This window comes from Pogona vitticeps, chromosome 2 (assembly GCF_051106095.1).
Source record: "Pogona vitticeps strain Pit_001003342236 chromosome 2, PviZW2.1, whole genome shotgun sequence".
Taxonomy (NCBI): Eukaryota; Metazoa; Chordata; class Lepidosauria; order Squamata; family Agamidae; genus Pogona; species Pogona vitticeps.
The window spans coordinates 258877901-259010450 of record NC_135784.1 but is presented as its reverse complement, the minus strand read 5'-3'; the positions used below and the strand labels follow the sequence as shown (position 1 = coordinate 259010450).

The following is a 132550-nucleotide window of genomic DNA, read 5'->3' as shown; positions in this document are numbered from 1 at the left end:
CATAGCAGTGAAGGGTGAGTGCTCCACTTCTATTCTCTCCCCTCCCCACCCCTTCTCTTTGTATTTATGAATATTCACTTTTGCCCCTTCCTCTGCCTAGTACCCTGGTTCTCTGTCCATCTATGCTGTACCTTCCACCTTACCAACCACAATGGCCATCATGTGCCACTATCAGTGGGGCCTCAGATCAGGTGTTCAAAGGGGGCTGGAAAAACCCTAAAGAAATTGTAAGAGCAGTGGAAGAGGTGAGATTGTAGGCAGAATCTGAGATCACTGTCCTTATGTGGTAATTGGTTAACGACTGCTTAGGGACTGGAACCACCTCTTGTTATAGACAGCCTCTCAAAACTACAGCAATTTTGCCACTGCATTTCATTTATTTACTTAAAATATTTGTATGTGGCCATAGATCACAGGGCTGACTGCAATCAATTTAAAAAAAAATTAGAAGATACCCAAATGTTAGTTAAATTCTTCCTCAATTTTCAGTAGAAACAAACAAACAAACAAACAAACAAACAAAAATGACATTGTATCAGATTTCAGTAACCTAAAAGTACAGAATATATGTTGAAGCATTAAACCCAATAGGACCTTTTAGTAGATATGTATCAGACCATACTGGTAATGTGAAATGTCACCAGAAAATTCTGATTAGCAACTATGAAATAGAAGTTCAAAAGGCATTGGGGGAAACCAGACAGGTTTTGAAAAGCCCTCCTGGTTCCCATATGGAGACGGGACATACCTCCAGGGGTTTTATCATCTGAGTCATATCGTATATCAACATAACATCTGTGAAATTACATAAGGGAGTAGTGCTTTTCCATGCTTGAAACAAACCAGGCAGGTCCACAGTTCAAAAGAAATGTGGGTTATTTCTCAGCTTGGTTGAGTATCAGTCTCAGAACCTCACCGAGTAGTGGCGTGTATGCACTATTTCTGTGACAGTGATGCAGGCAGTCATGAGCATGTGCCTTCATTCTCTTTCAACTGCATTTCTGCTTTGCCTTTGCACTGGTGTCCGTTGCAGCTCACAGGAAGGCAAATGGGAAGTGCCAATCAGTTTGGAAGCAAAGTACAAGAAAATGCAGCAGGAAATGTGATCAGGAAAAGACCTACAACGATATGCAATGGATTACAGCAGGATAAAGAAGACTGTACAGTGGTGCCTCACTAGACAGTTATCCCGCATTACAGTTTTTTCGCTAGACATTGACTTTTTGCAATCGCTATAGCGATTCGCAAAACACTGATTCCTATGGGGGAATTTCGCTGGACAATGTTTGGTCCCTGCTTCGGAAACCGATTTTCGCTAGACGACGATTTTGACAGCTCCCTCCACGCTCGCAAAACAGGTGTTTTTGGGGCCTACGCTTCGCAAGACAGTGATTTAAACCGCTGATTGGTGGTTTGCAAAGTGGCTTTGCTATGGCCGATCTTCACTAGACAACGACGATTCTTCCCAACTGGAATGCATTAAACAGGTTTCAATGCATTCCAATGGAGAAATGCTTTTCTCTAGATAATGATTTCGCTAAACAGCGATTTCAGTGGAATGGATTATCATTGTCTAGCGAGGCACCACTGTATAGATTCCCTCAGCCAAAAGTCAGTTGCCACCACATTGTGTACAATACCTGTTTTTAAAGGCCCAAATTGGTGGATGATTTCAACACTTAACAGAGTGTAGCTAATAGATCCCAAAGCTCAGAATAAGATGCTCCCAGTTTGAATCTCAGTCATGCCTTCTTCTACATACCCTTTCTGTTTTATTCCCCCCACAATCTGCTAGCATGCTCGAAGCACCAAGTATGTTCCTTCTGAATGTCCCACCACCACTTAAAGGGATTTTGAACCTGCAAAGCTGAAGGCTTCCGTGTCTTCTGGGAAGGTGATGTTATTTTGGCTATACAATGAACAACATTCCTGTCTGAACATCCAAAATAAAAGAAACAATTAGCTTTGGTTTTTGGGATTTCCCCTAGTTGTACTATATCCATGCTTTTTTCTGGAACACTGACACTGGTCTGTCCTGTCCTCTTTCGTGACGCATATGTGTCAACTGGCAGTTCAGAAAAGCATATTAACCTTTGTATTTGTTATCTAAAGTTAATCCACGGAAGGTTTTGACAAACCTAGAACAGTGGTTCCCAACCCTGGGTGACCCAGGTGATCTTGAACTGCAGTTCCCAGAAGCCTTCACCACTAGCTGTGCTGGCCCAGATTTCTGGGAGTTGTAGTCCAAGAACACCTGAGTTATTGCCTAGAAAAACTATACAAAATGGTTACAAAACTTTGATGGCTTATTGAGTAGGAGTGTTGAACCTTTACTTTTTCATTTATTCATTTTGGATTACAATTCCCATAGTCCCCTACCATTTGCCACCCCGGTCAAGGTTTCTGGAAACTGATGCCCAATATTTTGGGCCAGATGTTTTCCACACTACTAGAGAGCACTTCAAGTTCCCACGACTGCTCACTTCTTGCTTTCAAGAAATATCCTTTGCTTTTTGCTGCCCATGTTCAATATACTGATGGCCTGTTAGGTTTTAGTGTGAATGTTAATAGAGGATGAACTGGCCAGCTAAGGACAATTTTTGTTGCTTTGTATTCAAGAAGAAAACTAGTTTCCAATAGCTTGTTTCAAACTGTAGTATCTTCCATAGTGTACGATTCAACTGAATTGAAAAGCAATCTGACAGAAGGAATAAAATAAATTTTAAAACCCACTTCGTATTTCAGTGAGCGCTAAGTAACAATCAGCACAAATTATGCAAATTGTGTTCCATATTGTCAAAATTATTCCAGGAACTGCAAATTCTTAGACATATGTGATGACTTAATTAGATTGTGTACCATACGTTAAAACATCTGACACGTACTTAAGAATGTTTGCATTTTGAAGTTATAATAAGTGACTCGGGCTTTTTTTTAAGATATAGATTCAAACAAGCCACTAAAAAAAGGAATAAATAGTTAGATGCAGATGATGTTATTTGAAGTCATGGAGGCAGGCTTTGCAGAGGGAAAGGAAAACCTCCTGAGTCATTCAAAACAGCAGCCCTACTGCAATCTGTTACACTTATACAGATGCCTTTTTACCATTTGCTTTGGTGCTTATATTGACGGTAGGCACAGTCATGGAATGCTTAGTGGCCAATATCCATGAAGACTGTAAGTCAAGCATTGCTTCCTTTTACAGTAGTTGTCAACCTGGTAAAGGTTGGAAAATAATATTCTTGTATACTGCTGGTCAGAACGTACTGTTGTACGACAGTAACCAGAATTCAGAAGAGGTCCTTTGTGGACTACACCTTTCAGAATTTCTCAGCCAGCAGGAGGTTCTATGAACTGTAGTCAGGGGTGGGTGGGGGTGGGGAAGCTTCAATACTACCACCTACATAAATACTCAGGACTGTTGCCAAAGAAGTCAGAGTTGATTCCTAGTTTCAACTCTGACTTCTTTGGCAACAGTCCTGAGTAAACCTGAACTAGCAAATAGACTCAATTTTGAGACATAAGGTTGCATTTTTAAAAGAGGTACTATCCTTTTAAAATGACACCTTGCTGTTTATTCTACCATTAAGTGAAGGATAGAGGAATAAACAGTGGCGATCGTTGTACCCTTGATTTTCAAGGTGCAAAGGCAACAAAAGTGATGCATCTAACTCTTGTTGCCTTCTTTTTTTAGATTGCTCCCTGCCCTCTAATGCCTGAAACCACCCCATTGGTCACTGGTGAATTGCTTTAATTCAAGTGTGTCAAATATCCAATGCATAGAGATTCTTGCAACCTCTGATGACCAGGGTTTGACCTCTGTAAAGTTCCTCCAGTTTGCTAGTCAATGCTGACTTGGGGGAGGAGGAGGCCCTGGAGTTTTAGTTCAAAAGACTCCCTTTTCTAACCTCTGTTGGTGATAAAGAAATCCAGCTAAGTGCCTAAGAAGGAATGAAGTATCAGGTCATTTATCTGGGACCACTTTGAAATAAGCTGAAATCTGAATTGGGCAGATTCTCCTCAGCAAAGGCATCAAATGGACTCTGACCAACACTGATTAATTGATATGCTATTCTAGTTTGGGGGAGAACCTGATCTATGGCTGGAATGTGATTACCCTCAGTCTCAAGTTGGAGTACAACAGTGCAATCCCACACTTGCTTGTTTGTACTTAAGACTGCAGCCCAAGATCATTCAGTCTACCTTTGTTTCATGAACACAGATTTGTAGACTATATACTAACCAAGATCTAAGTAGCTCCGTCACACCATCCTGACTGTATCGATTTTGTCTGATTTTGGAAGCTACCAAGGGGCAGGCCTGATCAATACTGTACTTAGACAGGAGATCATCAGGGAAATTTACAGGTAAAGCTATGAAAGATACTATCTGAAACTTCTGAGAGCAGCTGCCAATCTGATTTGATGACCCTAGGCTAGTTGGACCAGTTTTACCGGACATAAGACAATTTTCTATGTCCCTATGACTTGAACCACAAAGCAGGTTTCCTTGGAGAGTAGACATTTAGTGTCTTCTTATTGGCAGGTGATTATTCAGTTAAGCAAATATATACTTTGCCAGTCTCTTAGATAGTCAAAGGTCCCTTGCCATTCTTCCCCCTAAGTTTAAGCAAACATTTTTGCACTCTCGTGTCCCCTTGCATCACACTGGTTACATTCCGCACCCCTGCAATTCACATTTCTGATGCAGCTCCACATTAGATGGACACCTAGCTTCTCTGTTTTTACTCTTTCCATTTCTGTCCATTGCCAACCTCAATGATAAAATATTGTGAAACTGCAATGGTCTTCCTTTTTCAAATAGAACCGAAACAATTGATGGATGCTTAGTTTTGCTTTTATCTGATGGTTGAAACACATAGCTACATTCAGGTTTTATATTTTATGTTGCTACTTTTCTTTATACTTAATGTTTCAGGGAACAGCATATTGTCTGTCTAGCAGCACAGTGATACACATGTATCTATCAACCTGCCATTCAGGTATCATTTCCAGACATAACTGAGAAAATAAAAGACACCTCGATAATGGCCGGAATCCTCTTGCTTAGCCTAGTAAACTGCGCTAGAGTAGGCCTATCAAATCAATTGGGATTTAGGGGGTCAACTCCTCCATAAGATCTATAGATACAAATAGATGTATTCTAACTGTGACATTATGCATGCTGCAGCTATTTCCATCTAAGAAGCTAACCCAGCTTCTACACACCATCAGCCATGTGAATTTAGGACATTAATAACAGCATATAAGTTTGGAACTATACGCAAGAACTTGATGCACAGCCTTGAAGAAGATAATTTATCATCAAAAGCTCATGTTTTTTTAAATATTTGTTCTATGTTCTTAATGGTTGATTAAGAGTATCACCTGTGTCTGCATTTGTATTGTTTCCACAACCAGGCAGCTTTTTCCTGATTTTCATTATGCCTCAGTCTTATTTAGATGAGCATATCATGGGTCTTTTTAAGGAGAAAGGTGGGGTTAAGTGAAAACAAACAAACAAACAAACATACTAGCACACACATGCGCACACACACACAAACAGGATTTTGGCCATTAGATTCCAAATAAGTGTGAAGCCATTCTGTTAACTTGGAGTTTCCAGAGTGGTATGAAATAATGCACCAGTCACTCCCAACATGCATACTTAGTTCAATAAAGGGCCAGTCGGTCTGTGTTAGTTCGCAGAAAATTGGCACAGGAAATGGGAACAACTTTGCCATTTATAAACTGCAATGGTAACTCAAGCACCCTCTAATAAAACACTTTTTTTGCCAGAATACTTCTCATTTTGGGGACTAGACCCACTTCACTTGAAGTAATAACCTTCAAATGTACAGCTTCCTTTTTTACTTCCACATCAAGGTTGTTCCTTCCACAGGCTCAGGGGATGGTGTTCATTAAAAACCCCAGCATAAGAAGTAATTAAAAAGATGAATAAAAATTGATTAAAATGATCCCAGTCTTGGCCCCTAAGGCAACCCAAATAAGGAGGTCTTATAGATGATTCAGGGAAGTCTTCCATCTTGTTATTGGTCTGACAGAGTTTTCCATTTCAAAAAGAACACAAATTAATTCCAGTATAAAACAGAATTAAAGGACTAGTCCTCAGGCTCTCTTGCAGGACCAGCTAAGGGGAGCAGTGAGGTAACTTCTGAAACTGGCAAAACCAAAGGGGCCAAGAGCAGAGGTTTACCTTTGAGCTGCTACAATAGCTGCTGTGCTTAACTGCACAGGATAAAGCCTAAGGGAATTCTTGTATACAACAGCATCAAATTTTTATTTCCCAATTCTAAGTTCCCAATTTTCCTTAATTTTGAGAACTTTTATTAAGTTTTATTGGACTGAAATTTTGATCTCTCTATCTCTCTCTCTCTGAAGTACAGATTTTTATATATATTCATCTTGTTTGTCAGGAAGACTGAAGGTGGTCTTGGGCTGGAGCTCAAATATCCAAACACAGAGAAGCTGTTCTGGTGAAAATTTTGGCCACCATCTTATTGGTTACTGCTGCCACTAGCCCCTGGTACTAGCATAGGGAATGGATTCTCATCAGCCAACCCGCCTGGTGTCTGAGGCAAACCAGGGAGACACAGGGTTAACCCCATGGATGTAGGCCACTGTGTGGCCCTGCCTGTACCCCAGAGAGCAAGGTCATGCAGGAGCCTCCAACTTGGGTGTATACATACCTCCCCACCCCATAAGGGGAGTCAACCATGGAGAGCATCCCATCCCCCATAGTGCCCTACCACACCATCTGCATCTATTCTCATGCTTCCAAGACACCCCCAGCAGTGACATGAATCTAAAAGATATACTCCACCTCTTTATTGACTAACTCCATAAGTCCAGGTCCCCACTTAATAACAGCACTTTCAAGAAAGGTTCCAAAAAAACACAGACTGGGAGGGAGAGGCTACAGGAGACAAAGAGAGCTCCATGTGGCCAGCAAAGGTTTTTAAATTCCACCCTCTCCGAACAGCTGGACACGACATCTCAGGATGTCTGGTCCACATGGGAAAATGCTCCCATCCTGTCAGCTATTCTAATTGGCTCAATTAAAAACTTCAGGGTCGGATTGGCTCTGCAGTGCAGAGAGCCCTGGGAGGATGGAGTGCCGCTGAGATAGCACCTGCTATACAATCCTGCCTCGGGGGCACCACTGCAGACAAAATGCAGCCCTTAGGTGCGTTTTGGATCATTGTTTCTTCCAGTACACAACTTTTACATGCGATTCTGGCAAATGTCCACATCTTTCAAAAGCAATCTTTTAATACTGTTTTTTTCTTCTTCAATACTCACTTTTCCATGGATCTTTTTTTTCATAACGTACGGGTTTTATATGCATTTTTGATTGGACAACGTCACTTGCAAATCTTGCCTTTTTTTGTCCACAGGATAGGTTTAATGTTCAAATATAAATAAATAAATAAGGTTTCATTCTTCCCTATCCAACGCTCTAATCCAGTGGTTCCCAACCTTGAGTAAGCCAGGTGTTCTCAGAGTGCAGTTCCCAGAAGCTGTCACCACTAATTGTGCTGACCAGGATTTCTGGGAGTTGTAGTCCAAGAATATCCAGGGATCCAAGTTTGGGAACCATGGCTCTAATCCAAAGAACGTAACAGAGCAGCAGGCTGTAAATGACAAGTATATAAGTTTAAAGTAGCAAAACTCATATTAGATTTTTCCTATTTCCCCAGCTTACTTCTGAGTAAGCATAGCAGCAGCCCATGTAGTTTCACATGTGGGAAATAAAACCCTGCCAGTATCCTATTGCTAGTCTTATCCAGTGTAGGTGCATTGATTTAATTGGATTTACAAAAGTGTTTTATCATTCAGCAATTGATGCAAAAGCTCTATTTTTACTTAAGACTAGAAATAGGGTCCTAGCCAGTGAGACATTTTTTGGTTAACATAATATGATTAAGTACAACCCTTAGCTAATTTACTCAAAAGGTAAATGGCATGGAAATCACCTTGGTGAAAAAGAAATGGTCTGGGTACAGAGACTTAAATCTTTTCTATTTAAATTTTAAATTTTAAACACAATCTGAAAACAGTACTTTGGAATACAACAGTATATTATTGCTCGGTGTCTAAGAAAGTTGCCTTCTGCTTTCAGTCTGTGATGAGGACTATTAAAGGTACATACTTAAGCAGAAAATGTGCTCAGTCTTGCATAACACTAGTAACCTCTCCAAACTGTGACCATGAATTGCTCCTGCTATTCATATAATTAGCACCATGTTGAATTTTAAATGTGAAGCTCATAAAGATGTTTCATAGTGAGCATTCTATCTTCTGTGTGTACATTTCTATTGTGATAAAACCCCCTCTTATTTTTTGTAGGAATTTGAACTGTTGGTAAGAAACAATTGCCTAAACAAATATGCTGGGGGAAAAAAATCTAAAACTATTATTATGTTGTAAACATTTTCGGTAAAAACTACCGGGTACAATAGCCAATATATCTTCATGTGAGTGTCTATGGTATAATTTATCCAATGTATTAAGAGACTGAGCAGTGCTGAAAGGGACTCAGTCCTTTGTATTTCTTCTCCATTAAAATCATGATTAACATATTGCCTAACAATGAGATGGAAGCATCACGCTCAATAGATGTAGATGCACAGAGGGTGGCACATCAGGCTGCTCCAAACTTATGCTCCCTTTCTAGCAAATGCCATCATCCCATACTGAAAAGGGCAAATGACAAGGAAATGTATGTTTGTATAACAAGGACTGTGTAGCATTGCACCCACGCTCACAACAGGAGTAGGACTTCAAAAACACAACAAAGGACTGCCTAGGACTCCACACAAATCTATTCATGCCTGAAGGTTATCTTTGGAGGCTCTTTCACGTACCAGCTCTCTCAGAAGTGCAGTCAGTAATAACAAAAAATACCTTTTCTCCTGTCACCCAGTTATGAAATATTAACTCCAGGGATGCTTGCCCTGGTGCTTAACTAGCTATCACTTTGGTGACAGGTGACAACGATCCGACATTGAAATCGTATTCTTTTCTAAACTACCAGTGTCTGGTTTTTATGTGACTCTTCTAGCTCTTGCTGGTTTTGTTGTTCTTTTCTTATGTGGTTATACTGTCTTTCCTGGTGGTTGTGTATGTGCACATGTTTGTCTATGGTCTCTCTCTATATATTTTTACAGGGTGAGGCATCCAGGGATCCTGGGGGTGGAATGTAAGACAACTGCTTTTTTAAAACCCTGTAATTCATCCACAGACATTGTGCAAAACAGCCTCCTCTACTACGTCCTGCATTCCACAAATAGTGACCATATGGACGTGGAGCAACAAGCATGCCTACCTGAAGAAGCAGAGAACACACAAGTGAACAAACAGAATATTAACCCAACTTTATGGGAGTGAGATTTCCTACAGTAGGAGATGATGGATGGCCAGCAAGTTGGACAGAAAGAAGACTAAACAGGAATCCTAGGCAAGTTACTTAGAATGCAAGGTTGCTGTTCACATTCTTCATAGGGCAATCCTAAATATGTCCACTCTGTAGGAAGCCCTGCTGATTTGAATAGGATTTGCGCCCAAGGAATTATGTACTGGACCGCAGCCTTAGGCTTCATTCCTTTTCACAGTCGAGTGGGAATAAGTTTCCTTGACAAGTAAAATGCAGCCTGCAAATAGATGGTGAGATCCATGATGCAGCTAGGGGTAAGGGCTAGGTAGAGTTTGTTAATACTTTCATAGCTGCTTTTCACTGATCCAAGGCACAAGTTCCACTGAAATCAGGAGAGAGTGCTAGCTGTGCCAGGAGGCGGAATGACACAGGCCACCTCAGGGCAGCAAATAGTGGCTTACTTTATTGTCATTAATTTTTTTACACACAAGGAGGGAGAGAGCTCCTGGCGGGACTTCTGTCTGTTGGTCTCCTGTGCCAAAACAGCCGGGTTTTAGGTACTTTGCACTTCAGCTCACATTCGGGAACGCGATCGGCTGCTTTGTAGCTCCTACAAAATACGTCTCGCCCCAGCCCCGTCAGTTTCACTTCCAAAGAATAAAATTAAAACAGCCGATGATCAGAGGGCGGGGAAATAAAGCTTCTCCCCCCCCCGCCCCCGTTTTTGTAAGTCCCCGGTTTATGTACAGTACCAGTAATTCCAAAAACCCCGACAAGTGCATAAGAACTTTTTACTCAGCAAATGGGGCGAGGGGGTTGACGCCAGGATTCTGCCCTGAAAGGGCTGGAAAAGCGCCACCTTTCCGACCCCATCTCCACACTGCAGGCCCCTCCGCCTCCGTCCCGCCTCGCCCCCGTCCTTCGGCCATCTCGAAGGCAGGAAGCAGCGCTGGAAGGCTCCGAAGGCTCCCCGGAGAAGCCGGGCACGGGGCCCCCGGTCGCTGCCCCGGCCCCAGTGGTCCAAAACACACCAAAGGAGAGACATTTTCCCGCCAGGCGCGCTTCTGTCAAGGGCGCGCGCGCCCTTCATGCCGCGAGCCTAGGTAGACCGGCGCCCGCTTGGCCGCTCCCGAGGGGCCGCCGCCTGGGCCCCGAGCAGCGCGCGGTGGGGCGCCCTTCCGAACAAAGGGGCCCGACGGGCTGGCGGAGTGTTCGTTTCCCCCGAACCCCCCCAACCCCACCCCCCCCACCCCGTAAAAGAAGAAGAAGGGGACGCGAGAGAGGAGAGAGGCAGGAATCCTTGGCGCCAGGCGGAGGGGAGGGGCAGCGGCGACCCTTTGCGAGCGCCACCCAAGCGCAGCCCGTGAGAAGAACGACCCCGCCAGGCTTGGGAAGGGCTGCACCGCGGCGAGGACCCGCTGAAGCAGCCACCCGGCGCCCCGGCACGGGCAGGCGCAGGAAGGAAGAAACGTAGCCGAGCCCCCTCTGCCGCTCGCCCATTAGTACGGTATTATTATTATTACCACCTCCCGCCCGCCCGCCCGCCCGGCCTCCCTCCCGCGCTCGCCGAGCCGCCGTCTAAGCGTGTGGTGGCGCTGTGTGGCTGGTGGGCCCGGCTCCGCCTCGCTTGCCGGGTGCGTGCGGGAGGCGGAGCGCGTTGCTCTCCGGCGGCAGCCGCAGCAGTCAGCACTGCCGCCGCCGCCGCCGCCGCCGCTGGAGTGGCGGGCTAACCGGCTGGAGCTCCTCCCCGCTTCCTCTTTCTCCGCGCTGGCTCGGGGGGGATCCGGGAGCTTCTCTCGCGGCCGCCGGTGGCGCTCCGAGGGACTCGCCGAAGCCGGCGCTTCCCAGCACAGGGATTGGAGAGGGGGGTGGGTGGGAGCTTCGGGTGGATCAGGCGCCCGGTCGCTTTCCTTCCTTCCTTCCTTCTTTCCTTCCTGCCTCTCTCCACGAGAGGAGCTTCCAAAGCGAAAGTGGAGTCCGCGCTCTTCCCGGAAACTCTCGGGCGGTTCTCTAGCAGGCGTCACCAGGGTCGGCGTTGCGCCGCGCGGTAGCGGATTCTCGGGCGCCGGGCTCTCCTCTTGAAAGAAGATCGGAAGCCGGAGGGATCCAGCGAGGAGATCGGGAAGCTGCCTAGTCCCGACCCCGCTTGCTAACTGCCTGGGCCCGGAAGGGAACTTTTGCCCTTCCCGTCGCGCTCCGGCCAGGCGGCGGGGTCGGGACTGTTCGCGAGCGGGCGGGCCGAGAAGTTTTCGCTGGAGCCAGGTGTCGGACGAAGGCGACGGCGCCGCTGCCGCCGGGCGGGCTGTAGGGGGGACGGCGGCTCTGGAGACCCCCTTCCTCTTTCGTTCTCGCTCTGCCCCGGCGCGCGGTGGCGATGAAGCTCAGCCGCCAGTTCACGGTCTTTGGCAGCGCGATCTTCTGCGTCGTGATCTTTTCCCTTTACTTGATGCTGGATCGGGGCCACCTGGACCACCCCAAGAACCACCGCCGCGAGGGCTCCTTCCCGCAGGTGAGCAAGGAAGAACCCGCCCGGCGCGAGCGAGACACTGTGGGGACGGTGGGGACTGCGGTGGCGGAGAGAGAGAGAGAAAGAGGGGGGGGGGATGTTGTTCCGTGTTGCCTTTCGAGGGGAGGGGAGGGTTGGGATGCGTTTTCCTAGTGGGGCTGATTAGGGGCAACTGGAGAAAGCTTGCTTTTATGCAGGCAGAAGCCCTTTCTGTCTTTGATGGGATAAGTGGCATTACTCAGGCAACCGGATGAGCCAGTGGGGGTGGGGTGGGGTGGGCACTTCATAAGGCAGGGGGGTTCTGACTTCGACCCCTTCCTCTTAATCTGTGATTACTCGGCTCTGAATCGCAGTGGCTTCAGTGGGGGACTTGCTTGGAAGTAAAACGCGAGCATGGAACCGCAGCCTGCCCCGGGGGGGTGGCGGGCGGCGGGAGGGGAGTAGTAACAGGCCTCTCGATCGACTTTTCAGTGGAGCTCAGCGCTTGAGTGCCCTTGTTTCTAGGTCGGGGAGGCTTAGGTTGAGCCGCAGGTCAGTCTTGGGGCCGGATTTGAATCTGCCAAGAATCGGCTCAGGTCTGGCGTCGGCGTCCTACACTCGGCGCGGGGGGGGCCCATGCCCAGACGTCTCGCGACCACTGCCCGCGACTGGGGAGCCAAACTTCCTAAACAGGGAGTGTGTGACTTTTAAATGGCGATGCATAACACAAGCAAAAACCAACGCCGGGTGGCACTTTGAAGACTAATACGTGTGTTTCTATGCGAGCTTTGGTGGAACACAGTCCACTTCCTCAGATACAGGAAGTCTGAGGACCAGGATCATTCCGGTGCCTTCAGGAAATGGGTGGCGGCTCTCTTGGTCGTCAGTTGTTTGCTTCCTGCCTGCTTCCCTCCTGTCCCCAACCTGTTGGAAGACTGAGGAAAGGTTAAACCCCTCGACAGGAGTTTTAAATGAGTGCTTCGTTGACCCCCTTAGGCTTTCATGGTGGCATGTGTGGAGTTCGGAATTCTGCATGGAACAGATGGCCAGCTAGAGTTTCCTCTAGTAGTCTGTTTGGCTAAGTGAGGGGCAGAGATTTTTTAAAATAATAAAAATCTACTCCATGTGTGTATGTTGTGGGTGGGGGAGAAAGGTCCAGCACTGCCCATCAGAGTTCAGTGTCGAAGACACTAGTTCACATTGATGCTGAGCTATTTGCTTATACGTCAAAGTTGTGATAAATGTGTTTTCATAGAACAAATTCCAGAATCTGTACTGAGGCGATAACTTTATAGGTCAACCAGGAATTTAAAAGAAGTGTGTGGAGGCACCCCCCAAAAAACAAACAAAAAACTCACAAACTTTTAGGAATTTTTTTCCCTTCACCAGGTGGAATGTTAAAAGTAAACTGTTGGGGGGAAGGGGAGGAAGGCTGATCTTAAGTTTCCACAGTCTTTTCTTTATCACTGATAAAGAAATTAACACATCTTATTTTGCATGACAGTGTAATAAGATGTAGGCTTGCATTTTAGACAGATTTTGTGCTGCGAAGAGGCATGTAAGCAGATTTGATGGGCTTTCCAGTTCTGTTTTGGGGCTTGTTTAGATTTTTTTGGGGTGTGTGTGCAGGAGACAGTGCAGTGCTAAATAAAAAATGTTGAAATTAATGAAATATAAACTTACTTTGCTTTGAGTACATTCATCTTTGATTTAAACCAGATTCTCCCTTTTGATTTTGATAACTGGAACTGTCTGAAATGTCATTATCTCCCATTTCCAGAGGAAAAACTTTTGATCTTAGTATCTTGCCTGAACTGAGGCATGAAAAGGGCTAGATAGAATTTCCTCTGATTCAAATGTGCTTCTTAACAAAATTGTTATATAAAATAAAGGACATAAGAGTGCATTCAGAGAAATAAATGAACAGTATACTTCTATCCTGATGATTGCACTAAAAATAATGATGCATGGATGTTTATACTTGCTTGCTAACAGATAAAGGGCAAAAGACAGCAAGTGGTAGGTCTTGCATTAGAAATCCAGGGCCTTCTCTGACTGGCAGAAAGATGCCTAGTAGGGTTGGGTGCTCCTTGCCTGAATCTTTGGGTGATAGCTATTGCTTACATACAGGGTGGGTAAAAAGCAGGTTTGATTTAAATCACAAATTAAATCTGATTTTTAAAATTAAATTATGATTTTTCACAATTATTTTCATTTAAATCATTATTTTAATCAAATCAGTTCCACCCTGGTTGTATACTTGGTTTTGAATTAATGCCAAAGCAAAATCTGATCCATAATGGCAGAACAATAGACTAGGGCAAATTTCAGCTGTGTTCACAAAAAATAAACATTTTGATACTGTCTGGAATGTTAGCCAATGAAGCACATAGGCAGTTTTGGCCCTTAGAAATAGAGTAGCTGTGTCCATGGGTATACAAACTTACAAGGATATTTAACTTGAAAAAGTTACATGGTTATTCCTAAGTGCATGACAATGAAAGTATATATCTGTAAGAGCTCTTGATTTTACCATTCCTAATATATAACAAAACATGTTCTTCATTAGAAAGTTCGAACAGAAAATATCCTAGTGCTTCATGGTGTTTTAAACAAACCCTTAGTTGTTCTTAGTCCCATGGCAGGAATAAAACTAAGGCAGGTGAACTGTAAAGTATTGTACACTGTAGACTCCCTTGGGAAATGAGAGGAAGTTAGTGAATGACTAAAACAGGAGATGGAGATGTGATCACGTTTCAGAGCCTCTTTGTGGCAAAATCATAAAAAGTTACAAGCAGCATAAGTGACTTTAATTACTAGCCCTCTTCAGGAAGCACGAAAGCATCTATGTTAAACACACAAGAAGGGAAAGTATGTGTCCTATATTGCCATTTCTGTTGCCATTTATGCACAGTGGGTGACATTCTGTGGTGGCTCTCCATGCTATTTTACACCTGAAAAATCAGGATTTAAGTTCGGTGGAGAGCATAAGAGATTCCTTGATGTAGTGAATGATGGACAGAGGAGATTCATTCATGTAGGCTGCCAGTCTTCACCTGTTCCTTGCATGCTTGGTAGATGCATTTCCATCAAACACGGTGAGTGTTCTGTTTCTTCTGTATCCCAGGATTTTTTGAAATTTGAGAAGTTTAGCAAGGCAAGTGCCAGCTACAGTCTGACTGTGTGTGCGCATGCAGTGCTCAGAGGCTTGGTCGGCTGTAACTCTTGGGAGTGGAAGTGGCACATTTTTGTGACACATTGTACGGATCACATTAGAATTATTTCTGAACTGAAAGCCATGTCCCAGAATAGGTGTGAAAGCTTTCCAGTCCATCAAAGGAGCATACATTGCATCCTTGGCATGTTCAATGCTAGACAAATGGACAAGATTTGTCATTCAGACAGTATTGCTGCCTCACAGGTGGCAGTATGCTTTGTTTAAAAATTAGGAACTACATTGTATAATGCCAGTCAAGTTGGAGAACATGGGAATAAGCTGGTTGAGGAAGACTTTGCAGTTCAGCTGAAAAACATTGGAGATTACACTTGACAGAAGGAAAAATCACATCAGTCTTACTTATGAACAGAAGCGCAGAGATGTCAAAATAAATGTAGAAATGGTATTACTTGTGACAAGGCAGCTTCTTAATGTTTGCAAAGTTGTAATGATTTTCAGTGTTTCTCTATTTAAATGAAACATCATTGGTAATAAGAGTACTTTCACTAACATGACTGTGTTTTGCTTCTTGAAAATCAGCTGCAGAAGAGACTTTTCTTAACATATATCCATGTATGAGCTATGTGACTTTTAAGAATTTCAAGTACAGTGGACCCCTGACTTACAGACGGCTCCACTTAGAGACTTTTCAAGTCACAGACTTCTCTGGCCACAAAATTTAGGTTCGACTTGCAGCCGGAGAATCGACATACAGACCAGAAAAAAAAACAACACAGAACAAAAATGTCCGGTTACGGATTAATCGATTTTCAATGCATTGTAGGTCAATGGAGCCTCAACCTACAGAATTTTCGACCTGCAGCCACCATTCCAATACAGATTAATTCCATAAGTCGAGGATCCACTGTACTGTACTTGTTTAAATAATCAGACTTCGATTCTGTGAGCTGTCACAGTGTTAAAATTAACACCTTTTCAGTTTCAGAAGTCCATATTTAACCTTGCTGTCTTTGTTGGCAGGTTTCTGTTTTCTGAACTAAATATGTTTGATCAGACTTTTGGCTTGGTTATAACTCATAGATACTGATGTGAGAATCCATAGTACCCCAATTAGCTTGTTCTCCAACAGTTCCATCCATGGGGAGACAGAGTTGTCCTTTAATATCAAATGGGCGAGCCCAGAGTTAGTGTGGTTCAATTTTAACCAATATGATAGGACAGTCTAGCCTCTATAGTTACTAGTTCTGTTTCCAGATGAACCATTGCATTTGATTTATTGGTTGGCACAAATAGTATGACTTTTAAAATTTTAGTTTCAAGTTTTTCTATCATGGATCTGTTTGCTACAACAGATAAAAGGAGCACCGTAGTCAGTTATGCCAAGGATTTTGCCATAAATAGTTTGATGGCTGCTGTCACATTTTGCCTCCCTTTGGTCCAAAAGAATTTTTGTATTGCACTAGCACTTTTTTGTGCATTAGATACAACATACTTTATATGTGAGTTTTTCTTCCCATTTGCCTGAACAATAACACCCAAATATTTGTATTGTTGTACCTGTCCAATGCGGACTTGATTTAAAAACCAGGTATGCCTCTTTGGTGTATTAGCAAAGGATATGACCTTTGTTTTATCATAATTTATCTCCAATCGGTTTTGTTGGCAATATTTAAAAAGTGTCCGCATCATTCTCTTAAGTCCTATCTGTATCCTTGAGAGAAGCACGGCATTGTCCGCATACAATAGTATAGCAATGTGTTTGCTTGGCAATTTAGGGGGATGATATTCTGGAAGATTTAACTGAGTTGCTAGGTCATTTATATAAAAGTTGAATAACAAGGGAGCCAGTATACATCCCTGTTTTACACCTTTCTCAGTTTTAATAGGAGCTATAAGATGGCCTTGTGAGTTGGTTTTAATTCGTATTGTAGTATTTTTATGTTGATCTCAAATAAAAAATAAGAGGTGTTTGTCAATAGTAGAACCTCTTAATTTAGCCCATAGAATATTCCTTGATTGAATCAAAGGCGGCTCTAAAGTCAATAAAAGTTGAGACACAGGGTTCTTAGAAGAATATTTTGAGATTAAATGCTCCAGAATCAAACACTGATCTAGAGTTGAATGGCCCGTTCTAAACCCTGCCTGTTCTTCAGCCAAACAGTTCTCTTGATCAATCCCAATCTCGTAATTTCCATGGCAGGTGTCTAGCATACAGTTTACTTAATACAATACATTAAGTAAGCCAATAGGTCTGTAGTTTGATGGAAGATCTTTGTTACCTTTCTTGAATATAGGAACAATTATTGCCAGCCCCCAATCCTAATCAAATGGATAAAGACCCCATTGAGTAGCATATGGTGACTAAGGCAATTTAGGCTAGCAAAGGCCCCTCAGGTCACTAAAGGATGACGGTATAAAAATAGAGTTCTTCTCTATTTTATATGAGCCTTTTAAGTATACTGTATACTGTAATTTTAAATTCTAGCCGTTTTGGAACTTATTATATATGGTTATGAAGATGATATTTTGTTGACTTGTCATTGGTTTTGTGTATTGACTCAATGTTTCAATGGCCTTAGGCTAAAATGTGAATAAAATTCAACTAAATATGTCATGTAAATGAATGACTATAATTAAATCAATAATGTGTTTTTGATTAAAACTTTGGGTCATGTCGTTCATTGTAGAATATCAAGTATCCTTTCATTTTAAATTAAGTTTGAATTGCTACACTTAATTTAATGATGATGTCTGTCTACTAAGTGTAACTTGTACGTATGTTCTGTGTGGCAAGTCATTTTGGACTTATTGTAACCCTATGAATGAATTACCTCCTAAAGGTTCTATCATTAAAAACCCAGCTCAGATTTTACCAGCTAAAGATTATAGCTTCTTTATGGTCCTCTTTCCCTAACATCTTCACTTTTGCTAACTTTATTGTCCATTCAGTACTTGTAAATGTGCAAGAAAGAGTAATGTTCTGATAAAGTCAAGCACTTCCTGCCTCGCGGGCTTCAAGGCCCATAATCTGTGTTACAGGAATACTGCTTCCCATTTTACAAGGAGTAATCCAGGAAGATTCAATTTCCAATCTGTTAGTAAGTGAAGAAGCTGCAATTTAGGAGCCTCTTGTTTGGATTAAAAGTGTGGAGCTCATTAGTTACATTATTCACTCAACTTGTACAGGTATATTCTTTATAGTTCAGCTCACAACTTCCAACTCCGCACTTCTCAAGTTTAGTGAAAAGTATGTGTGGTATAAGCATGTTTTGTGTCTTGCTGTAATTTTGCTGGAATAGGAAATGATCCTGGTGTACTGAGAATCAGTCTTGCTTTTGCCAAACTCTTTACAGATTCAGATGCCTAATGTTTTTACAATCAAAGAAGAATGGAAAGTGGCTGGCCTTCCTTGGTGGTGACATTTGAAAATCTTATTCTGTAACACGTGAAGCAGGTTGGAGTTGTTGTCCTCCACAATTCAGTTTCGTTTGCAGGTAGAAAGGCAGCTTAAGATGCTGCTGTCTTGCACTGGTTCATGCCATTGTCCATCTAGTTTATTATTCTCCACACTCCATGTGGAATGGCTTTTCTTAGTCGCACACAGAATCTTTGTCATGGTCAGATCACTGCCTAATCAAATTCAACCTCACAGTGGCTCCCCCCCCCCCACGGGAAGCAAGGACCTGTTGTTATGGTTCTTGGTTACTGGATCCTATTGGATTCCAGGATACCATGAGAGGGATTCTGGCCGATCTGACTGGTACTCCTGGTGGATAGTTGGCTGACTTCCGCCACTAGGGCTGTTGCCGCAACCGCACCTAAACACCTTCTCTGGCTCAGAGATCGCCCTTCGCCCTGGTTAAACCCAGAGCTGCAATTAATGGAGCGAAATAGGAGAAGGGTAGAGTGCATATGGATGTGGAACCCGACGGAAAATAATGAAATAGCTGTCAGGATCGCGACTAATCTTTACCAATCTAAGGTGAAGGCTGCTAGTTGATCTTACTTCGCTGTCCAGATAAGTGAAGCTTCCAATCAGCAGGTGGAACTTTTCCATATAGTTCGCAGTCTTTCCGGAACTGGTCATGGTGATTGGCCTCCCTCTAGCATCTCACCTGACCAGTTTGCAGTCTTTTTAAAATCAAAAGTGGAAGCCATTCACCGGGCTCTTGCCCCCTATTTGGAAACATTAGATCGAGCTGAGATGTCCAGTGCTCTGTCTTGCCCAATGAGACTTAACCACTTTCAGCCTGTGATATCAGAAATGGTGGACAGAGTGCTTGACCGCTGTCATGCCACCACCTCCTCCCTTGACCCTTGCCTGGCCTGGCTAATCAAAGCAGCCAGGCCTGTAACATCTGGATGAGCTACAGCAATAATGAATGGGTCTCTCCAGGAGGGCAAGCTTCCTCCTGCCCTCAAGGAGACACTCATTAGTCCCATTAGGAAGAAACTGAGCTTGACGGCGGACGATATTGGTAATTATAGGCACGTCGCCAATGTTTCTTTCCTTAGCAAGGTAGTTGAGAGGGTGGTGGCCAAACATTTGCATGCTCTTCTAGATGAAACCAGTGCCCTGGATCCATTCCAGTCAGGCTTCAGGCTGCGCCATGGCATGGAAACAGCACTGGTCACCCTGTTTGATGACCTGCTGAGGGAGGCCGACAGGGGCAAAATGTCTCTGCTGGTCCTTCTCAATATCTCAGCTGCCTTTGATACCATCAACCACGGTATCCTCTTGGGGAGGCTCTCTGAGCTGGGGGTCGGTGGCCTGGCACTTGCCTGGCTCCGATCCTTCTTGGAGGCCCGTCCTCAGAGAGTACAGCTTGGGGAGAGTGTCTAGGCACTGTAGAGCTTCAATTGTGGGGTTCTGCAGGGCTTGATGATCTCTCCAGTGCTGTTCAACATCTATATGAGGCCGCTGGGAGGGGTCATCAGGGGATGTGGAGCTTTGTGTCATCAGTACGCTGATGATACTCAGCTGTACATTTCCTTTTTTCCAACAACAGTGGATTCTGTCTCGTCCCTTGAGTGCTGCCTGGGGGCTATTCAGCAATGGATGCAGGAGAATGGACTGAGGCTGAATCCGGGCAAGACAGAGGTCCTTCGGGTGGGCGCCCCGGACATCTGTGGTCTGGGAAACTCCCTTTCTTTTAGGGGGTGACTCCTACCACCTAGAGTGAGGTTCACAGCTTGGGTGTACATCTGGACCCGACGCTCACCATGGTGACCCAGGTGTCGTCAGTGGTCCATTCCGCACATTTCCACCTTTGGTGGGTTGCCCAGCTGCATCTCTATCTTGATGTGGGGGCGCTCACCACTTTGGTCCATGCACTCGTAGTCTCAAGATTAGATTATTGTAATGTGCTCTATGTGGGGTTGCCTTTGAGATTGACGCAGAAACTTCAGATGGTACAAAAATGCTGCGGCCAGACTTCTAACTGGGGTGAAGAGGCACCAACATATTTTTCCCACACTGGCCACCTTGCATTGATTGCCTATTTGTTTCTGCGCTGGTTTCAAGTTTTTACGATTACTTATAAAGTCCTAAATGGTTTAGGACCTCGCTATCTGGCACAGCGCCTTCTCCCACCCAATTCTACCAGAGACAATCGTCCTAGCCAGGCTGGGAGATTGACGGACCTAATGCCGAGGGACGTCTGGAAGGAAAGAACGAGGAACCGGGCTTTCTCAGCAGTGGCCCCTCACCTCTGGAACAACTTTCCTATAATGGCCTGGATCCCTATCTGGGTGTCTTTAGAAGTAAACTAAAGACATGGCTATTTAGGCAGTTTTCCCTCCTGCTGTATTTTAATATCTATATTTTTACATCTTGGATTTTCGCATGTTATTGTTTTTATAGTTTTTAAATTTTGTTATGCCACCCAGAGTAGACGGTCTGTCTAGATGAGTGGGGTATAAATAAATAAATAAACAAATAAATAAATAAATAAATAAATAAATAAATAAATAAATAAATAAATAAATAAATAAAAGCCCTACTAGGAGACTACAGGAGTTGAACCCGGGACCTACTGCATGCAGAGCTCTACCATCAACCTTGGGCTATGGATTATTTCCACCCAAGAAGGAAAACTGTTAGCTAGAGATACATTTTAAATCAAATTAATAAGGGTAAGTATCCCATGGATGACTATGCAAAAGCTTTTGACTGTGTAGACCACAGCAAACTATGGCAAGTTCTTAATGAAATGGGAGTGCCTGACCAACTTTTCTGTTTCCTGAGAAATCTAAATGTAGGACAGGAAGCAACAGTTAGAACTGGATCTGGAACAACTGATTGGTTCAAAATTGGGAAAGGAGTATGACAAGGCTGTATATTGTCTCCCTGCTTATTTAACTTATATGCACAGTACATATGTGACAGGCTGGACTGGATGAGCCCCAGGGCAGATTTAAGATTGCCAGCAGAAATATCAACAACTTCCGATATGCAGATGATACCACTCTGATGGCAGAAAGTGAGGAGGAATTAAAGAACCTCTTAATGAGGGTGAAAGAGGAGAGTGCAAAAAACGGTCTGAAGCTCAACATCAAAAAATCTAAGATCATGGCCACTGTTCCCATCACTTCCTGGCAAATAGAAGGGGAAGATACGGAAGCAGTGACAGATTTTACTTTATTGGGCTCCATGATGACTGCAGATGGTGACAGCAGCCATGAAATTAAAAGATGCCTGTTTCTTGGGAGGAAAGCGATGACAAACCTAGACAGCATCTTAAAAAGCAGAGGCATCACCCTGCCGACAAAGGTCTACATAGTCAAAGCTATGTTTTTTCCAGTAGTGATGCATGGAAGTGAGCGCTGGACCATAAATAAGGCTGATGGTCGAAGAATTGATGCTTTTGAATTGTGGTGCTGGAGGAGACTCTTGAGAGTTCCCTGGACTGCAAAAAGAACAAACCTATCCATTTTGAAGGAAATCAACCCTAAGGGCTCACTGGAAGGACAGATCTTGAAGCTGAGGCTCCAATACTTTGGCCATCTCATGAGAAGAGAAGACTCCCTGGAAAAGACCCAGATGTTGGGAAAGTGTGAAGGCAAGAGGAGAAGGGGAGGATAGAGGACGAGATGGTTGGACAGTGTCACTGAAGCTATCAACATGAATTTGACCAAACTCCGGGAGGCAGTGGAAGACAGGAGGGCCTGTTGTGCTCTGGTCCACAGGGTCATAAAGAGTTGGACACAACTTAACGACTAAACAACAGCAATCCCATGGAACTGTTTATTTTTTTAAAAAACTTATTTTTTTCTTTTCTCCCTATCCCTTCTTAGTTTTGTTTTGTATATTAGATTACAATCTCAGAGGCCAGACCTGGTTTAGGTTTTTAAATCGTATCATACGTGGAAATTTAGCCAGCTTTAGAAATGGTTTCCTGTGTGCATACTATGAGTATAGCAACTCACAGTTACTTGAGCGAATTCAGAGTTCCTGTGAGTGGCATTCTTCTCTCGGGGGTACTCTTGTTGCAGGAAGGGAGAAGGTAATTGTCATGAATTTTTCTTTCTCTCTGCAACGCTGGAAATTTTGGAAAGCCAGGGAGATAATGGCTGTTGGGTATGCAATGGGATGGTACACCTGCGATCCAGCTCATTAGTTTCTTAATGAAAGAAAACCTGTCTTTGTTCACTCACACATTTTTTATAAACTGAGGAGCTTTCATCTGCTTAGACTATGGCTGTGGAACCTGTGGCTCTCCATTTGTTGGTGAAGCCCAGTTTCCATCAGCCTAATCAGTGGGGAGGTAGGATTGAAATTTATTAACATGTGGAGGGGCAGAAGGATCCTAATGTCTGCCATAGAGGCATAATTGTGTTTGGACTATTTCTGCATATGTAATGATGCAGAGAACGCTCATTTCTTTTTATCAACAAAGTCTTTTACACAGCCTTTAACTTGGAATGAAAGACTGTAGGATTATTGATTCAGGTTTTTGTAAGGTATAAATACCTTACTTTCTGCTTGCTTGGATTGCTCAATATCTGAGAAGGGCGTAGCATAGATGTAGAATTAGTAGTCTTCTAACGATTGATAGCAGATTGGCAGTATGCCATACACTCACATTGTAGAAGGGCTCACATTAATACAAACTGACCTAATTTTGCACTGAGAAGTAAGCTCGAATGTAATTATTCTCCAGAGTTTACACTTGTTAAAATTTTACGATACGATTCTCCCATTAAAAAAATATATCCGCTTTGAAAGAAATGCAATACAAACATATTAATGCTTGTGAAAATGCACATATTGGGGAAAGTTATGTACAAAAATTGGATATAAATGTTTGTGCAGGCTTTTAAGATGAAATTCTCAGACTGATCTGGAAGTGGGATGGAATGCACCTGTGCTTGAAAACTGGATGTTACAGGAAGGTGAGGCAAATGGAATTGTCTCTCTCTCTCTTGCTCACACTCCTTCCTTTCTCTCTCTCCTTTTTTCTCTTCATTAGAGAGGGAAAGTACCAGTTCACACCCCTGCTCAGCTGCCACACTCTGAATAGCCAACGTACAAGTTCCTCTCCTAATCCAAATTTTCTTCACAGCATTCTTGAAGATGACCTTATTTACTCTAATTTAGATTGGTATACCTTAAGGATGACAGGCACCAAATCAGCTTTTGTAAAACCCTTGATTTGCAACAGAGGCTCAAGTTAATGAGATTTAAATACTGAGGAATGATAAGCATAGCGTGTCTAAACTTTCAGATGATTTAGGTCTAGCTCTTTTGTTTTTTCAGATATTTTGTTATATACCACCAGGGGGCATAAAGTGGTACTTCAATGCTTTGTCTTTCTAAAACTTCCTCAGCACTGCCATAGTATTTATTATTTCTTTGGGAATGTTCAGTTTTGCTAATCTAAAAATGGGTACTGCTATTCTTTGTTCCCCATAATCTGCCAAATCCAGAGTGTGATTTAATCAGCAAGTGGTATGACTTTTAAAGGTGACAGAATTAATAACGTTTGAATTAAAGTATATTCATGAGCATTCCTTCTGGTAAGTGACTCACTTCTACAGTGTTTAAAAGAAGCAGGCGCACTGTGACTACATATCTAACAGAAGATAAAAGAGTTGCTTGAAACTGCAGAACAAGTCCCAGGGTTCCTGTCAAATGAATACTAGGGGCTGATAATATTGAGAAACAGCCTGAAAGAGAAGTGATGCACTTCTGAGTGGATAAGCAAGATGGGCAGTGATTTCTTACTGTATCTTTGGTCCTCCATGTGTTTTAGACCCCATCTACCACAAACCCTTACTATTGGCCGTGATGGGGGGGGCAGTAGTTTGAAGACTTGTAAGCCAAAGCATATGAATGGCCGTGGGGCCCCACCCTTGCTGTACTTGGTATACAAAATACTGATAATGTTTTCAGTTATATATGTATAGCTCACATTTTCTCAAGTAAGCCCAAGGGAGAGTATACTTGTTCTCTCACTTTATTCTCATAACAACCCTATGAGAATGTGACCAGCATCAGGCACCCCAATGAGTTCTATGGATAAGAGGGGTTTTTGAACCCAAGTCTTCTGAATCTCAATATAACACTCCAACAAATATACCGTACTTTAGCAGGTTTGGATTTTTCACTGTGTGAGTTAGTACTGAATTCCTAAATTTTCATTTTATGCTGCTCAATATTTTTTAATGAGCTTCTAAGGGAGGAAAGGAAAGGAATTCCTAAATTTTAGGGTTAATCTTTTAGCAAGATCAGTGTCCTTTGTTTTAAAGTAGTAAAATGGGATTTCTGCTGGCTATATTTTGGCTGGTGGAGGTATGGTTATAAATTAAAACTGGTATTAAAATGATATCATGGTAGTCCACCCAATCTATTGGTTTATGAAGCCAGCATTCTGTAGTATCCACATCTTTAAACTGCATCTGGATTACTTGTGGGGCATTGGTAGCAAGGAAAGCTTGGTTGATTAGGACAGAGGATGCAAAATTAAGTAATGTCATCCCTTGATAACTGGCATGGTAGCTGTAAATTTGAAGTGCAGCATCAGGCTGTAAAAAGAATTGAAGCGTAAGAAATTGAATACCAGCCAGACAACCATGTGAATCAGAGATACGTGATAATAAGCTAGATGTACTTCATGTGAAATCAATGCAATTAATAAGGCCTTTACCAGTAACTATGCAAAATATAGTGTCCAGATGGGGGAAGTTAGTGATAATAATAACCACTAGTTGTTTGAGTAGCAGTAATACAATGTAGAGTGAGTGCTGATGTCAGATATTTCATGAAGGATAAGACAGCTGACTTTGTTTCTTTATGGTATTATTTGCTAACAACCTCAAATGGGATTTTTCTCCCAGTATTTAGCAGTTCTGTTGTGGTGAATTCCTCAGTGCAGACTGAAGTGAAACAGCTGAGCTACAGCTTGGAGAAGTGAGCTTCTTAGTAGCGCTCTCTTCTTCTTTTTTAATTGGTTGACATCAGTCTGCTCTGTATGTTTCAGTCTTTTCAAAATTATCTTTGTGTTCCAAGCCTAAAGGTAACAAAACCCTGGTCAGTGAATTTATTATGTTTGTAAAAAACATCACCTATAATGTTGCTTAAGTTATACTACTTCATGACAATGTTAATAAGTTAATAGTTGTTGTGGCTTTTTGGCTGTTTGGCCATGTTCCAGAACATGACCAAACAGCCCAAAAAAAGCCACAACCACCATTGGATCCCAGCCATGAAAGCCTTCAATAACTTAATAAGTTAATGTTAAGTCAAACATTAATTTAGCTGGTTTTGATTTTAATTGAAGTGTTAATGCCCCTGGTGGAAAATAAAGTCTGTATTTTAATAAAAGCTAATGCTTTAAAAAATAGCCAACCATTATGTGAGAATGTCCCCTTTTCTATTTACCAGTTAAGTACTGTATACTGTCCTAGTAGGAAGTGGGATTATAGGAGTAAACAATATTGTGCCAGTACTTGGTATGCATCCATCATTTCCCACTAAGTGGCTATAAAACCCAGTCAAACCACTCCTATAAAAATTAAATTCAGTTTAAGTTTGTCATGGTCATATGATCTGTTCAGATACACACAAGCACCAGTTCATGTGCAATACAGAGAAGAACACAGAAAGGTAAACAACTGGAACTGAGAAAAGTTATTAAGTATCTTCCAGTAAGTGAGGTTTTCTTCACATTAAAGCCAAGAAACAGTTAGCAACTTGAAGAATAATGTAAGGAGTCTGGACCAATTTTTAAAAAATACATAACTAGCTGCTTACCAAGATAGCCCTGAAATGTTTGCAAGAGGGAAAACATTAAATCATCTCTTTTTTCATCAAACTTATGATGTAGATGGACATGGAACAAGAATTCAGAAGCCTCAGTTGTGCATGGACAATATCTCTTCTGATGGGAAATTCCCAGAAATCTACCTTGGAATAATGCTGAGGGTGGAATGTTAAATCTAGCAAACATAAATCCTCTACAAGCCTGGGGTGTTCTCTAAGGGTTGTTAAGTAAGCTGCAGTTGACCCATATACTGGCGATGCACCATTTGCACTAGGGGAACAGTTTCTTTTTGCTAGAGAAAGTAGCTCTTGTTTCTCAATTCCATATAGTACTCTCTGGGACAACATTGCAAATGCTTGTTGTTGTCCAAGTGCTAGAATGTAGTCAGGTAGAATGTCTAGAAAGCTAATTTTATGTTGAACCAAAAGTGATCATTTCCTGGTGTAAAAATCCAGTACAGTACACGTAGTCAGGATGGTTGGCCAAAAAGGGGGCATGTGGCCAGAGATTTATAGTCTGGATCCATGCTCTAGTTTCTGGTCAGCCTATTCCAGGTTCCAGATACATGGCAGCATATCCTATAGTGCTATGAGGATTTTTTTTTTTGACTATCACATTTTTCACCCTGGCAGGGCCCCATTATCAGTGTACAACATGCATCTATGCAAAACTTAGTGTCCTTCTTCTTTGAGAAGCAAAGCAAACAGAACAACCACAGAAGGTCTAGTTGATTGTTTTAAAGATGCAAACAACAACACATCAAGTTCTTCCGTCTCTTTCCATTAACAAACTGTTAGGGTTTTTTGGGGGGGGGGAGGGGATTGGGAGTTAAATGTCAACTTGGATGTCCTTTAGGAGCCAAAAGATGATTCATACATTATTATATAAGTAAATAAATAAACCTAAATGCCAGTTTAGCTGTTCTGAAGCTGCATCAGCACAATACAATATTGATGACTGTTTTTTTTTTAAACATGGCCAGTAAAGGCCACATACTTACCAATAAGAGGAAGTAAACTCTCCTTCCTAAACATCAAATTGAGTCCTAAATTTTAATGATATATATTTTTTAGGATTTTTAAATTATTTCAACTGTATACCAATCTTTTCTGCCATGGGAAATTGCTTCTGTGTATTGAAGGCAGCAATCATTAATGTAGTTACTTAGAGTGAAAGGTGCATTGAGCAAAGTATGGCATGTCTAGGATTAGTCATTTCTTTGTATACAATGAAAAACTTTTGTAGGGCTTGTAATAATAATAATAATTACATGCTGTTAAGTTGATTCTGGCTCATGGCAAGCCTTTTCAGGATTCTCTAAGTGTAGACTACGCAGGTTAACCATTCCCGCCTCCTGCTCAAGGCTACACAGGTTGGCTGTTCTCCTGGGAGACCCAGTGCAGGATCAAACTCCCAACCTCTGGCTCCACAGAGCGGTACCTAACTCATTGAGCTATCCAACCAGCTGTAGGGTCTATAGAATTTGTTCATCCAGTTTCTCTTTCTTGCACAAGAGTTGCTTTAGGGGTAAATAAGAGTATAACATATAAACAAGAGAGCAACATGTATGTGTGTATATTATGTGCTGCCAAATCAGAACCAATGTATTGTGACCCTAATAGGGCTTTCAAGGTAAGTGAGATATTTAAGATGCAGTTTTATCAATTCTGTCCCCAGCTGTGAGTTTCCGTGGACAAGTAGGGAGTCAAACTCATATCTCCTGAGTCATCACTTTCTCCACTACACCAGCTTTTCTCCACTACACCAGCTTTTTTTTTTTTGCCACCAACATAAATACAACATTGAAAGAAATATTTATTTATTGAATATTGGCCAAAACGAGCCTTATAAGGTGGTCTGTAAAGAATTGTTTCCAGTCTGTGGTCCCCTTCAAATGTACCAGCGGCCATCAGGAGGGCATATGGCCTCTGTTGAGAATGGTTGCACTCCACCACAGTGGGTAGTTGACTGTATTCCTCAGTTAAACTAGAATCTTCAGTACCTGCCTAGGCTTATGAAAGGATGTTAGAATGTAGGTTTTGGGCTTGGGAATTCCAGATTCAGATGGATCCTTGCTGAGCTGTGAAAATGATGGAATGTCCTTGGGCTAGAGATGGTCAGGACCTAAGTTGTGCCTCTTCATGCAAAGATTGTGTTCCATCCCCTCACCTCCTGAAGGACTGCCCCACTCACAAGCCTCTGCATGCCACCCGAGCCATCCTCCATTGCTAGCTGCTTAGTCCAGGTAGGACCCAGCTTCCCCATCCCACCTCCTCATCTGAGTGATTGGTTGCTGGAGGAGGCAAAGAAGGGAAACCAGGCAACCCAGGCGGTGTGTGGAAGCTTGTGAGTGGGGTGGCCGCCCAGGAGATTAGGGGAGGGAACGTAGGCACCTGTGGTGCCATGCAGAGATCTTTATATGAAGAAGCACAACTTAAGTTGTGCCCATCTTTACCTTGGACTTGTCACATGTTTTCATCCTGACCCACTCTACATAGTTGATGCAAGGATGAAGTGAGAATGAGGAAAAAGAGGGCTGTGCACTGGGAAGGAAATGGCTAAATGAGCACAGCAACTTAGTAGTTGTATTTTGGGAATGCTTGAAGTACAGTTCTGTAAATTATTTTATTTAGAAATATTTCCACAATATCAATCATTGTTCATTCTGATAGAAATGGGAGGAGAGGATTGGGGTTGCATTTTGTCAACTTTCATTAGTAATATTCAGATGAAAACTGTGTTAGTCTGCTTCAGCAAACCAGCAAATTGTCTTCTGAAATCCTGTCAGGTATATTTTAGCATGAGGTGTCATGGATTAGAATCCCCTTCCTCAAATTCATGGAGAACAATATTTGGGTTTCCGTGTAGATATTCTTCTATTTTTGCTCTGTCATGTATAACATGGATACACAGTTTCTCTAATATTGAACTTTATACCTCTGAGGAAGTGAATTGTAATCTACAAAAGTTTGTGCTTGAATAAATCTTGGGGTGTTAAAGGTGCCAGAACACTTTCTTTTGTTTTATTACTAATAATGCCAGAAGCAAATTACAGCCTCTGATGCTCCCATATTTTCTACACTATCTGTCATAGTAAGAACCACAGCATGGCCAGATGCATTTCCAAATATGAAATATTTCCTTTTAGAGCCTGCAAAACAGAAGCAGTAGCCTGAGGGAAGATGCATGACATTTGTCAGGAAAAAAACTGCATTTCCTGATAAGTAAAATAAGGGTGTGAATAAGTCCCAGCTGTCTGAGATTTTCTTCTACTATAGCAGTGCCGCGACTTACGACCATAATTCGTTCCAGAAGATGGACGTAACTCGAAATGGTCGTAAGTTGAAACACCATTTCCCATAGGAATGCATTGAAATGCAATTAATCTGTTCCAGCTGAAGAAAAAAATCACAAAAAAATCACTGCAAGACTCATAGGAAACACGATTAATCGCTTCCGGCTGAAGAGGGAAAAGAAAAGAAAAGAAAAGAAATCAAGTGTGCAAGACCCATTGGAAATGCACAGAAAACAAACGGAGCAGATCGGAAGTGCACAGAGAACAAAGGGGGCAGGTTGGAAATGCAAAGAAAACAAAGGAAAAAGCCTAAATAGTCCTGAACTATTTGAATCTTCTTCTGGAAAGGCTCCTTGTAGCAATTTGATGATAGTCACAGGTTCTTTTTTTGCTGTATTCCTATGTATTGAGCTAAGGACTTATTCAGTAAGGTTTTAAATTTCAGGAGAAGTGGGAAATTATGTACTGTATATACATTTAATGTAGCATGCATATTTAAAAGACTGATGTTGTTGTCTTTCTTGACAGGGTCAGCTTTCTATACTACAAGAGAAAATAGATCACTTGGAACGCTTACTAGCAGAAAATAATGAAATTATTTCAAACATAAGAGATTCTGTGATCAATCTGAGTGAATCCGTCAAAGATGGACAGCGTACCCCAGAAGCTATAAACTTTAGTCAAGGAAATTTCTCAGAGTTATCCTCTCTTACTACCACATACCTCTCAGTTGATCCTGAGGATTGTCTGTTTGCTTTAAAAAGTGGGCGCCAGGCTTCAGATGTACAGGTAAGAATTGTGAGAAATGCTTACTACTACTTGTCTATTTCTAGTAAGTCCTTTGCTACAGAAATATGAAAAGTTTTTAAACAGTGCTTCATCTTGCATTCCCATGTCACTTAAGTGAGTTGGTCTGTCAGATAATCATACGTTGAAGTCTACTGGAGTCATTGGCAAAATTCGCCTTCAAGGTGCCTGTCCAGGAAGAGATGAGATGTGCAAGTAGGTTAATTTAAATTGTTTGCAGATTGCAACCTGAGGCTTACTCCAGTGCAGTGATAAGAGGAGTTGGTTGGTTGGTTGGGTAGCCCAGATCTGTTAGCAGATCAATGGTTAATTTAAAAAAATCAGCAAATCAAATTTACCATCTATCCTTCTCCCTGAAATTATATTGCTGAAGTGAAGAACTCTTGAGGTGTGCAGGAGCACATTTTTCTCTGTAAGCTTGGTTTGTAGTCATTCTGAAAAAACAAAAACTAAAATCCTTAGCTTAGAATTCTTTAATTCCAAATATTAATATGCCTCTTTTGCACTGGTCTCTGGGTGGTAGATCTTATAATTCCAGTTAAAAGAAATTGTAGATTTTGCAAGCCTTGAAGTTTGTCTGCCATCAACTGAAAGAAGATTTTGTTTTTAGACCACCGTTCTTTCCAGGTGGGCTAGGTATGCGTGACTCATTGATTGTTGGCTTCTCCCATAAATGAGAAATCCCATCTGGTTTCGGTATGTGATGTTATTTATGGAGAGTCTTGTGCTTTGTACTTTACTGAAAGTTTTGTATGTATCTGTGCTCTCCTAGAATGTTTTTCTTCTACTACTAACTATAACATATAGTGTATTGTCCTTTGTAATAGATTATAAATAGTAGGCATCCTTCATGCCTGAAGGTTATCTTTGGAGGCTCTTTCAGGTACCAGTTCTCTCAGAGGTGCAGTCACTTATAAATCCATAACACAGATTTTAATTTGTGCATATTTGCTTAAAATATGAAAAGAGCTAAAAAGTCAGTCACTGACCTAGGCTGCGTTCAGGCATGGAGATAGATGTTGTGTCTCTTTGAGATAAGGCTTTGGTAAATACAGCAGCACTAGAGGGCCTACATCCCAAGATTTGGCCAGTTATTTCAAATCATTATGTAAATGTCATCCTTTGTCAATTCTTTGTCAGCTTCTGGCCATTTGTGCTTCTGTGTGTCTTAACTTTTCCTTCCAATTTCTTTTCCTTTCAGACTCCTTTATCTGACCTTCTCCTTCTCCCCCCTCCCCCGTCTGGACAATTTTCTGCCCCATCCACCTTTCCTGTTTTCATCTTTCCCAACCCTTCTTTTCTGTGCCTTCTAATTTTCCAGATCATGTAGCTTTCTTCCTCAAACATCAGCTCCCTCTAGTCTTGTCCACAGTTCTTTTGTTGCCATTCACCAGGATCAGAGCCACACTCCTATTGGCTACTGGCAGAACTTTGTACTTATCCTCTTTGCCTGTGACGTTGGGAAAATTCAGTGGAGCAGTGGCTCGATGTTTCTTCAGTACAATATGAAAAGAGCATTATAATATGTATGGTTAGTACTATGTTAAGGTGACAACCATAGAGCACCTCCAGATGGAATTCACATAGCTTTCGTATCAGGCTAGTATTTTTGAGAAGTTTAATTCCATTTTAGTGATTACCATGATTTTATTTTGCGAACATTTTAATCGTGATACATAACTGTATATTTCAGGATATTTTAGTTGAAGTGTAGTCTGTTGTTCCTGTGTGCTGTCAAGACACTTCTGACTTAATGTGATCCTGCTCATTTACAGCCATGCTTGAATCATACAAACCCAAGGCCTGTCGTTGCATTTTTGCATTTTCCTTTTTCACCTTCTTTAGCATCGAACTAGTTCTCCACATACTGTATTTTTCGCACCATAAGACACACTTTCCCCCCACAAAACAGGGGGGTGGAAAGTCTGTGCGTCTTATGGAGCGAAGAAAACAGATTATATTTTCCTGTTTTTTTTCCTCCTAAAAATTGGTGCGTCTTATGGAAAGGTGCGTCTTATGGAGCGAAAAATACGGTAGTTTTCCTAATATCACAGATTGAGTAGAAGATTAACCAGTCCTAAATTGGTGTATTTCTCTGATTCTGGAGAATGACAGCAAAGTAAGTTATTGCTGCTTTCTGCCAGTAATAATATTTTATATTATTGATTATTCTTCCACCAATTTTCATACCCCGTTCATCTGATTTAGTCCTGCTATCTGTGTTTTGCATGTGATTTGAAGACAGCAAAATAAAATCTACCCTTGTCTGATACCTTTGCTTACTGGAAACTATTGTGTTTTACTGCATTCTGTCCAAACAGGACCCAGAGTATAGGTTACACATCAGAACAACCAATGGCTGTGGCACATTCATTTCTTTCAGAACAATGTATAACTTTTAATGATCCAGACAGTCAAAAACTTTGCTGTAGTCTATAAAACACAAACTGATTATCTTTTAAAAGTCTTCATTACCTGCTAATAGCCAATATGTGTTTGCAATACGACATCTAGTGCCTCTTTTTTCCAGAATCCAGCTTGAACGCCTGGCATTTCTTACTCTGTATGTGCTTGAAATTTTTATTATAAAATATTGAGCATTGCTTTGCTTGTAGGAGAATTAATACCATGGTCCTGTGCTGACTACAATCTTTGCTATAATGTTTGGAAAGAATCTTCTCTTTGAGTTTGGAATTAAATCTGTCCACTCTGTGGGTCATTGTTTTTCCCCCCATATTGGTTGGCATATACAGTTGGACCTCCTTATCAACAGAATCAGTATCTATTGATTCACTTATCTGTTTTCTGAAAATATAAAAAAATATTAAAATAAAAAAATCCAGAAAAAAACTATTTTCACATATATTAGCAGAACTAGCCACTAGAGGGTGACAGAGACTGTGCTATGAATACTTATTAGTGAAGAATATTACCTGCTAATAGTCTCTGGTCCCCTCTACTGAACAGTTCTGGGAATGCTTGTGAAAATATTTTTTTCTGTTTTTTTCCTCTTGTAACTCTCTCTCTCTCTCTGTATGTGTGTGTGTGTGTGTGTGTGTGGGTAGGAAGGTAGGTATTTGTGTGTGTGTGTGTGTGTGTGTGTGTGTGTGTGTGTGTGTGTGTGTGTGTGTGTGTGTGTGTGTAGACAGACAGATAGTTTGCTATTATCCGTGATTTTCAGTATCTACAGGGGGGCTTGGAACCATTCCCCAGCGGATATGGGGGTCCTACTTCTTGATGATTCAGCCTCTATAGCTTGAATTTTTAGTCCCAGCAAGATAATAGATTACTTTACTTACTATTTTTTTTTTAGTATAACTGGTCTTGTTTAAAGCTCCCTTTAATTTCTTAGATCTTGCTCTTGAATTCTGAGTGGAGATGGGCACAAACCACTAATTCGTCCTTTAGACAAATGAGTGTTTGGCGGTTCCCATCCACACCTTCTCTGGCAGGCGCTTACTCAGAGCCAGCACCCTGGCTTTCCTGTCCCATCATCTCCGGATGATGCCTCTGAGTGTGCACCCATCAGAGGAGGCAGGCTGGGAAGCACCAAATACCTGTTTGTCCAAAGGACGAACTGGAATGAACTGAGGAACTGATGGTCTGCGCCCATCTCTAATTCTGACCCTTTTTCTGTCACCTTTTCTTTTCCTGTTTGTGTGTCATTAAAAACTGTAAAATATTTATCAGTCATTCATCTAAGTTTTTCTTTTCACTTGGCTATAAAAATAGTCTTTTTTTATTTTTAGGCTATAGGAATAGACTTTTTCCCTGATACTGACTCTGGTTTCTGGTTGATGGTCAGCTGAGTTTAGTCAATGCGTATCTGTTCTTTATATTAACTTAAAATTCATCAGAAATATTATTCAAATTATATATTGATGCTATTCTTTACTGTTCTCCAATTTTTGGTAGTAGTTTATACTACAGTGCTTTAGCTTCATTGTAGTCAATTGCAACTGCCTTTATAAAATCAATTTCTAAAATGTTTTAGGACTGCACATTGATGCCCATGTTTACAAGATTATTATTGAGCATGGCGAAAAAAAAATGCGCTCACAGCATTAATGTGATGTATAATAGCCTGCTTACATACCTTTTAGTAAATTAGGAGGAAAGATCAAGCCAGTACTGTGGCATGCATACTATACTAACCAGTTGCTTGAGTCCTGCCTTCGTTGTTCATCTACTAACAAACAACGTTGTGGCAGTATGTTGGCAGGAAGCTGTTACACAAAAATGAAAGTTAATAAATGTCACTAATAAATAATTGTATTTGTGGAGTAACACACCATTGGTCCTTTAGTAAATTATAAGCTATTGAACATACTTGTAGGATGAACGTCCTTCCTTGTATGAAAACTAAAACAATTTTTGTGGCTGCTCCCCCCCTTTATCCTTCCACCCACAGTTGAAGAACCACCTCTTCAGGCAGAGTTTCAATAACCCAGACTGTCTCTGGATGCTGGGTTTTCCCCCTTTTCTTAATCTATTTTTAAAGTTTTAAACACTTTTCATTAATTAACTTTATTATTATTATATGTTTAATTCTTTTCTAATCTCCAATTTGTTGTGCTTTTAGTGTTACTTCTTTTAACATCGTGAACCACCTTGGGTCCTCTTGCCAGGAGAAAGGTGGGCTACAAATGATACAAAATAAATAAATTTAAAAAAAAAATCAATTGTTTGGAAATGTAATAGCAATTTTATTTATTTTAAATATTTTAACCCCTCCTTCCTCCTTATCAATGAGCCAAGGCAGGGCTTGCATCATTAAAAGGCAATATGTAAAGCTAAATACAGCAAGTATGCAACTGTTAAAAAGAATTGAACAGCTATCACACTAAAAGACAGTAAACAAAAGCAACACCAAAAATCAATTCAGAGTAGTACACGAAACCACCCATTTCAAAACCCCACCCAGGCAGCAGTCATTAAGGGAAAGCTTGCATGCAGAGAAAGGCCTTTGCCTGCTTGGAGGAGAACAGCAAAAATGGAGCCAGCCTGCCCTCCCATGTCACTGAATGTCAAAGTTCATTGATAAGAGTTGTTATTCATAAAACATGTTCATAAGGTGCAGTCTTATAGCAAAGATTACTATAGATCAAACCTTCTATGTGCTAAGCTTAATTAAGCTAGATCAGTGGTCCCTAACCTTTCCTGAACCACAGACTAGTAGGGGGCAGAGTCTGTGCACGGGGGGGGGGGGGCTGGGCCCACTCATGGAGGGGCAGGGTGCACTCACGGACGGAAGGAGTGCGCTCACGGAGGGGAGGGGTGCACTTGCATGCATGTGCAGAGGGGAGGGGTGTACTCGCAGAGGGGAGGGGCACCCGTGCATGCAGGTGGCAGGCTGTGTGCATGAGTGGGGTGCCTAGGAGGGGAGTGCATGGAGGTGGGAGATCTGTTTCTGCGGCCCGGTCCTGCGATGGCAACGGACCGGCACGGGGCTGTGGACTGGGGGTTGGGGACCCCTGCGCTAGGTAACCGTTTTGTTTATATACATATGTGAAAATAGTAAATGAAATATGCAGACAGAGTTTCTATACAATTTTTGAACTAATTTTTGAGCTAAATAAATAAATATATTAAATTAGGGACCCAAGCTGTTCTTTTGGAAGTATAGAACTGGGCACTTCAATTATAAGAGACATAATTTGCCTGTTCCTTTCTTTTTTTTTTTTTTTTTTTTCCTATTTTAGATGCTTGATGTCTATGATATCCTCCCTTTTGATAACCCAGATGGTGGAGTTTGGAAACAAGGTTTTGACATCACCTATGATGAACATGAGTGGGATAGTGAACCTCTTCAAGTTTTTGTTGTGCCTCATTCACACAATGATCCAGGTAATACAGCACAGTATGTAAATATAATTTCCACAGTGACTTACTTAAGCCACTAACAGAGGTCAAGCAAAGATGATATGAGACAGCTGATTAAATTTAAAGCTAGATGGCTAAGCATTACAAAGGCCATGCATGGGGGGGAGGAATAGAGGGGTTAAACAGCAAGAGATATCAGCTAGTATTTTGATCAGTTGATCTTCTCTAAGATGAGAATACTTTAGCATTGGAGCGTGTCCCCTATTGCCCTAGGTGGCCAACAGAAAGGTTTCCACAGGGGTCTGCTTGACTAGCATTGTATAAAACTATGTTGCCTGTTTTTACTAATATCAAGATAAATAATCCTGGCATCTTCAATAAGATACTGCAGTGATGTCAACAAAAATGCAGAATCCAAGCTATGTATTTCCCCAAATCATTATGGCTGGATTTCTCTGTAATAACAGTGGAAAGATAAATATCCATACTGGAAATCCAGTGCCATAATGGATAAACACACTATATTGTAAATGAAATGGATCCCTTGTTTTATCCTAAAGAGCAGTGGTTCCCAATCTTGGGTAACCCAGGTATTTTTGGACAGCATTTCCCAGAAGCCTTCACCACCAGCTGTGCTGGCTGGGATTTCTGGGAGTTGCAGTCCAATAACACCTGAGTTACTCAAGGTTGGGAACCACTGCTATAGAGGGCAGGGTTTATTGCTGAAATTGTTCTTTAGTACAAGACATATTTGGAGAAATGAGTAAGTACAACTCCAGTTCACAAGCTGGTGTGAGTCATTTTCAGCTTAATGTATTATAGAATATTTAGATGCTTTGGATGATAAGGTCAGTGAACTTGGGGCCCAATGGGCTGAGACAATTTGAAAACCCATAGTTTGTTTCAGGAAATAGCAGATAATAAAAATATTTTGACATGGAAATAGTTTCTTTGAAATGTAAGTTCTGAATAAAGAAGGTTTTTAACTGAAAGAAGATTCTACTAACACTAACATCTTAAAAGTACTTGGGAACTGAGCAGAGCTTGGTCGGAGTCTGGCGGTGTTCTGAAATGTTTGGTAAGACTTTTTGTTGTCTTTCATGGAATTAAACTTCACCTTTTTCAAGGTGAAGCTGTCAACAGTAGGTTGCTACAGAATGCTCTTTTCATGGAACAAAAACCTCAACCATTTACTTGATTCTTGAGTATCTTAAATTGAGGCCTGATCTTTATAGGTCTCATACCATTGCCCATGTAAATGATCCATATGCTTCTCATTTCCTAAAATCCTATTGAGAATTTATGTATGTGTATCTGGCACCAGCAGTAACACAATATATGCAGTTGTGGAAAACTGTGTCCTGCAAGCTGTTCCATGTACTGCGTTGTTTCTCTTCTGCTTCCACCCTGTGCATTGAACTCTTCAGGTCATTTCCTTTTTCTCTGCCTCCTGCCTTCTTTTCCTTCCTTGCTCTTCCCTGGGGTTCAGTCTCCATCTCATCCTCTCCCTTCTCCTTTATACTGTCAACAGTACCACTTCTTTTTAGTCCAGTGATTTGTTTCACCTCATTCTTTTTCTTCCCTGCACTGTCCGTCAGAAGGTGGTGCAATTCAGGAGTTATATTATACACTCCCATTGTTTGGTTGCACAGTCAGTTGCTTGCAGTTGTGCAACTGTACAGTCGGTTGCACAACTGCACAGAAATTCCCAAGGGAACTGTGCATGTGTAAAATGTATGCTTCACGATTCCAATAGGATTTGGGCCATTGTGTTTAAAATGCCCTGCCACATGCACAGTTGCATGTAATATCAGCATGCTAGTACCATGCCTATGTGGGTCATATGTCACTAGAGAGTTAATGCTGTAAAGATATGCCTGTGCTTCTGGTTGGTGCATTTAGAGTGGTACCTCAGTTTACGAATTTAATGCGTTGTCCGGGACGTTTTGTATTGCGGAAAATTCACAAATCGAAACGCAGTTTGCCATAGGAATGCGTGCATGAGGGCAGTGCTATAAACCTCCCAGGCACAATGCATTATAGGGAAACTTGCTTTGTACTGCAAAAAAAAATCGTAAACCGAGGCATTATTTTCAATAGATTTTCATTCGTAAACCGAAAATTATGTTAACTGAGGCATTCGTAAACCGAAGTACCACTGTAGTATTAAGCAACACATAGGGGACAGGCCTATTTAGTATTAGGGGATACAGTTGGAACTCCTAACATTACTAAGGGCTTTGTATAAATTAGATCTTAATGATAACAGCTCACCTAAATCACTGGTTCTTAACCTTGGGTTACTCAGGAGTTTTGGACTGCAACTCCCAGAAGCCTTCACCACCAGCTGTCCTGACTGGGGTTTCTGGGAGTTGCAGTTCAAAAGCATCTGAGTAACAAAGGTTAAGAACCACTGACCTAAATTACCGGAGCATCACATACTGTTTGCTGGATTCTCTGTTTGTCAACGGGCTCCCTTTACCAGAAGCCCATAGAAGTAACTTATCGTACAGACAAACCTAAGGCACAGGCAGTAAAGGCAGTAGACTGGGAAGACGTATCAGTTTCTTGCACTTGTCTTAGGTTTGACTTAAACATGTAAGATGAGTGAATGAATATATTCGCGAAGGCTTTCACGGCCGGGATCTAATGGTTGTTGTGGGTTTTCCGGGACAGAGTGCTGTCCTCTGAAGATGTCGGCCACAGAGACTGGCGAAACGTTAGGAAGAACAACTTTCAGAACACGGCCAAAGAGCCTAGAAAACCCACAACAACTATGAGTGAATGAACTTTGAGAAAGTGCTTAAGAATGATCATTCCCTTATTTCTTCAGTGCAGTGCTTGCCTGACATTTTCTCATCTCTTTGTCTGCTGAAGTTCTACCTTGCAGTCTTTTTAAAAGTTTGCTTGCTCTGCTGTTTTAAAAATAAACAAGCTACATTTCTTTTGTCCTTTGGGTTTTGCTAAGTCTTCTTGCACCTTAAAGACTCTTCTTGTTTTTATGTGCTATCAGTTCATATCTGACTTATGGTGCCCCTATGAAATGTCAAAAGGTGTTCTGATTAGCAGCTTTTGCAACTCTAGGCTGTGGCTTCCTTTGTCGAGTCAACCTTAAAGATCATATAGTTTATTTTGACATATCCTTTAATGGACTGCACCTCACTTGATCAGATATTTATTGGCTGAAATCTGTTTGCTCAGCATAAAGTAGGCCTACTGAGTCAACTTCTCTGTAAGTTCCATTGATTCAAGTGGACCCATTCTACTTGTGAATTACTATGCTAAAGTCACAACTAGAGTATGTCCATTTGAATCAATGGAGAAGTTAACTAACCAAAATCCCCACTGGTTCAATGGGCTTACTCTAGTGTGACTTACTATGCTAAGTGATAGGATTTCAGCCATTACTTGTTAATTTTCAAGGCGCTTCAAGACTGTTGTTTTTTTAATACAACAGATAATACCTTCATGGCCTCCAAAACTAGTTTTTAAGTTTCTCATAAATAAAGTTTATTTATTTATTAATACTGTAAATTTGTTACAATCTGCTTTTGTTTTAATGAGTTCAAAGCAGCAAGGTAGACTGTGTGGGGTGAGGGAGATTTTTAAATACAGTATTTAAAACCACTTTAGTCACTTTGCATCTAAATATTACAGCTGTATGCTATAATGCCATGCTCAAATCATTACCTTTAATAATTATGAATCTTTGGAAATCCATCTGTATCTAAGTTACCATTATTTTCACTTATGCCACTATTCCCTTTTGAAGGCTTATAGCCACTTGCAGCCTTGATCAAGTCAACACATATTTAGTTTAAAGGGAAGTGGAAGAAAATATTTTTCATTGTTTATTTCCATTCATTTTTGTTATCAGGAATTTCATTTGTTTCATTTTTCATTCATTGAAATCACATTTGTTTTGTTTGTTCATTCATTCACATCACATTTGTTTCCATTACTCCCATTTAAGGACTTTTAGGGCTTTTTTTCTTATTTTGCTACCATCTGCAACCGCACCAGGAGCAGAGGTGATTTCAGTGGTTGCCGTCTACTGAGATACTTCTCACTTGACTTCAGTCTTCCTTGGCTATTTAGCACTTTCACCAAGCTATATTGACAGAGAGGGCTCAGCTACTGTAGAATGGAAGTCCCATTATCCATCTTCAAATGAGTGATGACAGGGTATAAATGGAATAATGAAATGAATCCCATTCATACAGTTTTGTTCCTCATGAGGTTCAATTAGTAATGGAAGATGTTTGAACAGAGTTGAACCCCCCTTTTCATTTTTTTCATCCTTAAAAATAAATGCATACCCTCTGCTTAGCTTCAGTAAATCTTCTAGCATACTTCAAAACTGCAAACTGGTCACATAGTAAGTTTGGCCATGAAAATGACTATGATAATTGTGTCTGGGACATCCTGGCCTTCTTCCATTCTTTTTGATTTGCTCAACATGTTCTTGTGTTTTATAGGTTGGTTGAAGACATTTGATGACTACTTCAGAGATCAGACACAGCATATTCTCAATAATATGGTTGTAAAACTGCAAGAAGACAAACGGAGGAAATTCATGTGGTCTGAAATCTCATATTTTTCAAAGTGGTGGGATGGAATAGATAGTCAAAAAAAGGATGCTGTGAAAAGGTCTGAATATTTTATTTCCTTATTACATGCTGATCTTATGTTCTGTCCCACAAGAAGTTGTAAAGGCAATTTATGTTAAACTCCATCAATAGTTGTATAGTTGTATTCAATATTTGTAAGTGCATACATTGTAGTATTGTAACATATAGTTTAACCTTGGCTTCATATCTTAAAGTACAGATTAATATTTTTAATATTAAACTTCAGTTTTTAAGTGGCATAGCTACAGTTTGGAGGAGAAATGCTAAGAAATGGCAGTGGCCATTTGTTTATGATGACAGTATCATCAGTTATCACAGAAAGCAAGAACATTGCGAAAAGTGGTCACCTGGCCAAGTCAGAAATGTGAGCATTCAACTATACTAAACATTGGTTTAATGACAAATCCACATTTTCCTGTGGACAGTAATGCTTCTTCTTTGCCTTCAGAGGTTTGGAGAGAGAGCATGGATGAATAACATTAGCCACTTCAGTATGTGGCCATCAGAATCTGAAGCTGTAATCAAGATTTCAGATGCTGTATTTTTCTGTATTGCCAAAAAACGACAACAGGTCATGGTCATCTGTTCTTCTGGCATTGAGAGGTTGAAGAGATGCGCTTACAGATTTATTTATTTTTTGGATTGCCTCTTGCATCAGCTTTAGACAGCATAACCAATGGTGAAGAATATTAAGAACTGCATCTGCTGTTAGCATCTGGCAAGTTGTGGGTTCCTTATCCCTGTTCTAGCTCTTCTCTAACTCCTGCTCTTTTGTGTTATTTCCAGTTCCACTGAAAGAGCAGTTAAATGGTTAATGTTTTAAAGATCTTAGCCATGCTCATGCTGTCAAAACTGGATAGAGGCTCATAATTTATCAGTGCCACATGCTTTCTGCAGTAATTCTGCACCAAATACTAACCCCCCCCCGTCCTAAGTAATGTAGCATTTCCTTGCAATAGTATATGATGTATTTGTCATTTGTGTGCTTTTCTTTAGACTGCCATCTCAGAAATGTGGATGCGATTGCTAGTCATGTTGTAGACTTATTTGTAATGGCGGAGCAGTCTAGTGCTACTCACACTCTCTACAAGTGAAATTGGACACTTGGAGGCTGGTTAACACTCTGACTAAATTATAATATCAGTATGCATAGATAGGATAACAATTACAAATAAAATTATTGTGGCACATATTGTAGTATAGCTATATAGTGAGAAACAAATAAATGCCGGTGTTACCAGCTTAGGTTGTAATATAAATCAGCGTTCAGTTCTTTGACAATTTTTTTGCTATGAGCATTGTGTTATCCCCAATTATGTTATAGTGGCAGATGACTATTTAACAGTGGGCTTCATGGTTTAATGCAGCTTTGGATGAAGCTGACCTTATCAATATTTTACTTAATCACACCTGAATGTGGAGATACATGAGTAATCCAACTTAAATCAAAGGACTGGGAGTGGCTACTGATTCTGGTGTTCAGTGGGAGGGAGCAGAAGCACATTTTTGGATCCTGACTGTAATTTTCAGTAAAATATGCATCTAAGAATTATACAGGCGATGAGGAGGCTTCTCTTTGAATGACACAGAATTGTTAGTGATGTTGTGAAGATTATCATTCTCAACATTGTGTGTGTGTGTAAAAAGAGCGTTATAGACATGAACAAAAGCTTAGTAAACATGTTTTTCAGGTTACTTGAAGATGGCCAGTTTGAAATAGTAACTGGGGGATGGGTCATGCCTGATGAAGCCTCTCCACATTATTTTGCTTTAATTGACCAGCTGATGGAAGGACACCAGTGGCTAGAAAAAGCACTAGGTAGGTTCATGCATCTTTTTGTTAATTTACTTTTACTATTGCTTCTATATCTTCAAAGGTTTTTAGATACAAATTGTTAAATTGGCTGTTTTCAATAACATTTTGCCAAACTGCTATTGATGACTTGCAGACAAGCTGCAGTTCAGAAGTGTTAGTTTATGTAACACTGTGCTTTTGACAACAGGGTTTTATATGTTTGCCCAATTTCTAGTAGAAGCTGCCAGCAGTGTGAAAACAGAGTTTGGGTAAGCCTAAAATTGTTATGGCAGCAAGTTCATTACTGTCTCCAGATCACAGTAGGTAATGTGATTAGCTTCTGTTGTTGAGTACTTTTGTCCATAAAAAGCTGCAATTGGCAGTAGTAATATTTTAAATCAGCTGTATCAGTCTTAACTGTGCTTATTTTCAAATCAGAATGTGTAAATATGATTACACAGTTTTGCAAACTCTGATTTGAGCTCTTGATAGGTATCAGTGGTGCAGGTGCAATGCTAAACTACTGTTTGCCTCAAATAAAAAATTGTGTATGAGAGCTATCAATTTCCTAACGGTGGTTAAAAGACTGCAGAGTTAACCTTTGTTTCATTGGTTAGTGAGCTGAAATTTGAACAATTATACATTCCTTAAGTGTCCTTAGAATAAATTGTACTTTAAAAAAAGATAACAACTGGAACTGGAATCTTGTAGCTAAGCAGAAGTGACAGAGTTTTCCAGCCACACTATTCTAGTTCAGGTCTTATATAATCTATTATGGGATGACAAACATTTTGGCAGTTTTTATGTAGGTGGTAGGGTTTGTCTGCTTCGGTAAAAACAAAGGGAAAAATGAGGTGACACCTTTAAAAGCTTTTGCTCACCACAGTCCCATTTCTTCAGACACAATGTCTGTGAAAGCTTATGCTGAAATACCATAGTCTTAAAGGTGCCACAATATTTATGTGTTTGCTTTTCCTTTTGGTTTAGTTACAGATATTTCAGAGAGTAGACATAATTTTAATTTTATCTACAAATATATTGCTGGTACATACTGTATTCACAAAGGTTAATGGCCGATAAGTAATTTACAGTGCAACATTATGCGTTCATAGTCTATTGGCCCATTGAGGTGATGTACTTATGTATGACCAGGTAAGTCAACATAGGATTTCTTAATGAGTAATTTAAGGGCTTTCCCCATTCCAGAGTTAAAGAGGAGGTAAGATGCTGAGATACTGTAAGGTGAGATGTCAACCTTAAAAAAAGAGAGATACTTTGTACTGGTATACAGTGCTATTATGTTATCTTAAGCTTATGTTCTTTTTATCAGGAGTAAAACCAAAATCTGGCTGGGCAATTGATCCCTTTGGGCATTCACCAACCATGGCTTATCTTCTGAAAGGCACTGGATTTTCCAATATGCTTATACAGAGAGTTCATTACTCAATTAAAAAGCATCTTGCAACTCAGAAGTCACTTGAATTTTTTTGGAGGCAGAATTGGGGTATGTATTAGTTTGCATGCATTTTCATATTAAGAAGTGTCCTAATGGCAGTACTTTTTAGCCAAAAAGACTTGGTTTGATCAGAACATTTATACAGTTCTCTATGTAGCAATCTTCAGTATGGATCAGTAGATGCAAAGTGATTTATAGAACCTCTCCCATTATGAGCACTAGCAAGTCCGGGATAGCAGAGTGGTTTAGGTATCTGGCTGTGGAGTCTGAAGTTGGGAGTTCAGTCCCTCCCTGTGGCTCCTTGACAGGGGCTGGACTTGATAAGCCATAAAGTCTGTTCAAACTCTGGAGTTTTTAGATGATGATCATGATTGTGTTACTACATTTCAAGAAGAGGGCTACAATCTACAAAAGCTTATGCAAAGTAAAATCTGTTAGTCTTTCAGATGCTGCAACACTATTGTTTCTGATCAACTAGATTTTTGTCTATGCATCCTCATGCTCTTATAAATTTAAATCTGTAAGATGCAGTAGGATTCTACTGGTTTTGCAAAAAGCAATTAAATGGTTACATTTGAGAAACTTGAATTACTATTTTAAAAGTTGTTGCTAATGGCACCCAGCTATTTGGGAGCTCTTGGAAGTGTAACTGGAATGAATTACTTTTTAAAGTAGCCCTCTAGGTTCTAGTATTCACTGAAGCTATATAATAGGGAAAGGAACAGAAAGTGGAAAATAATTGTGTTGACACTTCTTTGTACATCTTTTAGATATTACCAGATTGTGGGTCACAGGATCATTAAGTGAGTTGCAGAACTTTGAAACTGCTCAATGACCTTCAAGAAATTGCATGTTACATTCACCCATGTCCTATCACATAAAATACTGAAAGAAACGTTTAAGGGCTGAAGAGCTAGCTATGTATGCATTGCAGCTATTTAAACTCATACTGTCAAAGCGTAAAGAAATTGTTTGCTCTTGGAGGTTTTGAAATTATTAGAATTTGCTCTGGAGAACTGAAAATAGGGAGGCTTTGAGCATCACAATAGTAGCTTTTAATGCAGATGGAAACAAGTGTTGGGAAATAACTGATAGTATTTAACAGCAGAAAATTATCCTATTAAACGTAATCTTCCATTTCTTTCTCCTGAAGCCCACAGAAGCTTTTGTAACAGTATTTAACAGCAGTGTTGAGTTCATTACCCTGCATTGTCTACTCCTTTGTGAAGGTTGAATATTTGCAATATAAAATAATTCTCAATAATTCTATATATATATAAATACAGTATATTCCTATGTAAAATAGTATTACTAAAATCCCACATTGTGAGCAACACAGTATAAAAATAACATACCTTGTAATGAATGTGATTAATTTATTCTACATTACAATAAGACCAGTAGCCCAGAGCAGTGTTGTAAACAGCTCCAAAAATGGATTATTTTACCATTTGTTTGTGTTATTGAGGAGGTAATAGCTATTGAACATATTGTTAGCAAGGAGGGAAGATTTCTGATTCCAGCTTTGAAGTCATCCACAATTCAAGGTTCTCTTAATTTTTTTGGCGCTCCATAGTTCCTTCTTCCTTTTTGAAGGGTGGGATGTGTTAACAAAGGGGTTAAAAGAGTTTAGAATGTGAAATTTCAGAAAAGCCTGGACAGATGCAAATGGATGTGGCCAGCCTTAAGGCAGATGAGTGCACGGTGTAAGAAAGATGGCAGTGCTTTTCTTTACTCCTCGTAAGCATATATACATACAGTTGGTACTGACATACTTGAGCTGATGGAATGTTCAGCAGAATATAGGATATATGTATTTTCAACCACTGATACACTTTTTTTTACTAACATGTAAGCTTTAAACACCCTGAAGATCACTGGGTTATAAATTATTGGAAAGATCATCAGGCTTGTGGAATACTTGCGATTGATCAGTTTGAATGTGTCGTATCTGTGAGAGACGTTTTCCTTTATAGCTCAAACAGTAGAAGCTTACTGAGATGGGACATGTGAAATGCATTCCACTGTAATTTTTTTTGCTGGGAATTCTTAACAATTGAGCATCATTGCTAGGAATGTGAGGTAGTAAACTGTATTCACAGGTAGTGCACAACAGATGACTTTCAGTTTATGTTGCCTTCCTTTACCCTTGTAATCCAGTACAGATGTAATCCAAGAATATATGGGTGGGAAATAAATTTAGTATGCAAATCTCACTAGTGCTTTCATTTACAGTCAGATGAATAGATGGTATGACAGTTGATTGATTTTCAGTGAATACTTCTGGCAGACTTTGGGAAAACCTGAAAGGGGCACAGTAGACTTGACATACCTGGAGCTAACAACTAGTGGAAGTAAAAACATTTTGTGGGAAATTAAACTGATAAGAAAACAGATAAGATAAATAAATGGCCTATGTGTAGGCCTGGCCTGTAATACAGAGCGGAGCATTTTCTGTTTTTATCTTTATCTTGCCTATTTTAATTCTAGATACGGGATCTAATACGGATATTCTCTGCCACATGATGCCTTTTTATAGCTATGATGTTCCTCACACTTGTGGACCAGATCCAAAAATTTGCTGCCAGTTTGATTTTAAGCGTCTGCCCGGAGGAAGAGTGAGTTGCCCCTGGAGAGTTCCCCCTGAAGCCATTCATTCTGGGAACGTACAGCACAGGTAAAGTCATGAGAGGGGGAGTATTAAGCCATTCCAAACCCAGAACATAGATTTTACAATCCTGCTTAAAGAAACAAACCTACTAAGTGTCTAGAATGTAGATACTGCTGGAGTAGAAAAGACGGGTGGGAGGGTGTAGGAAATGTCCCCATATTCTAGTAGTTTTGGTTGAGGCAAGTTTTGGTTATATATAGTTTTTTGCCATCATTTCATTGTTTGCTTTTCTATTTTTTTTTGGGGGGGGGGAGATCACTGTGTATGCATCTTTCTTTGTCTCCCCCCACCTGTGTGTGCTTCCCCTGTTTGGTTTTTGGTTAATTTACTGGTATTTAGTTCTGTTAAAAGTGCATATTTTGGTGGGTTCTCTCAGGTCTGTTTGTGGAGGAGGGGTAGACTTTGTGACTCTTGACTGTGTCATTGGGCTGAGTGGTTGGTAGAGGTTGTTGGTCGGCCACAGCTTGGAGGAACTTTTTGTTATTCTTGATGTTGTGTGGTTGGTTGCTCTGATGAGCAACTTTCTCTGTGTGCCAAGCAGGCAGTTCCTGGCAGATTAATTGCTTTCTCGCCTTTTTTTTCCTATTGTGCTACCCAAGCCCACAGGCCTCTTTTGTTCTATACTGCCTCTCCCCTCCCCCCCAATTTTAAGTGGTTTACTGTTTTTTGAATTGATTGGTAGATGAGGATTTTTTTTTTGGTATGTGCATAGGACAAAGTGTTGGGGTTATTTTGGCTGGTAGAACATCTTTGTGTGGCCTCTGGTGGTGGTGTGCCTGGTGGTGGTGGTGCTGAATTTGATTATATAATCGAGTGCCTGCGAAGGTCTGATAACGATGTTTCGCATTTTAATGTTTCTTAAGGGCTTTTAAAGTGCCAGAAAATACAAACAGGGAAACATGGAGACCTGAAAGAAGCTTCCCCTTGCTTGTAAAACAAAAGGAATGGTACACACATATGCAAAAACGAGAAGCATCCTCAAAAGAACCAGAAGCAAAAGAAATTTGATTTTTTTTTTTTTGTCATGCACATCATGCTGAGAGAATATGCTCCTGTTTGATGCACCTGGCACCAGATTTGGTGATGGATGCCAGGATATTTACTTGCACTTCCAAAGGCATACATCTGGACCCGATGCTCACCATGGAAACGCAGGTGGCGTCGGGGCCTTTTTCCATCTTTGGCGGATTGCCTGGCTGCGGCCCTACCTCAACATGGGGGCGCTCACTACCTTAGTTAACGCGCTTGTAATCTCAAGATTAGACCACTGCAACATGCTCTACATGGGGCTGCCTTTGAGGCTGATGCAGAAACTTCAGATGGTCCAGAATGCAGCGGCCAGACTCCTAACTGGAGGGAGAAAATACCACCACATTTCTCCTACCTTGGCCAGACTGCATTGGCTGCCCATTTGTTTCCGCATCGACTTCAAAGTTCTAATGCTTACCTATAAGGCCCTAAACGGTTTGGGACCTCGATACTTGGCGGAACGCCTTCTCCCACCTAGATCTACTCGTATCACCCGCGTGAGCCAGGAGGTGAGGCTGAGGAGCCTGACGCCAAGGGAGGCCCGGAGGGAGAAGACGCAAAACCGGGCCTTCTCGGCGGTGGCTCCTCGCCTTTGGAACAATCTCCCTCCTGAGATTCGTGCGGCCCCTACGCTGGGTACATTTAACACTCAACTAAAAACATGGCTTTACATCCAGGCCTTCCCTCCTGCCAGCATTTAATTTAATTTAATTTTTCTCTCTTGTCTGTCTATCATTTATCATCTTTTGGAATGTGCTGTCTGTAATGATGTTTATGGATTTATGTTATATTATTTTAATTGTATACATGTTGTTGTTAGCTGCCCAGAGTGGTATAATATACCAGATGGGCGGGATATAAATAAATAAATAAATAAATAAATAAATAAATAAATAAATAAATAAATAAATAAATAAATAAATAAATAAATAAAAATAAGAATCCTGTTGGTTAGTTACTCTGGTGTTAAGTACAGTGACTAAATTACAGCAGCAAATTTCCACTAGTTATACAGTCGCTTCTTATATCCCTCATTTTTTGCTATTGCACTTAATCCAGTGTAACAAATAGGGTTATGAATGAAATATCAATAGGATTATGAGTGAAATATTTTAAATATTGGTATTAATTTTTTTAAATTATTATCTCCAATCCTTTTTGACCTTTTGACATCAGTAGTTTATATGAATTCTTGGGTACCTTGGATTCAGAGGTAGAGTGTGGAATGTAACTTGCTAGAAGTCCCTTTTACACACTACCACATTTGAAAAGTAGCCTCCTGACATTCCCTGTTACAGTTCAGGATGCGGCACTGATATACAGTAAGTGTTATTGCATTAAATCATGGCGGCAAATTGTTCATAATTAACAAGTTGCCACTTGCATTCCCGGTTGTGTGTGCCAGTCACACAATTTGGTGAGCAACCAGGAATATGTGCAGCAGTCAGTTAATTAGCTGTAATTTGCCACCACAATTTATGAACTTACCCTTCTTGTTATGTGTCGTCAAGTCAGAACTAGCTTATAGTGACCCTAATGGTGTTTTCAAGGTAAGTGAGATATTTAAGGAGTACTTTTACCAATTCCACCAGCCCCTCCCTCAGTGAGTTTCCATGGCAGAGTCAGGCACTCAGACCTAGCTGTCCTTGGTCCATCATTCTAGCCACTATGCCACACTTGGTACCCAGCATGTACCCTTAGGCCGATGTAAATCTTCCAATGTTGAAATAGTAATTTGTTATACTGTCTGTTTCACTGCCTGTTTCCTTACTTGTTATTTGGAGAGAGGGAATTTGAACAATAGTGAAACAGTACCTGAAAAGGTTTTGAAAATAATCAGAAAATGCTACTTGTTACACGAATAAAGTTAATTTTGTCCTGGCTGATAGCTTTACATTCAAAATGGAACTTTGTAACACACTTCAAAGTATCTAGTTTTTAAATACTTCCATTACTTCCAAGCTCTTATCAGAAGCAATGTGCTTCTCTGTGCCCATTGCTTCAGAAGATCAGCAGGAAAGTGCTGTTTTGCTCATGTTTTGCTTCCCCTAGGGTCTCTAGTTTGTCACTGTAGGAACAGAACTTTGGATTAGCTAGGTCTTTGCTCTGATCCAGCACAGCACTTCCTGTGTTTTTTTACCTTTCTTTATATGGATGCCTAGTTTTTCATACATGATTAAAGAGAAAACTCTTGTTGATTTTACTTGGCTGTGTGAAAACAATGTTGCTATTTATGAACAATGAATTATGTAGAACTTCAGCTGTGATTCAACAGAGAAATTGTTCTGTTAAACATGTTTGCTTCCTTTTAACATTTAATTTTCTCTTGCAGAAATAGTGCTGTGTTTGCATTCCTCATATTGACTAAACACAAATTATCTAAGGCCAGAGTCTTACATATACTTTAGCATAGGTTGCATTGAACTTGGCAGGAGATGATTTTTGTGAAGATATATAAAATTGGGTTGCATGTTATGCCAGAAATTATTGATGTGAAGTTTCCAGGGATTTGATTGTCAAACTGTATCTTTAAAAAAACAAAGCTATAATTATTTGCATTGAACACATATACTTGATGAGCATAATTGCTCTGTATAAACAGTCAACTGATGTCACTTTGTTTTCTTACTCTGTGTCTTATTTCTAAGGGCATGGATGATTTTGGATCAGTATAGAAAAAAGTCAAAACTTTTCCGTACCAGAGTTCTGTTGGCTCCTCTAGGAGATGATTTCCGTTACAGTGAGAGTTCAGAATGGGACCAGCAATATCAGAATTATCAGAAACTATTTGATTACTTGAATTCTCATCCTGAATTCCATGTTAAGGTAAGGGCAAATTAAACTAATGTAGATGTTTATAGTGTTTGTTGCCCCAGGGTTCAGCTTTTTCATTTTGGTTCTTTGAGTGGGGAGTGCACGGTCCATGGTGGAAAATCCTCTGTGATGATTGTTAGTGCAAACCTGTACTCAGCAACCAAGAAGATGTGTTAGTCAGCTCAATGGGGGGGAGTACTCCAAGAACATGTAGAGCAGTAGTGAGCGACACCCTGGAGTAGACAGTTGCTTTGAAACTCCCAGTTCAGAAAGGGCTGCACGCTGCCACCATTCTGTCATCAAATCTGCTGCAAAAGAAAAGTTTCTTTGCTCTAAATTAAGGCACCTATGAAGTGCAGAACCTTGCACCCAGTAGTACAGTTCTGGTTTTTTAAAAAATATGCATGGCCCTTGCGTACCTTTGGGGGAACTTTCGAATAGGGTCTGATTACATTGGGGTATGCCTAAAAGCAAAGCTTTTGCTGCTTATATACTGCCCCATAGTGCTTAGAGCTCTCTCTCTAGATGGGTAGCAGTTTAATTATGCAGCCTACACATTGTCCCCCCCACCCCCAGCAAGCTGGGTAGTTAATTTACAGAGCTCAGAAAGATGGAAGGCAGAATCAACCCTGAGCCAGCTACCTGAGCCCATGATCAAACTCAGTTCGTGAGCAGAGTCTTCACTGAAATACTGCAGTTAACCACTATGACACTAAAGCATGTTCCTAATGCACCATGAGGCTCCTAATGCATGAAACACTATTTTATTAAATTCAGGAAATGTATCTTTATCTTCATTGTATTTGTCCAGAGTGGTAGAATATACCAGATGGGCGGGATATGAATGAATGAATGAATGAATGAATGAATAAATAAATGAATGAATGAATGAATGAATGAATGAATGAATGAATGAATGAATGAATGAATGAATGAATGAATGAATGAATTTGTCATACTTGGGCCCTTAGTGGCTTAGATTGTGAATAATACTAAACAAGGATGATTTCTGTTACTGTTTCACGAACAAGGTTATTCAGTCATTACTAATGGCATTCAAAAGGTGTTTCAGTGACTATAAATGTTAGGTTCTTCTTCATGGCCTCTGTGAACATATACAATTGGGCTGTCCTTCCCCTGCGCAGGATCTCTTGGAAGTTTCTAGAGCGTAAAGACATGATTAGTAGGACGTTCCTGTGTGGAGTGCATGCTCCGCCTGCCAGAAGTCCCCTCAGTTCCTTTTTACACCACTTAGATTGGACCTATTTCAGAACGTTAGAGCAATTGTACTATTGTTGAGATTTTTGATCATTTAGATCCTTTATTTTTTAATCATCTTTCTTTGGATGTTTTCCCCCTGTGAGTTATCTCTTTTCCCCTTTCAGCTGACTAGTTTTCAGTCTTCATGCAGTATTTCCTCCCCCCCCTTCTCCATTCTCTTTCCCCACCTTTTATGGCCCCTCCCGGGCCCTTCAAACGGTAAGATCCCGCTTACTGATGGACATGACCGTTGCCTTTTTTGTCTCAGGGAACAACATCAAACACCCTCCTGTCCCAAGTGTTAAAAGCTTACAAAACCTGCCTTAAAACTACAACCTCAAAGGCTCCGCTCTTACCTCTGGGAAAAAAAATCTTTATATCTGGTTCCCATGGATCCGCCGATGTCTCCAACTCCTAAACGTTGTGAAATTCCTCACCCGATATTGAGCCCGACGAATCCTTCGCCTCGGCAAAAGGACCATTTGAAATTGACTTTGACGTCCGCGTCGAAGGCCCCAACCCGTCCTGATGACTCTTCTAAGAAAAAGAAAGATAAACCTCAAAAGACAAAAAAAACCCAACAAAAAACCCACAAAAAAACCAATGAAATCGACCCGTATTGATCCACCTCAATCAGTATTACCGTCACCGATCCTTGAGGAGTTGTCTAGAGATGATCAAACTTTGGCATTGGCTCAGGCTGCTACTTCTGTTGCCAGCCTTTCACCGAGTACTGGCCCAGCTTTGGCTGTTGTTCATTCCAGCTCAGGCTCGGCCCATTCAAGCCCTACATCTTTAGGGCAGATGATACCTATTCTAGTCTCTGGATCTGCATCATCTCACCAGTCTCCTAGAAAACATTGAGCAAAGAGACGACACCTGTCGCCAGTCCAGTATGACCCATCACACAGGGAATATTATTACTATCCTGAACCATCTCAGTACCAACTTAGATATGAACAGAGGGATTCATACCATCGTTATGACCCCTATTACCCTGACAACTTGGTTGAGCATGCATATTATGATGATCCTAAAAGGGTGAGATATATTTATCCATCTCAACATTCATCGTCTGCTTCGCCTTCACCACTGGGACACCAACATCGTCCTTCTACTACGTACCAGACATCGACATACCACATGTCGATCCTCACCAAATCAGCTCTCAAACGCACTCTTCTCCCACCTGTCCAAGAACACTCTCAATCCAAATGAGTGAGGCAATCCTCCAAACAATCTCAACACCAAACCTATCTGAGTTACTACCACTTATAAGGGTCCTCCCCCTCCTTCTACCGACACTGAACAATGTACTACTCCACAGTTACCACCTACCTTGGTATCGACGACTAAACCTCCACAGCAATCACCATCTTCAGACTCTTCTTGTTCCATTCCAGATTCCAACTCTGATGTTTCTCAAGAATCTCCCTCTAATCTACCTACCCCTTCTTCTGATGTCACTGAGAATCACCCACCTTCCCCATCAGAAGATTTTACCTCCTACTCTCAACTAGTGTTACGAATGGCAAAATCCTTACAATTAGACATAGAAGAATCACCACCTCAAAGACAAGATCTGGTCTTTGACGACCTTAATTAGGACAAGACGCCACTTGTCAGTTTGACATTCATCCCTGTTATCCTTGAATTGGTGAAAGAATCATGGGACAAACCCCCTTCCTCACTACAAATCTTGAGGCATGTAGAGAATTATTATAAAACCCATGGTCCTGATACCACGTTTCTCTCTAAACATCCTACACCGAACTCGATCAATGTCTAATCCAATCAGTTCAGAGCATGTAATACATCCTCTGTAGCCCCTACTAACCAAGAGGGGAGAAAACTTGATATCTTAGGCAGACACCTATGTTCTCTTACATCCTTCCTTATAAGGGTTGCAAACTACCAAGCCTCACTGGGCGCCTACCATCGCCAACTGTGGAACAAAATTCTACCCATACTCCAAGCAGCTCCTGACATTCCAAGACAGAATCCCCAAACATCCACGCTGAGGCTACAACTCTGGCTAAACAACAATAAATTGTTTCTCACCATACCGCAGATGCCGCTTCTAAGACTATGTCAACTTCTATCACCCTAAAATGACATGCCTGGCTGAGATCTGCCAGCATCTCAGATGATACCAAATCACAAATTGAAGACCTCTCTTCAATCATGGTACCTATCATTATTCTATCCCATGATAGACCATCCATCCAAACGCCTCACAGTAACACCTGAGCTCGCCTGTCAACTCACTGGTAGACATCTCTTCCTCACTTGCTCATCAACAGACCCTTCCAACCACTACAACTCATGATACAGGTCACCACCAATGCTAGCCCCTCGGAATGGGGAGCCCATTATCAACATCACAAAATCCATGGCCTATGGAAAACAAGAGAGAAATTATTACATATCAACCACCTCAAACTTTTAGCGATCATCAAGGCCTTTCACGCCTTTTTACCTCTCATTGCAGAACAAGCCGTACATCTCGCTATAGATAATACGACAGCTCTTTACTATATAAAGAAGCAAGGAAGCACCCACCTTAATTAGCCATTAATTCTATCTACTTTATTTCTGTCTCCTTCTAAACCTATTGAACGCATGCGCCATATGCTTGATGTAAGACGCTCCTTGGCCTTCTACATTGATAGGACTAAATCATTCAGAAAATCACCAAGACTTTTTCTATGTTTTCATGGCCTCCATAAGGGTGCTCCCGCTTCGCCTCAAAATATGTCTCGATGGATTGTTCAAACCATTTCATTGGCCCACAAGCCAGCAGGCAAAACACTGCCTGAACACTTTAAGGCTCATTCTATCACAGCGCTGTCAACTTCTACTGCCTTCCAGCGGGGAATAGATCTTCCTCACATCTGCTGCATGGTCTACTCCATTGGCCTTCATGAGACATTACCGTATTGATGTCTGGGCAAAAAATGATGCTGCTTTTGACAGAGCAGTTTTGACCTCAGTTTTACCGTGACGTCCCACCATGTGGTAAGTGAGCTTGTCAGTCACCAATTGTGTGCATTCACAGAGGCCATGAAGAAGAAAGAGAGGTTACCTACCTGTAACCATGGTTCTTCTAGTGGTCCTCTGTGAATCCACACATCCCGCCTGCCTCTCCTCGGCCCGTCACATTGTCTTTTTTTAATATAGTTCTTTGACAGTGGTGGACTCTTACAGGAACTGAGGGGACGTCTGGTGGGCGAAGCATGCACTCCACGGGGAAACGTCCTACTAATCACATGTCTTTAAGCTCTAGAAACCTCTGAGAGGTCCTGCGCAGGTGCAGGACAACCCAATTGTGTGGGTTCACAGAGGGCCACTAGAAGAACCATGGTAACCTCTCTACTCTCTGTAGTGTGAGACAGGGCAGAGGGATATAGAGAAGGAAATTTCTGTTTTAAACATTCTCCCATTAGTATATTGCAGTATCATACATGACAATTTATGATATGTGAAAACAACCTGAACAAGCTCTTCCCCATCTCATCCACTTTCTTTAAGGGCTTACAGGAAACAAACTTCTGCTTTGTTTCAGGCTCAGTTCGGGACTTTGTCAGATTATTTTGCCGCACTACGTAAAGCTAGTGATTTGGATGAAAAGAAGAGCAATTCAGCATTCCCTGTTCTTAGTGGAGATTTCTTCACATATGCCGACAGAGATCATCATTACTGGAGTGGGTATTTTACATCACGGCCCTTTTACAAGCGTCTAGATAGGATTTTAGAGTCATATTTAAGGTAAGTAGTATTTGTTTGAATATCCGTGCTCTGAAATGTGTTAAGATTCATGTAACAAATGCTTCCAAAATGATAGTCCTGCCTTTCAATGTGGGTAGAATCTGCTAGCATATTTCTATGTGCTAAAAAAGTAATAGATTTTGAATTTTAATGGAACATCTGTTGATTATCATTACGTACAGCAGAGTCTTCTAGAATACCATTATATTTAACACAGTAAATAGCATTGGAATGCTTTCTGTCAACAGTGTTTTCTTAATTTTATTCAAGTTTTGGCTGAAACAGGTAAGGCCCGTAGCAATATCTTCCAATCTTGAGTGCTTCCTTCTCTGCCTTCCCAAGATTTGTAAAAACTTTTCAGCTCAAAGAAGTTTTGTACATTTGCAAACCGAGATGGCTTTCAAAAGTCTGTTTGAGACCCCCTTCATATGTATTATTATGATCATCATTATCTGTTGATGATCTTTATGGTGACCCTTTTCAGGATTTTCCAGGTAGAGAATGCACAGAAGTGGTTTACCGTTCTCTTCTTCTGGGAGTGTCCTGGGACTGTGCAGCTTGCCCAAGGCCACACAGGTTGGCTCTGCTTATAGGAGGTGTAATGGAGAATTGAACTCCCAATATCTGGCTCTGCAGCCAGAAACCTAAGCTGCTGATCTATCCAGCCAGCTGCTTCATAAGTATGAAGGGTGCCAATTTGATTATATGAATGCCAGCACTGGGTGAATTGAAGCTACTATTAATATTTTATTTAATTTATTGATTGATTGATTTGATTTTTATACTGCCCATCTGGAGAAATCCACTCTGGGCGGTTTACAATCAAACACAGATAGGATTAAAACAAACAGTAAAAATAAAACAAAAATAATATATGAAAATCCAAGATGGAAAAGACGAGCGTAGGAGCCTAAGTACTAGCTGGTGGGAAGGCCTGCCAAAAGAACCAGGTCTTCAATTTACTTTTGAAAGCTCCCAGTGAGGGGTCCAGGCGAATCTCCGTGGGCAATGTGTTCCAAAGGCGAGGGGACACTGTCGAGAAGGCCCGTTTAGTTTTTTCCTTTCGGGCCTCTCTTGAGATTAGGCCCCTCAGCCATGCAGCCTGGCTAGAATGGGTGATACGGGTAGATCTAGGTGGGAGGAGGCGCTCTGCCAGGTATTGAGGTCCTAAGCCATTTAGGGCTTTATATGTAATTGTAAGTACCTTGAAGTCAATGTAGAAGTGGATAGGTAACCAGTGTAAGGCGGCCAGAGTGGGGGAAATATGATGGAAACTTTTCACCCCAGTTAGTGACCTGGCTGCAGTATTCTGGACCATTTGAAGCTTCCGCATCGATCTCAAAGGAAGCTCCATGTAGAGAGCATTACAGTAGTCTAATCTCAAGACTACAAGCACATGGACAAGCGTGGTGAGCAACTCAACGTCAAGATAGGAACGCAGCTGGGCAATCCGCCATAGATGTAAATGGGCAGAGCAAACCACAGATGCTACCTGGGTCTTCATGGTAAGCGCTGAGTCAAGATGAACCCCCAGACTGCAAACCACACTCTTTGTGGTGAGGGTCACCCCCCTCCAGAAGAGAGGGAGTTTCCCAAAGCACTCATGCTGGGATCACCCACCCTCAAGACCTCCGTCTTGTCCGGATTCAACCTCAGTCCATTCAGTTGCATCCATTGCAGAATGACCCCCAGGCAGCACTCAAGAGATGTAATGGCATCCACTGCAGATGGAAAAAAGGAGATGTAGAGCTGAGTGTCATCAGCATACTGGTGACATGATGCTCCACACCCCTGGATTACTCCACCCAGAGGCCCCATATAGATATTAATCAGCATCGGGGAGATGATCGAACCCTGCAGAACCCCACAATTGAGGAACCATGGGTCCAATACATCCTCCCCAATCTGTACTCTCTGGGGACGACCCTCTAAGAAGGACCAGAGTCAAGCAAAAGCAGGACCACCGATCCCTAACTTGGAGAGCTTCCCCAGGAGGATACTGTGGTCGATGGTGTCAAAGGTGGGTGAGATGTCAAGGAGAACCAACAAGGACATTTTGCCACTATTGGACTCCCTCAATAGGTCATCCAACAGGGTGACCAATGCCATTTCCATGCTGTGACGCAGCCTGAAGCCCAACTGAAATATATCCAGAGCATTGGTTTCATCCAATAGGGCCTGAAGCTGGTCGGCTACCACCCTCTCTACTACTTTGCTAAGAAAAGAAACATTGGCAATGGGCCTATAATTGCCAGTACTCTCCACTGCCAAGTTCAGCGTCTTCCTAATGGGCCTAATGAGTGTCTCCTTGAGGGCAAAAGGAACCGTGCCCTCCTGGAGAGGCCCATTAATTATTGCAGTAGCCCATTCAGTTGTCACAGACCTGGCTGCTTTGATTAGCCAGGTTGAGATAACTAGGGCCCTGCAATAGAATGTTGCAGTTTGTTATGTTTCTTGTACCAGGACAACTGAGGTCCACTGCCTTCCCTTCCTCCCTTCCCCAGTTAGGATTATGTGCCAACTGAGCATATTCAGTTTGCACTGGAGTGACACCTGAGATGCATATCCAAATCTAGCTGCAGTATAGTCTTGATTTTTTTTTTTACGTTGTTTCATGAAGCACCACTCACTTCTGACCTTGGCTGGCATTCAAAATATCTTTTCAAGGTGAAGTAGGAAGGCACCTGTCAATACAATGAAACAGTTATTTCTATTATATCAGTGTCTCTTTTAATATCAATATATTTTCCTCAGCCTTTCTTTCTCAGCCACTCCACGCTGTTCCTTCCCAACTGAGATCCATGTTCACAGAGCACACTCAGGCTACATTGCCTTAACGTGTATTATGTACACATGTTTTTCTGCGCTGATAATGCTTTTATGCTTTCTCTCTTGCTGTTGTCAGCTCCTAATCTTTGCCTCGTGCCACCACTGTGCCATTTCTCCATTCAAAAAAAGCAGCGCAGAGCTATTCCATTCTGCTATTTGGGCCTCCAGAAAGTGGCAGGCAGAGGTGCCTTTCTTTCTTTTCCTTAAAAAAAAAGAGAACCTTCCTGGTAACCCTATCTGTATCCCCAAAGTGAAGATTCTGGGACAGCCCCCTAACCATCACTGCTTCTCTGAGCGAGAAAGGATAGTGTGGAGCAAACATGTGTTGGGGTACATATTAGTGATGACGACCTGTTGTCCTCCAGATATCCTTGAACTGCATTCTTCATCATCCTTGGCTGTTAGCCCTTCTGGTCAGGACTGCAGAGAGGATACTGCTTAGTTTAGCATCATGCTTTGTGGGGATGAGTGGGAATTATTTCTTGATGGCCTTACATCACAAGTAGGTAAACTGTGGCATACAGGCAACATTCCACCCTCACAGACCAAGTGCAAGCCCCCAACATTGCCTCATGTTTTCATTTTTTTTTTTAAAAAAATTGCCATTCCTGCCCATCCAGAGACATTTGGGCTCAGGAAGATCTGTTTTCCGAAACTAGAAATAACTCAAGAATGTCCTGGTGCATTTCCCTAAAATAAAACAGTACAGCTCTCTAGGAGAGAATTTTGAGTATTTCACCGTGTGTGTGTGTTCTGGTTGAAATATGCAGTAGTATGTTCAAATGTTTATTTTTTTTCCAATAAAAGTATAGGATTCTGCAACTTCTACATAAAATGAGGTTGACTTACTAAATACATTATTGTAATTAAGTGATAAAATGTCCCCTTTATTTCAGGGCTGCAGAAATTCTGTATTCTTTGGCCTTGGTGCAGACCAAAAAGTTTGAGAAAATGAAAGTATTTCCATCAGTAGACCATTACAAATTATTGACAGAGGCCAGGAGAAACCTAGGACTTTTTCAACATCATGATGCAATCACAGGGACAGCTAAAGATTGGGTAGTTGTTGATTATGGTACCAGGTGAGTGTTGCAGTTATGTTGAACCTCTGTACATTTCTTGTTTTAAGACTGTATCTTACTTCTGGGTTTTCATTTTTGGACACACTGGTATAAGATTTTGGCTTGTATTTTTCTCTTGCTTGTCTTATGTTTAAGCCACCTGATTAATAGCTCCATGTTAGCCAAAATTTAGTAATTTCGCTCTTTTCCCCCTCAAGTCCTTTAAGATAAAGAATGCTTAAGTTAAGCCTTCCAGAGCTGCAGTATTTATTTTATTCACAGGCTTTTCCATTCGTTAATGAACTTGAAGAAAATCATCACTGATTCTGCTCACATTCTTATTCTAAAGGACCAAGAAATGTATAGTTACAACCCATCAACACCATTCCTTACAATGGTGAGTTTCTGGAAACAGTTCTCATGACTGGTGGCTTATTTTCAGAAATACAGCCACAATTGGTGATGTGGTCAGTCATGTTAGGTTCTTGACAGGAGGCGGCTGGAAATACTTTATAAAGAGTGATCCTTAAACCTGGACTGGCCCTTTAATGACACTAGGCCAAGTTGACCATATTTATGTGCGATACTTGCTTGAAGACTATATTCATCCTTGGGAGGAAGAATATGCGTATAAAAAGCCTTTTTCTGAATCAAAAGTAGCTCACTGAACATTGCATAAGCCTAAATATGCTTGCAGAGAGTAAGACAAAAGTCCCCAATTTTCTTAGATTGGTGGATACATTTTAGTATTGAGAAAGTACTTGTGGACCTTATTCCAAAATGACTGCAGTGATTGATTCAACCAAACACAAAATACTCATTCCAGCGAAGGCAAACTGTTGAAGTGAACAGACAGCCTTCCAAGGAACTGAGTACTGTGAAGCTGAGCTCCCGAACATACAGTAGTACCTCTCAATTGAACATTTCACAGCATTGGAAATGGCTGAGATTAAAGAACAGGTAACTTGATCACTCTGGGAAATGGAAATATGCACCTTGTGCTTGTATGTGCACAAAGCAGAAGAAAAATTCACCAATTCCAGAATCCGTAGCAATAGCACCCAACGCAAGCCACTTTCCTGGTAACAATACACAACATAGCAACTCCATGCAGAAAATGCACACACAACACAGATATATGCATACATGCAAAGGAGCACATGCTGCTGAATTTGGCAGGCTTAACTGTCATGTATGGGGATAGTATTGTGTCCTGGGTGGATTTTAAAATGAATGTTTGTTTCCTGATGTTTAAAACAAATTTCTGCAAATTTCCCCCATTGATAGGATGATGCCCAGTCATCACAAGACTCTTTGCCACACAAGACTGTCCTGCAATTGAGTAGCCAACCAAGGTAAATACTTTGCTGCTTAATATTTGAAAATATCATTAAAAATTGGAAGATAAACAGATATTTTGTACATAATCTGATTCAAAGTGATAGCAAATAACTTGCAAAAAAGTACAAAGAAAAAGCAACATGGTTTGGTTTTCTGTAGTGGGAAACATGGTGTGGGGGCTGTATATAGTTCTTGATGTAATTCAGCATGGCTTTAAGGATGCTGTGGATTCACTCTTGCTCTCCAGAGCAGCCCTCTAAGAATTGCTTCTCTTTCTCTCTCTCTCTCTCTGCATGGGTGAATGACAGAGGGATTGAGAGAGAAAAGGTGGCACAGATGCACAGAGGAAAGATGTTGTGGAATCCTGCAGCACTGTGCTCTCCCTTCTGCATCTGGGAATGTGGCCCTCAGCAGGAAAAAAAAAACCTTGTTATCTCTGATGATTAATAAACAAGCCTTGAATATCAAATAATGCTGCTTGAATATAGAAAAGATGTACAGTATTTATAACGAAGGTATAAACTGGATTGGATCTAGAGCTGTGCAGAACTAGCAAAATGTGAGGGATGATTCTCTTAAGTGGTAGAAGGGAGGTACTGGTTGCCAGATTCTCATTCCCTGGGCAATCTCCGGGGAACCTTCTGGAACAGAATGTGAGGAGGCGCTGAGGACTCCACAGAGAAGGAAGATCCCGGTTTCTTCCCTCTGTTAGCAGACGTAACACTTCCATTGCTGATGGCTCAATTCTGGATCCAACCCATCGTTATATTTTTAGCTTTAATTTTGAAATTGTGAGGTTTAATAGTAGGCTGCTGTTTTGAATACATCCTGGTGGAACGTTGAGTATAAATATAATAATCATTTTGTAGTTGGTGGGTAGTATTGTCTTCAGTTTATGAGATAGCAAAATATTTTATGTATTTGTTTTTCATAAATGACCTAGAGTTAAATTATGTGTTGGAAATATCCTTAAAATTTGATGCATATGCTTTATTTGTCAATAATTAAGAGTGTACTATAGAGTAGTCTCTTCATTTTTTTTGCATGTATAGCAAGTTCAAAGCCAAATACATTAATGTGTGTGTGTGTGTGCGTGCGCGCACCCACCCATTCATATCAAATTTGATTCACATTTGGTAACTTTTCAATATAGAAGGATATAAATCTAGAAAATAAGTAAGTACCACTTCATCTGCAAACATATGCTCTGAAAAGCTGCCACAAGGAGAGACAATGAAGAAGCAAATGAAGCACTAAAAAGATAACTACTGTATGGCATAAATGCTTTTTTTATCTCTTTCGAAATCATCATACATTAGCAAGTACTTAGGGCAAGGCAAAACATCACTTATTGTTTGAAAACAAATCTGGTGCTGCTGATAGTAAGAAGTTTCTTGTCTTACTAAAGTAGTAGTAAATGGATTTCTAGAAGAATATCTTATATGCTTAAAATCTCTCTCTCTCTGTCTAACTGATTGACAATATCTCTGGCTGAGGTTTTAAGAAAAGGTGTTTCAGGACCAGTCTTTCTGTTTGATGCAGTTGCTTTTCTCTTATATTATAGCTGATTTTAAGAAGTAAAAGTCAAATTATTTCTATTATAGGTGTCTTGTTCATCTAGTAAGGTAAATGCCATTTAAGTTAACATTATGTGTAAGGTTAGACAGAAGAGCTGCTTTTGACATACAGTCATGGTCAAAAGAATATTAGCACCCTTGCAATTCTGTCAGAAAATGCAACCCTTCTCTCAGAAAATTTTTGCAGTTGCATATGTTTTGTTACTCACATGTTCATTTCTTTGGTTTGCATTGGAACAACACAAAAAAGAGAGAAGAAAAGTCAAATCTGATACAATCGCAGAAACCCAAAAATGCACTGGCCAAAATTATTGGCACCCTTAACGTAATATTTGGTAGCACCCCATCTGGAAAAAATAACAGAAATCAATCGCTTCCTGTAAGTAACCATTAATGTGTTTCTTATACCTCTCTACTGGAATTTTGGACCACTCTTCTTTTGCAAACTGCTCCAGGGCCTTCATATTTGAAGGATGGCTTCTCCCAACTGCTATTTTGAGATCTCCCCACAGGTGTTCTATGGGATTCAGATCTGGACTCATTGCTGGCCATTTCAGAACTCTCCAGCGCTTTGTTTGTAACCATTTCTGAGTGCTTTTTGAAGTGTTGTGTGGTTCAGGTCATTGTCCTGCTGGAAGACCCATGACCTCTGGTGGAGACGTAGCTTTCTGACACTAGCCACTACTTTGTGCCCCAAAATTCTTTGGTAATCATCAGATTTCAGGATACTGTTCACACAGTCAAGGCATCCAGTGCCAGAAGCAGCAAGGCAACCCCAAAACATCTTTGAACCTCCACCATGTTTGACTGTAGGGACTGTGTTCTTTTCTTTGAATGCCTCATTTCTTTTTCTGTAAACAGTGCCATGATGTCCTTGACCTAAAAGCTCTACTTTTGTCTCATCTGTCCACAGCACGTTCTCCCAGAAGGATTGTGATTTGTCACATAAGTTTTTGTATGCTCCAGTCTTGCTTTTTTATTATGCCTTTGTGTCAGCAGTGGTGTCCTCCTGGGTCTCCTACCGTAGCATCCCATTTCATTTAGATGGTGATGGATAGTGGGAACTGACACAGTTATACCCTGTGTCTGCAGATCAGCTTGAATTTGTTGGGAAGTTAATCTGGGTTCTGTATCCACCATTCGAACAACCCTTCATTGTAATTTTTCAGTAATCTTGCTCTTCCGTCCACGTCCAGGAAGGTTAGCTACAGTGGCATGGGCTATAAATCTCTTGATGATATTGCGCACAGTGGACACAGGGACATTAAGATCTCTGGAGATGGGCTTGTAGCCTTAGGATTGTCAATGTTTTTCCACAGTTGTTTTCTCTCAAATCCACAGACAACTCTTTACACTTCATTCTTTTCTCCATGCTCAGGGTCACACACAAAGGTTGAGTTAACTTTTCTCCATCTTAACTGGTTACACTTGTGATTACTATATTGCCCACACCTGTTACTTGTGACAGGTGTGTCTAAATACAAATTAAAGGAGCACCACATGCTTGAAAAGCAATTATTTCTTACAATTTAGACAGGTTGCCAATAATTTTGGCCAGTGCATTTTGGGGTTTCTGTGTGGGATTGTATCAGATTTGACTTTTCTTCTCTCTTTTTATGTGTTGTTCCAAAGCAAACTGAAGAAAGGAACATGTGAGTACCAAAACATTTGCAACTGCAACAGTTTTCTGAGAGAAGGGTTGCATTTTCTGACAGAATCACAAGGGTGCCAATATTTTTGGCCATGACTGTAATCTTGAAACTTAATAATTACTTGATTGCCTGTAATAAAATTTCAAACCAGGGATCACCATTGTTACCAGAAAGGCTACCAGCAGAACAGATAAAGACATAGGACCAGTATCTATAGTGCTGTCCTGCATTTAACACACTTGTATTCTTGGCAACTTTTCTTAATTGAGGAACTAAAGTTGGGATCTGTGCACAGCTTATACTGATACTGTCCTCTTAGAATTTGTAGCTTGCAGAACAATGCAGGACTGATTCTATACATCTCATTTCTATTCTACAGAAGTTCTGCTTATGGCTGTCTTGTGTGGATCAGCCTGGGCTGAGGCACTTTTATAAAGCTTCATCTGAGAGAGCAGTCACTACAGCTCCAGTGTCTTTCTCAGTAGAAGAGAAGGAGAAAGAGGAGGATAGGAATAACTACTGTCTTAGCTTTTGAGGAATGAATACATTGTTCTCTTTATGATCAACAACTCCTAAAATAATTTTGAAGAAGCCCCATAGGCTACAGATTAGAATCTATTTATGAAAGAATTTGAAGTTGTGGATTATGACCATGTTCTCTGTATGGTTAGTTCCAAAAAATAAAAATTTTGAACTTTCCTGTCTTAACAGGTTTGTCCTAGTAAAGATACACAAGCTGTGGGGGCTTTCTAGCTATAGGTGGTATTATAAACACAGTTAAATCTAGTTCTGAACCAGATGGTGCAGTATTTCTCTTTCCACATCTGTTCAAACTGAGATGCTGAATAAACCCATGGTCTCAATATTTGCGGTAAATAAGTGTAGGCTTTGGTTCTTCTATCACACTATCATAATCATAAAGATTAGTGATGTATTTGGGGCCACTGGCAATCTTATGCCAATTTTTAAAAAGTGATGGGGGAATGTATTATAGGTGGCTATTGAGCATGGAGATTCTATAAGCCTTTTTCCTTCTAGATTTAACTTTTGCTCTGAGCTTTTGCCTGGCCATTATAAAATTCAGGAGAGCATTTAATTTTGTTGAAGCCATCATATGTAAGTGTTGTGTAAATATAAAATCCAAAAATGTTTCACACTTTTTTTCCAGTATTCTCTGCCAGTCTTTGAAGTTAGTATAATCAGCAACATTGCACTATATTACAGATGTGAAGTGGCAAGTGAATAGATTATTTGTGGCTATCTTTTGCATTCATGGCAGAGCTAAGAATGGGGCCAGGAACTTTGATCCCGTAATACATGCTTTTGGCCACTCTGGTATGATGAATGAATGTGGGTATAGGTGAAAGAGGATAAAATTCATTCTATTCCATGCTTGACTCTTCCTATCTTTATTTCAGTGAGACATCTTCTGGCGCTTGTTTTGTTACTATTTCCAGATGTCTGTGGTCTGTTACTGGCTGTTCACGGGCTTGTTATGATTTTGCAAAGGAAGCTTTTTCTGTTGAATTCATTTAACATCTTACTCTTTCTCAGACTTGCATGCTTGTCTTTAGTTATTTTGCTGACATTAACCAGGGGTATTCTTAGTAAAGACTGTACTGCACTGGAACCAAGATATTTGACATTTTTGTAACAGAGCTATTTGAACATCCGTGGACCACCTCTCAGCAGGAATGCTTTTCCACTGGTTGGTTCATCAGCAATCTAAGAGTTAGAATGAACAGTAAAGGTTCTGTGCTTCTAGACAACACAGAGTTGTTGAGGGTGGTTTAAAAAAGAAAATGCAGGTTTCTCCTAAAGGATTTTTCCAAACTAGGAGAATGAGCATTAAAATAACAATTGCAATTCTATCCAGTCACATATTGGGGGAGGTGGGGGAGAACCTTAGCTTCTTGTATACAGTGATGGGATGTGACTGGCAGTGACTGACCACGAGACCTTCACGTTGTGGTGGTATCCTGATTAAATATATGCTTGCAGTGACCACTAGCTGTGATAACTATCTATTGCTGCAGAGACAACATGCCTCTGTATGTCATTTCTGCAGAATACTAGAAGACAGTGTGTTCATGTCCTGCTTCTGAGCTTTTCCGAGGCATCTAATTGGTCATCATGTGGTCAGAAAACAGAAGTAGTTAGATCTTTGTTCTGATCCAACAAAAGTTTTCTCATGTTTTTGACTTCTGGCATTTCTGTGTTTTTCTGTGGATTTTTGTGAATGTTTTGTTTGTATTGGTTTTTAGAGTATCAGTATATTCCCAAGGTAACATTGGATATGGAACTGAACTTCAGTTCATTGCCACTTGTTCCCATTTTTAGTATCCTCACATTGTGACACTGCAGTGGTATCCCTGCACATCACTATGACCATGAGATCATGCTGAAGAATCCACCATACTCTCACTGCCCACACTCACTAGTGAATGGAGTGATTTCTTCTTTCACTGGTGAGGTAGGAGCTCCCCTCCCCTCAGCCTATTTCCCTGTGAGAGGCCACACAGGTGGGCAACAAGGTTTCTATTGGTAAGGCTATACTTCTCCAACCATTTTTTCAGCAGTGCATGCCCCCCCCCATGAATAGACAAATACAGTAATTCCAATTACTTGCATAGCAGGAAAATGTTCTTTCTTCTTCTCTGTCTGTTTACTTTCTGTGTATTGCTGTTCATTTGATCTCTCTTTTTTTTCCGTCCCTTTCTCCCTCCCAAACTCTCCTTTCCCAGGACTTCCAGAGGATATTCTTTCTTGCTTTGCCCTCTGGAATGTCCTTCCCTCCATCATAAAGTGGGGAGAGATGTACCCGACACCCAACCCAGCCCAGCATGTTAACAGCATGGCACTTAAGTATTCTGCTGGTCTCCTGTAGACTCTCAGCAAATAGAATGTCTTTTAAAATCCAGGAAATCTTCCTGTCATGGTGCAAAATAGATGAAAGTGGGAAGTTTCAGGACACTTCAGATTTTTTAAACAGATGGAACTACTGATGTATTGAGCATTGATATCCTAAAGAGAGACTAAACACTGCTGAGTTAAAGCTGAAGTGTTCTTCTTTCTTCAGGTCTATTGGTTCCTGAAAGGGATGGCACTACTAAGCCTTTTATATTTTTCATTTTTTGAACTAGAATTGGGTTCAGGTTGGTAGGCCTCATGCGTGCTTCATTTGAGTCTGTGGGGGGCAGTTTTCCTCCAATTTCTCACTTGAAGAATGAGATTCCTAGTGGCAACTGTACCACTAGCTTGTGAAGTTAGAGCTGAATATCAAAAGGATTTCGTAGCTGGGAGCCTTATTTAACCACCACCTGTGTGTGTTTAATGATGGCAAAATGCTAATCCTTCATATATTCCTGTGGCTTTTCATGAACCCTAATAATGGGAGTGCTCCTATCCTTCAGCCCCAAACCTACACTCTACCAGGAAGAGAACTGACTCTTGTTGCATGATATGCAGGTCCTCCGTTTTTATTAAAATTGTCAAGCACAATTTTAGGCTTCTGAATGTCCATTTGTGTCCTTTCAAAATATATCTATGGTCAAGAATATGGTTTTGTCAGACTGTAGATTGCATCATGACCAATCATTGGCTGTAATGGCTTTAACTGATGAGTGCAGCAACATGTTGGGGACCAGAGAGTCTCTAACCATAATTTAAATACTTAACTGTAATTGATATTTGTAGGCCTGCTTTGTTTAGAAATGAAATGGGAATTCTAGGAACAATATGTGATGTTTCCCTTTAACTTATATAAATTGTCTTACAAATTTTAATGTGAAGTAATGCTTATATTAGAGAAAATTTTGTACAGTAGTGCTACTTCAATTTACTTTTGCCGTTAACAATATAGTCATCTAGCATTGCCCTAGAACTTATCTGTGAAATCTTCAAATATCTAAAGGAATTCAACTGATTTACATATGTATTTCCTGTCAAGAGATACAGCACTATGGGATTTGAAGTGTTTATTAGACTATTAAAAATATGTCTTGACACTCAAGAGGTCAAGATATGCAAGCTTTCTAGGTTTCAGTGCAGACTTGATGCGATTTAATTTATCAGGTTGCAACTTGTATGACACATTGTCCAGGCACATATCTTATAAATTCTTGATGAGCGGATCTTTGTCATTAGAGGTAAGTAATTTTCCCTTGCAGAAAAGTTAACACCTTTGTTCCTGTCTGATTTTGGAAAATATTTTTAGGGCCTTTTCAAAAAAATCTATTGTTTTGTCTGTGTAATCAATACAGTATTTGTCATCAAGTCTTTATTAGATTGCCGCATCATTTCTTTGCACGTGTAATGTCCCCAAGATGTCATAAAGAACAGTAACAGTTTAAATGCTATAAATTCTATTTTTACTTCATTGCCCCCAGAGGTCAGGTACATGTCAGGATTGCTTCCTATTCATGGAACTACAGAGTGTGGTGGTGAGAGTCTCCTGCCAATAAGCAGTGCTTGGAAGACATTGGCATTTTGCCACTTTAATTGATGGAGTAGGCCAAGCCTCACTACTAGTTTGGAGGTAAAATTGTTCTGACTGGAAATTTTTTTCTTCAGGGTCTTTCTGGCTGATCGAAACAGGAGAGCAATTTTAAATTTTTGAAGGAGGAAATCAGTTCCAGCAGTAGACCCTGAGGCAGTGCCACAAAGAAGTGCTCTGAATGGTGAGAGCAGCGCAGCTGCCTTTATGCCTCTGAAAGAGAGGTAGTTGTTCAGTTTCTCCAAGTTCTTGTCTTAAGTCCAATTTTAATCAGGCCTTTTAGAAGGTGCCAGAACTTCCTTCAGTAAGCCTGCCTCCATGCTTGGTTTTTTTGCTTTGTTTTTTTGTTTTTGTTTTTGTGGGTTGGTTATATCCAGCAGTTGTCTTCCATATGGATGGTTGTTGTTTTGTGCCATGTAGTATAAGTGAAGTACAGTCTTTTTGTGAGTTTAGTGTTCTCACGGTTGTAGATAACTGTTATGTTAAAGATGATGCAGTGGCTGAACTCTTGTTGCTTGGTATTGATTTAAATGTATCTACTCTAGTTCCAACTTATTACACTAAAGTGGGTAGCAACTAAAGTAAGCTCATTTGAATCCATGGAACTTATGGAGAAGTTTTCTCACCAAAACTCCATAGATTCAGTGGGCCTACTCTAGTATGACTTACTATGTTACTCAATAGGTTTTCAGCCAATGTTTGACTGATAGAACTGATACATATGGTATGGCAGATTTATTTTATTGAGAGTTGTCACACACACACACACACACACACACACACACACACACACACACACACACACACACACACACACACACACACGTATGTGTAAATCATTTTGCTGAATACTGCTTCTATGCATGTTATAGCTTTTCTTCTTTCCCAGTGTGGAAATCTCAACAAGTTACAGAAGGCAAATTCTTACTTTTGGGCTTATTTTTCTTCTTTGCCTCAGATGTTACTATTTTCTTTGTTTCCCCAGTCTTGTTGTGTTGCATATTTGATTTTTAAAAAACCTCACCTTTTATTTAGATCTGTTTCACAAATGTTACTCAGTTCTTTCCTAACATTGTTTGTGCCTCTCTCAGACAGACAGTGACTTAGGGTATGATATTCCTGTGTCTTGCGCTTTCATTTCCTGCACCTCTTTAATCTCCTTGGCAAAACAGATATGAGAGACACTGACATTCAAGCAGTTTACATATTTTTTAATCAGTGAAAAGTAAGTTTCTAATTTCAGTGTGATGCAATTGTTCTAGTTCCTTTTGCAATAATGTCACATTTAAAGCCATTGTGTTAAAGGATACATCTGATAGGTACAGTTGAATTATAGAATGGCATTTCTGTTGTTTAACCCTACTATATGTTAAAATTCAGTATATTTATTTTTGATTGATTGGCCCTTGGAACATGGCCTGCCTGCTCTTTATTTGTAAAGCAGCATGTAACTAAATAGCACAAAATAACTGCATAAATAATAATGTTACCTTAAGCCTTATACAAGCTTATTTGCATTTTGTCTGTATTTAAGATGTCAGAGGTACAATGCATAAGCAACCATATATAGAAAAAAATTATTAGATTTGTCTATTGGTCTTCCTTCTGTAGGAAGATAATTTAATCTCTAATATCAAGGGTCTGGTCTGGATTTATATTAGCTTTGCTTTATTAAAATACAACACGTGCTTCACAGTCTGTTGCTCTCTGTGTAAAGGTAGAAGCCTTTGTAGTTCTGCACATGAAGATATGGGATCTGTTGTATTTTTACTTGAAAAGAAAACAAAATAGAAGGCCGTTCATGAAATTCTTCCTTAAGTAGGTTAAGATGTTTGTGTTGAGATTTTGTGTTATATTGATGATTGGCATCATGTCATTACTCATTGCAGGGGGGGGGGAGCCAGGCTGTTTAGGGCTTTATGCTGTTTAGGGCTATACAAGAATGAACTTGTATAGCAACAATCCCAGTGTTTTGTTTCCAGACTGCCAGTAAATAACCTGTTCGATCTTTGGATATACCAGGCCTCACAGCCACAGTCTCAGTGCGTAGTGCTTTCTCTCTTAGTATTGTTTCCCCTCTTTTTCCTTCCTCCTTCATAGGAGGTCAAGTCTCCTTCCAGAGTCAAAGGCAGGAAGGACTGCTGGGAAATGGAGATCAAGACTCCTACAAACCAGTGGCAATATTTGTGCTATCGTCCTTCAGTATTTCTAACTTGTTGAAGGGAAGCCCAGTCCAGAAGGCCTGGAGTACACACATTTCTGGCCCTCAAGAGCTGCTGCAGGTGATCCTTACAGGAGAAAATTTTTGTAAGGGAATTTTGAGGGGGAAGTTTAAAATTTGACAGGAGGAGGTCTAGAGAGATCACATCCCAGGGAAAGATCTGGAGCGTCTCCAACATGTAGTCAAAGCCTTTGAGTTCTAATTCCAAAATTAAAAGGAGAGACATTGCATGTAGGAAGACGTTCTTTCCCCCCTGAAAACGTCAGAATGAAGGTGTGTGCAATGTAACTTTGCCACCACTTGCTGCCATAGATGTTAATGGAACCTGAAAACATTAGGAAGTTTTGAAAACATTTGAACTTCTTGCTCATAAAATAATCAAACCGCTAGAGTTTTCTTTTTTGATGAGACTGGACATAGTATATTAGTAATTTTCAACTGTATTTGACAAGAAGGTGCAATAAGTCATTTCAAAAAATGGAATAAAAGAGCGAGTAGTAGAAATGTAAATTTTCAGAATATTTCCCCCTCCTGGACCTCTTGGAGTATTTATTAGAGTCGTTCAGGATTTCGCACATTTATAGAACATCAAGGAACTAATGGCTGCCACATTTCAGGTTATTAGTTGAACAGGCATTATTTTTGCAAGCAGTAGTATTTTGAAGTTTATAATGGCAGAACCTTCTTATGTGTGAATGGCATAACTTAACTAAAAAGGCAATATAAAATCCCTGTAATGTCTGCCTTCACTATTATTTGAAGTAAGTTGAAGTGATGAGTATTTTAATGCTTAGCAATATGAATATTCTTTCCTGTGTTTCTAGGCTGGTTATAATGACAGAAGGAAATGAGAGTGTGGATAGAGCTAATTTCTTGATCTTGCTTTCAACCTGTTGGTCAGGTGCTTTTAAATGTTTTCTTCTATAAATATCAGATGGATGGATGGGTATGCTCAGTCAGTGTACAGTACTTATCTTGGTCAACTGAGATTATATTTGTTTGTATAAGAATTTAGAGAGGAATATTAGTAAATTAAACTAGCATTACAATATGATAACAAGCATAAGAAGAGAAACCTGCAAATTATGTGCCATGCCTTTGATAGCATTCCCACAGCAAAGTGTTTCTATTATATGCAAATATGGATTTTAGGATATGTCTATATTGTTCTGTGCTATTTTTCCTGGCTGTGAGATTTACACAAACGAGGGGTTGGATATAAAGTAACTTCCTCTGGTGGAGAAAGGCATTTCTATCCAGGGAGGGAGCTCATCTGCACCTTACTCAAGCATACCACATGGTTTCTTTTAAAAAATGAATACAGTAGCTTGTAACAAGTTCCCTGGATATTTAAGACACATTTTAAAACTTATTTAATAAATGTATTTTAGAATTTCAAAAAACAAAATCCCAAGGTTCAGCTAAGTAGATAGATCTATCCTGGAATAAGGGGTTGGTACAGAATGTCTTTGCAGTGTATTTTCCCCTGAAGCATTCAAGGAGAAGCGTCTGTATGTACCTAGGCAGCATAACAAATATGCGTTCTGCATATCTTTGAAATGTTTTACTAGTTCACACAATTTAGGTGGTTTCCTTGTGTAATTTATTTTTGACAACAGAAATATTTGATCAGATTGCTTTTGTAAAGATTTGGCAACGTTTCTTGCAGGTACCTTTTGATTTATAATCCTACAGAACAAGATCGTTCATCGGTGGTTTCAGTCTATGTGAACACACCCAAAGTTAAAGTACTGTCTCCTTCTGGAAGATCTGTTCTAGTCCAGCTTGGTGCAGTATGGGATGGAAGTGCTAAAATAACAAATGATGTATATCAGGCAAGTTATTTGTAATATAATCTGTGAGCGTGTATTGGATGAGCATGTTAATATTTCTTACTTGGGTAGTAGTAGAAAATTGCTAGACAAAGAACTCACTTGTTCGCTTAGTAATCCTGAAGCAGAATGTCTTGGACATTTTACTTATAAATTTTGGGAATTTGTTACTATTCCCAAACTTAAAAAGAAATAAGATATACAGATACTTCAGTATTTACATGTTCTCTAAACCCCCTGAATTCCGTAGAGATTACTCCCAGGTAAATGGAATAACATGACAGCATCTTAAAAAGCAGAGACCTCACCTTGCCGACAAAAGTTCGAATAGTCAAAGCTATGGTTTTTCCTGTAGTGATGTATGGAAGTGAGAGCTGGACCATAAAGAAAGCAGACCGCCGAAGAATTGATGCCTTTGAATTGTGGTGCTGGAGGAGACTCTTGAGAGTCCCCTGGACTGCAAAGAGAACAAACCTATCAATTCTAAAGGAAATCAACCCTGAGTGCTCACTGGAAGGACAGATCTTGAAGCTGAGGCTCCAATACTTTGGCCATCTCATGAGAAGAGAAGACTCCTTGGAAAAAACCTTGATGTTAGGAAAGTGTGAAGGCAAGAGGAGAAGGGAACGACAGAGGATGAGATGGTTGGACAGTGTCATCAAAGCAACCAACATGAATTTGACCTAACTCCGGGAGGCAGTGGAAGATAGGAGGGCCTGGCGTGCTCTGGTCCATGGGGTCATGAAGAGTCGGACACGACTAACGATGACGACGAAGTGGAATAAATAAACTATTATTTATATATTCACTTGCTTATCAGAGCTCAGAATAATTAACAATCCACATAACAACGTAACAGTTAAGTTACAAATTAGGTAAAGGTAAAGGTACCCCTTGACATTTAGTCCAGTCATCTCCAACTCTAGGACGCGATGCCCATCCCCATTTCCAGGCCATGGAACCAGCATTTGTCTGAAGACAGTTTCCATGGTCACATGGCCAATGTGACTAGATATGGAACGCCATTACCTTCCCACCGAGGTGGTACCCATTTATCTACTCACATTTTTACATGCTTTCGAACTACTAGGTTGGCAGGAGCTGGGATAAGTGATGGGAGCTCACTCCATCGCATGGATTCCATCTTACGACTGCTGATCTTCTGACCTTGCAACACAGAGGCTTCTGCGATTTAACCTGCAGCACCATCATGTCCCTATAATTACAAATTACATGTAGCTAAAATAACAAACCACAGAGGTCTGCTAAAATACAATGAAAGCAGTGCAAACAGCCAGTGTTAAAAGACTTAGAAATGAATGAGAATTAGAAATGAAATATCTCAAAAAGAAGTACTTCTTTAAATATTGCATAGTTAAACTGGAATTCACTGCCACAAAATGTCTTGATGGCTATCCACTTCGAGTGCTTAAAGGGGAGTTAGATAAATATATGGAGGTTTGGGCCATCCATGGCAACTAGAGATAGGGGTATTCGTATACAAATTCTAATATCCCCATCTCTAATGGCAAGTAATCAGAATTACTGTACACACCAATGGTATCAGAGGCACAGTGACTCTGTATCAGTTGCTGTGGAATGCAAAACAAAGGGTGCAGTTAAAGTTTTCATAATATTCTGTGGAAATGTTTGCCGACTTTTTATCTGTTTCTGAGCAAACCCATACAGTGTGTTGAAACAGTTTCCTAGAGTTGCATGAAAGAAAAACATTATTTCAGCAAGTACTGGAAGTCACCAGAGGAATGGTGTAATCTAAGCAAGTGAAATAACTGTTTTCTTAATCAATCTTTCTGTCCTTTGCCTGAAGTATGGATTTTTCTTCTTGTTGTTCCTTTCCTCCTAGAGTATGAACATCATCATGGCTATTCTGACTTTGGATGCAGCAGCTCTAAACAGTGATGTTTTGTTGCATTCAAACTATTCTCCAAGATTTTGAAGCTAAGAATGTTTGTGTCCTTGCTATATTTCTTTCCCCTCAAGTAACACTTACTTTCACATGCCTGTTTCTAACTGATTTTGGCTTTGACTGGAAATGTTTTTAGTGCTAAGTTAGAATTTCTATATAAGAAGTCCTATTCAGAGCCAGAGGATTTTCTTTTTTCTTGCATGTCTGTTTTTGATACTGGAAAAATAACATTTATTTTATTTTCTCCCCACAGATCTCTTTCTTGGCTCATGTACCACCTTTGGGTTTTGGAGTTTACCAGCTTCTGGAAGGACCAAGTTTGGAAACTGTACTGGCTGATTATAATCTCTATCACAATGATAAAGCTAAGTTAGTCAAGACGGATAGAGTTTTCAATGTTAAAGAGATACAGAATGCTTTGGATGAGATCATGTTGGAGAATACCTATATGAAAATCTGGTTCTCTGGAAATTCTGGGCTTGTCGAGGTATGTGTGTTACAAAATATGTGTAAATATTGTGGTATCCAAATGAAAATGTAACACATGGATCTCATTAACTTTTTTTCCCTGTTAGAAAGTGAATACAAAAGAAGATAATAAGAACCATCGTGTAAAGTTGGAGTTTGTTTGGTATGGAACCACAAGTAACAGAGATAAGAGTGGAGCTTATCTCTTCTTACCAGATGGAGAGGCCAAGGTAAGATCATCTTAATTAAGATTAGTAGTGCTACATTAATAATAGACTTGAATATTGAGGAATACAGAGGAGAGAACGCAGGTATATAAGTTCCAATCCAAAGCTAGTCTTCTGCTAGTACTAAGACCTAACCTGAAGATAAGCTCTAGTATGATTTTCCAGGATGCTCGTAATATAAGCCCTGCCTCAAAAATAAGCCCCAGTTAAGTGAAACCCCACCCTCCACCCCTGTGCAGCAACCAGAAGATGATGACATGACTGTATTTGAATAAATGTAGATTGTTGTACGTGAAAAAAATAAAACATCCCCTGAAAATAAGCCCTGGTGCATTTTTGGAGCAAAAATTAATATAAGACCCTGTCTTTTTTCAGGGAAACATGGAAGAAAACAGCTTCTGATCATGGAAGGACTATTTCTAACTAGCGGAACTGCATGTAATTGAAAAAAAAATTCCTAAGTCATTAAATGTGTTCACAGCTAACTAGGAGGTGCCTACTTGGCATTCTAGAAAACAGTCAAATATTCTGTATGTCACATAGTGTCTTTAAAATTTCAATGTCAGTAGAAATGCAGGCTTTGATCTATAAATCCAAATGCATGTGATAATCTCGAAGTCCAGTGAGTACCATTCCATGCATGGAAAGCTCCCACTAGAAATGATATTTTGCAGAGTTATCCTGCAAAGCAATCCTGCCCCCTGCAAGCTCATGTGTTCTATGAGGGAGTCAGGATACTCTGGAACTGTGTAGAAAGTGGGAGGAGGTAAAACAATGATCTTCCCAATCCTTCCTTCAGAAAGAGCTGCTTCTGCTTTCCATTTCCTTTGGCAAATGCAGGACATGCTCCCATGATTGGAAGGGTAGATCTGGATCTAGCACATAACATTTTGAGAGGCCAGTAGTGCACGTGGAACATTTGCTGTTCACAAATAGTCAGCATTTTAGAAGTAGTGGTCAAATTCCTGTTGGTTAGGACAGTAAATCACATCAGAATAGGCCCATTGAATCAGTAGGGATTTAGTAAGTCAGCTCCTCTGTAAGTTCCTCTGTATCAAATCAGCCTACTCTATGACTTGCTATGCTAAAGTAAGTTGCATTAGAGTTGGCCTATTTGAATGAATGGACATTGTCACTTAGGGGTGTACTCACTTTTGTTGCTAGCAGTTTAGACATTAATGGCTGTGTGTTGTGTTATTTTGAGGGGACAGCACATTTACACTGTTATACAAGCTGTATATTCACTGCTTTACATTGTAGCCAAGTGTCATTTCGTCAGTGTTGTGACATGAAAAGATTTACTAAAATATTTATGAAATGTAAGGGGTGTACTGATTTCTGTGATATACTGTAGTTTGTTTTTAGTCCGATTTGTTTCACATTACTTTAATTCAACTGGCATAGAGTGGCAACATAAACAGTCAGAGACTTGTTTTAGAAAGAATGAACATGTTTCTTTTTATTTACAAAAATCTTAAAGTTGGAATAGAAAACAAAAACATATTCACAGATTGATTATTACGATATCTTAATTTGCTTGTTTCATTATTTGATTCACTAAGCTTACTGGTTACATATATACACTGAACACTGACATTATTTAACCTGCCTGTTGCATTTATAAACATTAACATACAGTAGGAAACCAGTATCCATGGAAGATTGGTTCCAAGCATTCTCGCAACTGCTGAAAGCCATAGATAATAGCGAACACTATACATAGCATGGTAAAAGAAAGAATATCTGGAAAAAAATTATTTTCACATGTATTATCAGAACTGGCCACTAAAGGGTGTAAGAGACCGTGCGATTTCTAGGGTTTTTTATTTTTATTATCAGACCTTGGATAAGTGAAACCATGGATACTGATTCAGCAGATACGGGGGTCCTACTGTATTCACAAATTCATTTTTAAAACTGATACTAAATCTGGACAGTTCCTGACTGACACTAACTGAGGTAAAAAGGCAGGAAATAGACACTGAGGTACAGAGTGAAACCATAGGTTACTCTATGTGATTGACATGCATTCAAAGTCCCTCCCATCAAAATCTTTTAAAGGCACAATATGCCGGTTGCTATTTCAACAACTCTAGTGTGATTTATTATGCTAAGCAACAGGATTTTAGTCAAGGATATACAGCAGGGACGGGCAAAATTGAGCCTGCAGGCTAAATCCATGCTTACACTCCAGGAGCCAAAATGAAGCCCTCTTTTGCATCTTCACAGTGCCATTTGTTAAAATCTTTTGCTTGTGTTTTCAAAGGCTTATGGTTCCCAACCTTGAGTAACTCAGCTGTTCTTGAACTGCAACTCCCAGAAATACCAGCCAGCACTTCTGGGAATTGTAGTCCAAGAACACCTTGGTTACCAAAAGTTGGGAACCACTGCTGTAAGGGGTATTAGAGGAATACTGCCAAGTTCTTCTTCGTGGCCTCTGTGAATGCACACAATTGGATTGTTCTGCGCCTGTGCAGGACCTCTCGGAAGTTTCTAGAGCTTAAAGACATGTGATTAGTGGGACGTTCCCCCATGGAGTGCATGCTCCACCCGCCAGAAGTCCCCTCCATCCACCAGAAGTTCCTTTTAGCCGCCACTTAGGTTATACCTATTTTGGAGAGAGCTAGAATGATTGAGCGTTTTCTGCAACTGGTAGTTGCTTCTTTTATTTCAATCACCTTGTATGTACAGTATGGTTGGCGGAATCGCTGAAATGGCTGTTAGACAAAGGACTGTCTATGGTACCGGGGCCGCTGGTATCAAAATGTTTGCTGGGTGGAATATGATCGAGCTGTTTTTAAACCTTTTATGAAGGTTGTCCATTTGTCTGTTTTTTCATTGAAAAGGCCAGCGCCATCAAATGGAAGGTCTTCAATTCTTGATCTGGTATCATCAATTATGCCAGCTGACCTAAGCCAGGCATGGCATCTAAGGGCAATAGATGTTGCCATTGCCTTAGACGTGGCATCAGCAGTGTGGTAGGAAGCATTTTTTTGCTGTTTGGCCGGAGTAGAAGCCTCAGCATAAATATTTAGGGCTTCATTCTTAGAAGACTCAGGAGCCGCTTGAATAATGGGGAGGATCTTATTCCATAGTTGCCTATTGTAAGCTCCCATGGTGGCTTGATAGTTGGTGTTGGAGGAGCCACAAATGCAGGATAGAACCCTTTCTGGCCCGTCAACATCTACCGCACCATCCTTTCAACCCCAACAACAGCAACCATGTCAACAACCCTTTTGACACCAATAGAAGGGTAAGCAGTATCAATAAACCCCTTCCATCTTCCACCACTATTTCCACTCCATTTCAAACAAGGTTATACCCTTTCCTTAGTGCATGGGGTTGAATCATCAAGGACCAATGGGTCCTTTCTATTATCATAAAGGGCTATTTCATCGAATTTCAGCATACTCCACTTTTCACTGTCATTGACTACTCCCCACTCATTGGCTAGTGCAGGGGAAGGGGCTCCCCGGCCACCTCAGTACTGGCTGGTTGGGCTTGTTGTTTTTGGTGGTGGCAGGGCAGATCCGGCAGTTCCTTTTCCCCCATGTGGCAAGCGGGCAAGGCCGTGCTGACCCCTGCCCTGTCAGTACTGGTGGTTGCTCCATATCCTGTTTTCATGCAAGGATTCACATTAAAGCAAAGTGAGTGAAACAGGCAGTTTCATGCCAGTTTCCCAACAACTTGCAATAAAAAGCTTACTGTGGATTATGTGAAATACTTATAATTCCTGCCCTTGTGGGTTGAGGGCTGATGTTTCCCATGTGCTGAAAGCCCTTAGCAAACATACACACACCATCCCCCCCCCCCCCCCCATAGCAAAGGACTGTTTCAGTTAAAAATTCTCATTTGCTGCAAGTGGCTGTGGCTTTCCCGGAATATAAGCTGCATTTGGGTCTCTGGAGTTTGCCCCCCCCCCTTTATTAAATGTTACCCAGTTGTCACCTCCCTTATATATGAAGTGCATTCCTTAGTGCTGTTTCAGCCATTCCACAGAGGTAGTAAAAGAAGCAGTACAAGTGTCAGATTTCCTCTCTCAGCATTTTTGGAGTCTGTTTAGAAACAGGTGAGAGCAGTACCCTGTTCCTTTTTCAAGCACCACTTAGTGTGCAGAGGATGTAGAAATCTAATTTTTGCCTTTCTCTCTTTCTGCAGCCCTATGTTTTTTCTGATCCACCTATCATACGAGTTACACATGGGAGGATTTTTTCTGAAGTCACTAGCTTTTTTCATCATTTGACTCACACAGTACGGCTTTACAAAGTTCATGGTAATGTAACATTAGCAAATACGGCTGAACAACTGTGTTCTTTTGTTTGCTAAAGGTTTCAAGTTGTGCCCTTTTAATGTAGCGTGTGTGAAGATACTTGACTGTTTTACATCTAGTTCTAGCTTCGAAACAACTCTTTTCACTGCAGTGGGAGGTCTTCAAAAACAGTCTTTTTTACCTGTCAAATTCAATCAGCCTGCCTCAAGCTAGACTTCTGTAAAGCATTGTATTTGGGACTGCTTTTCAAATGCATTTTTAAACTTCAGTCATTGCAGATCTTATCAGCCAAAATTTTAAGTAGAGCGGGCAATGATGCATGTGTTACTCAAGTGATTATGTATATTTTACTAGTGTCTGGTTTCTGGGTATAATTTAACGTACTTTTAAAAAGTCTTCAAATTTACTAAAGTGACTTGAGCACCTGAAGTTTATCTTCTGTTCTGTGAACCTGCCTATCAGATTATTATATCTTGAAGAGTTTTATTTAAATTAACCATGCTCTGTTAACCATGTACAGAATGCTATTGGGTTTTTACACATGTATGAGAGGCATTATGTAAACCACAGCTGCTAATGGACAAAGTACCACTCTCATCTCAGTTGCTTGCTTAGTCACTCACCTGGTTGCATGTCTGACATGCTGTTATTTAGCTGCAATTAGCTGTAATTTGCCATGGCAACCTCTATGATTTCTTTCCTGTGTACATAAAAATCCAATAGGATTCTGCTCGGTATATTGATTTTTTAAAAAAGCTTTTTTGCTTCAAGACATAAAATTCCAGATTGGTTTTTGATGTTACAGAATGAAAAATTTAAAAATGAAGCAGCTTGGAAAGTATTTATTTCTTTTTCAGTGTTCAAGTCAGTGTTGTAGTATTTCTGGAACCCACTTAAGTGAGATATGCATTGAGGGAGGGGGGGAGAAGAGAATAAGAACTAAACAGCATCACAGTCAGCCAAAACGACTGAAGTAGGCAAAAGCCAAAACATTTTGCTCACACTTTTGTTTAGTAGTCATAAGTACACACACACACACACACACACACAGAGAGAGAGAGAGACTCAATATATTACATTGGCTGAGATGAAAAAGTACACAGTGACTTAAAGTCATTTTAGCCATTGAGGTAAAGGAAAAAGAAATTTTGAGCAAAAATTTCTTGCTTTTCTCTCCCACCCCCCTTTCATTTCTTGTCTTTTTGGCTGTGAAAGAAAGGGGGAAAATGGCAAATCCTGAAGCCTAGGAACATTGATTATAACTCTTCAAGTAGCATTGTCATAAAAAATTCTGTGTTAATTCTTCAACATAATATGACTCAGGCATATGTGGGGGAAGATAAAATGTCCCTCGTGAGATGATGAATAGCTCAGTGAGTTAGGTGTCTGGCTGCAGATGCAAAGGCTGGGAGTTTGATTCCCCACTGGGCCTCCTGGGAGAAGAGACAGACTGTGTAGCCATGGGCAAGTTGCATAGTACCAGAGTACCCTCACAAGATGGAATGAATACTCTACATCTGGAAAACTCTTTAAAGGGTTGACATAAATTGGAATCAACTTGATGACATAGAATTATTATTATATGAGGGTTAATTTGCATTGCTTTTTTTCTTTAAAAATCTTTTGTTTTTTTCATATACAGTGGTGCCTCGCATAGCGACGTTAATTCGTTCTGCAAAAATCACAGCAGAATGAAAACGTTGCTATGCGATATTAAAAAGCCCATAGAAACGCATTGAAACCCCTTCAATACGGTCCTATGGGCTGAAAACTCATTTAAGCGAAGATCCTCCATAGTGCCGCCATTTTCGGTGCCTCTAAAGTGAGAAATCCGACCCTAAACACAGCGGGCGGCCATTTTGAAACAGCCGATCAGCTGTTAAAAAATCATCGCTTTGCGATGATCGGTGCCCGAAGCAGGGAACCGATCATCGGTGCTCGAAGCAGGGAACCGATCATTGCAAAGCGAAATTCCCCCATAGGGAACATCGCAAAGCGATCACTTTTGCGATTGCAAAAAGTTTGTTGCAAAGTGATTTCGTCGTAAAACAAAGCGATCGCTATGCGAGGCACCACTGCATATGCTCTGGGTTTTTCTTTTTTTTCTTCTATTTAAACTGCATTTCTATCTAGTAGAATAATCATAAACAGTTACTGTTGGCATCTATGAGTTCAGTCTTTGACAGAATGATAATATAATTTTCAATGGCCAGAATCCTGTTTCTTAACATAGTTAATCTAACTAGAGTAGACCTACTGAATCACTGAGGGTTTGGTGAGCTGACTGTTCCATAAACTCCTTTGATTCAAATGGGCCTGCTCTACTTTAAAATAGTAAATCATGGTTAGAACAGGCCCATCTGAATCAATAGAATTTACCAGTCGAATTGACTCACATTAATTCAGTGGACCTACTCTAGTGTGTTTTACTGTGCTAAGCAACAGAATTTTGACCAATAAATACAATTTGTAAGTAGTTTAACTATTTGGTGCAGTGACTGTTAGGTTACTCTGTTATTTTGCTTTGTAGCTGGGATGGAAAAAGACAGCAAATAAGGCTTTAACTGTGCTGCATCTGAGTTTGTTGAACATAGTTACTTCCATTTATTTGGAATTACAACCATGTAATTTGTTGCTATTGTCTGTATTTGCTTGGATTAGGGGGGCTCCTGCTGGAAAGCTGGTATACAGTATATCATATATAGCAGTGGTCCCCAACCTTTTCCCAACTGCGGACTGGCGTGGCACGCTCGCTGGGGGGGGTGTCAGGCTCGTGGGGGTGTTGCCCTCGTGCGCGGGGGGCATGTTATGCTCGCAGGGAGTTTGTCACACTCATGCGCATTCACGCTCAGAGGGGGTGGAGCATGCTCATGCATGGGGCACACTTGCAGAGGGGTGCTCATGGGGGAGCAGGAGATCTGTGTCCACGGCCAGGTTCTGTCTTGGCCGCGGACCACTGCCGGATCACGGACTAGGGGTTGGGGACCCCTGATATATAGAATATAATTGTTTCCAGCTTTGTTCATGTCCAGAATTGTGCTTCTGGATATAGGGGACCAAGAGCTGTAGAATTATGTGAGTCCACCTTTTTTGTGACTCCCGTTGAGCTGCAAAAATAAAGTCATAGAGGGTTTGTGGGGCACAACAAGCTGTCTGACACTTAATGTAAGAGGTCTGACAGACATTATTGCACAATCATGACTTCTTTTTTCTGTTTAGGGCTAGAAGGACAGTCTCCTGAGATATCCAATATTGTGGACATCAGGGGAGAAAATAATTATGAGATTGCAATGAGAATTTCATCTGATATAGAAAGCCATAATAAGTTTTACACAGACCTCAATGGATACCAGGTAATTACCATTCATTAATTCTAAGCACAGTGGATAAGGTATCTGTGCTCTAAGGTTTAGAGCCAGTGTATATCTGCATGGGTTCTTTGCTTCTTTGTTCATATCTTTAAAATAATTTTACTATGTGTCTTACTTTATAATTCACGGTGAAGCTTAATGAAGTCATATTTGATAATGCAGATTCAGCCTAGACAGACAATGAGCAAATTGCCTCTTCAAGCAAATTTTTATCCAATGACTACAATGGTTTATGTCCAGGATAGCAAGATTCGCTTGACTCTTCATTCAGCTCAGTCTCTTGGAGTTGCAAGTTTGAAAAGTGGTAAGTAAATGAAGGTTCAGAGTGAATATGGAGAAAATTAACTGTATTATTCTGGTGATATACTACAAAGATCCATAAGAAGTGAGTAATTAAGAAATTTAGGTACCCAAATAGAAAGGAGAAAGTAGTATAGCTGGAAGAATGCTGTGACATGAATGTTTTAAACTTTGACTTTGTGCAAATATGTTAAAGTGAGAGGAGATGTAGGCTTTCTTTCTTAAATGCATTTTAATTAATTTATAAGCATATTTTTGTTCATGTGAAACTTATAGCTGAACATTTACTAGCATTTGTCTGTTCAAAGAATGGTGTATATTCTGTACTGTAGCAACATAATGCATGCATTTAATTGCATACTGATAGAACCAAATACAAATATTTGTTTTTAGGACAATTAGAAGTCATCATGGACCGTAGGCTTCTGCAAGATGACAATCGAGGCTTAGGACAAGGTGTACAAGATAACAAAATCACAGCTAATCTATTCCGACTTCTGTTGGAGAAAAGAAATGGCGTAGATATGGTAGGAATAGTATTACAAAAATTTTTGTATATGAATTAATAATTTACTATAGTTTATTAGACTTGAAAGTATAAGCACACTTGCAAGGAGATTTTGTAACTCTTAAGAATAATCTTTCACTATTCAAATCCAGGTTTTGTTTAAATTGGGGTGGGGGGTTACTGGGAAGTACATGGAGCAGCAACTCCTGGTATCTGGGTGAAGTGAATTGTAGCTCCTTGAGTGCTTGTCTCGGAACATGATGACAAAGGAAGCAGGGCCTGATGTCATCCCTCCCACAGAGGGCTATTTGCAGGAAAATCTAGCTCCCTTCTCCTCTTGTTTTAGTTCCCATGTCTAACTATAAAGTCACAATGTATGTCCTTAGAGTGTCATAATTTTTTCCACTTTTTTCTCTCCCCAACCCTTTAGGGTATTTAGAAGGCCTATTGATGTGTTCATAACAGGGCTAAACTGAACATGTGATGACAGAGGCTATGCTAGCCCAATTACTTTATGCTCTGATCTCACATGAAGAGTAATTATCCAAAAAAAGTAGTACTTTTGCTACATGCTAATGTAATATCTGTGAATATATTACTTCAGCATGTAACAAAGTACCAGAACCCAGAAAAACAGCATTCACATTTTTCTGTTTATAAGATGACCCAATGTATAAGACGACCCCCGCCCCGTTTTCTAACCCCAAATTAGATCAAAGGGCTCCCTCTTTACTAAGCCCCATGCCTTCACAAAGGGCAAGGAAAGTGGCTGTCAAAGTGACCGCTGCTTTTCCTTGCCTTTTGAGAAGGCACGAAGCTGAGCAAAAAGGAAGAGAGAAATGACTCTCCTTCCTTTTTGCCCAGCTCCGTGCCTTCTCAAAAGGCAAGGGCATGCAAGGCTTAGCAAAAAGGAAGGGGAGGCGTTTCTCCTTTCCTTTTTTGCTAAGCTCCGTGCCTTTGCAAAAGGCAGTGGTAAACATCTGCTTTCCATGTATAAAACAACCCTCAATTTTTTCTCAAGTTATTTAAGAAAAAAGTTGTTTTATACATGGAAAAATATGGTACTCTCCTCTTTAGAATGTTGCTCTCCACAAGCAATGATTTGCAGGGAGGCAGGAGGTAGTTTGTGTCCTGTCCTTACATAGTAGTAGTTTGAGAAAAAGTACCTGTGTTAGTCTGTTCTAGCATGTCAGGCATAACCAAAATAAAAATAAAAAATAAAGAAGAACAAAACATTGTGGCACCTTAAAGACTGTTATATTTTAATGTGAGCTTTCATGGGCAGGTCTACTTCCTCAGTTTGCTCACATTAAAATATAGGGGTTAGAATTATTCTATTTTTCTTTTCTTTTTGCCTGATATGCCATCCTCACATGTTCACAATTGTGAATTCCTCCTATATGCTGTATTATATAATTTCATTTGCTGGCGGACATGGAAGGAGCCTCCCACAAAGAATGTGAGGCATCCCCTGGGCAATGGCAGTGCCCTGTCAACTCATCCTTCTGGTCTGGGAGCACCATTGGATTGCATCTGACGTGAACAAAGGAGAAAAAGATTATCACTTGCTAAGGAAGCACAGACGTCTTGTTCACACTGTTAGTACTTGTAGCAAAAGTGGATCCAGTAACTTTACCTCAGAAACACCTTTACAACAAGCATTATTCAATTTCGTTTATAAATTCCAGGGAGGTAAAGGTCAAGTTATTTAAGAAATAGTTTCAAGAACACATAGGACTATATAATCTGTAGCAGAAATTCTGCCTCTCTTGAGAGTAAATTATGCTGTGGATAATGAATTATTGGTTGGCAGCTCCCAGGTTATTAGCTAGGCATTTTCAAAGTCTAAGCAATTACATAAACATTACATTTTACATAATCCTACTTGTGGGTACATTCCACATGAATACACACATTCTGAACACATTGACCAAGGTTTGAGGCCAACAGAATGCATCCATACAATATAAGCAGAAATCGGTATTATTGTTACAGTAGATAATCTAAATAAGTACAGGTTTTTTTTTTGCTCCATAAGATGCACCGGACCTTAAGACGCACATAATTTTTAGAGGAGGAAAACAGGGAAAATATATTCTGAACCAAATAGTGTAATAAAATATTTAATAAACTATAACAGAATAACATTTGAACTATGTAAAGTGGACAGCAGTCAACAGTGGCATTAAGAACCATTACCACTATCATTAACAAATGGAGAGACTTAAAGCTTTGTGTACTCTAGTTTATGTACCATAAATTTGTGTACCATAAATTTAATTCAAGTACATATAGACCATTATCAGCCAGTGATAAGACCTATACCACACTACCTATATTTTACATTTCCTTTCATCCACCTTCTCCCCGTGCTTATAGAAATGTCTCAATGACAGATGAGATTGTTGTGCAACTCTGCCCATCTACAGCTCGAGCCTATATTAAGTTAGAAATGGTTTGTCTGATTTGGCACTGCATTGAGAGGTCCCTTTTAGTTGTGTGGAGGATAAATAGTGGAATTAAACTATTTAACAGCTGGTTTTCCTTATTTATTTTAGGTTATGCAAAAGAACAGCAACACAAAGCTTAACCAATTCACCAGTAGTAGCACATGCTCAGCATAAGACCAAATCTCGGGTTTCTAACATAATTGAACATTTATAGCATGCAAGGCACAACAGCCATGAACAATGTTATTGATGAGCCAAAAAAACTGAATACAAACTATAGTAGCTGAAATCATGAAGGAGGTACTGTAATCCAGTTAGAAGTCACGAGGCACAGTTAGTTTCCTTGCTGCAACACCCTTTGGAAATACATTCTCTATTAGATGCCCAGAACTAGTTGAAAAGTTTGCAAGTCGAATCCAAATTTCTCATAAGAATGTACTGAAAATTAATTAATGCATTCTTATGGGGAAAAAGGTCAGAAACTTTTTAAAAATTAAAAGAAAGTCACTTACCAGGTACTGTAGACTGAGCCCAGCTCTTCACAGTGCCTTGGTAGACCCCAGAACAGTAAAAAAAGAGCCCCAAACAGCTAAAAGCCAGCAGGCAGCCAGCAGCCATTTTGTGCTCTTCTCTGCTCCTTCCCCCTCCCCTTTCCCCACCTAACAGCTGATCGGCGCTGGTCTGAAATGCTTCCCAGGCAAGCAGGTTTCAACTCAAATGGAGCACCTTTTCACCCAAGCACGGTTTAACCCAAAACAAGCAGCTTTTAAAGAAAAACAAGCAAATTTTTAAGGAAAGCATGTACGTTTCTACACAAGCAGGTTTCAACTCAAACGGAGCACCTTTTCACCCAAGCACTATAACCCCAAACAAACAGCTTTTAAACTAAATTTTACATTTTAAAATGACAATACCAGGCAGTCCCAGGTCTCTCTCCCAGCTCTCTAACTGCTTGGACTAGCAAGGAAGCAGACAAGCAGCCTCTTAACTAACTGAAAGTTTGAATTTCCCTGCCTTCCCCGCATATTAGGTATGCTAATATCTGTGCACTGGAGGATTGTGGGAGGAACATTCTAGCCCCTGATGGGGGTTCTGTGGGGCACCCCAAAACACTGAGTAGGTCTCTTGGCCTCTTTTGATCACCATGCCTTTGGGGGATAGGGCATAGAAAGGGGAAGAATTTTCAGGGCCCATTCTAACTCATACCTGGCAGGGTAGATACCATTATTGTAAAAGTGGTTTTCCCAGGGTAAGGCTCATCTATTGCACTTTGGATGTGCTGACCCCTGTGATTTCCCCAAATGTGGGAAAATCAACTACCTAAGTGGGGGACTGTGTTTATGGTTTTCCCTGGTCTTTCTAGAATCACCTTTTTCCCTTTGGTCCTTTGCTGTTTTCACTGCCTGCTACCATAGGCCTGTTGGCCTTGCTGGTTTTCCAGGTGGGCTGTGGTAAGCAGATCCTGGAAAGTTAGCAGTGCAGAATGGTGAGGTCCAAACAGCAAGCAGTCTCTGGTGCCAGTTCAGAGGCCTCCCAGCATGGCAGTGGGAGGCTTCTGGGTTGTGGTGGCCAAACCCTTTTTTTACTGTATTTATTCCATAAGACGTGCATACTTTCTCCCCCTCTATTTGGGGGGAATAAGTGTGTCTTATGGAGCGAAAAATACGATAGGTATAAATCTCATCTTTAATCCTGACTAGAGTAGATCCATGGATTCCATGTGACTTGGATTACTATTGGCTTAAGAAGTCCTGCTCTTCGGTGGCTCTATTCTAGTTGGGACTAACGGTTGGATTTAAACCTTAGTTTTATTGCTAAGTTCATATATCAATATAAATAATTATATCCAAATTGTTCACTATTATCTTTTTTTTTCCTAGCAAGAAGAAAAGTCATCAGTCAGCTATCCCTCTCTCCTTAGTCACATAACATCATCTTTCCTAAATCATCCTCTGATTCCCATGGTTGTTTATGCAGAAGCGGGTGTCCCATCACTTTTGAATATTTTTTCTCCACTACTTTCATCCATGCCCTGTGATATGCATATGGTTAACTTAAGGACAATCCAGTCCAAGGTAAGTTAAAACAAATATTTCTGTAATATTCTGTTTAATAGATACAAACTATTTGTTCTGGAAAATGCAATTGAAATCTTACGGAATTTGCTGAGAGGAAACTGAATGCTATCTCAATATCTTTTGCTCAGAAATTGGAACATCATTGATACCAATTGCCCAGGTCATGTCAAAAAACTTTGGACAACCAGTGCAGCCACCTTATTCATTCATTCATTCATTCATTCATTCATTCATTCATTCATTCATTCATTCATTCATTTAGATTTACAGTATACCCCGCCTATCTGGCCAGATAGTCTACTCTAGGCGGCTATTATAGAAAATAGGAACTTAAGTGTGGCTGCTGTGATAATCAAATCAAAATCCACAGCATTTTTCCTCCCAAAAGTGTACTCTGCAAATACAGTTGTATAATTCTGTGAATTCAGATTTATAGATGCGTTCTGCTTTTTTACAGCACAGATATACCAATTGAAATTTATTTTTTATATAAATACGCTTTCATTATGTGAAACTGCTGAAGTAGAGAATGATAAATGTCTTGCATTTTACAAACTCCAAACCACCATTCTTGTATTAGCAACAATAAAATTGTGGATTTCTCTAGCTAATGATGCATATTATTGGAAAAATAAATAGTAACATATTTAAACCAATCTCAAAATGCAAAGAAAGTTGAGCTTTTGCATTAGTAGATTGTAATACTTTGACTGAAGTTAGAGAGAGAGAATATTGCAGGTATTGGTAACTGAGAAGATGATAACATTTTAAAACAGCACTCATCCCAGATATGTCACGCTTATATTACATCCTTTCTCAGAAAGGGGGGGTGGTATAATACGGTCATCATGGTACTGCTATATTTCTATGCCATATTCCTGTTTAAATAAACTGGGGAAGATATGCATTTTTGGCTTAGGCAGTTGAGAAGGTAATTGTGCTGCAACACTACTGGGTGATGCTGATCAGCTGGACGATGGCAGTCAAACTTTTGACTATGATGTGGAACTGCTTTGGTTGCCTTGTAGATTGTCTTCTCTGGTGAGGAGATGGTGGGGGAGTGCTGCCCTATTAGTCCTCCTGGACCTCTTGCAGTTTTCAGTACCATTGACCATGGTCTGGCTAGACTGGAGGCACTGGATTGCAATGATTCAGATCCTTCCCATCAGTTCATACCTAGAAGGTAGTGCTGGGAGATCACTGTTTTATATCATTCCCTTTGAAGTATTCTGAGACCTATGTTATTTAGCATCAGTATGAAGCAGTTGTGTGAGATCATTGGAAGCTTAGGAGTGAGGCATCATCAGTACATTCATGACACCCAGCTCTGTTGCCCCTTCTCTTCTCATAGCAAAGATATAGCTGACATATTGAATTTTGCCTGGTGATAAAGGAGGGTGAAATAAGCTGAAATTAATCTCTGAGTAGACAGATACGTTACTTGTCAGAAGGACTGGGATTCATCCTGTTCTGGAAAGGATTTTCTTCCCATTAAAAGATGAGGTTGAGAGCCTTGACTCTGTATTGGACTCCAAAGTGGCAATGAGAGTGGGTTTTTTTTTTACAATTTCTGCTTTGCATACAGACTGCAACCTTTTCTGAGTTGACTTGATTCATCAGTTGTCATCTATGCCTTAGTTACATCATGCCTTGGCTACTGAAATTGGCTCTATGTGGGGCCAGTCTCGCAGAGCATCCAGGAGCTTAATTTGATGAAAAATACGGCAGTAAACTTTAATTCAGCATTCCCCAACCTATTTTGGGATTGCAGACCATTTGGGGGATGCAAGCTCTGTGTGAGGGTGTGGTGGCACCCCCGCACCCGCGGGGGTATGTGTCACGCTTTCCAGTGGGTGTGTCAGTCCACAAACACGACACACCCCTTTGCAAGCGTGACGCGCCCACCGTGTGGGGGGGCAGAGATCCATCTCCACGACCCAGTTCCAGCAAGCCTACGGGCCGGCACCGGGCCATGTATTGGGGGTTGGGGACCCCTGCTTTAACTGATACATAATGTTGGGACTGTTGCAGGCTGTAGGACTTCTTCCCAAGGGAAGCCATGCTGGTTCCTTCCTTGCTGCTCTTTTTGTTTAGGCAGGCATTTGGCAAGGGACTGGGGTTGTGTTTTTTGTTCTTTTTTTGAAGGAGAACATGGTACAGTGGTGCCTCACATAACGATGTTAATTGGTTCCAAACAAAACATCGTTATGTGAAAACATCGTTATGTGAAGCACCATTTCCCATAGGAATGCATTGGAAACCGGTTAATCCGTTCCAATAGGAATGGATTATCCGGTTTTTTCCCTCCCCCCGTGGCTTGGATCTGACCCACGGCGGCTAACTCAGCCATGGCTTGACTCCCTAGAGTCCGGCCATGGCTGGGGTAGCCGCCGTGGCTCGGATCCAAGCCGCGGGGGGAGGGTGGTGGGATTGGAATGCCTTTCAGGCATCCCGGGCTTGGATCCCACCCGCCGCCGGTTAGGGTAACCGGCGGCGGGTGGGATCCAAACCCGGGATGCCTGAAAGGCATCCCAATCCCACCACCCTCTCAGCCTGCCCCCACAGCTTGGATCCAAGCCGTGGGGGGTCGCTGGGAGCGGACACCCCCCCCACCCTGCAGCCGCCGCTTGAAGCCTCCCCGCGCTGCTTTCCCCAGCCATTCTCGGACGTCCAGGCGTCCGAGAACGGCTCGGGTAGGCGGCCCGGGCAGGCTTCAAGCGGCGGCTGCAGGGTGGGGGGGTGTCCGGAAGGTTTCCAGGCTTTCACCTGGAAACCTTCCCGATACCCCCCCCTCTGTCCCCGCTGCTGGTAGCCTGCCCGGGCCACCTACCCCAGCCGTTCTCGGACGTCCAGGCGTCCGAGAACAGCTCGGGTAGGCAGGCTTCAAGCGGCGGCTGCAGGGTGGGGGGCTGTCCGGAAGGTTTCCAGGCTTTCACCTGGAAACCTTCCGGATACCCCCCCCTCTGTCCCCGCTGCTGGTAGCCTGCCCGGGCCACCTACCCCAGCCGTTCTCGGACGTCCAGGCGTCCGAGAACAGCTCGGGTAGGCAGCCTGGGCAGGCTTCAAGCGGCGGCTGCAGGGTGGGGGGGTGTCCGGAAGGTTTCCAGGCTTTCACCTGGAAACCTTCCCGATACCCCCCCCCTCTGTCCCCGCTGCTGGTAGCCTGCCCGGGCCACCTACCCCAGCCGTTCTCGGACGTCCAGGCGTCCGAGAACAGCTCGGGTAGGCAGCCTGGGCAGGCTTCAAGCGGCGGCTGCAGGGTGGGGGGTGTCCGGAAGGTTTCCAGGCTTTCACCTGGAAACCTTCCCGATACCCCCCCCCTCTGTCCCCGCTGCTGGTAGCCTGCCCGGGCCGCCTACCCCAGCCGTTCTCGGACGTCCAGGCGTCCGAGAACGGCTCGGGTAGGCGGCCCGGGCTGGCTACCAGCTGGGGCTGGCTGACGCTTCGGAGGAGCCGCGGGGAGAGGCCTCCCCGCAGCCCCTCCGAAGCACCGGCCAGCCGGCCGGCATTCTCGGGGCAGGCGCTTCGGAGCAGCCGCGGGAGAGGTCTCCCCGCGGCCGCTCCAAAGCGCCCGCCCGGAGAATGCCTGCAGGCTGGCCGGCGATTCAGAGCGGCTGCGGGGAGACCTCTCCCGCGGCTGCTACGAAGCGCCGGCCAGCCGGCCGGCATTCTCAGGGCAGGCGCTTCGGAGGAGCCGCGGGAGAGGTCTCCCCGCGGCCGCTCCAAAGCGCCCGCCCGGAGAATGCCTGCAGGCTGGCCGGCGATTCAGAGCGGCTGCGGGGAGACCTCTCCCGCGGCTGCTACGAAGCGCCGGCCAGCCGGCCGGCATTCTCAGGGCAGGCGCTTCGGAGGAGCCGCGGGAGAGGTCTCCCCGCGGCCGCTCCAAAGCGCCCGCCCGGAGAATGCCTGCAGGCTGGCCGGCGATTCAGAGCGGCTGCGGGGAGACCTCTCCCGCGGCTGCTACGAAGCGCCGGCCAGCCGGCCGGCATTCTCGGGGCAGGTGCTTCGGAGCAGCCGCAGGAGAGGTCTCCCCGCGGCCACTCCAAAGCGCCCGCCCGGAGAATGCCTGCAGGCTGGCCGGCGATTCAGAGCGGCCGCGGGGAGACCTCTCCCGCGGCTGCTACGAAGCGCCGGCCAGCCGGCCGGCATTCTCGGGGCAGGCGCTTCGGAGCAGCCGCGGGAGAGGTCTCCCCACGGCCGCTCCAAAGCGCCCGCCCGGAGAATGCCTGCAGGCTGGCCGGCGATTCAGAGCGGCTGCGGGGAGACCTGTCCCGCGGCTGCTACGAAGCGCCGGCCAGCCGGCCGGCATTCTCAGGGCAGGCGCTTCGGAGGAGCCGCGGGAGAGTTCTCCCCGCGGCCGCTCCAAAGCGCCCGCCCGGAGAATGCCTGCAGGCTGGCCGGCGATTCAGAGCGGCTGCGGGGAGACCTCTCCCGCGCTGCTCCAAAGCGCCGGCCAGCCAGCCGGCATTCTCAGGGCAGGCGCTTTGGAGCGGCCGCGGGAGAGTTCTCCCCGCGGCCGCTCCGAAGCGCCCGCCGGGGGCCTATGGGGGAAACATCGGTATGCGAGTTTCCTCCATAGACTGCCTCGCTATACGAGGCAGTAGTTTCCCCCAGAAACCCCCTCGCTAAGCGAATTCATCGTTAAACGAAGCATTCGCTAAGCGAGGCACCACTGTACTTTAAAAAAAAGTTTAAAATGTGCTTTTTAGATGGCTTCAAATAGATTCTATTTAGTTTGTTTTAGCATGCAGTATGTTTAATTGTGTTTTTTTTAAAAAATGTTGTACAGTGTGCCTCAACTTACGAACTTAATCCGTCCCAGAAGATGTTCGTAAGTCGAATCAGCACAGAGAACAAAGCAAAAAGCAAGGGAAGCATGCAAGACACATCAAAAATGGGGGAAAAAACCCCAAAAGCAACCAAACGCCCCAAGCCTAATTGGAAATAGGGAGGGAACCAAAAAACAAACCCCTCAAGGCCCATCACAGCACAGAAACATAACCCCCCAGCCAAAAATCATACTGCAAAAATACCCAGAACAATTTTTTAAAATTATAAAGCAGCACCTTATCTTGGCAGGCAGCCTCCTTGGATCGCACACTCTCTAACTGCTGGGGCGAAAGAGCTACAAAGAAGCAGCCTTGTGGCCACCTATAGTTAGCAATTTGAGTTTCCTGCCCTTTCCCCCTGTCTTTTTGTGTTCATAAGTGGAAGCTCCGGTCGCAAGTCAAAGCAAAATTTTGCAACCAGAGCTGCTCGTAAGTCGAAATGTTCATAGGGGCGTTGATAAGTTGAGGCACCACTGTAATTGATTGTAACTGCATTTGTCTTTTATATATTTTGCCTTGAATCTCTTTCTTGGAAGAAAAATGGGATATTAGCAGAATGATACTGAAATCATACTAATGTGATAATGGAAGAGCTGCACTGGTTGCCAGTTGCTTTCTGAGCCCCGTTCAACTTTTATTGCCCTTAATAGGGAGTTCCTGTCTCCTTATAAACCTGTTAAGATGGTCAAGAAAGGTCCTCTTGAAGGAACGATCGCCTGCAGAGGCTTGCTTGATGGGCAGACTGGAGAGGCTGTCTCTTGTCTTGTTACCAGACTGTGAAATGTACTTATGTCATAGTTACAATCAGTCGTTTTACTTGTGGCTTTGAAGAAGAGTATGAAAACACATTTCTTTAAGCTGAACTTTAAAATCAGTTTCAAGTTTACAGAGTGCTGTTTTTAATGGTTTTATGGTTTAATTGTGTTCTAGGGACATTAGATGTCACTATTTTTAAATGAAAATGTGGGGTAAAATATAACAAATATATAATTTTAGATTAGATGAATAATGGCCAGACTTTAAAATACAGTGGTGCCTCGACTTACAAACTTAATCCGTATTGGAATGGTGTTCGTAAGTCGAAATTTTCGTAAGTTGAAGCACCATTTCCCATAGGAATGCATTGAAAACTGATTAATCCATTCTGGCTGAAGAAAAAATTAACCAAAAAATTAAAAAGAACACAGCACGCCCGGTCGGAAGGCACTCTGTTGCTGAGGTTTAAGAAGAAGAAAAAAACTCCAGAAACAAGCACTAAAGCCACCTCCGTTGCTGAGGTTTAAGAAGAAGGGGGAAAAACCAAAAATAAACAGCAAAGCCACCAACAACACAGCACAGAAACATACCTGGCTCAGCCCAAACCCACCCAGAACAGTTTTAACAGGAGAAAACAGAAGCTTACCTCTCTACAGACACATAGACACACTCACTCCGAAGCAGGAGGCTCTCCCAAACCTCCTCCGACAACACACTATCTAACTGCCGAAAGTGAAAGAGCTACAGTACAAATAAGCAACCTCGTTGCCACCTACACTTAGAAATTTGAATTGCCCACCTTTTCTCCCTGCCTTTTATCTGTTCGTAAGTGGAAGCTCTGTTCACAAGTCGAAGCAAAATGTTGCGACCAGAGCTGTTCGTAAGTGGAAATGTTTGTAAGTAGGGACGTTTGCAAGTCGAGGCACCACTTTATTAATGTTCTGAATAGTAAAAAGTCTGCAGAAGAGGCAAGCTGTTTCTTTGTGTCATGCAGCAGGCAGCGTGTTAGTTAACTTGATGCATTAGTGATATCATACCTGGAATGTGCCTCTACCAGATGATGTTCTTAATCACCAGCTTAATCGTCCTTGAAAGAAATTTGGTGAAAGGAGGCTATCTGTTTATCAATGGCTGTTGCACTTAATGCCTCAGTGGAAGCTCCAAGCTCAGAGCAGTATGCTTCTGGAATCCATTTGCTGAAGAGTAGTGGTACCAGGGCAGGGTTTTTACCTTCCCACACAACAAGCAAGGTGAATGGTTGTCTTTGGGGAATACAACAGTCCAGATAGAACAGGCTCTGTGGTTGCCTTTGCCTGGAAGTCCCTCTCTCATAGAACTTTTCACACGGAGCTGCCTTGGCTGAGGAAAGGGAAAGTGCAGCAGAAGCCAAAGGCTTGAGGCAGTCCCGAGCCTCCCTCTCTCTTTTGGGGGTCCTCCAACAGAGCAGTCCCTGTGATGGGAAGGGCAGCTCAGCTAGAACATACTCTGGGATGATATCTGTCTCCCTGATTCTGTTTCTCTTTCTCTCCTTAGAGTCTTCTCAGAGGATGATGTCCAGTTTAACAAAATTCAAAGTTTATGTCTTTACCCAAAGCTTTTGCTAATTTGTCCCCAACATTTTTTCCCTTTTATTTTCAGGCAGATTCAGGGCCATCAGACGAAGCAGCCCTTATTGTTCACCGGAAGGGGTTTGATTGTAGATTCGTAAGAACAGACCTGGGACTCCTCTGCTCTACCACTCAGGGAAAGGTATTGTACAATAAATTAATATTGCACATACGGTGGATGTGTAAAATAAGTTGAGTGAGATCCACTTGACTACTGCAGGCTTGATTCTGACAAACCTGTATGAGTTTTCAGTCTCTTTCTTCTAAATGACAGCACCATGCTTTGTTGTGAATGACTTAAATGACAAAAAATCTCATACTGCAAAGTTTTTAAGAGATGTTTGCCATGCTGCATGCTGTTTAAGGAACGCAACATCCTTAAGAGAGCAGATACAGGATGGTCTTTGGAAATCCACCAAAATGTCACCCCCAAAAAATGAACATGTGCTTGAGTTCTCCAGACCCTTCAAACCTTGTTCCATCTTCAGGTGCTAGGAAATCAGTCATCCATGTTTCAGGGTCCCATTTGCGAATGCCTAAACACACAAAAAGCAAAGGAATTTGTGATGCTACAGTACTTAGGGAATTTCAAAATCAATTTGGGTAATAATTTTACTGAGACCAACCAAGTTATCATAAAATAATAAACAAGCTTTCATGGTTGACTTGCATGTTTTTCTCAGATGTTAATGGAAACCTCTGTCTCATTGTGGTGTAATTCCTACCTGTCTTGGGAAGCCAAATGTTGCATTGTAATGATTACACTAAAGCCTGGCTTTTTTGTCAGTTAGCATTTAAGTGTACTTACATACATGGAAACATACCTGTTTTAGCCCACATCATTTAGAGATTGCTAGGCCATATTTTCAGATCAGTGGCTTTCAAATTTCTATATTTAGGAACTTCTTTTTAACTTGTTTGCTGACAGGATCCTCCATAGCTACTATTAGATTGAAATTAAAGTTTGTGTCAGGTTATATAATAGGAGTAATTGTCTTTTCTTTTGAAATTTTCAGCTGAAGATGCACAAACTCTTTAACAAATTCCATGTGGAAAGTCTTACACCAACATCCTTAACTTTGATGCATTCACCACCTGATGCCAGAAACATGAGTGAGATCAGTATGAGCCCTATGGAGATAAACACATACAGAATTCAGCTGAGATGAAACGTGACTTTTGAACTTGAATAGTAAGGAGGGATTTGCAACTTTCGTCTTCTCAAAGATTGGTGTGCAATAAGAAGCACATTCTTTTTCAATCCTGTGACAATAATTCATTTTAGAATTTATTTGATCTCCAGCACCGTAAAAAGCCATGATGCAAACAACTTTTGTATTCTCTGATAAAATGCCAACATCAGTATAAATACAACAATTGGAGGAGAAACAGTTATTACTCATCAACAAAGTGAATCTCAGGTTAAATATTACTTTATGGCTTCTAAATTTATGATTTTCTGTTTAAAAGAAAGGCAACATTGATTACAAATGATTTTTTTTCCTCTGTAGGCAGCTTTTAAATAATTATGTATTGTTGAAATCCCAGATACAACTTGGTATTGAGCCTGACTATGCTCTGGCAAAGCTATTGGCCAAATACTTATTAAGACTTGTATAAATGACAATTTCAATGTGTTCCACATGGAGTCTGCATTTATTCCACTCTAGAAATAGAGTGAAATTCAAGAGCCTTTGAGAAGAGTGAAAGATTTTAACCACCTTATGCTACCATGTTGGACAACATAAATTCTGGAATTTCAGATTCATCTTCCTTTAGAAATATAAAAAACAAATAACTTTCCGTTTTGTTACTTGACAGATTGGGATGTGTGCAATTGTTCCCATATATAAAATACGGAAAGTCAAGTCTATAATTTCATGAGGACAAGATTTTTTAATGAAACATTTGGATACTAATGCTCTCTGAAATGTTTTTTTTCTATTTCAATATTACCATATCAAAATAAATGTGCCTTATTTTTTTGATATGTCTTGTTACTCCTTTGGTGTCCATGCAGGGTTTGTGGAGGGTGGGCGGGTGAAAGTAATACATTAAAAACATGTGTTTTTTATTTGACAGTGATGGTCACACTGTGATCTCCCACAGCAAATTTGGGCTGATGGTATTTTCAATGTTTTGACTATTTGAATGTAGTGAAATGATATCATAAAGAAAATGGGAGAACAAAGAATTGTGTAGAATTGATCTGCTATAAGTGCAGCATACCCAGAAAACTGAAGACATGCAAAAGGTGAATTGCCAATTATATTGCAGCAAACAGTACATGGAAAATCAGGTGCCTAAATGTTTTAGAATACCCCTGGTGTTCATGGTTCCATTGCCAATGTTTGTTACTGAGAAGAAATAACTTCTTTGTGACTATTAATTTTTGTATCAAGTATTTTTCACAGAGTTATTGGAGCTGTGTGGATTTAAAACAAGAATAGGAAACTTTTAAGCATCAGAAATGTTGAACTATAGCTCTTAAAACCCTCTACCATTGTCCAAGCTGGAAGACTGATAGGAATTGAAGGAGGAAATGTTTGGATAGTAGAAGGTCCTCTAGGCCCGATTTAAAAGTTCCTGGTGTAAAAAGTTGTACAAAAACTTTCAAAGCAATTTAGGCTGCAATCTTCTAAATTCTTACATTGGAGTAAGTCCTTTTGGCTCTTTCTTCTGCACAGATACAAGATTGCACTGTAAATTGCACTTCAATATGATTCCGGTTCCTTTAACCCTAACACTTTTTCTACGTTTAGTGGTACAAACATAAATGAGTTCCTTGAAAACTGATAGACGTATTAGTAACTGGAAAAATGGCTTATGCTCATGCATTTGTCTAGTCTTTTTATCTGATTTGAGCCATGTTATTGTTAAGTGTGTTTAGCTAAAATTCCAGGCTTAAAGATTACATTTAAAATAATCTTTATAATTTTCAAATTATGGAGGTTTTCTATTTTATATTTCACCTACATCAAATTATATTAATGGTACTTCATTGTTGAAAACTGGATAAATATATTTGGGGGAGGGAGGAAGTACAGTAAGCTGTAAAGGAATAATTTTCTGCAAGAAACATTCAAGTTTAAATACTCTTAGAAAAAATTCTTAAATCTTAGCAGGAAGTCCCATAACTATTTTATGGAAAGAAAACATGATGGTAAATTTTTGGGAAACCTCTGAAAAATAGGTGATGTGTTGCTTGAAGAATGGGTGTGTTTCCTGTGATGAACCCAGAAGAAAAATTGACAACAGAGTCAAAAATCATGGTCTCTAGAATTATGTGATATATTTGTATACAGTACTCGTACACTGCCCATTTTAGGCCTTAAAACTCTCACCAGCCTGGCTTTCAAGAAGTCTAGTGGAGGGCAAAAATGGCTCTTGGACTATCTGAAGTTACTGTTCCCTATGATAGAACATGGTTCCTGTAACCCAGGCTTACACCAGGCTTACTCAGATGTTCACTCGGTGTTAACCAGGACCAGCTTTGAAACCATGTCTAAATGTTTCTTAAGCAGAAGATGTTTGCTTCAATTCAAAATTACTTTATATGGAAAAAGCCTTTTGTGGTAACATTAATTAATTGAATAAATTCCTTTGTTTTCGGAATCACTGTCCATCTCACATTGATTTTTTTCCCTGTAAGCAATTAGCTTTTGTTTTTTTGTGAATGTTTTTCTGCAATTACACTTTCACATAGTCTTGATTAGTGCCATTTTCGAAGCCTAGAGCAGTTGGAAGGATGTCCTCTTTCTTTGGAAGGTTTTTGACCTGCTAATGGAAGAGGAAGGAAGCAAATTTGTTAATCCTTGCTCTCCCTTCTGCTCCCTGTATCTCTAAATATCTGCTCCAGAGGTTTGATACCCTACAGAGCAGTGTCAGAGGTGGCCCTTAGTGCTGACATAGAAAGGAATCTTCCTCTCCTTTTCTACTCTTGGAAGCCGTCTGAAAAGAACTGTGTGCAGAGGATGCTGTCACTAAGAGTACGAAACTCTGGATTCATTCCTTTTAAGTTTTAAAGATAATTCAGCAGGACTTCTAAAAGAAGCATGTGCTCTATGATATACACTTGAAAACATTCTCTTTGTTCTTCCTTGTAAAGCTGAATCTGAATTTCTTGTTTGGGAGCTCAACCATGTTAAGGACTGTGAACATGTTCAAATGTTCTTTCATAATTGCATTACTGTCTCTTGACACCAGCTGATTTTCCTTCAGAGGTTTTCATATCTTTTTTTTTCTGGGAAGATTTTATATCTATGAGAGTGATGATGTAATATAAATTTTCTAATAAAAATTCTATGATGATAAACCTGTATTATGTTGACTTCAGTGTCATTTTGAATATAAAATTGTAATGTCTCAACACTAGGAGGGCAATCAGACAGGCATATAGCTCATTATTTGTTTCGTTTTGCTGCAGTTTGGCTCACCCTATTTCCACCTGTGCTTTCAATAAGAGTGGTCTGTCCTCCTTTTTCAAGCTGCCCTGCTACTTTCTGCCACAGTGTTTAATTGGTACAAGTGGGAGCACTCCTGGCTGTCCCATTCTGTAGCTCATGGGGCTGGTTAATTTGCACCCAAAGAGGCCTGTTGGTGGTGTTAAAAACACCTCTGTTTTCTGTTTTTTTTTTTTTTAACGTATTTCCCTAACTGATGCAGTATGGTTCAAATATATTGGAGGTGCCTTCCAGCACAATATGTATAATAGGCATACCATGCTAGTTTGATGTATTGCTGTAACGCTATGTCACTTAATTTATGTTAAAAAAAATGGGGGACATCACCAAGGCCCACAGAACGATGGCTGTGAAAAAAAGCCAGGGAAGGGCTGGGGACATCAATAAAATAAATGGGGACAGATTGGAGTGATCTGAAGAGCTATCTAGATTCTTCAGAGAAATAGTCTTCCATGTGACTAGAAGGGCCGTTCAAGTGTGAGATAAAATAGATCACGCCAAAGATAAGAACCTTCTAAGCATGAACCTGATCACTCCAACTTCCCTCATCTAGTTGTGCTCTAAGTTGGCTCTTTAAAAGAGAATGCTTTACCAATGAGTGGTGACCCATCCATTAATTAGATGTTAGGCTTATTAATATATTATTAGACTTGGAGGAGGGAAACGGTGGATTAAATAGGTTTCCAATAGAGTCTGATGTTTTTTTACTTTGGCAAAGAACTAGCTGTATCTGAGTCTTGGATTGCTTCTATGCCGTTCATTTCCATGATGGGTAATATCTTTGTTCTTCTTAAAGTTTCTTCCTTCATTCGAAGTTCTCTGGAGTAGATACTGAAATTTGAATAAATTGTATTTTAAACTTCAAGTGTAATAAGCTTCTAGGCATTGGGAAAACTAAGCCAGAGTTAGGGATGTGCGGGTCTTGTTGGTTTCACTCTTGTACCTTCTCAGTATGTCCCAGCATTCTTGTCTCATGTAACTCCTATATTGGGTTTCACTAGGTTTTTTTGTAATCTCCTGTGTTGAAATTAATTGGCTGGATAGCTCAGTGGGTTAGGTATCTGGCTGTGGAGCCAGAGGTTGAGAGTTCAGTTCTCCACTGTGCATGCCAGAAGAGCCAGCCTCTGTGTCCTTGGGTAAACTGCACAATCCCAAAAGGGCCCCAGAAGAAGGGAATGGTAAGCCACTTCTGAGTACTCCTGAAAAACCCTGAAAAGGGTCACCCTAAATTAGAATTGATTTGACAGCACACAATATTTTGTGTGCGTAATGCTTTTTCCTAACGTCTTTATATGCATTATCCTCATTTACTTACAGATTCAGGACTTATTGTAAATCCATTGAGTCAATGGATCTGCCATAGTATACCTATAGCATACTGCCCTTTATGCTATATCTCTGTCTGGTGCTCTCCAGCTGTTTTAGGCTGCAACTAACACTAATTCTGATTAGAGATAAATAGTCATTTCCTGCCCCCAGCCCTCTTGTGGACACCTCCACTCACTAGAAAGCATGTGTTGCTCCTTCCCTCCACATGGCATGATCTTCCAATCCAAGCAGGAGTCCGGCTTTCCTTCTCCGCCTCCTCCCATCAGCTGCCCACTCAAATGAAGAAGTGGGGCAGGGATTCCTGCAGCACTGCCTTTGAGTGGCTAACTGCTGGAGGAGGCAGAGAAGGGTACCCGGGCTCCTGTCTGGACTGGAAGATCACACAATAGGAAGGGAAGGAGTAATGCACACCAGCTAGTGAGTAGAGATGCCAGTGAGGGGATGGCAGGAGGAATGTGCAGCAGATGACTTGTGATGAAGGGGCACATCTCTAATTCTGATAATTGAATATTCTAGCTGGATCTGTTTGGAACTGTAGCCCTAAACTGAAAAAGCTGAGTACACTCTACTATTTCCACAAGGATATAAGCTAACATCAGAGCTCTAACAGCAGTTTGGTCTCCTGACTGACTTGCAAAATGTCCATGATGCTATCAAACAATCTGGAAAACTTTTTTTCTCTGTGCAACAGAGCCCTCCCTAATGTGTAATTTATTTATTTATTCAATTTATATCCCACCCATCTAGACCTAAGTCTACTAAAAACACAAGGAAGGTACTGAAATAATGGGAGCCATTTGCTTCTGAACCTGGTTACGGACTTGCAACACAAAACATAGGCTTGCTGTGTTGAACTATTCAGAAGGAAGAAAAGAGCCATACTGAAAACTTACATGAGCAGGCAGTTGGATGTAGAAAATGTTATAGAATAAATATGTTCAGAAAACCTGTTGAATGTTGGCAGGTACAGTGACATAACAGAAGAGAGTGAAGGGATGGGATGGTGTAGGAAGTTAAGCCCTCAGCATTGTGTATAGTTGTGCTTTACCTTATACAGCTCTAAGTCCTGTTAGCCAGGAAGCTACAAATAACCCTGATTATAAGGTTGAAGAGAAACTCCTGATGTGGCTGAATCAAGAGATGAGAAATGTTACATTTTGGTACTACAACGCCCATTAACTCTGCTGGCTGGGGTGTTCTGAGAGTTGTAAGCCGAAAACAAAAAGATAACACTTCCTATTTCTCATCTAAATCTGAAACCACTTGCTTCATATCATAAACACTAACCTCTTCTGATCTCTGTGGGCCCTAATGTATCTTGATGATCTTAAAATATTTAGCAGCCACTGCAGTAACTGCACAGGGAATCAAAGGATATGCATTCTGGCCTAAATCCAATAGTGAGTTCCAACTAGAATAGGTTCTTTGAATCAATTGCTGAGTAGAAAGTAAATACTTACATAAATCCCATTGATTCAATGAGTCTACCCTAGTAGGGTCTGGCAATTAGAGTTAGATCTTTGTATTTTCCTGGAGTGTAAAGGGTCATAGGTGCACCAGATATTCTTGTAGTTTAAAATATATAATGAAAACACTAGTCTGAAAGTGTAACATGCTTAGTAGGGAATCTGCTTTTGAGATCTCAGAGGACCACTTCCGAGTCAGTATATAAGATTACAATGGCAATTGTATGGAGGGGGAAGAATCTAGTTGGGATATTCTGCTAGTCCAATATCCTCCCTGTTGTTTCCAGAACACAAATGCCCAGAGCCATTTTGCTGAAGTAGCATTTTATAGGAAGGAAAGGTTAGCAGGGCACACATTTGTACTCTCCCAATATATGGAATTTCTCCCACCCACCAGTGACAAAGCCATTCCTATCTGATTGCAGTTGCCATGACAATGGCTCCGGTCTCTCCTGCTGAGCATTTCTCCTCCTGGCTCTGCCTTAGCGTATGATGCTTAGCTTGTGCCTCCTGCTCCAAAATTTTCCTTACAAAAGGAGGAGATAAGATAAAGCTAATGGAAGATTAAGAGCAAACATGATAAGAAAACATGTTGGATAGTAAATTTGTCTGCAGATGAAAAGAAAGCCATGTACTCTGAATGCAAAGTGGCTTGAAGTGGATTGCATGAATGACCAAACGGCAGCAGGATGCCATTTTCTAATGGGTAGCCTGCTCTTGGTGTTAATGGGACTTCTATTTGTGTTGTTATTGTTCTTGGAACAGCCAGTGTTCTGGCCCATTAGCCTCTCTTAACACCAGTGTTTACATGAGAAATATATAATTAATTGGGACAGTCTTCTAGAAACGCAAGAGCCTTGTTTAGGGATTGTAGCAAATCAACTAACCACTTCTTCCATCTTGGAAAACTGACATGGGTGACACGCTGCCTGTGGGCATCAGGGCCTTCCATTTTATGACCATCTTCACTCCATTGCCCGGGTGCTACTGCCACCAAAACTGCACTCCTGCAAATCAGTAATGCTACAATTTCCTCTTGCTTCCCTCTGTCAATTCAGTACAATCCAGTGTGCCATAAATTACTGCCTTCATGCTGGTTGCAAAGAGGAAACATCCGTTCAGTCTTCTGGAAACAAAAGCTGGAGTGAGCAACATGCCTCCCTCCCCCCCTTGCATCCCCATACCTCCCCACAAAAGTTAACATTTTTAAAGGCTCATTGCCACATGGCACACTCTATGGGGCAGTGTTGCCATGCATTGGGCCATACCACCCTGAGGCCCCCACACATCCAAATTCATCATCATCATCATCATCATCATCGACATTGTTGTTGTTGTTGTTGTTGTTGTTGTTGTTGTTGTTGTTATTTTTATTTTTATTTTTATTTTTAGTATTATTATTTTGGCCACTACAGCATTCAAAAGAGATTTTCCAATAATACAATTTTTGCAAGAAAAGTGCTTGGTGGTCTTATATGCACAGATGTGGCCTTCCAAGGTCCAGGGTTGGGCATTTATGCCCCCCTCCTGACCACAGGAGTCCCCCTGGTGGTGTAGAGGAACAATGGGCAGCTTTTATAGTTGCCCCTGAAGTTGGCAATGTTCTCAGTGAATTTCAAAACTCATAGCATTTGTTTATAATTCAAAATCTTGTTTTGTAATTTTTTTAATGTTCCAATAAAGGTATTGTCCAAGCCCAAACTTTGATCCTATGATGGGCAGGTGGGAAAGCTATATGACTGCATACTCACATTTATTAAGATACCCCCTCACATAGAAATTAGTTTGCCAAAGTGAACATTTCCAGCTCAGCCACACTGAGGAGCCCATTTTCTATAAGAAAGGAATTTTTGTACACAGGAGTGTACTGTTGTTATGTATCCTCAACTGCACTTTGAAGCACTACAGCACTGCCAACAATATCAGTGAAGGATTAAATCTGAAGTGCTGGTGAAATAAAGCTGTCTTTTTCCACCTCTGAGAGGGAGAACACTGAGGTAAGGTATCTCCTCCACCCTCAAGCAGCCTTTCCTTTGACTTCAACATCTACTCTAGAGTGTTGAAGGAGCACATTTAAAAAGGAGGTGGAAGGAGAGGACAGGAAGAGTAGGTGAATGCAAACATGCTTGCATGATGTTTGATGGAACCCAGTAAGAACAGAATTTTGAATTGACAAATAATTACAGCTCCCTTGGCATTGTAGTTTGAACTAGTACTTTTTAATTCTGCTTTAAGAAAAGAACTTCACCATAATGACTTCTAAAATGCCACCTCTTTGATAAATGTGAACCATAAGTGCTGTGGCTTCCACAAAATGAGCTGTAACTTTCTCCATCAGCAAGAGTGCACAAGTTTCAGATTAGTTATGCATTAAACAATCAATTTAGGGTGACTAATTGGAAAAAAGAAGACCTTGAAGTAGAAGTCAATTATTTAAAAAGAGACTGATTAAACTAGCTTTTCTACCAAATCTGTAATTCGTTTTATCAAGAGTAAGTAGGTAGGTAGCTTTTCCACGGCCCATATAAAATAAAAATTTTTAAAAAAAGTTTTTTTTCCCTTCTAGGACTGTATGGAACAAGGTATTAGATTTTTGTCTAAAGATTGGAACAGCAGCAAAATCACATTTTATGTCAACTTGTGAACATTTACAAAAGCCTTAGGCTACCAATAAACAACCTGAGGGTGAATTCTGAAACAGAACAAGAGAAGCACCGAAGGTATCAAAAGAATGTAGAATACAGCACAAGTGTTATCTGCAACAGTAAGTGGCAATATAGAGTGCTCCTGTTTAGACTGGTTGCTATCCATCCATCCATCCATAGATAACATGACTTTTTTTCAGGATAATCCATTCCATTTCCCCCACTCCAGGAAGCAGCATTTCACAGTAAACTAGCATCCTCAGTCTTCGTTGGGTTTTCTAGGGGAAAATGCTGCTTTCATAATGTTCAATTTTTCAAAAACCATCTGGTTTACATATGTGGGATATTATACTTTTGTATCCCTGCCAGGAAATGATCCAATATTGCTGCACAATATCATGCCTGAGTTGCCAGCAGGGCAAAGGATGCCAAGTTTTACATAGCAAAGGGCAGCCTGCATATAGACGGCACCAAGGGCAGCAGTCAAGATGATCTACAGGATACCCTCTTGTACTCCCTTCCATTCACAAAGTAGTGGGAAACCTAGAACCTGACTCCTTTTTCCATCAGTTAACCACTTATCATCCAGACAGAAAACAACTGTCAACAAGTTCTCTGGGTATCTATTGCTTGGAACCACAAACTAATGATAATGCCTGGAAGAAATATATTGTCTGTGTGAACTTGACACAAGTTTGTGCTGCTGGAAGGCTTGTCAATCCCCAAGGAATTTACAATGGTGCCTCGCTTAACGGGCGCCCCATTTAACGATGAATCCGCATAGCGATGAATTTTTTGCGATCGCTTTTGCGATCGCATTGTGGTGGTTTGGATAGGAAAAATCGCTTTGCCATGATCGGTACCCTGTTTCACATACCGATCATCACACAGCGATGATTTTCCAACAGCTGATCGGTGGTTCCAAAATGGCCACTGGGCAAAAAAAATGGCCACCCTCTGTGTTTTTGCACGGATTCCTCGCTTACCGGGCAGCGAAAATGGCCGCCGTATGGAGGATTTTCACTTAAAGGTGAGTTTTAAGCCCATAGGAACGCATTGAAGGGGTTTCAATGCATTCCTATGGGCTTTTTAAAACAGCATACCGACGAAATCGCTTTGCAGCGATTTTTGCTGCACGGATTATCGTCGCTATGCGGGGCACCACTGTACATTAAAGTGTTTCTGTTCTATGTATCTCAGTACACGGTGCTTCTAGACATCTGTATTGGGAAAGAAGTCTCAGCCATGTTCCTTCAGGGCCATTTTTCTTTTATGCTCATGGTGCAGTGGTTAAACTGCAGTATTGCAGTCAAGACTGTGCTCATACCTGAGTTCCTTCTCAACAGGCTCAGGTAGACAGCTTGAGATTGAGTCAGCCTTCTGTCCTTCCAAGGTTGGTAAATTGAGTACTCAGATCCTGGGATGGTGGGTGGCGGCAATGTGTAGCCTGCATAATTAATTTGTAAACTGCCCAGAGAATGCTTTAAACACTGTGGGATAGTATATATGCAGCACACTTTGCTTTGGAGCACAATATGTTTAGATTTAGAGAGATGACTGATGGAAAGGTATGGATGCTTGTTGCATAGTACTTCATTTTAAATCAATCTCAGGGGTGTGTACTTTGGGTCCTTTAAAAATGATTCTTATTGTAGATGTATTTGAATCTTTGGGAAGGAAGGGAAATGCCTTGAGTTAAGGAGTCTGATTTGTTGTGTTTTTTGGATGGGACATTTATGTTGAGTTCAACACCCCACCTTCCTTCTGTATTTGTGCAGTTGCTGCTCAATATCAAGATGAATAGAGCAGTAAATATTGTCAATTGGTCTCTCCGCCTTCTCCTTAATACCAGAATGTATGAACCATCACTTGTGTTTGAACTATTCAAAGCATCCAGATTCAAAAACAGCAGCCAAGATCAAGATTCTTGGTACAGATTAAAAAAGGAGAAAGACCTCCATTCACTGAATTCGCAAAGTATGAGATCTGAAATCAAAGCCACCTCTCTCCATACACATCTTCAGTTCATTCAAGGGCTACATCACTCATAAGTGTGACTGATCATCTGGATGTCAGGATCCGGCCCATATCGCCCTGGTGTGGTGGACTGGGTCCTGGTGCCCTTGCCCCTGGTGAGAGGCTGCCTGAGATATCTTGGACTGTGACATTGGATATATAAGATCCCATCTCTTTTCCCTCACCAGAAAGCTGAGCTTTTATCCTGGCACTTGATTATCACATTTTCCAAACCATAGACATCTAGAGAAATTGTTGAAAAACATGCTTGACAAATGCTTTGTGTTTGGGTGAGAAGGGATTAATTTAATAAAAAAAGGAGTCAGGTTCTGAGATTTTCCCTTGCACAATATTGTTCAGCAATATCTGGCAATTTCTTGGTGTTTTAAATTGTGAACACAGAAGCACAATATTCCACATCCATAGCTGGTAGTTTTTTGAATAACTGACTTTCTTGGCTTTTTTTTAAAATGGGAGTTTAAGTATACATGTTCTACATACAAATTCCAACAGAAATTTCGCTCATGTAGAATTACCCAGTGCTAGTAGATCCCAAAGGATGAGCAAATAATCTGTTCTCTGGTTGCTGGGTGGTGGGTTGGGCAGCAGAGCTAAGAAGAGCTGGGATGTCGTTGCAATTCCTCTGTGGCAAAATATTTTGTGGGTTTATTTTTGGACTTAATGAAATGGTGAAGCACAGTTGCGAGTGAGTGCAACAAAGGAACACACACACCTTCTAACCTCTCAGTTAAACTAATGTTGCCATGCCTGGTCTGCAGAATGCAGACTAGAAAGTTATCTTCCAGTTTCCAAACCCTTTTCTTGGGGTAGGCAATCTGACAAAGAGAAGCTATATTGCACCAAACACTCTCCAATATGTTGCCTACATGTTTTCCAAAAGATGTCCCCTCACCTTTTGAAATTTAAAAAACTGAGGGAGAGAGTGGTTGGAGTTAGTAAAGAGTGTCACTAGAAATCAAGGTCAAAATCATCTGTACTCGTATACTATGTAAATGATGAACAGTGAAGAAAGATGGAAGGGCAGGAAATCAACTCATTTGAAGTGTGATGTTGGAGGAGAGCCTTGCAGATAGAGTACCACAGACCAGAAAAGCAGATGAGTGGGTGCTCAATCAAGTCAAGCCTGAACTCTCACCAGAGCAAAAATGAGAAAACTGGAGCTAAACTACCATGTACGTATTATGAGAATCCATAACTGATCAGAAAAGACAATATTGCTGGGGAAAGTGAAAAGGCAGTATGGTACAAAGTGACGAAGACCTGACAAGAGATGCATTGACTCAATAAAGGAACCCACCGCTGATAATTTGCAAGACCTTACTGGAAAAGACAATATTACTAGGAAGGGAGGAGGCAGTAGGAAGAGAGAACAACCTAACATGAGACTCAGTAAGGAAAACCAGTGTTGTCAGTTTGATTCCTTAAATCAGGGGTCCCCAACCTTGGGCCTCCAGATGTTCTTGGACTTCAACTCCCAGAAATCTGGGCCAGCAGAGGTGGTGGTGAAGGCTTCTGGGAGTTGTAGTCCAAGAACATCTGGAGGCCCAAGGTTGGGGACCACTAAATGACAGAGTAACTTGTGTAAATTGTGTATATTTTAAATTGTTTCTATTTGTATATTGTGAGCCGCCCAGAGTAGACCATGTCTAGATGGGTGGCATATAAATGCAACAAACAAACAAACAAACAAACAAACAAACAAACAAACAGGTCAAAGGGGAAAATCTCTCTCTCTTTCTGAGATCCTGCACAGCATCTGCCAAGCAGTTTATAAAAGATACTGTAGTAATATGGTATGAGAACAGTGGTTCTCAAACATTGCCATGTCACATGTTTCAGACTTCAGCTTCACGAAAGCTGACCATTTGTCCTTGGGGAATAAGCCCTAAGTATCTCAAGGACCAAAGGCTGGGATTGCCTCATCTTAGAGTTTTCAAGGTAAGAAACTCAGCTGTGTTGTCTGGGAAAGATCCTCCACCAGTGTTACAGTCTGCTGCTGTTCCTGCCCAGTAGCTTCCCTCCATGAGTTTTTCCACCCCTATCACCACTGCAACCATCATTCTCTTCTGTGGACATGTCTCTTATTCCTGAAGAGGGTAGATGGATCTTCTGGTGTCTCAGCTTTGACCATTCTGCATGGAGTGACTTTGCCAGGGGTCCATACTCATAATGGGGTCTAGCTTTCTGACGGCATTGCTCTCAGCATCTCTAACACATTCAGATCCCCTCACTGCATTAAGGTGTGCATCAAAGAATTACTCAATCATCTGCTGAGGAAGAGCAAAAAGGACAAATATGGCTGTGACTGAGGAAAATGATCACATGGTAAAACAAAACATGCTTGTAATCATAGGTGGCTGGAACCAAAGCAAGAACCAAATGTTGGAGGATTTGGCCTAGGAATCAGACATGAAGCAAGAGAATGACACACAAAGTTCAGTGAAGCCAACAATCAATCAATCAATCAATCAATCAATCAATCAATCAATCAATCAATCAATCAATCAATCAATCAATCAATCAATCAATCAATCTATCTATCTATCTATCTATCTATCTATCTATCTATCTATTTATTTATTTATTTATTTATTTATTTATTTATTGTATTTATACCCCGCCTATCTAGTCATTTCGACCACTCTAGGCGGCTTATTGCAAATATGCACTTCAGGCAACTGAACAACAAACTACAATGGTGCCTCACTTGACGAGGATAATCCGTTTCAGTGAAATCGCTGTAGAGCAAAATCCTCGTCAAGCGAAATACAAAAGCCCATTGAAATGCATTGAAAACCGGTTCAATGCATTCCAATAGGCGAAATACCTCAGCATCCAGCGAAGATCCTCCATAGGGTGGGCATTTTCTGATGCCTGCGCAGCATGTTTCCTGAACACAGCTGGGAGCCATTTTGAACAACCAGAGGTCATTTTGAAAACCCGACGATCAGCTGTTTTGATCGTTGTAAAGTGAAGAATCAGTTCCCGAAGCAGGGAACCGATCGTCATAAAGCGGATTTTGCTCATTAAAACATCGTTTTGTGATCACAAAAACATCGTCGTGAAGCGGATTCATCATCAAGCAGGGTAATCGTTAAGCGGGGGACCACTGTATACACATGGAGATCACCAGATGGCAAATATAGGAATCAAACAGGCTGCGTAATTATGCGTAGGAGACAGAGAAATAAGACCAGGAGCAGATTGGACTGTACAAATTTTTAATATAAAAAATAAGAATCAAGTTGAAAAATAACATTAGAGGAAACATGGTGCAAATTATAACTGAAATAATATTTCTTATCTATTTAAACTCTATTTAAAGAACTTGCATTACTAAACTCAATTGACTGTGAACCAGAGGAACTGTGATACCAAAGATACTATCAGGGGAAGAATGCAAAAAGACTACTCCTGTAGTCAAAAGAAAGAAAAATCCTATATGGATGATGGAAGAAATACTTGAAATTTTTAAGGACAGGAGAGAAGCAAAAGTCAAGGGATGACAAAATCCTGCATGCAACTTTCCAGTAATTATTATAATGACCTGTACAAAGACACAGACGAATGCAACACAAAAGAAAAACAATAAATATCTTCTGGAAGATCTATTGAAATTCTCAGTGAAGATCTAAGAAAACCCAATAGCTGTTTTACCAGAACAGCTGACTATAAAATGTATTCCCCCGTATGAGTGCATTCTCAGTTGCAGAATTCTTATGAGCCCAAATCCTGTTTATTGCACAGATTATCATCTATTTCGTGCACAGTTGTTCATTCTCTGGCATTTGTGTAAGAGACTACCTCCTTCTGGAACCCAAAAGCCATATTACTGAATGGAGCAAGCTGTGGCTCATACAACTGCAACACAGAGATCACATGGAATGCTCCATTGGTTAAGATGCTATGCTCTTCAGAATCTTTAACAGGATTCTGCCCATGGTGGTCTGAATCACATTTCCAGCTGCCTTTTCAAGCCAACATTGTGATGCAATCCCAGATGGCTGATCTACAGCCTACAGGCAGGCTTCTGGCTGCATCTTCAGCTCATACTGGTTGCAATCTTGGTTAACCGGACAAGCTGATCACTTATGTGACAGAGGGTTGCATGATCATTCATATGGCAAAGGGTCTGTCAGAGCACGGGAAAACTAAAATAACTTCCCTTGCATTCCAAAAATGGACTGATCTCAGTCTTTAGTTTTTATATCTTATACTGGGTGTAGTGATCGGACACTAAACTGTTGTGTGGTGTTTTTTTGTTTTTTTGTTTTTCGTTTGTTTGTTTTTTGTTGTTGTGATTTTTCCGGGCTCTTTGGCCATGTTCTTAAGGTTTTTCTTCCTAACATTTCACCAGTCTCTGTGGCCGGCATCTTCAGAGGACAGGAGTCTGTGCTCTGTTGCAGTTTGTTGGATAGTTGAGTATTTATAGCTGTGGGAACAGCTTTTGTCCTTTTCAGGAGATTGGGTCATTACGGTGATCAGCGTGTTTTTGTTGTGGGTGTATAGTTGTGGTAAGGGGAGGGATGATCTGACACTGTGATTGGTTGGTATCATTAGCTGGTCTTTTGTGTGCAGTGATCACTGATCCTTGTGGATGGGTAGAGTTCGTTGACCTTTTGCAGGCTGTATTTTTCAGTGCTCAGAGCCAGGCTTTGTTGAGTTTTAGACTTTCTTCTTTTTTGTTGAAGCTCTGCTGGTGTTTGTGGATTTCAATGGCTTCTCTGTGCAATCTAACATAATGATTGTTGGTGTTGTCCAGCAATCACTATGTTCAGTATTTTGAAATAGAATTTCATGTCCAGCTTGTTTCAGGGCATGTGCAGCTACTGCCAATTTTCCCAGTTGTTTTAGTCTGCAGTGTCTCTCATGTTCTTTGATTCTGGTGTGGATGCAATGTTTTGTGGTGCCAATATATTGTTGTTGTTTAGTCGTTAAGTCGTGTCTGACTCTTCGTGACCCCTTGGACCACAGCATGCCAGGCACTTCTGTTTTCTACTGCCTCCTGGAGTTTGGTCAAATTCATGTTTTTTTAAAAAATTACTCTATAGTTACCTATACTGTTGTTACATGCTGCCAAGTTGGAACTGACTTACAGCAACCTTAGTAGGGTGAAATATTTAAGGAGTGGTTTAACCAGTCCCACACTCTCAGCGAGTTTTCATGGCCTCTTGAGTCTGTCATTCTATCCATTACATCACACTGGGTATGCCAAAGTGACCCATCATGAGCACCAATTAATATAGTGTACAAATTCCAAATTGTACAGTTTGGAGAGAAATGTAGTTCTAGTCCTTCCATTAGATAAAAAGGTTGACAGTGCTCAAGGCCATTAGTACCAAAAGGGTCTTAACTATTAGTTCGTAAATAAGAAATCAAAAGGGAAAATGGGAGGTGATGAACATCGCACTATATATTCCTCACTTCAGTATCTACCAGAGGGCTCAGTGATTCATCTGAAACTTGAAAAGTGTCTGCGTAAATGCTTCTTTTAACTCAATTGAATGGATGTTAATCAGAAGAGCTTTGAAAAACAATATTTCTGGGTATAGCTCATTTTCATCCTCACCCATTAGATGCTCAATTAGCTGAAACAAAGTTTAAATCCTATGCCAGAGGCTTAATTTAATTTGCCTGGTCTAAGCAGCTAACCATAGCAGTTAAGCCTGCATTTTAAAGACATTACTATGTGGTAGTGAAGCAAAAAACTATTAAGCAATAGAAATCTATAGGCAAGCTAAAAATGAGCTGCTTCAGTGCTCTAGAGCTAAAGTTACTTGGTATGAGAATACAAGCGCAATCCATTAGGAATGTCGCCTGCAAAATGTCCTGTTCAGCTGAGCATGGAGGTCTAAAAGGTCTGCAGAGTGAATTGATCATCCAGAGTGGCTAATCAAAAATGAGGGGCATGGCTTAGAGAAAAGGGGCCATAATATGGTGGCTACCGAAACAGGTTTCTCCTTGCAGGGGAAGCCCTCACGATATGGTTCTATCCTACAGTCCTTGTCTGTAAGCCATTGCCCTTTTGAAAACACCGAAAGGAGTGGAGACAGAGCAAAGGAACAAGATTTGAAGGGTGACTGTAGTGAAGGGTGGAACTATGATGGTTAGTGCCCATCTCTCCTCTATTAAAATTTGGTAAACAAATGGATTGATGGTTGTTGTAGGTTTTTCAGACTGTTTGGCCGTGTTCTGGAAGTTTTTCTTCCTGATGTTTCGCCAGTCTTTGTGGCTGGCATCTTCAGAGGACAGGAGATAGAACTCTGTCTGTGTTCTGGTGTAGTGTGGGGAGTGTTGAATATCTGTAGCAGTAGGATCAGGTTTTTGTTCTTTTCAGGAGACAGGGTGTTTCCTGTGATCAGGATGTTTTTTGTTATGGATATTTTGTTGTGATAAGGGGGGGGGAGATGATCTGTCACTGTGATTGATGGGTGTCGTTAGCTAGTCTTTTGTGTGCAGTGATCACCGGTCCTTGTGGCTGGGTAGAGTTCAGAACATGACCTCCAGAACATGGCCAAACAGCCCAAAAAACCCACAACAACCATTTTATCCTGGCCATGAAAGCCTTCAAGAACACAAATGGATTTGACTCCCCAACAGATTCCTGGAATTTCAAAGCTTTCCAAACAGTTTCCAAACCCCTCCAGCTTGGGGGAGTCAAATGTTTTGTTTTGTTCTTCTCTTCTGGTAAGCTTTCACAAGCGTATCATCCAACTCCGGATTTTAATTTTACTCATTCATAAGAGAAATTCTTGTGCCTTAAAATGTACCAGGAGTTATCTTTAAAGTCTCTGAAAGCCATATCTGAGAAATCATCCTTTGGCAACAGTCCAGTTCATTCTGCTTGGAAAAAACCAAATGTTTATCCGGTTCCTTTATTGTCAATAAAGTCATACTCTAGGTGTAGAGAGAACCCCCTCAGAGGTATTTACAATGAAATGTGTAAATACAGCAGAGGATATTTCAAAGCTGTAATTACAGACTTACAAGTCAGAGCACTTGCTACACGGTAGAACATACCTTCTGCAAGCACAAAATAGCTTGGGCAAACTATACTGGTCAGAAATATTTGCCCCTGCATTAGTCACTGCTGTGTTAACATTGCTTTCAACACAATGTATTTGTTCTTTAAACCAGTCCTATTTCTTTGATAAGGACATCATCTTGTATTTGTTTGTCTTCAAGTGCGACCATGTTTCTTTGGTGGCAAAAAAGCAACACAATATTAGTAGTAAATAGGAAATAATATAATGAAGATCACTGGAGATAGCATATTTGGATCTACCAGAATTAATACGGAATAACTAAACATGTATACTGTACTTTATAAATTGGAAAAGGAGTCAATTGATAACAAAAGATCTTATCATCAAACTATAGAGTACAGCTATAACTGTAGGCTGCTACAAAGCTACCTCCAAATTATGGGAGTTGTAGTCCAACACATTTGGAGGGTAATGTGAATATAAAAAGATAAAGGGTAATGTTTTGGAGAAAGATGGTTTTCCCGGTCTAGGAATCTTTGTGATATCAAATATTGTGATAATCCAGTACAGCAATAGAAAGCATATCAAGCAAAAACAAAAACAAAAAAAGAAGACTCTTATGACTGAGGAAGTGGACCTGTACACGAAAGCTCACATTAAAATACAGCATTAAGTCTTTAAGGTGCCACAATGTTTTTGTCTTCTTTCTTTCTTTCTTTCTTTCTTTCTTTCTTTCTTTCTTTCTTTCTTTCTTTCTTTCTTTCTTTCTTTCTTCTTCTTCTTCTTCTTCTTCTTCTTCTTCTTCTTCTTCTTCTTCTTCTTCTTCTTCTTCTTCTTCTTCTTCTTCTTCTTCTTCTACTTTTGATTTTGCCTGATATTCTACCACAAACACAGGTATCTCTTCTTTTAAAAAAGCAATAGAAAAAAAAGCAATCTTATCTTATGGATAAGACTGGTCGCAGGATCTGTAGAGTTGGTGCAAGGTTATGTTACCAGACACAGCTTAGTCGTCATTGACGCTTTGCACTTATGAGAACAAAAAGTACAGTGGACCCTCGATTTACAGACGGCTCGACTTACAGACTTTTCGAGTTACAAACTTCTCTGGCCGCAAAATTTAGATTCGAGTTGCAGACGGGGAATCGACTTACAGACCAGAAAAAAACCAAAATGGAACAAAAATAGAATAAAAATTGCCAGTTATGGGATTAATCGGTTTTCAATGCATTGTAGGTCAATGGAGACTCGACCTACAGACTTTTCAACTTGCAGCCACCGTTCCAATACGGATCAATTCCGTACGTAGAGGGTCCCCTTGTAAGTGCTCTGAGCAGCCATCATAGGATTTTATATTGTTAATACGGCTAAAGTAAATTAAGCATCTTTGGTAGCTTTGGGTAGAGGTCCAAGCATTAGGAAACTGATTGATAAACTTTATTAGCTTTTCATGTAGATCCATGGCAGTTTAAAACTTCACTGGTAAATAAATAGGTAGAGCAGGGTAACATTTGATCATCAAAAAATAGCTTCTTAGCAAATGAAGTGTTCTTTTGTCAATATTGCTTTCTGAACTCTGCCTCAGTGAACTGAGGCAAGGAAAAGAGGCTGGTTTTGATCTGGTATGCAAAGCCTGTGCAGTTTTTTTGAATTTACTTTACAACCTCACATGCTGCCTGTAGTCTGACTGGAAGGGACTTCTTTTGGCTCTATCAATTCAGAACAAACACTTATTCCAGATGTTGAATTCAAAGAGAGCCCCATCTCTTTGGTGAGTGTTTTATCCCTCTCTTTCACCGATTGGAGGCAAATGTTTGTTACTGTTGACCTGTTTGGTTGGTTGCTAGTATGTGTGCAATAAATAATGCACTATAAACAAGTCTGTAATTTCTAGCAACTCAAAGAAAATAAATGGTTTTTATTCTTTCTCCTACAAATGTCTCAGAGTGATTTATTGAGACTTTAAGTGCCAGTTAATTAGAAAGGGGTGGACTCTGGGGAACCGATAGCTATTTTTCTCTGTGATTCTCTGTACTTCTCCTCATGAGCAAAAATTATCTGAAATTTAAAACTCTTCAACATTGCTTGCAGTTTGAATGGTATTTCAGATATTAAGCTACCTGGAATCTTTTTTCAGCTAGAGAAGCTTGGGAAAACTGGGCTGAAGCAAGGATTTTTATTAACACTCTGGCCTTGCCTTGTACTTTCAAGTGACTCCCATCTGAAAACACAACAACAACAACAACAACAACAACAACAACAACAACAACAACAACAACAACAACAATAAAAAATATTCTTCTTAACTCATATTTCAACATAAATGTTTTTCTAGCTCTCTAGAAGCACTTCAGACTCCACTTAACTTCCATCATGCAGAAAACTCAACACAGAAAATAAAGTTTGGATGAGTGAAGAAATTTTAAATCTGCATACGCTGTAAAAAAGAAAATGTTTTATTGTTAGGAAACGCAAATGAACAGTGCTAATATGTGAAATGTACTATCTTTGTAGAAGTTAAAACTTCATTTTCTGAATTTTAAAAAAATGGCAGGTGGTAGTAGGTTATTTTTAAAATAAAAACAGCATTGTTATATTTAAACTATCACCTGGTTGTGATAGATAACCAGGTAAGGGCTCAATCACATGTGCCAAAAGAACTCTAGTTATATTGATTCTTTTTATCCCTTTCTTGAATTTACATATGGTTTTGTGGTATATATATTGCTGGGCCCATTCACATGGCTATCAGTTCAGTCTGTATACTTCTTGTTATTTTTCTGGTTCTGTTGGCTATGGCGTCTCATATAAAATGATTCATTTGCCACCCTGTTTCTGAGGGTCCCTACTGTTCTAAAATTTTTCCCTTTTTAAAATTATTTGTAATTGATATAGCCATTTCTTCCTTTCCTTTTTGATTTTCACTTCCTAATTCATTTTACAATTTTCTGTTTTCTCCCAACTTTTACTGCTCTTGTCCTCCCCTTTTCCCTTCCCTCCTTTACTCACTCATCCCCTTTTCCTTATTTCCCTGCATAGCTCTCCCTCTCAGTTCTTGATTTTCATTTTTCTTTTTCCTTTTGAATAGTGTTGGGAGGAGGAAGTGAGTTTTAAAAGACTTGCAAAGTATTGCAAAGAGCAGGGTTTTTAAAAAGAGGGAGATGAGACCTTAATGCAACATATATTTCATTATAATTCAAAGCAGGAAATGTCTTTTTCTGCTCAAGCCCTCTTTCCTGTTAAATTCCTTACTTCTGCAAGGGAGAGGTGAAGGCTGTCTCCTTCTGAACAATGTATTCATGTTCTTTTTGTGGCGGCAGCAGCTGCTGCTGCTAGTGATTTATTGATATCCCTTTATATATATACTTCATGGCCACTATGCTTGTACTTCCTTTAATTTATATATATATATAAATTTTATAAATTAAAGGAAGTACTGTACAAGCATAGTGGCCATGAAGTATATATATAAAGGGATATCAATAAATCACTAGTGCCCAAAACCTCAATCCCTTTGTGAAGTAAATAAATCAAGGCAAATCCTGCCTAGAATACTATGGGCTGCATCCAGCCACTACTGCCAGTGCTGAAACTACCTTGGAGTGTGACACATATGCTTCCTCTAGAAGCTAACAGTATCTCAGAAATGGTTGTTGTGGGTTTTTCGAGCTCTTTGACCATGTTCTGAAGGTTGTTCTTCCTAACGTTTTGCCAGTCTCTGTGGCTGGCATCTTCAGAGGATAGCACTCTGTGCTCTGGTGTAGTTTGCTTGGGAGTGAAGTATTTATGGCTGTGAGATAGGTTTTTGTCCTTTTCAGGAGATGGGTGATTAGTGTGTTTTGTTGTGGGTGTATTGTTGTGATGAGGAGAAGAGATTATCTGTCACTGTATCTCAGAAACCTTCTGGAAGCAAGATATTAGAAACAAGGTGCACACTGGAAACAAGGTAGACCCAGCTTGTTTAAAAGGCTACTAGCATTTCCGGGAGCACTACTAGCCAACCTAGCAGTTTGAAAGCATGCAAAATGCAAAAATGCGAGTAGATAAACAGGTACCACCTTGGTGAGAAGGTAAACGGTGTTCCGTGTCTAGTCGTGCTGACGACATGACCACGGAGGATTGTCTGCGGACAAATGCTAGCTCTATGGGTTGGAAAAGGAGATGAGCACCACTGCCTAGAGTCTGACATGACTGGACAAATTGTCAAGGGGAACCTTTACCTTTACCTCAGAGGAGATACACACATTGCATGGGGTTCCTTTTACAGTAAAAGAAAGGGGGGGGAATCTTAGGCTGTGGTCAGACTAGATAAATGTCCCCTTTCTTTCTTGTGTCTTCTTCTTCTTATAGAGTCATGCATTGTGATCACTTGGTATATATCCTGTGATAGTGGTTCATATGCTTTTTAACCATTCCGCTTTTTGGTGGTGAATTAGATGTGGTATATTTCTACACCCTTCGAGCAGGATATATTCCCTTCCTTTTCTTGTGCCTTTCTCTGGCTCCTTTCCTTTTTAAAAATTTCTTTGTGTGGGTACATCGCTGGGCCGGCAAAATGCCCTTGATAGCCATGTACTGGCCATTTCTTCCTTTTTCCGTGCTTCATTACCTTCTGAGGAGGAGAACCCACAGAGCACTGCAGTGGTGGTCAAAAAACAGTAGGGGGGCTGATACATATTTGACAGGAGTATACCAACACACCAAGATTCCTGTTTGAAAACTGATAAAAGACAGATTAACAGAGTCGAATGACAATGGGTGAGGGGGATGGGACTGCATGCCGGATGCATAGGAAATTAATTGATTTTGGGTTACACACTCAATGAGAGTATTGTATTGTGTAATGAATGACACATAACAAATATAGTAGTAGCCTCCCAGTGGGCTGGATTTGATGCTGAGAGAGTATAGAGGGGGAACAAAAGAATCAATAATAGCCTTGCATCATCTGAACACCCCCCAAAGGTTTAAATTCATGAGGAGTAACTTGAAAACATTTTGCTGGTGTGACTGCAGACTTAATGGCATAAACTGGAGGCATTGAGGGGGCATAGGAATAGATCTGAGAGCTCAATGCAACCTACCTGATCTGTGTTTTTCATTCGTACTCTCTGAACAACAAGCACGACCTGGACTAGCAAATTCTCTTTCACAAGGGAGCTATCTCTGCACAAGATTGTTCTCCTCCACAGGGAATACAAAACTTAACAGGTGTCACTGCAGAAAAGGTCCTCTCCCTTCTGGATGAGAATGACTACTCTGCCTGTATATTTTACAACTCTGGTGGTTAGATTAGACATTAGAACTGGGAACATTGTAGTTCTCAGCTCAACCTCTTAGCTAACATTCAACTGCAGCCCTGAGATGCATATTGGAAAAAGGGGGAAAAACTGGTTTCCATTTTGAAAACATGAGTAAATAAAGTAAATGTTCATGCCAAGTGAGTAATTCCCATTGATTTCAATATTTTCTCCCAGATGTGTTACAGGATTGCAGCTTGGAGAACTAATAGTGGCCCCAAGTAATATTTCATTATGTGGGTATAAAGTATACCACTTGAATTGAGGCCATTTGAAACAAAATTCTTTGAAGTTGTGGTTGAAAAACATAAATGGGACATAGAGATATCAGTTCAAGTTACTTCTTTTTAGTTAGATGCTGAAGGTCAGGAAAAGAACAAACGCTTAAAAGCAAGTTAAGAACAAATGTTTCTTCTTTTCACTTCATTGAATACATATTCTGAAACTTCACAAAGCATTTTCAAGGGGGAAAAGAAAGAACAAAACTTAGACCTATGGATGTGACATGCAAATTTTCCCTTCCCCCTTGAGAGAGCTTGAAAAATAGTGTATGAAATTTTGTTCCAGTGTCTGCTCCAGCTTAATATTTAAGAGAACACTGATCTCTGTGGTATTCTACATTTTCCCAAAGCCTTTCTTTTTTTCCCTAAGAGTGAATATTAATATTAGCCTTTACTCCAAGGACATACAAGGTTTCTCCACCCCCCTTTCTTTTTATTTGATGGTCCTCAAATTTTCATACTGATGGTGAGTTGTCCTTAGAGCAGATTCACTGAATTCAGTGGGGATTGAGATAATCATGGTTAACTGATGTCTCATTGCAAATGCAGGAGTAGGTGATACCTTTAATCAACCATTAAGAATATTAAAAACAAAACAAACAAAACAAAAACAAAAAAGAGAAATAGTGAGCTTCCGATGATAAATCATCTTCTTCAAGGCTGTGCATCAAGTTCTTGTTGGCAGTTCCAAGCTTAGGGGCTGTTTTTAATGTCCCAAGTTCACATGGCTGATGGTGTGTAGAAGCTGGGTTGGCTTCTTAGATGGGAAAAGCTGCAGCAGGCCTGTTGGTTTCAAGGTCTTCTTCAGCTGGAATGTATGGCCCATCTCTTAAAATAGAGGACAGTCTCAGGCAATCTTTCTGCCTTTTTGAAACTTGAAGATTTTCTCTTTAGTTGGGGGAGGGAAGGCTGCCCTGTTATCAATGTCCCATTGATTTCAGTGCGTCTAATTTAAGAATTATTAAATCCAGATCCAACCAGCAGTTATACCTGTTAGGTTGTTCTTCTGTGCAGCCGTATTTGTGTTCATGCATACATAAGTCCCATTATCATCATCATCTTAGAACTGCAGAGCTGGAAAAGACCCTATGGATAATGAGTCCAGCCCCTATCAAGGAGGCACAGTGAAAAATCGAACTCCCAGTCTCTGGCTCCTCATCCAGCTATTTAAACCATTGAGCTGTATTATGGAGGGGAGTTACTCTCAGATAAGTCTGACAGCAAATCTGAGTACATTTCTGGGGATGAGCAGCTGCACTGGATTTCTTGGTACTCATTGGGGGCCGCAGCATGGTCCATTTCACTACCACTGCTGACATCAGAGTTTAGTCATAGCTGCTGAATTAGCAATGTTCTGTAGTAATGTGGGATGCCATAATGCCCTTCTGTACCATACCTGTACCACAGAGCAGGGGTCTCCGGTCCATGGCCCAGTGCCAGTCCATGGCCTTGGCTGGACCAGGCCGTGGAGACAGATCTCCTGCCCCCCCCCCGCACACACTTCCCCCTGCACACCACCCCTCACAGGCCCTTCGCACATGTGCACCCACCTCTTCACGCATGCATGTCCCCCCTGTCCATGGATCCCATCCCCCACAACAGATCCACAATGTCAAAACAGTTGGGGACCACTGCCATACAGCAGTGCTCCCCAACCTTGGGCCTCCAGATGTTCTTGAACCACAACTCCCAGAAGCCTTCACCCCCACCTCTGCTGGCCAGGATTTCTGGGAGTTGAAGTCCAAGAACCTCCAAAGGCCCAAGGTTGGGGACCACTGCCATAGAGGATTCCCATACCATAGAACTATGGAACATAGCGCCGTACAGGATTTCTACAACCTTGAGGTCTCATGCACCACAGTTCAGTGACCAGTTCAGTAATGGTGGCAGCATCAGCATGCTGGATTAGCAATTTGGAAAGCGGCAATTAAAAAGGAGTTGAAGGGCTGCACATGGGTTATATGTGGTCCAACTCAATATGCAGGATTGTCATCTAAAAACCCCAAAACAAAAACAAAGATTCTTTCTTTCTTTCTTTGTATCAAAATGTTAGACAAATTAAAATTATGGACACATAGCAAGCTACTTCAACAGGATTATCTTGGCCATTTTCTGGATGTTCTTTTGAATGCACGGTGGGGCATAAATTGCATAAATGGAAGGGCTGCATTGATTGAATTTCTCCAGTCACAGAAAATTTGTACAATATCCAAGGAGCCCATTTTACTTGATTATTCTTTGATCTTCCTAGTTTGCTTCAAAGTCTATTCAGCAACTTTTAGATTGTGCCACCTAGAGTCTTGTTCTAGTGGGAGAACATTCAGCATTCATCTATTTGGCTTGTTATAGCATATATATTGTCAAGTATGAGAGCTGTGTCAGATAGATGCCACTATGAACCACACAGAACGTCTTCAAGGCTGTCTGCAATTTACATGTGAGGTCTCCATCTGGCTACGTACATCGTATAGTTTTTACAGTCTTGTGGATCCCATCTCCTAAACATGAGATCAAAACAAAAAAAGTGGGACCAGCCATTGCAAACCCCTAAACTGGCATCTGCCGAGTGGTGTATCTATGGAGGCCATGATGCTGTTTGTGATGAACTGCTTGTATGACAATTAGATTGCAAATGGTTACACCCTTCCAGAGCTTGCAAGGATGCATCCAGGACCTCCTTGGACAAATGAAATTCAGATTGTTGCAACAGGGACCTCTTTTGCAGGCGGTCATTGCTTACATAAGAGGGAGACCCCACATTACTGCATGAATACAACACTGCGGTCTGCTGGAGCCTAACAGGATCCAGATCATAGAATTCATACATGCCTTGCATTGCACTACATCCCATGCAGTTTCTTAAAGGCCTGGAGAGCAGGCCAATGGCCATGCTACCTGGAGATGACGGAACATATAGCACACCTGGATGATGCTGGTTTGGGACATGGTATAAGATTTTCATGAGAGTCTGCACAATATAACAGACCCAAAAGGAATGCTTTCTTTCTGCACACACCAGCAGCAATACAAAGAACATTTGCAAAAGAAATCAAGTCTAGAGAACTCTATTGGTAGGACAGGCAGCTGAAGTCCAGCAACAAGATCTGTTGGTATCTTGCCTGCTGAAGAAGGAATTGAAAGGTCTCTGTATCAAATGACATTATAGAATGTCAAATGTATAATAAATTGAGTTGTGTTGCATATGTATTTCAGTGAAATGTTAGCACTTACTGTCTAGGTAAGCTTTCTTTTCTTTTCTTTAAGAGTCCAAAGCAGTAGGTTAAAAGGAGAAAGCAGTGCAGACAAATATCTGTCTCCAGTCTTGCTGGAGACTTCGTGGCAGCCAAGAATGAGATCAAAATGCAGGGCTTTCTGCCAGTTCTTTAGGCAGAATGGGGGGCTGAAGTGGCTTTTTCAGAGAAATTAATCCATGATTAGAGTATGGAAAGGAGAACTGGAATTTTGACTCATTTAATGCTACACAAATAAAATGCCACATACCTTCAAGAAAGGCTACTTATCCTTCTATGAAGTGTGAAACTGCAGCTCTGAAGCAGCAACTTACAGCCAATGGGCCCAGCGCTGCTGATAGATAATGGAGGCCTTAAGCGGAAATAGCGGCTTTGCTTAATGGATATGTAAGAATGTGGACTTGAACATCAATATCCTGATTGCTGATTTTGTGCTGGAGTTATTCTGTAAAGCCAACGGGGTGGTAGGTGGAAGAACAGTTTTCACAGGTCTACAAATAAGGATGAAGAGTCATTTCATCTTTATTTCAGAATTCTTTGCCTTTGAGCCTCTCTTCTGGTTATGCATTTTAACTGGATTATTAACTGATTAAATGCAATGTAAATCTGTAAGAACCTTCAGCACAGACCTAGAATGGATTTAGCACTCCATTCCAGAGCTTAGAAAATTATTTGGCAATAGTAATTTGCTCCTTTGACTCAAGCGTTTTAAAAAATAATTCAGTGTTGTTGCAAGGTGCAATTGTTAAAAGTGTAATGTGTTGCTCTTTATGTTGCTCACTACTTTTTCATTGTTTTTCAGAACTTTGAAAAACCTGATAAGAACTGGGAGGTGAGTGACACAAAACCTGATTAGAACTGAGAAGTGAATGATACAAAGGCTGTTTAAAAACTACGTTGAAATGCTTCTAAAAATCCTGTTTCAATGTCTAACATCCTGCTGCTCAGTATAGTAAATTACACTACAGCAAGCCGATCGAATTAGTGAGGATTTGTTGAGTCAGCTCCTCTGTAAATTATGTTGATTCAAAAGGTCGACTATAGTTGCAACTTACCACATTAAGCAACAGGATTTCGACCCGTGTATCTTTGAAAAGAATCTAGAAAAAATATAGTAGCACACCCTTATATGCAGGATCGGTATCCGGTGATTCACTTATCCACAATATGAAAATATTAAAAACATTAAAAGAACACCCCCCCCCCAATATTTTCACATGTATTACCAGAACTGGCCAGTAGAGGGAACTGTGTTATAAAGAATAAACAGCATGGTCTCGACTGCTTAAGGCCCTTTGTTGTGAGTTTTCTCCCAGGCAGCAGCCGCTCCTCCTGCCTGTTGGTTTGCCCAGAAGTAAAAAAGACAAGTTGGGGCGGGAGCGTCTCCGGAGCAGTATTCAGGGCCAGATGGCTGGCTTTGCATTGAGGTGAGTCTGCTTTCAGAGCTTGACAGTGATAGCAAGCAGCAGAGTATGCAGGTGAGCAGCCCTTCATTGTTGTCGGCCTCCATGCGCCAACCTCCCTTCAGTTAACCATTGGGTTTCCATGGATTGGAAGTAGGGCTGGGGTTCCTGTGGGCCCTTTTGCCCCAAGGGGTTGCCTTTGCCTTCCAGATAGTTCGGCAGGGGTGGGGAGGGCGTTAGCAATATTCCATGTTTTTCGGCATCCACGAGAAAGGTTGGAAGCAATTGCCTGTGCATGGGGGGCGGTCCTACTGTACTCATGACTCTAATGAAGTAACTTTGTTTTGCTGTATTAATCCTGAACTATATTGCACTCAAAGCCTGAGTCAATCAGATTCAAAGGACCTCGGGAAAGAACATGTCCACCTGTGTGGAAAAATATTACAGGAATTATTGAATCTGGTAACCATAAATTAATGCTTCAAATAAACAATTCAAGCAAAACAAAGCCAGCCTATGTGTTGTGTTGTAATGGCTTCCTAAACACAATGATTTTGTTGCAAAAGAGCACAAGGTTTCTTATTTCTTGGAAGAATGCTGAGCAAAAGAAAGCTAAATATGGAAGTATAGGGTTGTCTCACTAAATCCCAAAGGCTGGTAAAGGAGGGGGAGGAAAACCCACCAGGGGACCATAACTTCCTTCAGGTAGTGAGAGGGGGAGGAACCCCATTCAAAGGAGAAATAGAAGAAGTATTCTTATCTCAAGGACCAAAGGGAAAAACAGGCAGCTGATACCTGTTTCTGTTACACCTGGACAGATGTTCTCGAAATTCTCCAAGAAAAAACCCTCATCATGGCCAGGATGGCAATGCAATGAAATCTAGGAACAGTTCCTATGATTGCATTCCTTTCATGTCAGTTTTTGCTGCCCATAGGGTGACCACAGGCCTGCTTGCCATACTTCTTTTGTGATATTATTTTATTATGCTGTATGTTGCTTGTATAGGGACGTGGTGGCGCTGCAAGCTAAACTGCAGAAGCCTGTGCTGCAGGGTCAGAAGACCAGCAGTCATAAGATCAAATCCATGCAATGGAGTGAGCGCCCGTCGCTTGTCCCAGCTCCCGCCAACCTAGTGGTTCGAAAGCTTGCAAATGAAAGTAGATAAATAGGGACCACCTTGGTGGGAAGGTAACAGCGTTCCGTGTCTAAGTCGCACTGGCCATGTGACAACGGAAGATTGTTTCTGGACAAACGCTGGCTCTCTGGCTTGGAAATGGGGAAGAGCAGCACCCCCCAGAGTCGAACACGACTGGACAAAAATTGTCAAGGGGAACCTTTACCTTTATGTTGCTTGTAACCCATTACTTCTGCATTTTAGTCCATTGAACTCAATACACTGGCACTTATAGACATGAGGGTAAACCAGAATTCCACAGGAACATTAGCTTACTCTGTAAAAGCAGCATACTGGTACATGCTGAGTGACTGCATTGGTCCCTGTCTATCATGGCATGCAATTTTTACTCATTTTAGATTGTGGTTTTTTATTTTAAAAAGCCATTTATAAGGTTGAAACAACAATCAAAACCACTTCCTCTTCCTTCTTTGATACGAAAGATTGACCATCATCATGTCCATACAAACACACAACAATCTCTACTGTTGCTTCTGAGCTATCCGCCAATGTTTGTCATTCATAGAGCGGTTGGCTTCTGTACTGGTTTTGGTGAGTCTGGTGAATCATGGCACAATGTACCTCAGCCCCAGTGAGTATCATGTAAAAAGGTTAATTGGCCGGACCCCTAGAACAGACAGTTTTGAGCAGAGGGCCTGTACAGCCTTGAGTAACTAAAATCTCTTTAAAACCATCTGACTCAGAGTAACAACAGTGTTAATGCCAGCCAAAGGCTGAAGGCAAAGAAAGGGGTGGATCTGTATGTAGCAGAGGCTTTGCTATTTTTTAAATTCCTGCTGGTCTCTTGTCAACTAGGATGAAAGCTGGAGAGGCCCTTGTTTTCTTTCCTTTCTTCTTTCCTTGTTGCCCTCTTAACTCTTTAAGTCCCCCACTCTCCCTCTGGAGATCAGACTAGCCACCCTCCCTTTTGTCCTTTGCCAACAGCTGAAGAAGACCCATTTTTTCAGGCGGGATTCTTGCCTTCAATAGTAGATATGATAATCATCTGAATTGAATTCGCCCATTCCTTTCCAATTTAATTCACTGGCGCCCAGGATGTCAATGTTTATCCTTGCCATCTCCTCTTTGACCACATCCAGCTTACCAAGGTTCATGGATCTTACATTCCAGGTTCCTATGCAGTATTTTTCTTTGCAGCATCGGACTTTCCTTTCACTTCCAGGCACGTCCACAGCTGAGCATCCTTTTGGCTTTGGCCCAACCACTTCATTAGCTCTGGAGCTACTTGTATTTGTCCTCTACTCTTCCTCAGTAGCATTTTGGACGCCTTCCGACCTGAGGGTCCCATCTTCCAGCATCATATCTTTTAGCCTTTTGTTTCTGTCCGTGGAGTTTTCTTGTCAGGGATACTGGAGTGGCTTGCCAGTTCCTGCTCCAGGTGGATTGCGTTTAGTCCAAACTCTCCACTATGACCTGTCCGTCTTGGGTGTCCCTGCATGGCATAGCCCATAGCTTCTCTGAATTACTCAAGCCCCTTTACCAGGACAAGGCAGCAATCTGTGAAGGGCAGTCTTTATGTTTACTTGATTTTAATTATTCAGTTGATTTTTAATTAGTGTATCATTTGGGTTTTTAAAAATATTTAATTTACTGTGTTTTTAATTTTATTTTTAAAAAACATTGTGAGCCACCCTAGGTCACCTCATTGAGAGAAAGGCAGCCTATATATAAAACAAACAAATATCAGTGGAGGGAAAAATAAAGGTGCCAATTTCAGAATTGTCATATGTTATGCCTTGTTTGGAGGCATGTCAGAGGACTGGCAGGACTGTATCTGGCCCACCCAAGGCTCTCTCCCACAAACGGTTCCCAGCACTCTGTTATTTCCTAATATTGGCTACTGGCAGCAGAGTGATGGAGGATGAGCCAAGGCACCAACCACTGTCCAGAGACAAGAGAAAGGTACCCAAAATCCAGCAGCCTCTTAGCTGCCCTCCTTATAAGAGGGTCATTTTTTCTCTCAATTGAGGAAACCACTCTTCTGAGATGGTGCTTTCTATGATACTTGTATGCATAATATAAAAGCAAATATAGTACATTTCCTGTCTTCAGAGCAGTTCCTTTGATTAATATGCACATTTATACAGATATAATGAATTAATAGATTAATAAGTTAAAACCCATTTTCTAGCTGGACGACAGCCTTAAATAAAAGTAAATACGTTTAAGACTCCTATAAAAGCTTTATATTCTATTAAATCATTCCACAGATCAAATTATACATACCCATGAATTAATATATGTGATCAGTATAGTTAGACTGAATTAAGTAATTAATATTACATTCTTTTAAATTATTGATCATATTGTCCCCTTGAAGAAGAAGCTGAAATGTTCTGTAGGACTTGAATTTTAAGATACTTTTTAATATGCTGTGGACAAAGTTGCAAAAAGGGTGGCTGCTGCCATAAATCTCCCTTCATCAGGAGTTGAATAGGATTTAATGCTACCAATTTTTAAAGGGACAAGCTTTTAGGCAGCGAAATATGTGTGCATATAAATAAAATTGTTGTTTCTGCTCTGTTGTTAATGAAAGAAAAATGATCCATGTACTTTGCTGGGATAGCAGAGTCCTGGAATATATTTATCTCATGATGTAGGTCCATGAGAATTGTCAACAAATCATTCGACATTCATTAATGAGCTTTCATCCATGTCTAGTAAACTTATTAACTGCCAGTTACCTACATTTCTATGACGCACATGGGAAACAACTTCTACTACTTTGGCAAAATATAAACTTCTAAAAGTATTTCAGTCACATATATGAGAAAGAAAGTAGAATTACAAACTGGAAGAGAACTGTGTTCAGCTTTACCTCTGTTTTTGTAAACATCCGTTAGAAACTACATTGGGTAGATGGGCCTCTAGTTTTTAATGAACATGAACATACATACATCCAGTCGGCTTTTTCTTTTCTGGAAGAAAGCAAAACTGGCTGATTTGTGCATTTATCCAGGCTTGGTCTTTGAGTCCTCAACTGTGTGTTCAGCCACATTGGTGCTACATCAGGATTGCCACTACTTTTGACTGAAAGGCTCATCATATATAAGAACAGAGAGGAACACTGTGGCGCTTCTGATGTGACAACCTGAGACTTTAACTGCTTCCAGCTGAGACATTTTGATATTCAATGGCTGCTCTGTTCGTTTGAGCAATGGAAGAAATCCAGTATACTCCAACCATCATTTGGAAACATGCTTTCCAGCATATTCTTTTCATTTCTACAACTGCCAGTATTCATGGCTGAAAAATTCTTGCCATGCCTTTTTCTCTCACACTCACATTGTTACCTGCATCCACATCCTCAGGTCTCAAAACCTGAAACTCATCCATTAATATTTGACCTAAGCACGGTACACGGGACACATCCTCTGATCTGTCAGAGGATCTGTCCGTTCTACCACCACTCCGCCCAACCCTTGCCCATTTTGGCTAACTGGAAGATCTGCCAGGGGGGGTGAATGCCTCTTTAAGAGAGGGAGTGGTCCCTACCACTTGAAAGAGTCGGTAATTCGGCCACTCCTTAAAAAGCCTAACCTGGACCCAAGGCTAGTGATTAACTACTGACCAGTGGCGAACCTCCCTTATTTGGCCTAAGTGTTGGAGCGGGTTGTGGCCGGGCAACTCCAGGTGCTGCTGGATGAAATGGTTTTTCTGGATCCATTTCAATCAGGCATCAGGCCGGGTTTTGGTACAGAGACTGCCTTGGTCGCCCTGTACAATGACCTTTACCAGGAGAGAGACAGGGGGAGTGTGACCCTGTTGATACTCCTGGAGCTCTCAGTGGCTTTCGGCACCATCGACCATGGTGTCCTTCTGGATAGGCTGGCTGGGTTGGGAGTTGGAGGCACTGCTTTACAGTGGTTCCACTCCTTCCTGGATGACCGTGTCCAGAGGGTGGTGCTGGGGGACAGTTGCTCTGCCCCATGGCATTTATGTCATGGGGTTCCTCAGGGCTCGATACTGTCCCCCATGCTGTTTAACATCTACATGAAACCGCTTGGAGAGGTCATCAGGAGGTTTGGGATGAGGAGTCAGCAATATGCTGACAACACTCAGCTCTACCTCTTCTTTTCCACCAATCCAGGTGAGGCAGTTTCTGTGCTGAACTCGTGTCTAGACCTGATAATGGACTGGATGAGAGTTAATAAATTGAAACTCAATCCAGACAAGATGGAACTGCTGTTAGTGGGTTCTTCACCATACAGGCTAGAGGGCAATTTTCCTGCCCTGAATGGGGTTGCACTCCCCCTAAGGGACAGGGTCCACAGCCTGGGGGTGATCCTGGACCCCAGTCTAACTCTGGAAGCTCAGGTGGACTCGGTGGCCTGGGGCGCTTTCCTTCAGCTGCGGAAATTGTATCAGCTACGGCCCTACCTGGGCGAGCAGAGTCTCATGACAGTTACACATGCACTGGTAACATCTCGTATAGATTATTGCAATGTGCTCTACGTGGGGCTGCCTTTGAAGATGGTCTGGCGACTGCAAGTGGTCCAGAATTGAGCTGCGTGGCTGGTGAGTGGTGGGGCCGCTAGGGAACACATCAAGCCAAATCTGATTAAATTACATTGGCTACCAGTTGCTGCCCGGGCCCAATTCAAAGTGCTTGTTTTGACATATAAAGCCCTAAATGGCTTGGGCCCTGGATACCTGAAGGACCACCTCCTTCCATATGAATCTAACCGGCAGTTAAGATCTAGCCAGGGGGCCCTTTTGAAAGGGGCGTCCCTCAAGGAGGTAAGAGGGATGGCTTGTACACAAAGGGCCTTTTTTGGCAGCTGCCCACAGACTATGGAACGTCCTCCCGAGTGAGATTCATCTGGCGCCGACTCTGATGACATTTCAGCGCCAGGTCAAAACCTTCCTGTTCCAGAAGGCTTTCAATTGAAATAATATCAACTGTGGGTCCTGGTGGCAATTTTTAGAGTATCTATTTTAATGGTTTTATCTTTTATTGTATTTTAATTGTATTTTAATTGTTGTAAGCTGCCCAGAGACCTTTGGGTAGAGTGGGCGGCATATAAGTTAAATAAATAAACTTCAACCTAGATTGTGGCAGAGCTTCTGGCTCAAAATGTCAACTGTCTGGCACAAAAAATAATGTCTTTTTTTGCAGTACATCCCCAGGACTAGAGGGTGGGGACTAAGGAGGGAGAGACTGATTGATGGGTCGACCTTCTGATCCCAATTCCTTCCTTAAACCAGTATGCATCATTACATTAAAAAAATGGGGGGGGGGGGCTGTTGCAAGCTCCGTGAAAATCTATCCACTGCACCTAACCTGAAATTCTGTAGCTTTTTGGCCTTCATGCTCCTTTATGATGTGTGCTGTTTTCATTAAATGGTCCCCCTTGCCCCCCTAAAAACAAAACGATGAAGAAGAATACAGAAGAGGAAGTGAATGCAAATTTTAGATGTCCTCTTCCACGTGGCGGATTGCACTGCCATTCTTCTGAATCTCTGCAGGTTTATCTATCGTTTTCATAGCAGTGGTCCACAAGAAACATAGGGGAATTAACCATGCCTTTAAAAAATGTATATTCTAAATGGGGGAAAGCGCTGGTAGCCTCTTCCTTTTCTCACAATTTGATAGGTTTAACTCCTTCCTAAGGGGAGAGTGGCATGCTGGTTGGAGGTTTTGGGGAATAGTAGTCCAAAAACAGGGTAATGGAGTAGCTCCGTGAGTTAAATATCTGGTTGCAGAGCCAGAGGTTGGGAGTTTGATTTCTCACTGGGTTTCCCAAGACGAGGGCCATCCTGTGTAGCCTTGGGCAAGCTGTAGAGTCCCAGGTTGCTCCCAGAAAAAGGGAACGCTAAACCACTTCTGAATACTCTATACCTGGAAAGCACAGGAAAGTTCACCATAAATTGGAATTGATTGATAACTTGGAATTAATTAATTTATCAATAAATTGGATTTGATTAATAAATTGGAATTGATTTAAAGTACATAATTAATTAATTAGTCCCAAAACACAATTTTTCAAGCTCTGGGTGCTGTTGCACTTATGTTCTACGTGTGGGATGCTCACAGGCACCTTGTTCACCACATGCTAGACTGCACAGGATGTTGGTCTGGTCCAACAAGGTTCTTCTTGTACTCTTCAAGTGTATGATAGAGAGGCTCCTCTTCCTAGAACTGTAGTTGCTCATTTGCCTGCCAAACCCCGGTTGCTGGAGGTAGGGTACGAATATTTGGAAAGACCTGCAAGCTTGAAGATGTTCCTTTCCAAATAAGTACATTTCCTTGTCACTGAAATCTGTGCCACTGAGAGGTTGACTGGAACGTTAATAATGTGCTTGGTGGTTTTTGTTTTTAAGGTTTTACATAGGAAATGAAATTGTATAACAAGTTGCTTCCTCTTCTACTGATTGTGCCCATGTTTCCTTATTTTCTGTCAACAGTTACTGCTGCAGTCATATCTCATTTATCATTTGCCATAATGCATCATAATCAATTGACTATGCAGTAAACATGCTACAAATATAACAAGATAATAATATCTTTTAAGTGACTAATTAGTGCTGAGCTCTCAGTAGGCTAACTCCGACAAGAGATTCCGAGTTAATGTCTCCAGTGTTACCTGCAAAATACGAAACGTTTGACCTTCGCTTACATCAAAAGGCCGGCCTTCCCCCATTTCACCTCTGCAACCATGAAACAGAGTTTCTGCAAAGACAAAAAAGGCATTAATTCTTGATGATCTGAGAAAATATTTTGA

General features: G+C 41.1%; 1 protein-coding gene and 1 pseudogene across 1 annotated transcript; both read left to right on the top strand.

Moving 5' to 3' along the window:
• Window positions 1-11632: 11632 nt before the first annotated feature.
• On the top strand, window positions 11633-99790 carry MAN2A1 (mannosidase alpha class 2A member 1). Its single transcript, XM_020779994.3, has 22 exons — window positions 11633-11905; window positions 30147-30407; window positions 36128-36272; window positions 40727-40898; window positions 42571-42698; window positions 44005-44178; window positions 46621-46807; window positions 50479-50656; window positions 55470-55672; window positions 59398-59583; window positions 59845-59959; window positions 60850-60917; window positions 72518-72683; window positions 74861-75094; window positions 75183-75305; window positions 79461-79575; window positions 82792-82925; window positions 83106-83247; window positions 83637-83770; window positions 88082-88276; window positions 95503-95613; window positions 96488-99790. The coding sequence occupies exons 1-22, from the start codon at window positions 11771-11773 to the stop codon at window positions 96638-96640; spliced, it is 3459 nt and encodes a 1152-aa protein (XP_020635653.2). The 5' UTR covers window positions 11633-11770; the 3' UTR covers window positions 96641-99790.
• Window positions 87400-87554, top strand: LOC140705160 (U1 spliceosomal RNA; annotated as a pseudogene).
• Window positions 99791-132550: the final 32760 nt, after the last annotated feature.

Bases quoted from the DNA above. Each gene is read 5' to 3' on its own strand.
- MAN2A1 (XM_020779994.3), top strand. From the start codon at position 11,771: ATGAAGCTCAGCCGCCAGTTCACGGTCTTTGGCAGCGCGATCTTCTGC. The intron at 40,899-42,570 runs GTCTGAATATTT...CATGTTTTTCAG, and splicing joins AAAAAGGATGCTGTGAAAAG to GTTACTTGAAGATGGCCAGT. The intron at 95,614-96,487 runs GTATTGTACAAT...TGAAATTTTCAG, and splicing joins GCTCTACCACTCAGGGAAAG to CTGAAGATGCACAAACTCTT.